At 39.5% G+C, this 144,179-nt stretch overlaps 1 protein-coding gene, 1 long non-coding RNA gene and 2 pseudogenes across 3 annotated transcripts; 3 read left to right on the top strand and 1 right to left on the bottom strand.

The window, feature by feature from the left end:
- Vma21-ps (VMA21 vacuolar H+-ATPase homolog (S. cerevisiae), pseudogene) lies at positions 61,954 to 64,321 on the top strand (annotated as a pseudogene).
- On the bottom strand, positions 70,908 to 120,052 carry Smc2 (structural maintenance of chromosomes 2). 2 transcript variants are annotated; one of them, NM_001301412.1, is made up of 25 exons: positions 119,863 to 120,052; positions 118,850 to 119,072; positions 116,871 to 117,020; positions 113,199 to 113,321; positions 111,522 to 111,560; positions 109,842 to 109,952; positions 109,618 to 109,662; positions 108,220 to 108,453; positions 107,896 to 108,045; positions 101,778 to 102,011; positions 100,699 to 100,858; positions 100,135 to 100,252; positions 98,977 to 99,115; positions 98,104 to 98,223; positions 96,266 to 96,470; positions 93,205 to 93,340; positions 91,359 to 91,483; positions 89,308 to 89,501; positions 88,364 to 88,507; positions 84,158 to 84,352; positions 82,429 to 82,629; positions 80,761 to 80,877; positions 77,443 to 77,603; positions 75,086 to 75,233; positions 70,908 to 72,776 (listed from the first exon to the last, which is right to left on the bottom strand). In NM_001301412.1, the coding sequence occupies exons 2-25, from the start codon at positions 119,015 to 119,017 to the stop codon at positions 72,618 to 72,620; spliced, it is 3,576 nt and encodes a 1,191-aa protein (NP_001288341.1). In that variant the 5' UTR covers positions 119,018 to 119,072; positions 119,863 to 120,052; the 3' UTR covers positions 70,908 to 72,617. The 2 variants fall into 2 exon arrangements, with proteins under 2 accessions (NP_001288341.1, NP_032043.3); NM_008017.4 differs by having other exon boundaries at positions 119,939 to 120,052.
- Positions 113,847 to 115,525, top strand: Tmc4-ps (annotated as a pseudogene).
- Positions 120,053 to 120,308: 256 nt separating the features above from the next.
- Smc2os (structural maintenance of chromosomes 2, opposite strand) lies at positions 120,309 to 128,989 on the top strand. Its single transcript, NR_045175.1, has 2 exons — positions 120,309 to 120,621; positions 128,677 to 128,989. It is a non-coding gene; the product is annotated as a structural maintenance of chromosomes 2, opposite strand (long non-coding RNA).
- Positions 128,990 to 144,179: the final 15,190 nt, after the last annotated feature.

Below are 144,179 nucleotides of genomic sequence, written 5' to 3'. Positions count from 1 at the left end.
AAATAAAAGCTAAAGTAGAAAACAGAACACATTCTTATCTGTAAACCCATCTACAATTACAAACATCAACAAATTGCAACTCTTGTCTTGATAAGTGCCTTTTTTTTCCTCTCAAGGACAACCTTTCCTTGAGTTTGTGACCCTAATTCCTTCTGATTATGCAGGTTCTTTATCAATTTCAATTACAAGGCTTTTATATCGTCACTGTGTTCTCCTCAATAGAGCTACATCTATCTATCTATCTATCTATCTATCTATCTATCTATCTATCATCTATCTATCTAAATATCTATCTATCTATCTATCTATCTATCTATCTATCTATCTATCCATCCATCCATCCATCCATCCATCCACCTACCTATCTATCTATCTATCTATCTATCTATCTATCTATCTATCTATCTATCTATCTATCTTCTCCACTGAGAAGACAATAAAGATATAGATATCTTTAATCAAAACCATTAATCATTCCTCTGAACTGTGGATAGCTAACTGCCTGCTCTACCAACTTAGCTTCAAGGGATTTCAAACAAATGAAGTCCAGCATTTCAAAGCTGACTTTTAAAAACGTATTAACTTCTCCACTGAGAAGACAATGAAGATATAGACAGACAGACAGACAAACAGATAGATAGATAGAGATCATTCTGCATTCTATTTATTTTCTGATGAATTCTCAACCATTATTTCACTTTCCTAATCACAATCCAGCACTCAGCTGGTTTTTACTGTTCCTGCCACCCAGAAACAGTCTGTCTTCATGAACAATCCCAAAGAATTTCTGTTACAGAGTACCAAAGTACCCTTGCTTTTAATACCTGATTTCTATTGTATCCCCTCTCTCTTGTTTTCAAGTCCTCACTTTTTAAAAACCTCCGTTTCTCCATTTTTTATCAGTCTATTTCTTCCTACTACACACTTTAAATAGTTTTATTTCCCCAAAGATGCCCACCCCCATCTCACTTGTTATACCTCCTTTTTACTGGGTGACTTCATACATATTCATGACTTTAGCTAATCCTTCTATTGTGATTTCAATAAGTTGTTAAAACCATTAATCATTCCTCTGAACTGTGGATAGCCAACTGCCTGCTCTACCAACTTAGCATCAAGAGATTTCAAGCAAATGAAGTCCAGCATTTCAAAGCTGACTTTTAAAAACATATTAACTTCAGATTTACTCTTCCCATGTGTCCTGTACTCTCAGGCATTCTGCTATTAACCACAAGAGGGTTCCAAATAATATTTTTATTTTTACCAGTCAGGAGACAATTAGAAAAACAGAAAAATAATTAGATTAGAAAAATAATCACCAGAGGCAGAGGGAGGGAGGGACCTTGGTGGGAGAGGAGAGGGGAAGGAGAAGTGGGGCAGGGTCAGGTATGGGGGGAGACAGGTGAGAAGCCCAGTGGGCCAGGAGAATGAATGGAAATATACAGTTGCTGGGTGTGAGAGGCAGGAGGACCCTCTAGAAAGTCCCAGAGACCTGGGACGTGAGAAGCTCCCAGGATTCAATGGGGATGGCCTCAACCTAAATGCCCAACAGTCAGGAAAAGGAATTTGAAGAAACCACCTCTAGTAGACAAACAGGGCCCCCAGTGGAGGGATGAAGTCAACAACCCACCTTCAAAATTTTTGACCCCTAATTGTTCCTGTCTAAAAGAAATACAGGCCTTGGGACCTCCCCCTTGAGGTAGATCCCACTTTGGGACTGTGGCTGGACCTTCTTTCCCTTAGGCTCTTCTCCATTTCCATCCCTGTAATTCTTTCACACAGGAATAATTATGGGTCAAAGATGTGACTGTGGGATGGCAAACCCACCCCTCACTTGATGCCCTGTCTTCCTGGTGGGCTCTATAAGTTCCCTCTCCCTACTGCAGGGCACTTCATCTAAGGTCCCTCCCTTTTAATTCCTGAGAGTCTCTTACCTCCCAGGTCTCTGGTGCATTCTTGAAGTTCCCCCCACCTCCTATTTCCTGAGGTTGCCTGTTTCCATTCTTTCTGTTGGCCCTCACGGCTTTATTCCTTTTCCCTCACCCAATACCAGATCAGATTCCCCTCTCCCCCTGACTCCCCCACCTCCACTTTCCCTCCCAGATCCCTTCCTCCCTCCCCACTTGTGATTGCTTTCTTGGGACCTATCATGACTGTCCTCTAAAAGACCCAACAAGCAGCTGAAAGAGTCAGATGCAGATATTTGCACCCAACCAATGGACAAAAGCAGCTGACTCCTGTTGTTGAATAAGAGAAGGCTGAAAGAAGTTGAGGAGAAGGGTGATCCTGTAGGAGGACCAGCAGTCTCAATTAATCTGGACCCCTGAGATCTCTCAAACACTGGACAACCAAACAGACAGCATACACCAGCTGATATGAGGCCCCCAACACATATACAGTAGAGGACTTCCGGGTCTGTGTTCATTCAGAAATGATGCACCTAACCCTCAACAGACTGGAGACCCCAGGGAGTTTAGAGGTCAAGTGAGGTGGGGGCTGGAGGCATCCATGTGGAGACAGGGGGTGTGAGGAGGAGGTGTGGGATGTGGAACAGTTGGAGGGTGGATTGGGGGGCAGGGAATGGAATATGGAGTGAAAAAAAAGTAATTGATTAAAAAAAAGAAAGAAAGAAAAAGAAATGCAGGGTCATAAAGGGAGCAGAGACTGGAGGAAAGCCCATTCAGTGACTGGCCCAACTTGGGATCCATCCCATGGGCAGGCACAAAACCCTGACACTGTTGATACTATGTTGTACTAGCAGACAGGAGCCAAGCATGGCTGTCATCTGAGAGGCTCTACCAGTTGCTGACTGAGACAGTTGCAGATACAGCCAACCATTGACTGAGGTTGGGGATCCGTATAGAAGAATTAGGGGAAGGATTGAAGGAGCTGAAGGTGATGGTGACCCATAGAAAAAGCAAGTATCAGCCACCAACCAAAGAGCATGCATGGGCTGGTCTGAGGCTCTAGCACATACATAGTAGAGGACTGCCTTGTCTGGCCAGTGGGAGAAGATGTGCCTAATCTTGTAGAGACTTGATGTCCCAAAGAAGAGGGATGTGGGAGTGGGGAGGAGCACCCTCTCAAGGCAAAGGGGAGTGAGGGAGAAGAACTCTGGGAAGGGAGACTGGGATCAGGGCCATATTTGGAATGTAAATAAATAAAATAATTTAAAAAGAAAAACAGAAAAACAGAACCATTAGAAACAATCATTTTTAGATTCATTGTGGGATCTGGATAGAAATTATAAAGAAAGTTAGCTGTGTTGTAACAACACAAACTCATTGCACTATCACTTGGTACATCCCGTTCTGTTGTCTGCTTTATTTCTGGAATACTCTATTGTGCTGGTTATTTTTATGGCAACTCGACCCAAGCTAGAGTCATTTCAGAAGAAAGAACCTCACTGAGAAAATGTCTCCATAAGATCCAACTGTAGGAAAGTCTGTAGAATATTTTCTTTATTAGTGATTGATGTGAGAAGGCCCAGCTTATCAAGAGTGGTACCACATTGTTCTGTATTCCTGGGTTCTACAACAAGGCATGCTGAGAAAGCCATAAGAAGCAATCCAATAAGCAGCACTCCTACCTGTCTCTAATTCCTGTCCTCAAGTTCTGCCCTTCTTGAGGTTCTCCTGCCTTGGCGTCCCTCACTGGACTGTGAATTAGGATATGTGAAGCAAATAAGCCCTTTCCTCCCTAAGTTGCCTTGGCCATAGTGTTTCAGCAGCAGCAGTAGTAGCACCAACTAATACACCCAACTCAATAAGTTAAACTCTCTCTTCCAGGAACAAGAATCCTTTCCCTGTTTACTCTCATTTAGTCTTCCTTACAGCTCTGAATACCTCCATCACATGTCACACCACTTCTCTAGTCCAAATAAACTCAAAGGGTCTAATAGATTTGTATATTGACCCCATATCACCCACAAAGTTAGACCTAATTTCTTAATCCAGATAGAAAGGCCTTGGTGTCTACCTGCCTCTCAATAATGCCAGGTACATTATTGCTCTTGGCTTGAACTTCAGCATAGTGTGACTGTATACTCCAAACAAACAAAAAAATACATTAATAAGAAGTGAAATCACAGGAGTACACAATGGAATGACATTTAAAGTCAGTAAGAGACAGTCATTAGTAAAGTCCCTAATATCTGAGAAACAGTGCACTTCAAAATAACTCTTCAGCAGCTGTCGTAACAAACTGAATTAACATTACTCAAGACTCCCAGCAAATGTAGTCTAGGATAGTCTAGGATAGTCTAGTCTAGGATACCAAGGAAGGAGAGAAGAAGAAAACACACCACTTCTTGCTTTGTGTCAGTCAAGGAGACCCGTTAGGAAGCTGTTGCTTCCTTTCAAGCTGTTTTTTTTCTAGAACTTCTTTTGATAAGATGAGAAAATTAAAACTCTCAGAAAATTATAAAGGTTGTTCTTTCCATGAAGAGGTAAAAGCTTTGTGCAAAATTTACATTTTTCTGAAATTCTTGCTTTAAAATAGATTAGTTCACCCAACAATACTAGCTTGGAGGTATGACTAACAATAATTTTTTTAATTGTCAGAAATATAATAAATATGAGAAAGTATGTAAGTTTCATTCAAGCTAGCCATGAGCAGTCAGAAAATATATTGAAACAAAAAATACCCTAATTTTCAATCTCAATAGCAAATAGCTAAACATAAACTTAGCAAAAAGCTTGAGTTTATGAAGAAAACAATGTAGCTCCCTTGAGTTTCATATGGGGGACATTTGAATAACTGACTCTATGTCATTCCTATAAGTGACAGTAGCTCATGAAACATCATCAGTTCTTTTCACTGTGAATAATGAGTTCAATGTAATTTTCCTGAAAATATAAAGGAAACAGTTAAAGACCTTCACAAATCCATTTAAGGGCTTATTTAGAAACCTAAATGGAAAATAATGAATATGTAAATTTTGAAAGAGAATTATTACAGGGATCCAAACTTTTCAAATATTTTTAAGTCTTACAGAGATAAAAACATAATTAAAACACTATGGAAATGAACGAAATATTAATGCTATAAAAATAGTCCAAAAGAACAAACTAAATGGAAGAAACAAAAGCTGAAGAAGGCATTCCAAGTCAATGGGAGAAACACTTTGTACCCAGTAGAGGCATCTCTACAGAGAAGGGAAATAAGGTAAGATTTGCTTTCATTCCTATCCAAAATTTATCCCAAGCAGGTGAAAGGGCTACACTTCTTTGAATATTCTAATTTGGTGATTCTTAACTAGGAAAGATTTTGAAACTGCTAAAAATGCTAGCCCAGGATAGCCCCTCACAGAAAGGACTTAACACAGTTCAGCTTTCTGCCATGCCAGTGAGAAGCGTTGAACTAAGCAAAAGGACCAACTTTAATAATGGCTAACTGCAAAATATCAGCATATTTCATGCCATAAGAACTCAGTTGATGGAGTGATTTTACCAAGTGACTGATTTTTTTTTCTGAATTGTAAGAAATATGACCTTAGTCTGGACTTTAGTTAGAATTGGGAATGGATTATGTTATTCAGGGCCCATTAGGAGATAATGATCTTTAATATGAAACATTATTAAGTATAATTGGACTCAGAATCCTGAGCTCTTAGCCTGCAAGGAGTTGAAAAAATAGTGAAGGCTGTAAACTAATAACTTTGTGGAACAGTCTCTTTCCAGAGAGCTGAAACAGGGACGTATTGGAGGGAGTCTGTTATTTTGCTGATGTGAGCTTGCTGGGGAGGGGAGATTATGGAGAACTGTGTCTGAGTCAGCCACCCTCATGGAACTTGCTATAAATCCATCTTCTGGATTAAATTAAAACATTACACATAAACATCTGCCGATCCTAATTCACAGTGGTAAAGTTTCCTCTCCAAACAGAGACTAGAAAGAAGCTATGATTGATTGGCTGTAGCCCTGCTAGATGTCCCCCATTGACAGGACCTGGTTTTCTGTTCATCTTTAACTCAAGATCCCTATAATGATCAGGTCATTTGGGGTCAATGGGCTGTGTGAAAGGCATGTGTCCTTTAAGGCCTCTGCCTTCTGTTTAAGGAGAGTGGAAGAGGGTATCACGAATAAGAATTAGTAGACAGTGAGCATAAAATAAGGACCACCTTATACAATAGTTTAATATAGTACAACTACTGTACATAAAAATTAAAGAAGCTCAATTGGACAATAAAAAATAAACCCACCAAGCTTCTGAGTTTCTAATTCAGTTTGTTTCTCTGTTGTTTGTGGGGAAGGAAAAAGCTGAGATGGGGTCTGGATGGCTTTGAACTCACTCTATAATACACCAGTGTTCTTGCCTCAGCCTAGTAAAGGCTTGGGTTATAAGTGTGCTCTAACATGATCAATTTTCCATTTCTGGTTCCTAGCAGTATAGTATTTCTGAGGATTAGACACCATTTAAGAAGTCATGTGGAGCTTGTTCAGATGATGTGCACACCATTTTCAGGCTTCCCGTTTCTCATCTCAGTGATGGAGACATTAGTGGTGTTGGACAAAATGCTCTCATAGATGTAATTTTAGATTACATCTCTCCTGTCACTGGTCTAGATGAATTAACATGTAAGCAGAATTTTAGCAATGGAAAATCACCAGGGAGCATAAAACTAAAAAATGCAAAATAAATGTCTTGTCTGCCTGAATTAATTGATCTAATCAGAAGCTGAAGCCATGATTACTGTAACGTGCCCATAGGAAAGCAGAAGCCTTTGTTTGCATTGTGATAAACACAAGGGTAGGATTTATTGTAAGATGGCTGACACATTTCCAAAACACTGCATTAAAATTAACAAAGAGCTGTAACCATGCAGTTGAGAAATAAAGATCAAATATTCAGCATACCAAATAGTTTTATGATATAAATCTGAGGAGACCTCAGTGACCAATGAGCTTAGAACATATGAAATGATAGGTGTAGTGACCATCAATGTAACCTTTTCTCTCAGAAAGCTAGTGTTGTGCCAGGGAAATGTTAGTGATCCCCCAAAACACACACAGGAGCCAATCTGATGCAACCCACAGCAGAGTCTTTATTCTATTCAAGCTAGCTTGGGCTCTCTAATGTACAACCATCACGAAGGACAGTTTTGGTGGGGGGAGCCCCGAATGTCTATGGGGCAAGGCTTTATAGTAAGCAGCAAGCAGGGAATATGTGTGCAAGCATCTAATTGGAAAGCTCCTGTGGCCTTTAACATAATTGGCTGGTGCTGAGAGTAATATAAACTTAACTTCTGCTCCCCTCTGCATTGGTGGTCGTTAGGCAAGGGGTGGGCTTGTAACCTGGAGGCTCAAGTTTGTTGGAGGAATAACCTGGAGACATTGGTCTTGTTGGGGTTGTAATCTGGAAACTCTACTCTTGTTGGGGATTAGCCTAGAAACTAGAGCTAAGCTCAGGTCCTGTTGGGAGGTTTGGGGGGACTTGGAAACTAATGCTAGATACCAGCCTGTTAGTCTACCTGAGTTCAAACTTAGGTCAGGTTCTCTAAAATGGAATCTGATTTAAAAGCTTTGGCATCTCATTAGGGAGTCAGTTCTGTTATTATATCCATTTTATAGATAACCAAAAAGAAGAAGAAGAAGAAGAAGAAGAAGAAGAAGAAGAAGAAGAAGAAGAAGAAGAAGAAGAAGAAGAAGAAGAAGGAGGAGAAGAAGAAGGAGAAGAAGGAGAAGAAGGAGGAGGAGGAGGAGGAGGAGGAGGAGGAGGAGGAGAGAGGGGAAGGAGGAGGAGAAGGAGAGAAAGAAAAAGAAAGAAAGAAAGAAAGAAAGAAAGAAAGAAAGAGAGAGAGAGAGAGAGGGGGAGGGAGGGAGGGAGGGAGGGAGGGAGGGAGGGAGGGAGGGAGGGAGGGAGGGAGGGAGGGAGGGAGGGAGGGAGGGAGGGAGGGAGGGAGAAAGAAAGACAGACCAACAGGTCTCAAATTGAAACTCGATTCACCTCACCATCATGCTAGCATGTGAATATTCTGATACTACTTCAATCATTCTATTACAATTTTAGGGAAAAGTGTTCCTTTTATGAAAAAGCAAAGTATAAACAGATGGAAAGAAAAAAATTGATGTATCATGACATTTTCTTCTGGTGTTGTATATATGTAACTATATACTTTCTATACAGAGATGAGATGACACTTGATAGAATCTGTTGAATTTCATAACTTTATGTCTCAAGCATCTATCATTGGCTGTTGGCCACCTGACCCCTATAGAGACAGCAGAGTAACCGAGCATGTAGTGTTTTAGATGTGCAACTATTCTTAGTCAGTTCTGTGTTTTATGGTTTATGGTTTTTGAATTTCATATATGTTTATGTATATTGTTATCTTTATTTCACCTGTAAATGTCATTTTAGTAATTGATGGTAAAAGTATGGCACAGAAAAAAATTATGGAAAATGAACCTTCAGAGAAACTGCCCTTATTTCCAGAACTTGTGAGAAGACATATTTTCTGCTTTTTGACTTTTTTTTTTCTTTATAAGTCAGGGTCTCATGCATCCCAATGAGGTCTATAGCCACTACACTCCATTTAGGCATGCTTTACGTGTGCTAGGTAAGCATTCTACCAACTGAATTACATCTCTGGCCAGACACGACACTTAATAACTCTTGGGTATTACTTATTTTTAACAAATATAAAGGAGAAATGTGTGGCCTTCTTGCCTTACTTTTAATCTTTTTTCTTCTTTTCCATGTTAAGTTTATTCCACTCTGAGAATCTCAACAGGCCCTGGTTAGCACAAAAGAACTTTAAGAAAAATACTAGATAGCTTACAACTTTGAAAATGCAACTGGGCAAGGCAGTCTCAGCTGAATGGTGGTTCTAGAAATTCAGGAAGCAGGAAGTAATGGAGGGTGTCTTCGGGTTGTTCCATATGATAAGCTTGGTCTAGACTTCCCTTTGCAGAATCGTGACTGTCCTAGTGTCACATCCAGTTCTGGTAAGACCCCTTATAGTAGGAGTTGCTCCTCTCCAAAATGAAATACTAGTGGCAGATGTATCTGTGAACTGTTAATGTTTTTCCTCTCTTAATTGCTCTTGACCTCATCTACCAACTGTCTTTTTCTTATTGTTCCATATCTTTGTTTTTCTTTCCTGTTGTTTTAAGAACCCTGCTAATAATCTGTCCATACGTACTACCACAGTCACTATCTTTGGAGTTTATTGTCTGCATGCCCGTTCCTGTGCTTTAATTTCCTTTGCTCTTTGCCTGTGTCTTACTGTTCAGTGCTACTCCTTCTGCTGCCTTGTCTTCTAATTGCATCAACAAACTCCTTTGCCAACTCCTCTTGTAAGATACGACACCTTCATACTCAGTTTTTCACAGTCATCTTTTGGGTGCTTTGTTGCTTAATATTTATACAAACTTGCGGGATCTTGGTAGCATCTCATGTTTTCTAAGACCATGTGACAGCCCACGAACACAAAGTGCTGTTTTAAAATCTACACTATTTTCCCAGCCACTCAATTGATATTTACTGCTTCCTTCCTATGAAGATTTAACTCCACCTCTGCTCTCTTTGGCAGAAGTTGTGAGACAACAGGAGACAGTACATGTTATGACTGCTCATTGATTGAATCAAAAAATAGAATTTAAATACTTAATACATTGAGTAGATATAAATGTCAAGCTTAAAAGAACTCAGTTATAACCCCTTACTAAGGCAATATCCAAATATCTACAGAAGCAGAATATAAGTCTTTTTAATGTATTTCCTATTTCCCAGTTTCAATAATTAGCAGGCTATTTTAAAGTACTTAAAGATCAACATATCCAGACAGAATACTTCACAATCAGCATTTCCCTGAGAAGCACTTCCAACAATCTGTTTTGGAAAGACTTGCCTCCCTGCTACAGAGCTCGTGCTGCTAAGAACAGCATTTTGACTCCCCCTGTCATCCATCAATATCTCTTCAACACTGTGGGAGAGATAAAGATAAATGAGATATGTGTACATCTAGAATGAAGAGTGATAGTTGAACAATGGAAAAGGACTGAGTTAAAGTTCAGCCATTTGGGAGTAATCTGTCCTTGGATATGTTAAAGCTGGAACATTAAGATTTCATCATAAAGAGTGGAGAAATAGTATTCCCCTGGGAAGAGCACACCAAAAGAGATATCTAATATCTACGGTCAGCCCTGAAAACATGCATACCGGTAACATTATACTGACTCAGCAGGCTGTACTTATAAATATTCAGAACACATATAACAACAACAATTAAAGAAAAGGGAGGTCACAAATTTGAAAGAGAGCAAGGAAGGCTATAAGACTATAAGAGGTTTTGGAGGGAGAAAAGAGAAGGGTGATGCAATGTATTATAATGTCAAAAACTGAAATAGTCCAAAGAAAGGTTCATCCCAAAATTAAAAGAAAATGAATAATGCCTATTTCTAAAGGTTTTACATGGATCACACGATGCCCTATATTCCTGTTATATTTAACACATGTACCTACCTCTCTTACCCAAAACACTAAATAAATCTTAATGACAGTACAATTTATAGAACGCACAGCTGGGGTAAAGGCTCAGTTGGTAATCACTCACCTCGTAAGCATATAGATCTGAGTGCAGTTCTTCAGGACTGATATAAAAATCTGTAGGGTGTAGCCCTGTGCCTGTAATTTCAGTGGGCAAGGTCAGAGCAGGAGACAGGCAGAACCCTGGGATCTGATGGGCCAGCTAGCTTGGCTGACAAGGTGAAGGTCCAGGCCAATGTGAGACCGTCTCAGTCCAAAACTGGAAGGTGCCTGAGGACCAGCACTAGAGTTTGTCCTCTGACAACCATGCCATGTATGCAATCCATACATGTTCACAAACATTTTTTTAAATATACCTGTTATCAACTTCAAGCTGTGTCAAGTTTTTAATGACAATTCGTAATGCTAACTTTTAAAACAATCTTACTTTTATAAGTGGTGTGTGTGTGTGTGTGTGTGTGTGTGTGTGTGTGTGTGTGTGTGTTCAAAGCCAATTTCAAAATATAAGTTCGCAAACCTGAAGGAATTTATCTGAAGTTTATTCTGAGTACTTTCTCTCACGAGCATATATCTGATATCAGCTGATGGTAAGGGTGAGACGCCAGAGAAGACTAGCTAAGAAATACTTTATGTAAGAGAATCACAAGCAGACAAGGATCAGGGTCCAAAGTAGGCCTAGGAGGGCAGATAAAGATAATTTAGTTATTTAGCAAAACTAGGGAGAGCTTTCCAAACCCAATCTAAAGAAAAGAATCTGCTGTATTACAAGAAAAAACTTTTTTTTTAATTAGGTATTTTCATCATTTACATTTCCAATGCTATCCCAAAAGTCCCTCATACCCCCTTCCATCCCCCTACCCACCCACTTCCACTTTTTGGCCCTGGCATTCCCCTGTACTGGGGCATATATAGTTTGCAAGTCCAATGGACCTCTCTTTCCAGTGATGGCCGACTAGGCCATCTTTTGATACATATGCAGCTAGAGTCAAGAGCTCCGGGGTACTGCTTAGTTCATAATGTTGTTCCACCTATAGGGTTGCAGATCCCTTTAGCTCCTTGGGTATTTTTTCTAGTTCCTCCATTTCGGGCCCTGTGATCAGTCCAATAACTGACTGTGAGCATCCACTTATGTGTTTGCTAGGCCCCGGCGTAGTCTTACTAGAGACTGCTATATCAAACAAAAACCATTTAAGATTTCTATCAAATGGTTGAAATATCTGCATCATTAATATTTGGGTTTCTAACACTTCACAGCAACATGTACATAAAACATCATGCACATTAGGTTCTTAAAAGCACATAAGCCATGAACAACTCTATAAAATACTGTTGGTGGTTTTTGTTTGTTTGTTTGTTTTGTTTTAATACAAAGCAACAGGGCAGGAACCAAGGAAGCAGCTAGCATGCTAAGATGATGAGACTCTCCTGCCTTGCTCTTTCTATTTTCTCTATGTTTAAAGCTGTGCAATAAAAAAAGTTAAGAAATAAGAGTCTTTGGGGAAACAACAAGACTGAGTCACATCACACTCTATTGGACAGGCCTAACCCTTACTAAAAGGCTGGAGTGAGTATAGAGTCTCCAGCACAAATGCCAAGCTTATTTCTTGAGCTGAACTTTCTTTCTTGCAATAACGTGCAGAGGGCAGGGCCAGAGTTCAGCTATTAAAAAAAGTCATTCAGTTGGTATTAGGAAATGAGAGATTTGTTTTGGAAACAGACTGATAGAAGTACTGGTTCATAATTTCTTTCAATATATAACTGGGACAACTGTTATTGGCCAAGATTTTGACTACTAAACCTACTTAGCTGTTACCTGGACCTCATACTTCTTAGCCTTCCATTCTTTTAAGGTCCATTTTTCCATTGAAGAAAAAGAAAAGAAGTTGACCACATAGATATTGCTAAAGTCTGCGAGTATTTATTGTTTATGATTGATATGGGAGGGCTCAGACCGCTACGGGTGGTGCCATTCCTCTACAGTGTTCCTGGGTTATATAAGAAACCAGGAGGAGTAAACCATGGATAGAACAAACCAGAAAGCTTGCTCCTGGACTCCTGCATGAACTCTGCTTCAGTTCCTGCCCCTAGGTTCCTGCCCTGCTTGAGTTCCTGCCTTGGCCTCCTCAATGGTGAGCTGTGGGCAGGAAGTATAAGCTAAATAAACCCTCTCCTTCCTAACTTGTTTTTGGTCTTGGTGTTTATCACATCAGTAGAAGGCAAACTAGGAGAAGACTCTACAGTCTTCATTTCATTCAGTGAGCCAAGATCCCCACAGTTTTCAGGATCCAGTGTTTTAGCAAGGCATTTAAAGGTTGAATAGCACTCCCAACCTTTGTTGGAATCAGGTACTCTGTGCATACAAGTATAACCAGTCCATAGTAAAGGTTTGTTTTATCATCTTGATACATAGTAAAGACAGGAAAATTTAATCAGAAAACACTTAATAGATGTCAAATTATCATTTCAATTTAGTTTAGAAATGTATATGTGAATGAACCATAAAGTTAAAAATGTGATGCAGTTTGATATTTTTTTAAAACTGTCTGCACTATTTCCATATTCATTTGTTTCTTCTAGAAATATGATACCATAGTCAGAATGCGAAGTGGCATTAATCAAGAAGGGTGACTCAATAAATGAGAGAAAAATGTTAAGCAGAGAGAACCATATTTGTACCTTTTTAATGAATTTGGGCATTATACAAATAAAATATTCATAGGTCAAGCATAAAGTTCCTAACAAATGAATTCTGTACTGTGGTGTAGTTTTTGGTTTAGAGTAAGTTGGAATTCATTTTTCATTGCCCAAAATTCTGCGGCCTGAAATAAGAGTGAAAGTACATCTTTCCCCATGAGGGATTATGACAATATCTCAATTATAATTGAGGAGCTTTCTAAAATGAGTGAGTAGGTAATAAATTATGTAACTCTATATTCACCTTCAGGGTAAGGGGGAACATCCGATAGATGAAGCAAGGGGTTGGAGGCCGTGCTTTACACAGTAAGTGTTCTACCATGGAGTAGCACACTATTGTTAAAGAGAAGGCTAACTACTGAAACAAATAGCCTCAAACTTCTTGGAACATTTTTTTTTTCTCTCACATACATTGCAATGTAATTCTGGTTACAGGAACATCCTCTGTCTGGGAATATTTGGGAACCCAGGCTAACAACTTCTCACTTGGAGATCGCTTCCCCACACTTTTGACATTGTTCATAGGCCCCTTACATCTGGCCAAGGAAGAAGACCACTGAAGGAAAGCACACAGAACATGCTCATACAAACACTATGTGAGGTTTGAAGCCCGGCCTGCAAGAGGGTTTACTATTTGATCATTTGTATTTCCTTAGACAGGGAAATCAGAAAGTGTTCCAGACCAGATATTTATACAATACTGGCCTTTGTCTGTATCATAAAGTCACTTGCTTGATGTAAATTACTGTGTTGCAGTGTATTACCTCAAAGTTTTTCCCTCAATGTTTTTCAGGGAGGTTGGACCTCAATAAAGTAACTGTGAAAAGAAAAGAAAAGAAAAGAAAAGAAAAGAAAAGAAAAGAAAAGAAAAGAAAAGAAAAGAAGAGGGGAGGGGAGGGGAGGGGAGGGGAGGGGAGGGGAGGGGAGGGGAGGGGAGGGGAGGGGAGGGAAGGGAAGGGAAGGGAAGGGAAGGGAAGGGAAGGGAAGGGAAGGGAAGGGAAGGGAAGGGAAGGGAAGGAAAAGGAAAAGGAAAAAGAAAACCACAAAAGGGTTAGGTACGACTCAGTTCCACTTAGTTTATCCTTACCACTCATTTGGCTTTAGATATCAAAAGCATTAAACACTTATGTTGAGGTTCAAACACTACTTAATGGTAGAGCTGAAATCACAATCCAGTCATATGATGCCGCCTTCAGTGTTCTATCTACAGATTATAAAGGGATTTACTTATGGTATAAATACCTTACTAAATACAGTATAACTCTAAAAGTCAAATGGAGAAACAAGTGTTTGAAGTGAAATAAAAGTGACTTACTCTTATACAACATAAACTGTCCCCAAAAGAAAAAGTGCTACTAGTAATGAATTTACCATTGTCTTAGTCAGGGTTTCTATTCCTGCACAAACATCATGACCAAGAAACAAGTTGGGGAAGAAAGGGTTTATTCGGCTTACACTTCCACATTGCTGTTCATCACCAAAGGAAGTCAGGACTGGAACTCAAGCAGGTCAGGAAGCAGGAGCTGATGCAGAGGCCATGGAGGGATGTTCTTTACTGGCTTGCTTCTCCTGGCTTGCTCAGCCTGCTCTCTTATAGAAACCAAGACTACCAGCCCAGAGAGGGTCCCACCCACAAGGGGCCTTTCCCCCTTGATCACTAATGGAGGAAATGCCTTACAGTTGGATCTCATGGAGGCATTTCCTCAACTGAAGCTCCTTTCTCTGTGATAACTCCAGCTGTGTGGAGTTGACACAAAACTAGCCAGTACAACCATTAATGGAGTGTATGGTGAGAAACTCGTATTTCTAATAATTAATAAGTTTCTCATATTCCAATTCTAAGAATGTTACTGAAGTAAGGATTTTTATCATTAGGTAATCTCTGGAGTTTGACTAATACAAACCATCATAAAAACATTGTTCATTTTTCGTTTCTGGCCAGAAATTTAAGCAATGTGTGTGTGTGTGTGTGTGTGTATGTGTGTGTGTGTGTGTGTGTATGTGTGTGTGTGTATGTGTGTGTGTACAACTGTTCATGACTAATAAAAAGCTAATCTCACCATGTAATAATGCTTTTATCTTTATTTGTTCTTGTTGTTGTTTTAGAAAAAGCAAGTTCATGAGTTCAGTCCATAGAATCTAGTATCGGGTATACTAAGATGGGAGCCAAAAACAGGCAGCAGAGTGAAGTAGGAGGTGGAGACAGGAATATCCCGGCTCTCACTGGCCAGACAAACTAGCTCACTTGGAGAATCCAGGGCAATGAGAAGAACTCTTAAGCACAAAAACAAAAGTAGATGGAATCTGAGAAATTGCACTTTTGGTTTTCCTATGGTTTCACACACACACACACAGTGCTATTAGACCATTCAAATCTCTCTCCTCTCTCTCTCTCTCTCTCTCTCTCTCTCTCTCTCTCTCTCATCAAAAGCAAAGTCTAAGTCAAACATAGTCACGAGAGCCAGTGTCTGCCTCAACACTGGGGTGCCTGGAGCACTACCAGTACTTTGTTCAGGGGAGGCAGAATGCTGTCCAGGGGAAGGCAAAATGCTGTCCATAACAGGAATTCTCGGTCCGGGTTTCCCCAGGTGGAAACAGCGGAATCTGGGTTGACTGCTGTGTTTCCCAGCCTCCTGTGTATTCACTAGGAGTTGGGAATGGGGTCTCTGGTCAAGAGCTTCCCCTTAGGGGGATCCACACACTAGGCAGGAAGGGGAAGGCAGATCTGGGGGTTAAGGGGTGGGACTCCATTTGCGTAGGAGGGGCTGGGAGAGAGAACGCCTTCTCAGGGAGATTTGTGCTTGACTCTTTACAAAGGGATCCTTAATGAAGAGACTGCCCTTGCTTGTCCAAACTGCTTTATTTGATGGTGGATGTAAATGCATACACCTCACTCAGGGCTTAAACATCTTTTGCAGGAAGGAATGCCCAGGGAAGGAAATTCATTGGCCTAACAATTGGGGCCTTTCTAGATTGCTCATCAACATGGAGAACTCCAGGTTTTCATGCTATGTAAATGATTGCCATTGTCCTGGCAGTGGTTACAAGTTCCACCCTCCTACCTAAAGCGATTCTGAGCTTCATGGTGCTTGGGCTCACTCAACCTTACCAGTTCCTGTCTGATGGCAACTGATGGCACGGCCCAGTTGCCCCACAAGATGCAGAGAAAAGGAAAAAAAACAAAACAAAACAAAACAACAACAACAACACAAAAAACAACAACAACAAAAAAAACGCAAACAAACAAACAAACAAAAAAACCCAAGTTCAGCCTTTCCCAAACCCAAAAAGAATATGTTATAGTAGCTATTTGGTGTCATTAGCTTCACCTTAATAAAGCTCCGAGAGAAAGGAATCCGTGGAAGTTCTGATCCTGTCTCGAACTCAGGATGCCCAACATAGACTTCTGAGTCATTTTCTTCCCTTGTGATCTGAGTTAATGTTCTTAATGCAACAAAAGACAGGAAAAAAAATGATGCATAAAACTGAATCTAAGTAAACAGCGTTGAAACCTGGAGTATCCCAAAAAGTAAGTCACGATTTCCTCTATCCCTTCCAATACCTCATTACGTATGTGCTTGTAGGAAAAAAAGCAAACAAACTCTGATTCAATAATATATTCCATGTAAGACTTTCCGATTAGGAAAACTACTGCATTTAAAAAAACAATAAATGTCAAAAATCATTTCAAGAGCATTCTCTGGGTCAAGGTCTTGTTTCCCCACAATATTCTAATCTGCCGTCTTCACTGTTCCTTTGGTCACAAATTAATAAACATTTTTTATGACACCCTACAATTTCTTGTTATTTGTGTACCCAAAGAATGAAAAATATGTAAATATTTGTATGAAATTTTTTAACTTTGGGAATACACTTATTTTCATAGTTACACATTTACATAATTACCATTTTTTACAATCAATATAGGTAAATACCTCTGCAAGAAATTATTGTTATAAGATGCAGTCTTGCAACCTCAAGTTTCTTTTTTTTTTTTAATTTAATTTTATTTTTATTAGGTATTTTTTTCTTTTACATTTTCAATGCTATCCCAAAAGTCCGCCATACCCACCCCCCCAATCCACTACCCACCCACTCCCCCGTTTGGCCCTGGGATTCCCCTGTACTGGGGCATACACAGTTTGCAAGTCCAATGGGCCTCTCTATGCAGTGATGGCCAACTAGGCCATCTTTTGATACATATGCAGCTAGAGTCAAGAGCTCCAGGGTACTGGTTAGTTCATAATGTTGTTCCACCTATAGGGTTGCAGTTCCCTTTAGCTCCTTGGGTAATTTCTCTAGCTCCTCCATTGGGGGCCGTGTGACCCATCCAATAGCTGACTGTGATCACCCACTTCTGTGTTTGCTAGGCCCCGGCATAATCTCACAAGAGACAGCTATATCTGGGTCCTTTCAGCAAAATCTTGCTAGTGTATGCAATGGTGTCAGCGTTTGGGAGCTGATTATGGGATGGACCCCTGGATATGGCAATCACTAGATGGTCCATCCTTTCGTCACAGCTCCAAATTTTGTCTCTGTAACTCCTTCCATGGGTGTTTAGTTCCCATTTCTAAGAAGGGGCAAAGTGTCCACACTTTGGTCTTCGTTCTTCATGAATTTCATGTGTTTAGCAAGTTGTATCTTATATCTTGGGTATCCTAAGTTTTTGGGCCAATATCCACTTATCAGTGAGTACATATTGTACGAGTTCCTTTGTGTTTGGGTTACCTCACTCAGGATGATGCCCTCCAGGTCCATCCATTTGCCTAGGAATTTCATAAATTCATTTTTTTTAATAGCTGAGTAGTATTCCATTGTGTAAATGTACCGCAATTTCTGTATCCATTCCTCTGTTGAGGGGCATCTGGGTTCTTTCCAGCTTCTGGCTATTATAAATAAGGCTGCTATGAACATAGTGGAGCATGTGTCCTTCTTAACAGTTGGGGCATCTTCTGGATATATGCCCAGAAGAGGTATTGCTGGATCTTCCGGTAGTACTATGTCCAATTTTCTGAGGAACCGACAGACTGAATTCCAGAGTGGTTGTACAAGCTTGCAATCCCACCAACAATGGAGGAGTGTTCCTCTTTCTCCACATCCTCGCCAGCATCTGCTGTCACCTGAATTTTTGATCTTAGCCATTCTGACTGGAGTGAAGTGGAATCTCAGGGTTGTTTTGATTTGCATTTCCCTGATGATTAAGGATGTTGAACATTGTTTCAGGTGCTTCTCAGCCATTCGGTATTCCTCAGGTGAGAATTCTTTGTTCAGCTCTGAGCCCCATTTTTTAATGGGGTTATTTGATTTTCTGGAGTCCACCTTCTTGAGTTCTTTATATATATTGGATATTAGTCCCCTATCCGATTTGGGATAGGTAAAGATCCTTTCCCAATCTGTTGGTGGCCTTTTTGTCTTATTGACGGTGTCTTTTGCCTTGCAGAAGCTTTGCAATTTTATGAGGTCCCATTTATCGATTCTTGATCTTACAGCACAAGCCATTGCTGCTCTATTCAGGAATTTTTCCCCTGTACCCATATCTTCAAGGCTTTTCCCTACTTTCTCCTCTATAAGTTTCAGTGTCTCTGGTTTTATGTGGAGTTCCTTAATCCACTTAGATTTGACTTTAGTACAAGGAGATAGGAATGGATCAATTCGCATTTTTCTACATGATAACCACCAGTTGTGCCAGCACCATTTGTTGAAAATGCTGTCTTTTTTCCACTGGATGGTTTTAGCTCCCTTGTCAAAGATCAAGTGACCATAGGTGTGTGGGTTCATCTCTGGGTCTTCAATTCTGTTCCATTGGTCTACTTGTCTGTCACTATACCAATACCATGCAGTTTTTATCACAATTGCTCTGTAGTACAGCTTTAGGTCAGGCATGGTGATTCCACCAGAGGTTCTTTTATCCTTGAGAAGAGTTTTTGCTATCCTAGGTTTTTTGTTATTCCAGATGAATCTGCCGATTGCCCTTTCTAATTCGTTGAAGAATTGAGTTGGAATTTTGATGGGGATTGCATTGAATCTGTAGATTGCTTTTGGCAAGATAGCCATTTTTACAATGTTGATCCTGCCAGTCCATGAGCATGGGAGATCTTTCCATCTTCTGAGATCTTCTTTAATTTCTTTCTTCAGAGACTTGAAGTTCTTATCATACAGATCTTTCACTTCCTTAGTTAGAGTCACGCCAAGGTATTTTATATTATTTGTGACTATTGAGAAGGGTGTTGTTTCCCTAATTTCTTTCTCAGCCTGTTTATCCTTTGTGTAGAGAAAGGCCATTGACTTGTTTGAGTTAATTTTATATCCAGCTACTTCATTGAAGCTGTTTATCAGGCTTAGAAGTTCTCTGGTGGAATTTTTAGGGTCACTTATATATACTATTATATCATCTGCAAAAAGTGATATTTTGACTTCTTCCTTTCCAATTTGTATCCCCTTGATCTCCTTTTGTTGTCTAATTGCTCTGGCTAGGACTTCAAGTACAATGTTGAATAGGTAGGGCAAGAGTGGACAGCCTTGTCTAGTCCCTGATTTTAGTGGGATTGCTTCCAGCTTCTCACCATTTACTCTGATGTTGGCTACTGGTTTGCTGTAGATTGCTTTTATCATGTTTAGGTATGGGCCTTGAATTCCTGATCTTTCCAAGACTTTTATTATGAATGGGTGTTGGATTTTGTCAAATGCTTTCTCAGCATCAAACGAGATAATCATGTGGTTTTTGTCTTTGAGTTTGTTTATATAATGGATTACATTGATGGATTTCCGTATATTGAACCATCCCTGCATCCCTGGGATGAAACCTACTTGGTCAGGATGGATGATTGTTTTGATGTGTTCTTGGAGTCGGTTAGCAAGAATTTTATTGAGGATTTTTGCATCGATATTCATAAGGGAAATTGGTCTGAAGTTCTCTATCTTTGTTGGGTCTTTTTGTGGTTTAGGTATTAGAGTAATTGTGGCTTCATAGAATGAGTTGGGTAGAGTACCTTCCGTTTCTATTTTGTGGAATAGTTTGTGAAGAACTGGAATTAGGTCTTCTTTGAAGGTCTGATAGAACTCTGCACTAAACCCATCTGGTCCTGGGCTTTTTTTGTTTGGGAGACTATTAATTATTGCTTCTATTTCTTTAGGGGATATAGGACTGTTTAGATCATTAACCTGATCTTGATTTAGCTTTGGTACCTGGTATCTGTCTAGAAACTTGTCCATTTCATCCAGGTTTTCCAGTTTTGTTGAGTATAGCCTTTTGTAGAAGGATCTGATGGTGTTTTGGATTTCTTCAGGATCTGTTGTTATGTCTCCCTTTTCATTTCTGATTTTGTTAATTGGGATGCTTTCCCTGCGCCCTCTATAGTGAGTCTGGCTAAGGGTTTATCTATCTTGTTGATTTTCTCAAAGAACCAGCTCCTTGATTGGTTGATTCTTTGAATAGTTCTTCTTGTTTCCACTTGGTTGATTTCACCCCTGAGTCTGATTATTTCCTGCCTTCTGCTCCTCTTGGGTGAATTTGCTTCCTTTTGTTCTAGAGCTTTTAGGTGTGTTGTCAAACTGCTAATGTGTGCTCTCTCTAGTTTCTTTTTGGAGGCACTCAGAGCTATGAGTTTTCCTCTTAGGAATGCTTTCATTGTGTCCCATAAGTTTGGGTATGTTGTGGCTTCGTTTTCATTAAACTCCAAAAAGTCCTTAATTTCTTTCTTTATTCCTTCCTTGACCAAGTTATCATTGAGAAGAGTGTTGTTCAGTTTCCACGTGAATGTTGGCTTTCTATTATTTATTTTGTTATTGAAGATCAGCCTTAGTCCATGGTGATTTGATAGGATGCATGGGACAATTTCTATATTTTTGTATATGTTGAGGCTTGTTTTGTGACCAATTATGTGGTCGATTTTGGAGAAGGTACCATGGGGTGCTGAGAAGAAGGTATATCCTTTTGTTTTAGGATAAAATGTTCTGTAGATATCTGTTAAGTCCATTTGTTTCATCACTTCTGTTAGTTTCGCTGTGTCCCTGTTTAGTTTCTGTTTCCATGATCTGTCCATTGGTGAAAGTGGTGTGTTGAAGTCTCCCACTATTATTGTGTGAGGTGCAATGTGTGCTTTGAGCTTTACTAAAGTTTCTTTAATGAATGTGGCTGCCCTTGTATTTGGAGCATAGATATTCAGAATTGAGAGTTCCTCTTGGAGGATTTTACCTTTGATGAGTATGAAGTGCCCCTCCTTGTCTTTTTTGATTATTTTGGGTTGGAAGTCTATTTTGTTAGATATTAGAATGGCTACTCCAGCTTGTTTCTTCATACCATTTGCTTGGAAAATTGTTTTCCAGCCTTTCATTCTGAGGTAGTGTCTATCTTTTTCTCTGAGATGAGTTTCCTGTAAGCAGCAAAATGTTGGGTCTTGTTTGTGTAGCCAGTTTGTAAGTCTATGTCTTTTTATTGGGGAGTTGAGTCCATTGATATTAAGAGATATTAAGGAAAAGTAATTGTTGCTTCCTATTATTTTTGTTGTTAAAGTTGGCATTCTGTTCTTGTGGCTGTCTTCTTTTTGGTTTGTTGAGGGATTACCTTCTTGTTTTTTTCTAGGGCATGGTTTCAGTCCTTGTATTGGTTTTTTTTCTGTTATTATCCTTTGAAGGGCTGGATTCGTGGAGAGATAATGTGTGAATTTGGTTTTGTCGTGGAATACTTTGGTTTCTCCGTCTATGGTAATTGAGAGTTTGGCTGGGTATAGTAGCCTTGGCTGGAATTTGTGTTCTCTTAGTGTCTGTATAACATCTGTCCAGGCTCCTCTGGCTTTCATAGTCTCTGGTGAAAAATCTGGTGTAATTCTGATAGGCTTGCCTTTATATGTTACTTGACCTTTTTCCCTTACTGCTTTTAGTATTCTATCTTTATTTAGTGCATTTGTTGTTCTGATTATTATGTGTCGGGAGGAATTTCTTTTCTGGTCCAGTCTATTTGGAGTTCTGTAGGCTTCTTGTATGTTCATGGGTATCTCTTTCTTTAGATTTGGGAAGTTTTCTTCAATAATCTTGTTGAAGATGTTTGCTGGTCCTTTGAGTTAAATTCATTCTCATTCATTCTCATCCACTCCTATTATCCATAGGTTCGGTCTTCTCATTGTGTCCTGGATTTCCTGGATGTTTTGAGTTAGGATCTTTTTGCATTTTCCATTTTCTTTGATTGTTGTGCCAATGTTCTCTATGGAATCTTCTGCACCTGAGATTCTCTCTTCCATTTCTTGTATTCTGTTGCTGATGCTGGCATCTATGGTTCCAGATTTCTTTCCTAGTGTTTCTATCTCCACTGTTGCCTCACTTTGGGTTTTCTTTATTGTGTCTACTTCCCTTTTTAGGTCTTGGATGGTTTTATTCAATTCCATCACCTGTTTGGTTGTGTTTTCCTGCAATTCTTTAAGGGATTTTTGTGTTTCCTCTTTAATGTCTTCTACCTGTTTGGTTATGTTTTCCTGCAATTCTTTAAGGGATTTTTGTGTTTCCTCTTTAATGTCTTCTACTTGTTTAGCAGTGTTCTCCTGTATTTCTTTAAGTGAGTTATTTAAGTCCTTCTTGATGTCCTCTACCATCATCATGAGATATGCTTTTAAATCCAGGTCTAGATTTTCAGGTGTGTTGGGATGCCCTGGACTGGGCGAAGTGGGAGTGCTGGGTTCTGATGATGGTGAGTGGTCCTGGTTTCTGTTAGTAAGATTCTTATGTTTACCTTTTGCCATCTGGTAATCTCTGGAGTTAGTTGTTATAGTTGTCTCTGTTTAGAGATTGTTCCTCTGGTGATTTTGTTACCCTATATCAGCAGACCAGGGAGACTAGCTCTCTTCCCTGAGTTTCAGTGGTCAGAGCAGTCTCTGCAGGCAAGCTCTCCTCTTTCAGGGAGGTGCACAGTTATCTGGTGTTTGGACCTCCTCCTCCTGGCCGAAGATGAAGGCCCAAAACAGGATCTTTCTCAGAAGCTGTGTTGCTCTGGCCTGCAGACTGCCTGCTGCGGAGTCCCGGAATCAAGGTGGCCCCCGCGGAATGTGAGGCAGAAGCCTCCAGGGCTGTGGGGACACCTGTGCTCTGACCAGGAAGGTGGCCGGTTGTCTGTAGCCGAAAATGGCGCCGCCTCAGAGGCTCTGTGGCTCTCGCCCGTTCCAGAAGCTGCTGGCCTCTGTGTTCCACACTCTCACCCGAAGACCGCCCGCCTCAGATTCCCGGAACCAAGGTGGCCCCCACGGAACGTGAGGCAGAAGCCTCTCGGGATTAATAAACATTTTAATCTACCTAGAAACCATATGTAACTTCAATAGGATGCCCTTTGTTGCAAGTGTGTAGCTATGATGACAAGGCCCTCTCTCATAAATAGGAGAAGTGTGTAGTGACACATATGGAAATTAGCATTTTGAATCATTTTCTTTGTCCCAAAGTAGCTTTCTTTTCTTTAACCTTGCGCATGCCTTATGATTATGTCTCTGCTCCCTAGTAAAAAGGAAATGGCCTATACTTGCTTGAGGTATTTAAATGCATTTTTATTATCATTTAATTTTACTATTTTCCTTTGATAATCATTTCTGTAAAGATGGAAAGGTAGAACTTTTATAGACAGTAAGAAATAAACCTAAGATATTAGTTTAGATATAGCTGACTCCAAAGACCCATTTTTTATAATGTTCAAATGCAAAAAAAAATGGTTTGTGAAACTGAATTATCACATCTTCTGATTTGAATTTAATCATAAAAACAAAAGCTGTGGGGTTTGTGTAAGTTGTGGGCAGCCATCTTCATCTATTCTCCACATGAACTCTCCAGAAGATTCAAAGCCTGACAAGAAAAAATAGAACTATCCCAACCTACATGTTCAGCTTAATTAAAAGACAGAGAACACTAAAGACAATTTATATGCATACAGACATTTGAAAACGGCATACATGGGACAATTCTTTCCTTGAGGACATGGCATTCTACATAGGACACAACTAAAGCTCAGTAAAGAAAGATAAAATGTGTTAACTTTAGGTAACAGGAAAAGAACGTCTATGCAGCAAGAAGCTATGGTGGGATGTGGGCACATTTGTTGTTGTTGTTGTTGTTGTTGGCTATTGGTTTCTCTGAAGAAAACTGAGCTTCATATATGATTTGTTTAAAATAGTTCATTCCATTTAAGAATAATGATATATAAAGCATCCTTAAATGCTTTATAATTTTACAAAGGACTCTAAGAAGAATGGTGAAGTGCCGCTTTTTTGTTTTTAGCATATTCTACTCAGACAAAGGAGCTCTGGCTTTAAGCAAATTGAAGAGCACAGCTATTCCTTAATTACACAGTACTTAAAACTGCCTTTCTTACGGGCTTGGAAATCCTTTGCATCTCTCCAAAAACATAAGCAGTTTTAGATGTATTTATCTATGCACCTTGGTGGGCTATTTCGTCTTTGCAGAATACTGAAGACACTAGAATCTTCTTGAAATTTTAATAATATGCTATTAAATAAGATTTACATATTTTTCTGGGAATCACTAACATTAAGCTTTTGTATTGCATGCTATATTAGGAAGCTGCAAGTTACATCTCTGAAAAGTATTTATACTTGTCACAATCAATCCTTTTTAGCATTTACAAATAAGGATGTCTTGGAGGATTTTTCAAAGCTTATTGCAATGACATGTTTCCATATATTTTGTACATATCATATAATTATATATAATTCTCTTAGTCATTCAGGTTTATACATTGTGTTAGTACAGTGACCGACAAAGGAGAAACCCCTGAATATTTATTGTTTGTGAAATAAGCTAAATTACTTTAAGGACTTTATTGAAAAACTACTCTCTATTAGAGCTCATGAAGAACCAACTGCAGATCAGGTAAGGATGGCTCGAAAGAGATGACCAGGGCAAAGAATAGATCCATAGAGATCCTGTTAAGGGAAATTTAAAATGCAGTAAGTAAATTTACATAGGCTTGAAATGTAACCAAGGATAGCATAGCTAAACTTCTGTCCTCATGCCTCTGCATGTAAACAGAGGTCTGAGGTCACCTAGTGCAAACCTTTCCACACAGGAGTCCTGAAAGCTGAGCTGTCCTTTGGCTTAATCTTAACTGACTATTGCAAGCCAAGGCTGAGTCTGTCGGAATGATTACCTATGGAAACACAGAGTCAATGGAGCCTAAAAAGTACAGATTATCAAGTCTGAGGACAGAGGCAAAGTCACAGAGCATCTCAGCTATTAGTCGCAATATTGACTGTCTAGCTGAACGCATAAGGGTAAGTAGGAGCCTTGAGACACAAATGCATAGAGCACAAGGCAAAATTGACGGATTAAGGGATAGATTGAAGAAGACACTTGAGAGATTCACAGGTTTACCCAGGATAAGGGTCTTTCTCAATGCATTCCACACAGGTATTGACTCTTCTGTGCTCAATGGAATTATTCTGAGTGAGATAAATATATAAGGCAGACATTAAGCAAGATACTACCAGAGTCATCATATATAAGTTCTGACTTGTGTTAGATAGGGACTGGGTGGTTTTATATGTGAAATCTAAAAGAGTAGAACTTGTAGGGGAAAAAATCGAATGGTGCTGAAGGGTGGAGAAATGAGGAAATGTTGGCCAAGGGGCATAGACTTTCAACTATAAGACAGTAAATTCTAGAGATCTATAATAGACTGTCATGACTAAAGTCAATGTATTGTATACTTGAAATTTGTCAGCAGAGTGATTTTCATGTGTACCTACCACACACAGAGAGGAATATTAACTATGGGGGATGCTGGATATGTCAACTAGCTTGATTTAGGTGGCCATTTTATAATTATGCATATGCCCAAGCATCAGGTATATGTAATTTATATTTGGCAATTATATTTCAGTAAGGCTGCAAAAATAAATAAATAGATAGATAGATAGATAGATAGATAGATAGATAGATAGATGGATGGATAGATGAATAAAATAAGGGTGTTTTTCTTCCTCTGTGTTTCTTTCTGAAGATTTGAGCTTGGAACTCTTATTATTTTCTTTATATCTAAAGAACTTCCTTTAACATTTCTTCTAAGGCACGTCTCCTGACAACAAATTCCTTCGATTTGTCTGAAAAGTATTTTTGCCTTCGCTTTTGGAGGGTAATTCCACAGGGTACAAAATTCTAGGTTGATGTTTTATTCTCTCAGCACAGTAAATATTTCATTCCACTCTCCTCTTGCTTACACAGCTTCTGAGAGAAACGAGGATAATTTTTCTATGTGCTCTTCTGGAAGTGAGGTGATTTTTCCTATGGTTTCTGTCAGGAAATGCCTTTCTCTATTCCTGATTTTCTATAACTGGAAGATGCTACGTCTATGTGTAGCTTCCTGGTGTGTTGTTGTCTGTTCTAGCTTCCTGGATCCGTGCTTTCGAGTGTGAGATTTAATTGGGAACACCCTAGCCATTGCTCTTTCTTGTTTTGTGTTTTTGTTTTTTATTGGATATTTTCTTTACTTACATTTCAAATGTTATCCTCTTTCTCAGTTTCCCCTCTGGAAACCCCCTATCCCATCCTCTTCTATGAGGATGTACCCCTGCTTCTATGAGGGTGTACCCCTACCCACCCTCCCACCCACTCCCACCTCCCCACCCTGGCATTCCCCTACACTAGGGCATTGAGCCTTCACAGGACCAAGGCCTCTCCTCTCATTGGTGCCTGACAAGGCCATCCTCTGCTACATATGCAGCTGGAGCCATGGGTCACTCCATGGTCATTGTTCTTTCAATGATTTCTTGTTCCTTACCTTTTCTCCATTGCTATTTCCAGTATGTGTGAGTCTATTACAACATTTTTGTACCTGATCCACAATGCTTGGATTTGTTTTGTTGTATGCCACTCACTGTCTCTTCTCTTTGGTTTTCAGTTGTGTGAGATTTTCTTCAAGTACAAGAATACTTTCCTGTATATATCATATATACATGTATATATCATATATACATGTGAGATATATCACAAATAGGATATGTTTTATACATGCTTGTGAGTGTATGAAATGTTAGTGTATGAAATGTTATGATACAGGAGTGATACAGGTTGCAATGAATCAATAGAACTACTTTAGATAGGCCTTGGAAATGTGGTGGTAATATACAGGGAGAAGATTATTTAAATATGCAGCTCTAGGCTCTTTGAATAACTTTATTATATTTATTTAATATAGTAAGAAGCTCACTATTATGTATAGACATGAAAATGCTTGAACAATGCAGGTACGGTACAGAACCACTCCTGCACACAAATGGAAGCTTGATTGCTAACCCTGGCTGTTCAAAAAGCAGCAACAGGCCCTCATCTCATGCCTTCTTCTGACTGTCCAAATCTCCCCTAGTACATGTCACACACTTCTATCTCACCAGGAGGTGGTGTAGCCATTTCTTGTAGAAACACTGAAGGCACCTCCTATGCTGAGAACCAAATGTCTCTGTCATACAGCACTGGATGAAAGACACGAAGGGTATTCCCTTCATTTCCTATACATTGCTCCCTCTCAAACTCTACTATCTCCTGAAAGGCACTGACATGCTAGGGGCTTTTAGACTTGTACCTAGAAATATGCTGAATCATTCTGACTGGCTAGTTTTCACAGTACTGAAAGCTGGGGAGAAAAAATGTCAACGGTCTATCACTATTTGCACGTTAGAACACTGGCCTGTGGGCAAGATGTGCAATAGTGGCAGGTCTGTTATGGGGTTAACCAACTGCCTTTCTGATTGGCTTTGGGCCTTGCTCCATGGGAGAGAATTCATAGTTGAGCTGTAATATAAACATGATTAAAACCATGGCAAGAGAAGTTATAGGCAGAAGAGCTGCATCTACTGATGTTGCTCTGCTAAATGACCCCATACCAAGCTGCCTTCTATGTATTTTCGTTTCTATCCACAGATTTTTGCTGTTCTAACTTTGATCTTAGAAGCTTTTTGTTGTAGTTGGTAGTGGATGAGTACTTAGCTGTAGATGGGCCACTTATGTTAATCCATCACCCAAGGCTCAGGGAACATTAAGTAGAGGTGAGATGTGGGGATCAAAGAAAGTATAAGAGCTAGAGAATGGGGAAGAGTGCTGTGAAATTCTGTCCTCTGGACAGCATGGCTGTTGCTCATATGAACTTGTGGTAGCTATAGTTACATGTACAAGAGCAATCTAGTTTAAAATTCCAGTATAGAGCTGGAAAGGGCTCCTAAGATCCTGCCCATAACTGAGGAGCTGTCAGCAGTTGATGGCTGCGTGGGAAGAATCAGTCACTTCTCTAACACCCACATACATATGGACAGCCCTAATTGTATTCCATGAGTTATTAAAAAAAAAAATCGTGGTATTGGGAGGGAGATGCCTTGGCAGTAGTGCTAAGGGAGAGGAGATGGAAGGAGGGAGTCAGGAGTAGATACAAATAGGACACTTTGTAGATCTGTATGAAATTGTAAAAACTAAGTAAACTAAATAAATAAACTAAATAAACTAAAGGTTGAACTTTCTTGCTACTGCAGGTTTTTCTGAATTAAGGCTAAAGGTGTTCAGATCATTTTGATTGTTTCTCAAGCACACCTTACCCTAGGGTATGAACAGTTAAAGAATTCAAAAGCCTTTAACACTGCTGTTCAACAGAAATTTTGTCAATGATGGAGATAATGGCAATACCTAATTCCAAACTGTCCAATACAACAACCACTATGCAAAGGCTACAAGCACTTGACATGATAAATAACAAATACATTGAACAGCACAGTTATTGATATTTAAGGGTGGATGTTAAGCTGTAAAGTATCTCTTGTTAAATTATAAAATTCTTCTTCTCATACATCATCATACTTTTTAAAGCTCCATACACCATCTCAAAATGGGAGGTTGGGTGGGGGAGCAAGACCAGGAGGAAAGGAGAGGAACTGTGATCAGGACGTAAAGTGAATAAATTAATTAATTAATGAAAAAACCCACTCTTTGTTATATTCTAAGAGTCACTGTCACTTACTCTTGAGCCTAGAATACATAGATATTCCAAGAAATGTAGAGCTTTGCCTCCATACCAGGATTTCCTCAATACTTAATGAACATAAGTGCCTCCTACAGAACATATTTCAGGAAACTATTGAAGTCCAATATAGAGGTTGTACTTTCAGAGTAAGAGCTTTCCTTTGTATTATAAAGTGACTATTTTAGGAGGGGATGCCAGTGATAGGTAACTTCAACCTTTTGTGCCTTTGTTGTTCATGTATTTCAGGTAATCCGTAATTATTATATTCATTCAGTGAATATATATGATTGAAAGGAAAGTCTCTGCTTTAATGAAGACTAGCTTATAGCATGGGGAGTTTACCAACAAATAAGCAACTATTTATTAAAAGTAAAGCTATATCAGTAATGTTGTATGTTGACATGCAATTCTAAAAATCAGTGTAAACTCAAGTGTAACACAGTGTGGCTATTTTAAGGGGATATTTGAGCACAGACTGGAACGAAGTTAGTCAGAGGAAAAATCCAGTTATATGGAGCATAAGTTTCAATGCAAAAGTGAGATTCCCCAAGGCTGAGACAAGTTTTCTGTACTAAGGAATAACTCCTTGACATGATGTCTGGCTACAAATGAGAGCGCAACCACAGCAGAATTAGAGGGAGGGAGGCTGGGAGCAGGGGAGCCCTTCCTGAGCCTTGAGCCCCGAGCCCCGAGCTGTAGTGGAAGCTCCTGGGAGGGTCCTCTGAACAACCATTTAAGTCAGATCAACACCTACAACAAGAGTTGGGCTGAGTAAGGATCTCTTTCAACCTGCCCCAGTTAAGGCTCTCCAGTGACTCTATGTCAGCTCTTCCCAGAGATTAGTGCCATGTGAGCAAGTTTCTTGAGGATCATTACAGCTCAGATCACATAGGTCTGGTAGGGAGTATGAAGCAGAATACACCTTTGTACGAACAGCTGCTACTCCTGTTTGAAGTGATAACCTCCAGTCGAGGCCACTCTGAGGCTCAGGTCTAACCTCCATTACACAGCTTGCCAAGCTCTCCCTATGATGATGCTTTCGGCTTTATCTCTTGTTTGCTGCTCCTACCACTCATCTTCGTTCTCACGGATGTGTTGAAGCTAGGACGTTTTATTTAATACCCAACTGCCTTCTTATCCCTTGGCCTTCATACTGTCAGCAACTTTTCCTAGAGCAGACATCTCTGTATTCATTAGGCTTTTACTTCTTTGTCTGTTCCCAGTTTGGCTCCCAGTTCCCTAATGTGCTGGTTAGCTGCTTTCCCACATGGTACCAAAGCACTCCACATCTTCCACAGCACAATCCTCACTGCTTCTTGGACTTCATCTCATTTAGTCTTGTCCATGGAGAGGGAAAGGGAAAATCACAACTATATTCTCATCTTTGTAATCCTAGTAAATAGTGCAATGTTTAAAACAATAGTTCCCAGCACCTATGTAGTGGGCAACTGTCTGATTGAAAGAATTTATTCAACAACCCTATATCAATCTATAGAGAAACAGTATTTTTCTAAAATGTTAGTAGACTCTGACAATTATGTAGGCTAAAAATATAATGAATAATTTTTCAGTAAACAATTCGGTGTCCTAACAATATTTCACTGTTAACTAGATTAATTAACCTTTTTGAATTGGATGATACACTATGAATTATTTCCACATTTTAATAAAATATGATAAATTATAAGAAGGACCAATGCTTTATTTTTTTAAAAACTAGTTAAATGTCTTCTCTGCAACTGAAATCGCTGCCCCATAAATATGTTCCATAGTTTTTACAGCTGACTTAATGAAATTGCCAGGCCAGTGAGTCCAAAATTAGAGACCAAGTAGAAAATCGGACAGAGGTTAATATAGTCTTGATTTGAGTCACATAGAAATGGAGGAGAAGCAGCCCCTGGTGTCTCATTAAAGAATTTCTTCCCCAAATCTCAATTTTTATCTCCCAGTGATTAGATGAATGCTACTCCATCATGAGACTGAATCTTTACTGGTTATAATGGCTAAACACATCTACAAAGTACCTTCATAGCAATGATTACACAGGTTTTATTAAATAACTGGAGAGTACAGCCAAGAAAAATTAGCACACGAAAATAATTGCCAGTCTAAATAATAGTTGGCAAGTATCTTCAAATAAAGGAAACAAGTAATTGGTAATGGCCTAAAGTACCAGCCATTAGCCAACTCCTAATATCAATGTAGTAATGTAGACCCTATAAATGGCAGGACAGCCAAGAATTGGTTACCTGGGAAGAAATCTAGCCTCTAACATAGGAACTGGGAAACACAAATGGCGAACACTACGTAATGGAACAACCAGAGCACGGGAAACAGAGTGACAGAATGCTTGCTATGAAGAGGACACATGTGGAATGATGAGTCTTGCAGTCAGAGATGCTGCACATAACAACACATACCTGTCATCCTGACACCTGCATCAGAAGAACTGGGAGTTCAAGGTTTCTTGGCTACACAGCAAATTTGAGCAATAATATAAAATATGTGTTTAAGGCAGTTCTCATAACAAATCTCCAACATTATAAAAACTCCTTTCCTCCTGATCTTTAAGGGAGCAAAGTGAAGCTGGAGCAACTGAGGTCCCAGGTAAGAGCAGAACCGATGACAAGCAGGCTCACCTCTAAGCTGTTATAATGGAGGCTCTCCTTCCCTTCCCCATTTCCATTTTTCCACAAAAGTCCACAGCTGTTTCTCAGCAAAGGCAAGGTGTGGCCCTGACTCAGTGATAAAAGTGGAAGCTGGAAATTTCTTTTCTTTTTTTCTTGACATGCATCTTATATTTTAATTTTTTTAATTGGATATTTTATCTATTTACATTTCAAATTGTATCCCTTTTCCTGGTTTCCCATCTGCAAACCCCGTATCACATCCCCTCCCCCCTTATCCTGCTTCTATGAGGGTGCTCCCCCACCCACCTACCCACTCCCTCCTCATCGCCCTAGCATTCCTCTACACTGGGGCATCAAGCCTTCACAGGACCCAGGGCCTCCCTCCCATTGGTGCCAGATAAGGCCCCTTCAGCTCCTTCAGTCCTTCCCCTAACTCCTCCATTGTGCTCAATCTGATGGTTGGCTGCGAGCATCCCATACTCATCTGTATTGGTCGGGATCTAGCCTGAGTCTCTCAGGAGACAGCTGTATCAGGCTCCTGTCAGCAAGCACTTCTTGGCATCAGCAATAGTGTCTGGCTTTGGTGTCTGCATGTGGGATGGATCCCCAGGTGGGGCAGTCTCTGGATGGCCTTTCCTTCCGTCTCTGCTCCAGTTTAAAGATTTATGGTATCAAATTTGAGTTGGTACAATGAATCCCATATGTCTCCCAGTCAGACGTTTCCAGATCATTATTCAGTACTTACTGAGCAGGTGGGTAATTCCTGTAACATCATCATCATATGGGCCCAGGTGGTAATCTAGGAGCTAACATTGTAACTGTAAGACTCATTTCAAGGATGAATACACTGGGGTCACTGGGAGATCTAATTCCTTCAGCTTGTGGTCCAGGATGGCCATATGGTTCAGACTGTCAGAGATGATTCTCCCAGGGGGAATGCTGCAGGGTCATGTCACACCATTCGCGAGAACCACCTGGAGGCACAGAGTGTACCCGACTCATCACAGTATTAAAGTTGAGTACAAAAAGAAACTCCGGAAAATCAGAGGAGAGAAAGTGGCTTTGCTCTTTGGACGCAGACATGTTACCAGTTGTTAAGATATGTATAAAATCAGAAGAGAAAAAGAAGGCATCGTCATCTTTCCACTCTGTGCACCTTAAACAACTCCCCAGAAAGATATGCAACAAAATAAGTCAAAAGACAACCAGAAAGTCACGAGCACAAGTAAATTGCTATCATAATACTGCCAATGGCTGCAGGAGGTTGTGAGTATTCTAAATATATAAAGACATGGGAAGGTAGAACTCCAGAGCAAGAAACACTTTCCCACAGTTCAGTGAGCAGCACCCTGACTTCGTGTAAAAGACAAACAGCGACATCTTTCTGGTTTGACTCTAGAAAACATTAAGGAAGGTTAGATGGAAGGAACCGTAACCATCCTTTATGAACCACACATCTGTCACAATTTCCACCTATTGTTTGGCTTCGTACTCCATATTTTAGAGTTGTAATAAGTGGTTGACATTTCATTCTCTGATAATTCAAACATGATGTCAACAGAACTCTAACAGAAGTTTAAAATTGTTACATTTTTATTATTAATGTCTTTTGTTGTTATTTTGTTGTTATTATTATAACTCCTGATTATAATAGATAAGCCTTGCAGTGATTCAGTGCTACATAAGGAGAACTATTCGGAATCTGATTGTTAGTGGCACAGAGGGACATCTGCTTCAAAAGTAAAAGGAGTTATGAGAATGGAGGAGGGCCTATGCTACCCAGGCTCCTTCTAGAATGGGTGCAGACTATTTTATGCATAGAAATGATATATAGACAAGATAACCCTGTCTGGGCATTTTTTAACCTTATAGATCTTTTACTTATAAATTATAGTTTCTAGTTCTGTTTTATTGGGATTTCCGTGTGTGAAGAAGTGTATCTCTGTCTCAGTATCTTGTCTTTCTTCTTCTGTTCTTTTGTTGTTGTTGTTTTTTCTGTTTGTTTTGCCCTAGTCTGGTGTTTTGTTGTTGTTGTTGCTGTTTGCTTGTTTGTTTCTATTTTTTCTTGGTTGGTTGGTTTATAGTTGCCTGATTGTTTTTTTTTTCTATTTATTAATTTAATTTAATCTATTTTTTTATACTCCAGATTTTGTCCCCTTCCAGGTTCACCCTCTGACTGTACCTCCACCCCCATCTCCATGAGGATGTCCCCACCCCCCTGCCCGCACCCCAACAACCCCCTCACCACTAGACCTCTAAACTCCCTGGGGCCTCCATTCTCTTGAGGATTAGGTGTATCTTCTCTGACTGAACCTAGATCCAGCAGTCCTCTGCTGTATATATGTTGGGGTGTCATATCAGCTGGTGTATGCTGCTTGGTTGGTGGTCCAGTGTCTGAGAGATCTCTGGGGTCCAGGTTAATTGAGACTGCTGGTCCTCCTACAGAGTTGCCCTCCTCCTTACCTTCTTACAGCTTTTTCCATAATTCAATCAATGGGGCCAGCCACTTCTGTCCATTGGTTGGGTATAAATATCTGCATCTGACTCTTTCAGCTGCTTGTTAAATCTTTTGGAGGGCAGTCATGATAGGCCTCTTTTTGTGAACACTCCATAGCCTCAGTAATAGTGTCAGGCTTTGGGACCTCCCCTTGAGCTGGATCCCACTTTGGACCTGTCTTTGTACTTCCTTTTCCTCAGGCTCCCCTCCATTTTTGTCCCTGCAGTTCTTTCAGATAAGAATAATTATGGATCAGAGTTTTTGACTGTAGGATGGCAACCCCATTCCTCACTTGATGCCCTGTCTTTCTGCTGGAGGTGGGCTCTACAAGTTCCCTCTACCTACTGTCTGGCATTTCATCTAAGGTCCCTCCCTGTGAGTCCTGAGAGTTTCTCACCTCCCAAGTCCCTGATACGTTCTGGAGGGTCCCCCACCTCCTACCTCCCAAGGTTGCTTCTTTCTGTTCTTTTTGTTGGCCCTTGGGGCTTCAGTTCTTTTTCCCCACCCAATACCTGATTGTTTTCTAATGAGAGAAAGAGAGAAAGAAATGGCATGGATTTGGGTGCGTGGGGAGATGGGGAGGATCTGGAAGGATCTGGAGAAGAGGAAACTGTGATCAGAATATATTGTATGAAAAAAACAATTTTCAATAAAAATTAAAATTATATAAAAAAGCAAGTTAATAATTAAAGTTGATGATTTTTCATTGCCTGTAACTTATATGTCTCACTAGCATGGTTTTCAGTAGCTTTCAATGCAAAATGTTTTCATAAGATTTGTTTAAGTTCACAAATCACTTTATTAGAACCCCATTATATTGCTTGCTCGTTCTTCTGACTCTTACTTCTATTTTGGACTACCTTAGACTTTCCTAACCTTCCAATTTCTCATTTCTTAACATATCTGCAGTTAACTTAGTTCTCTTTTTCTTCCATATAGTACCTGGCAATGGTGAGCGTTGAATGGATAAATATGACTTTCTACTGTCCTTTGTATGCCTCCTTGTGAATAACCTTGACAAAATCCATCCGTTTAGTGAACATAGAAGATGATGATATTAAATGTATATGTCTTAGAAAACATCACCTACAGTCATAGAGCCAGAAAACAAATAAATCAGATGATTTTCAATCATAACTTTTAGTATAAACCAAAGTTTATGTGGGTATGAGCCAGAACTTTATGTTGTTATAAAGAATATCTGCAGAAAGATGAATGGGCTTTTTTATTGGATAATTTGGAAAAGCTTCTTTGAGAATGTGATATCTAAGGCACCTGAAATACAAGCCTGTCCTGAATAGTGAGGTTAGGGCAAGAAGCATTCAGTGTAGAGATGACAGCAGAGAGTGGAATCCATCTTGAAAAGTATGACAAAGAGGAAGGTGCCCGGTGAGTCTACAGATGACAGTAACAGAGATAACTCTGCAAAATGAAGCCAGGAAGGTGGACAGAGTCAAAGTTATTTACTGAAAAATGGAAAATCATAAGTGTTAAATAGAACAACAGTGTTTTATTTCATCTTGAAGCTGTGATTTTTTTTCTTTAAAGAAAATAGATTGGAATGAGGTGGGTAGAAAGCTTGGAAATAAAACACAAATTAGAAAAATGTTTGTCTTCATGTTAGAAAAATATGGTGGGTGATTCAAAAACAAAACAAAGCAACACAAAAACAGAAATCATTTGGAAGCCTTGGGAAAATAGAATATCTAGCACATATTTTCACTAATGGGAATTAAAGATGTGATGACATGATGAGGAAAAGAAAGAAATTAAAGGTGACTCAATGATTTGACTCAAGAAACTAAGGTGGCTTGAGATTTGCTGAGAGGAGGGAGATGTTTAGTTGTTGGCTGAATCACGATTTAGAGCTTCTCTTGGGGCACATTAAGTTTGAAATGTTTATTAGAACTCTGGATGAAGATGACAGTCAATTCATCTAAATTTAGGCACAGGAAAGGGATACTATCTATGTTCGGAAGTTATCAGAGTGGAGTCGAAAACAATGAGATGTGAGATTTATAAAAAAAAAAAAAAAAAAAAAAAAGACAGAGAGAGAGAAGAGAAAAATTTACAGACTTACTGAAAAAGGAGGCAGCAATAGAAACTGGGAAGAGGCAGCAAGGAAGGTGGAGGGAGGCCTGCATCAAAGATACAAAGAAAGAAGCGATAAGATGAATAATCTTTTAACAGCTGTTAAAGAGTGTGGCAATGTAGGGAGTATCGGATTGGGCAAACTGAAGCCCACAGGTGATGGTAGCAGGGTGGCTTCTGGGAGCTGGACAGCCTGAGACAGTGTCACTACTATCCAGAGTAGGTCATACCCTTAGTCAATACTTCCACAATTCAGCCAGGTGCTTCACATTTATTCTATTAGTAGAATGCAAAATTACAAAGTAATTAAGAGATGGTCTCAGCTATTGAAAATATATTTTAGGTAACTCAGAATGGCCAGGAATATATCATTCAAATGGGCAAGGGTTTTTGTTGTTGTTGTTGTTGTTTGGTTGATTAGTTTTGTTTTGTTTCTTTTATAATGTCATGGTTCAGTTTTATTTCTACCAAAAAAGGACTTAACATGAAACATCTCCCACACACTTTACTCAGCGAAGCCTGGGACTAGTGGTGGACTTACCCGCTTACCTTTTTAATGCTTTGCCTTGAAGAGTTTTTATTCATTCATCTTTCCATGGCTAATATACATTTTAAAAAATCCTCTGTGGATTGCAGTTAAATAGAAGAAGGCTGTTCATACAAAGACTTTCTGTAATAAGTTATCTTCATTTGCTCTGGATCTTGTCCTAAATGGCTTGGCAGTTTGGGGTCAATATCTGACTATGAATAGATAATGTGGTTAAATCCCTCAGTTCTTTAATAACACCAGAGAATTCATTACAATAAATGAGACTTTCTTCATGCAGTAATTAGAGAATTTGACAATGCTTCCCTGTTATTTGACAATTGCTGGCATTTCTGTGATAAAAATAACTATCATATTTTGAGAATATTTTAATAATAGAAAAAATACAAGATTGAGGCATAGATGTATCAACTATTTTGCTGAAAGTTAACTATTTTCTCTATTACTTGAAGCTGTAGAGATATTCTTTTCTTTCCTTACCTTAGTGAAGGTAGAACACACTGCCAAAGCTGATTACTTTTAATTTGAAGATGTTTTGCTAATTGTTTTTACTGGGTAAAGAGTCAAAATTTTTGACCAGACAGAATCAATTTGTATAATGTTCTACCATGCATAGGCCCTGGATTCCATTCCCCAACACCACAAAATGTTAAGTTTGGTGGTGTGCATCTTTAATCCCAGGACTTGGGAGGTGAAAACATAATGTCAAGGTCATTTTTAGATTCATAGTAAGTTTTAGATTACTCTGGAATACATGTGACTCCTGTCTCAAAAAAAATTTTTTTAAAGCAACCTATGGCCTCATCAGAAATAATTACTTTTTAAAATATTTTTATATGTGATTCCTTATAAAAAATGCTATGACTTTAAGTTTCAAAGCTAAGCAAAAGCAGACTTAGCTTCATAAAACAGCACTTAGTTTTCGTTGGTTGCATTGATTTTTCTGCTTTTAGAGAAAATACTAGTTTTTGTAGGAAATCCATGTTCTCAAAAGAAGCCCCTCAAACATCCATCTTGTCACTGTTAAGTTTTAGGAGAGCATCCTTCCAGGATTTTGCATCCTTAGTTATGACACTTTATAATGGAGTGAAGACATAGTATCGTCTTTCCATGGCTAGAACTTGTCATTTTGTCAATTACTGTTAAGCACTTAAGTTCTTTTCCATGACTTTTGGTGTTTAAGTTGCAGAGAACATCCTTATATTCACATCTCATCAGATTATCAACTGCTCTGCCCTTTATGTCAAAGTAGCTCTCTCTTAAATTATGGTTCAGCTGTTCTTGAAATTCAGATGATGGTGGTAGAAAATGTTTATGATATTAACATTCTCCCATAGGGTATCCTGGTTCTTACTCTGCTTGGTTTTCTTTCCGAAGGATGTGAGCATGGTCAGAAGAGGTCATGAAACATTAGATTGAGTAAGAGGAGACCTCGTGCTGTTAGACAAATGAGTAGGAGCTTAGTAAGTCCATGTACATAAATTGCCACAAAATGCAAGTAAATCTATAATGACGGAAGCCTTGTTTTGGTAGGAGCTGAGAGGGGGGAATATGCAGATGAGAGACTTTTGGGGGTGATGAATATAGTAAGCAGTGCTACAGGTTAATTATCTGTGCACGATAAATCATCTGTCAATCATATCTTGATAAGTGTGTATGGGAACTAAAAAGGGGGGCTGGGGAAGGAGGGAGAGGGAGGACCCATGTCCGGCCAGAGTTCCACCTATGCTCTGGTCAGGCGGACATGGGAGGGCTGCCAGACGCTTTCCACTCAGCCCCAGGTGGGCATCAAAGCCTCTGACCCACTCGACTGGAGGTGGCCAAGGGGTAGCCCAACCTGGGGTCCCCCAGGGCAACACCCTGTAGCCCCAGGGGTTATGGGAGAGAGGGAAGAGGGAAGAGAGGTTCCCATGCATGGGAGAGTGAGAGCAGCCTTGATGAGCAGAGACTGTCTATGGTTTTAGAGTTTTATTGTAGACAGGCAGGGAGAAAGAGAGAAGGTAGAGAGAGAGAGAGAAAGGAAAGACTAGAGAGAAAGAAAATAAGAGAAAGAGAGGAGAGGAGAGGAGAGGAGAGGAGAGGAGAGGAGAGGAGAGGAGAGGAGAGGAGAGGAGAGGAGAGGAGAGGAGAGGAGAGGAAAGGAAAGACAAAGATAGAGAGGAGAGGAGTGAGAGAAGTGAGAGGTAAGAGAACAAAGGAATGAGAGAGCAAGGAGGGGCCAAACAGCCCCTTTTAAAGTGAGCTACTATCTTTTCTGTTGCTAGGTAACTGGGGAGGAGTCTAGCTGAAGGTCAGAAGCTTGGGACATTGCCTACATGATTTCTACCCATGCTTCTCTTGTAGGGGCTGTGGGTGGGGGGGGGGGGCGGTAACTTAGACAGGAGCCAGAGTTCCAGGAGACATGAGAGAACTCCTTCCATCCCATGTAGGTAAATTATAACCACCAGGTCCTGGGGTTCAGCATCTCAGCTCGACTGGAGACCAGCTTGTCTGTGCATAGCCCAATGCCCCACAAGCATGTTAAAACAAGCTAAGAAGAAACATTAGTAATTCTCACTGACTTTCCAAATAGAGTCTGAATTATTATCCATTACATTTTCAGTATATAACATTTTCATCTTAATTTTCCTTTTTTTTTTTTTTTTTTTGTCTTCCTGACAGCTTAGTGAAACGTTAAGCAGGAATCTTATTCACATAAACAGATGAGAAACTGAGACTCAGGAAAATAAGCTTTCCCTAACATAAAAATCCATCAAAAATTGGGCTTAAAGGCAAGCGGAATGGCTCAGAGGGAACTAGAGCTGGCTGGCAAACCTGACAGTTGGAGCCTGATCCCCCAAAACCCACATGAGGAAAGAGATAACAGACTGCTGAACAGTTGCATCCTAAGCTCCATTCCTCCGACATAGCACCTACTTTCTCTAAATAAACGAATAAGTAAATGTAAAAGGGGCCTTTTAAAGCGCTTGCTTTAACTTTTACACTGTATTGACCTTACATCCTAGGTAGTTTTCTAACTCACATTGTCACTAAGTGAAGACATCTTTGATCCTCTATGATCTCTAAACTCAGCTATTAGGCAGTATACAAATTTGGAGTTATCAGCCAGACATGATGTCACATATTGATAATTCTAGCACTAAAGGAATCAGAGCAGGAGGATTGTGAGTTTAAGACCAGCCTAGGACAGTTTGAGCTTCATAGGGGAAAAAAAGGGGGGGGGGGGGATCACTGTTAAAAAAAAAAGCCAAAAAAAACCATAATCATTATCGAAGCATACAAGGATTTTTATCTATTGTAACTAAAACACGGGCTTTACAAAATATGTACCTTTCACCTACATTCACATCATCCATATTAGCTAAAATACCAAAAGACGGAAGTGACCCAATTGTTGCGTGTAACAACCATGGATGAACAGCTGAAATATGATGATATTTGCACAGACTGGAATAAAATCCAGCCTTGAAGATGGTGAGTCTGCCAAGCACTGGCACATGAGGAAACCTGAATGACATTATACTAAGTAAGATAAGCCAGTTGCAAAGAGGCAACGAAATTATTCTGCTTTTTTTTTTCCAGAATATTAGGGACAGAAAGTAGAATTTTGGTTGCCGGGGTGGGGGTGGGGGGGCGGGAGGGGGGGTAAGAGAGCAAGGAATGGACACTGAGTTTCACTTTGATAAAATAAACAGAATTTTGGAGATGGATCATGGTGATGGTTGCACAACAACGACGTAGCATGAGCTGAACACTTGGAATAGTTAAAATGGCAAATTTTGTGTGTTTTACAACAATTAATATTTTTAATATATGACTTATTATTCTGTGAGCTTGTTGGTCTTACTATAAAATAGATACAAAACATCAATTATTTATGTATTTTTCCTCCAAATGTACTTCTGAGCCATGATAGAGCCCTCTAAAAACCTCAGGCTATGGTGAATCTAGCTGCAGGCAGGTAGAATGGAGCACCACGCACATACCCTCTGCCTGGCGTGAAGAGTCTCATGATTTGGAGCCTTGTTCAATGCTCAAAGTCAAAGTCAATTGCTTCACCAATCCTATCACAGGCTTTAATTGAAAGATACACATAACAGCCATCCATTTCTTTATGTCACTTGCTATCACTACAAGCCAGTTCACCATCATGTCTCACTTAGATTCAGCCACAAACAATTCTTTTTTTTTTTTTTTTTTTTTAAGATTTATTTATTATTATATATGAGTACACTTCAGACACACCAGAAGAGGGCATCAGATCTCATTGCAGATGGTTGTGAGCCACCATGTGGTTGCTGGGATTTGAACTCTGGGACCCTTGGAAGAGCAGTCAGTGCTCTTAACCGCTGAGCCATCTCTCCAGCCCCACAAACAATTCTTGCTTAACCTTCTCAACCTCCTTTTGGCTAGTTCTCCATACAGCTGGACTTTGTGTTAAATCACCGTCAGTTTCCTGGATTTCAGGTTCATGGGGGATGTAGCCTCCCTGAGTCCTGAGTAGGCTGGCTCAGATCTTGCTGCCTCTGAGAATGAGACCACCTGGGGTGGAGCCTTCCCACCAAGCCGATTCCATTGTTCTGTCAAGGCACTGTTCTTCTCTGAGACACTGCTACCTGCTGAGAGGCTGAGAGATTCCTGAGAGATTCCCGAGACTGCAAGCAATCCAGTGATTGACACCTTCTGGCCAAACAGATCGCTTACAGGCTGGCAACAGACATCAAGAGTGGATCTGTGGGAAGTAGGCTTCCCCTCTATATAAGCACAGATTTTTAGTAAACTTTGGGTCATGATCAGAAAATTTGTCTTGGTCTCTTTACTTCTCTCGCCGTTCTCTCCTTTACAGCTCCGGCCTCCCACTCAGGAACTCAGTTAGTGTGGCCGCATGCGGCTACAGGAGGGTAAGGGTAGAGTTCCTTGCAGCAGCTCATAGCTCCCACTGCCAGTCTTAGCATCTCATACTGCTGGCTTTGTTTTATCTTTCTGAATGACACAGGCTCCTCCCACAGGACATCTTCTCGATGCTTGCCCTGTCAGCATGTTTTTGATAAGGTATCTGCGTGTTTGGATCTCAAATATTTACTCTAATCAAGGTTTTAGTGAACACTCCATGTAAATTCGGATCTCTTATTATTCTCGGTCTCCTTTTTGCTTCATCACATTTAACAGAAGTACGTTAACTTTATTTTCTGTTCCTCCTCTTGGAGGTCTGGAAATATATTTGTCTTATGCTCAGCCTGTGCCAAACAGAGAAAAAGCACATAATGGGGAATTTGTGAGCTCATTATATAAATCAATCAGCAACAATAAAATGATACTTAAGTGGACATTAGTGAAGACATGCTTTGTCTACTAAGTAACCGTTAATTATTTAAAAGAATGAGAGATATTTCTGTATATTACTGTCAAAAAGAAAGTTTACACCACAATGTATTATAGCAACATTTTTATAAAGTTTGAACAAGACAGTATGAATATAACATCTATGTATACATAAGTATATACTTATATATGGATACATGGGGAGATAAATAATACTAACACTAATTATAGTCAGAGAAAGAAAGTATTTCAGAGAAATTAGGAATTGGATGATAGCAGATTTCAACTTTTCATTTGACTTTTATTACATATTTACTCGAATAATATTTAGTTTTGTATGTTTGTGACTCAATTAGCTGTTTTGTAATCGCATAAATTGAGTCATCTGAGTAGTTAAACAGTACCCAAACCAACATGTGGTGTAAAACAGGGGTGTTATATTTAGTGACTAAGGCTTCAATCTGAGGTTGTTAGATAATAATACATTTTCAATAATTTTCACATTTTTCCTGCTACAAAGAAAAACCAAGCTGTTTGTCACTGTCAGAAGTTTTAAGGCCTGAAATATTGATTTTTTTATTTCAACAGAAAATAACTTTATGAGTTTTTACATTTATTCAGCAACACTACTATTGATGACAGGCATAGACACGAGAAGATTCTGCAGTCAGGCAGAGACAATCTGACCTGTCACAACTACTGAACTTCTAAAGCAAACTATCACACAAAAGTTGTACCTATGTATATAGGACGTTGACTCATTTTTGTAATACAAAGTATGAATTCAAATAGAAAAGATGATTGTAGACATTCAGTGTGGATTTCCCAAAAGCGTGTTAAAGGTCATCATAAGAAATAGATCTGAGCTATCCTTCAGAATTCTATTTTAAGACGAACATCTGAATGATTAGCAGGCTAACACTCCCTGAAAAACAGCAAGCCTGAGATGACCTCCAGTCCAGTGCTATGCAAATACAGAGGGAGTGACCCAGAGACAAGAAGACCACCACCAGAGTGAGCCCAAGATGACCACCAGTCCTGTGCCATTGGGCCTAGACTGGGAGCTAGCACAAGACGACCACCAGTATAGCATCTCGAAGCCCTGGGTGGGGGGAGGCGGCAAGACCATGCCTGAGAATACCTTTGCTCAGAGCCATAAAGCACAAGTGGAGCATAGCACTACTAAGACCACTCCTGAGAGGACCCCAGATACTCGGAGACCCTGGGCAGCACTAAGAGAAGTAAGTGGTGGAGAAATGGAAGTGGAAAAAGGATGTGGACACAACAGAGGGTAGTGAGGAGCAGCCTGAGGTGAGGAACCAGCAATGCCATCTGGGACCAGGGTGGAGTCCTGGCCTGTGATGCCACCAGGGGTCACATCAGGGTCCTTGGCCCTGAAGCGGGGGGGGGGGGGGGTGGAGGGGGGGTGGGGGGGTGGGGGGGGTGGTCTGTAACCATCAAAGGCCAGGCAGATGTGCTCGTCTAGGCTGCCACCCAGGGACATGCTGATACCTGCAAGTTGTGCAGAACTGTCCCTACCCATCTCCTGGGCATGCTGGGAGAGCTGGCCCTGGGAAGCATGACAGCAGGAAAGCTGACAGCTGTACTACTCTGCATACTTCCCTGCACCTCCCCCTCAGCAGCATAGTAGAGCTGGTTCTAATGGAATGAACATGGATGAGCCAGCCCTGAGGGTGGGTATGGGAGCAGGAGACCTGCTGGCTGGACAGACCAGGCTCAGATCCAGGGCTTTGAATTGGCCCACCCCAACATCTACCCCGTTGATGAGCTGCTTGAAGGTATGTAGGGGCTGGCCCCATAATTCCAAATCTTCAGGATCTCCATGATACAAGGCAACAACAGGATATCCAAGAAGAGTCCCAGTGAGGTTCCAGTATTGATAATGTAGCAGAAGCCAGAGGCCTCAAACCAGACCAATTATTCATTGATGAACATTTGCAAGCAATGAAGTGTGGATTAAAGGGTATACTGTAGGACACACTGAAGCACACTACAGCTTCCACAATTCTTTTCTGTTGGGGGCATTGATTGGGTGCATGATATAAAAATCACAAAGAACCAATAAAAAGCTTAATAGATATATTTTTAAAAGAAAATTAGACAATCAGCTCACCAGTTTAATCCCTTCAGTTTAACACAATTATTACCTAGTTATTTTTTTAAAAGAACTTCACTTTATTGATGGGATTTGAAATGTGTACTTTCTCACCTAGACCAGGACCTGCTTAAACCTCAGTGCTTGAGGAAGATCATCAGGTTGCCTTGGGAACTTCTGCAGTGCTAATCTGCAGGCAGCTTCTTTTACCTCTTTTTCCCCCAGTAACAGAGTCTCTCTGTAGTCCTTTTCATTTTTAATTGTTGCTACCAATGTCTGTGCCCACTTGTGTGTGACTAGCCTATCTGAAGAATAGGAAAATCTCCCTGCTATTCCTTTAATATTCTGAAAAGAAGATCTGCCCCTGAGACTAGAGGCACAAAATAGTTCATGAATAGTGCTTCAAGGCCCCGGGTTAAGTGGGAGTGGTAAGAAAGGACGCTTGGATGATGCACTAGAAGAATTTTCTAAAACCAAGCTACCCAATTTTAAATCTTCATCGGAGCTGAACAGACAATTTCCAGCACAGTGGCCATCAGCTCACTGCAATTTTCAAGAATGTGGATTTCTAAAGAGTACTTTCTAATTGAGACGGTAGGCAAATGAAATCTTCATCTTCCAGTTGCGATGACTGTAGAAACAACAATTCTCCCATGAGTCCTCCGGCCAACTCTTAGCTAAGAGATTCCACTTTCTTGGATGTATTAGATGAAAATTCTTTGCCTCCCCCCTCCCCCATGCCACTTACAGAAAGAATGTCACCAAGAGGAAGACTCCGTCCTTCCTCGAGGACCTGCTGCCGCTGAGGTTATGCATACCCATCCCTTCTCTCTGGGAGGCATAGATTGCTCTAGTTGTTCTGTGCCTGAGAAGACAGCTAGGTTCAGTTTGGAGAGAAAACGGCATGAGTTTATTCAGACCTTGAATCCAGGCAACAAACATTTTCCCCCATCCAATGTTTACCATGTTAACATTGGTCAACATGGTAAATGCATCTTCTTATTTCTTTCTTATTACTTTTATTACTTCTTATGACTATCAGTGTAAACCCCTGTGTATTATGTATTAAATAAATATTAGACTGGAAAGTCAAAAGAAAAATGCAGACCTGCTAGAGGCCACAAGACTCAAAGAACAAAAGAATGGTGAATTTATACCTAATATGATGAATTTGGAAATCTGGTAATATCAATGAAAGCAAATAGTAAAGACTCCAGGTCCAGACACAAAAACCATGTAACACCAGATAGAGAAGAATTAGAGTCATCCCCCTCCCATTCTGAGGCCAGTTGAAAGTGTAAGCTATAGCTATACATTCACAAGGTTGCTGCGAAGCTTTTCAGCCCTCCAGTGTAGCCAGGCTTGCATCAGAGAAGACTAAGTGGAGATCTGAGATTGTATCCCTATTCAGTAGCTGTGAGCTAACCTGTCAGTCACAGCACTGGAGGTCATGTGGGAATCCTGTTCTCTTATCCTGGCCTGGTGGCAATGAAGCAGCTCTTTCCTTCACTACTGGTATCAGACAAGGTGGAGTCTCCATCACCCAGGGTTTACCCTCATCCTCCCTTGCCATCACCACAGGAGAATCAGAAACACGGTGTCCATTTTCCTCCCAGCCATGGTGAGATCAGAAACAGTCTCACAGAGAAAGCCTCAATCATTCACCAGCAGTAAGACATCCCGGCCCTTGTCCTAAGGTGTCTCATAACAGAGTACAAAATGTTCAGGCTTCAATAAAACTCACCCATTACACCAAGGACCAGGCCAGGATAATCTCAACAACAAAAGAGAATCAATAGGCGGGACGCAGATACTGCAGTTGTCTTGTAGAATTTTAAAGCTCACACTTCTGATAACTTTTCGGAACACCTTGCAGGAGGAAATATAGTCCAGAAATGATGGATAAGGTCTGTGATAGGCCTGCCACACATTAATCAGAATGGCCATGTGATGCATACCACTTGCCATCTGTTTAAACCTACACCTCACTGCAGAGCTTGGAAGATGGCCTTCGAGGTCACTGTACTCTTTATTTTCCCTTTTCCTGATGTGGCCACACTGCAGGAATCTCTTCTTTCTGCTTTTCACTACTAATTGTATCTTTAATTGTTCTATGGAGGGCAGGTGGCTGAGCCTAAGACCTTAAGGCTGCCAGAACCAGAGAAATCAGACTGCCAAGGGAGTCTTGGCAATGTTATGGGTAGACGTCTGTTGTGGGGCACAACATATCTTAGAGGGAGGTGGGAAATTAAAAATGACAACCAACAGACATGCTTAAGAATTATCTAAACTTTTGAAACTTTCTTGTGAGAGAGAAATAGCTATTCTCATTTCAAAAGTGAGATGTGATATTTAAAGAACTCGTTCAACCCTTATAACACTATGGTCTGATGATTACATGTCCTAGATATACTGTGTGTCTTCCCAAATATTTGCTTCAACAATTAATTAATTGAATGTGGTCTATATTTGGTGTAATTAAGTATGCATTGTCTTTCCAATATGTAAGTTAATTGACTACAGAAATTGTTTGCTGGTGCAAAAGCAATGACTTTTTTCCCCTGAGATACCAAAGGCTAATTAGGATTAGGAGCTAAGCAAAAGACTATTTAGGATTGGAGCTCAAAAGCACAGCAAGAGGACAAACTCCCTTTTCCCAGGAAGCTGACAGCATGCTAACTGCCTTCGAACTGCCTTGATCTCTGGGGTTCAGATGGAGAGTTTTATCTTGGTGTTCTGAGGATGCAGCTCCTGTCCCTAAATTCCTGGCTTTGCACAAACTGCCCTTGAACCCAGACTGCCTCTCCTCCCTCTTCACTTGATGTAAAAATCTAACACAAGGAACATGACTTGCTTGCATGTGCTCTCTACACCTTACCTATGGCCTAGAACATACAAGTCAGCTGGAAAATGCATTAAATGAACTAAGCAGGGGAAATGAGAACTGGGCTGTGAAGGGTACACTCTTTGAGGGAAGCAGTGGGTGGGGACTTGACATTGAACTAGGCTAAGTATTAGAGGCAGACCAGGAAGAAATTTAGAATAAAGATTGCTGAATAAAATGTGTGGTGTGCACCTCACAGAGATGGATATCTGTCTCCCTTTGAGCTGCCCCTAACTCTGCAAAGGGCACACAGAGCCATCCAAAGCCTCCTTTTTATTTGTTTTCTTTGAATAATTTTGTCTGTTTCTTAAACCACTTTTTGTGTTATTTCCCCTTTTATCAATTTATAGCAAAAGTGCTTCAATCAATAATACTGATAGTGATAATGAGTGAGCATATATTAGTTTTTGCCTAAAAGAATGAATGCATTTTGAATTTTCCATGAGCTATAAATTGTTTAAAATTTTGACTAGTCATAAAGTGCATGTCAAAATGTGACGCTCTCAACATTTCACCTTCTGGCCCACACCCCAGATTTATTTGTAGTCCCCTGGTTGTGGTGTTAGCTAAGGCATTATTACAGACATGGGAGACGCTATAAAGATGACTAAATTACAATTCCCAGCATGAGGAAGTTTTTAAAAGTACAGAAAGATGAAAGACAATAAAATAATACATATAAGACACCATGACAAAGTTAAGTTGTAGAACAAAGAGTTTATTCTGGGTTTAGGATTCTGGAGAAAGCCTGTTATAATCCCTGACATCAAGGCAGAAGCAGCAGCCTACAGCTCACCACAAGCAGAAAGCAGAGGGTAACCTAAAAATGGCAGAAGGCTTTTGAAGTCTCAAAGCCTGCCTCCAGGTGCCACACCTCCTCCCAAAGGCCACACCTCCTAAACCTTCCCAAAGAGTTCCATCAACTGGGAACCAGTATTCATATCATACATGGTCTATAGGGGCCATTTGCATTCAAACCTCCACATCTCCACATACTTAAACATAACAGAAGTTTCTAAGTCCAAATCCAACTGCTTGGTGCTAAAGAGATGAGAGAACTCATTTCTGATTTAAAAAACAGTAAGAAACCCTTTCTGGAATTTCTTTTTATTGTTTATGAAATTTTAATAGTAAATATCTTCTATATATCAATTATGTATTTCATCTTTGTGATCTGTAAATAAAAGAGTTTTTTTTTGTCTACATAGACAAATTTCCATCTTCTTATAGGCATTATGATTGTGTGGGGAACCTGTAGTGTAAAGAAGCACACAGGAACTGATAGCATGGTCACTAGAGTGCTTGCCTAGCATGCAAAGAGACTTGGGATCGATCCTCAGCACCACACATGCTGGGGATGATGGCACTGGGGAGGCAGAAACAGAAAGATCAGAAGTTCATCATTATCCTCAACTGCTAAGTGGGTTCAAGGACATCCTGGGCTACAAGAGACCGAGTGTCAAAGTAGGCAAACAAACATGAAAATGTGGCACTCATCTATCTTACACTGGGCACCCTGGGCCCTAAATAAAAATATAAATTAAATGAAATGCTCATCTATGTTACACTGGACTCCTTGGTCCCTTTAGTAGAGATGACAATGCATTCTTTTGGTGTGAAGACAGCTAGTTCCCATAAGCTACTAAGAATCTGAAGAGAAATTGGAATATGATGTGTGTGTGGGGGGGAATCCTTAATTTAATTTACTTTTGAAAAATATTCCTAAATTAGTGATCCCCTAAATCATGACTGTAGTCCATACATACAATTGTCAACTATTGAGAGTTCTTACATATTATAAGCTAGATAGAGCTTGCTTGTAAAGCTCTAAACCTGTCCTCACACGAGGCATTTGCTTACAGACTGCAGTGAAACCAGGCCTGTGCCACCACATGCAATTTCACTCCATAGAATCCTCTCCCTGCACCCCAGTTTATTGTGCACATCAGTGAACCCTGATTCAGTATCTCAACTCTGTGTTGCTGGTACAACTGAGACCAGAGAACTGGCAAAGAAAATGTCTATTGTGTCAGTCTCTGCTACTGCAGGCTCCTCCATAGAAGTCAGCAAAGGGATTCATTTTCATACCATATAAACAGTCTTCCGAGTGCACCCAGGAATTAGAAAATTGAAGTAGTCACAGTAGTTATCACAACCCCCATTGTGCTCAGCCACATATCTTAATAGACATTTCACCTTAACACCAAATCCCAAACAAAGAACCCCGTTTATCACTATATTCCACTCTTCCTTCTTCATCTCCTCTTTTCATTCTTTGGGTAAGTTTTGGCCTTGTTAGTGACAATTATGCAAAGAGCAACAAAAAAGGCTTTCCCTTTTTCAAATGTAATGATCCTTCATGAGAATAAACAGACTCTCAAGTGCTTGTTCAAGCTCAGGACTGTTAGATCCAAAGTAGGCTCCCCAAAATGCCAATGCTCGTGACAGTGTACTAAACGCAAAGACTCTGGCCAGGTAAACTGAGGCATTGTCACTGGGACGTTTGAGGGTTGTTATATAATAGAAGCCTAAACTTGGCATTCCTCAGTAATCTCTTAAGATGAGTTTCTACTTAACAGGAACCTCTTGTTATCAACTCCCAAAAGTCAACTAACTACTCCAAGCAAGGGTAATCACCCCAACTGCCAACTCCCCCAGGCAAGGGTATGTAGTTCCTGATTTATCTGAATGGCTTGTATCAGCTCAGAGATCCCCACGCCCCTGTCTTAGAAAACCATTTGCTTTTCTACCATTTTGCTTCTCTCTGTCCCACAAGACATAGACTTGGCAGTTTGATTCGAATAGACATTTGTTCCTACCCTTGGAGTAGTCTAGCTTGGTTATTTCTCTGCACCCTCATTTACAAGTGTAAGCCTGCCTTTAAGTTTATTAGATGGTAAAACTCTCTGACAGGAAAGTCCAGACCCCAGACTCTTTGTGACCCCATCTCAGGATTATGATTTTAATGTAATATTTCATTTTGTTTATAGCAATATCCTTAAAAGATGTCAGAGTGTACAGTTCAGGGGAGCATGGTAGAGCTGTGATAAATACTTTGGACTATAGCCATTCATCTCAGCACTAGATAGAGAGCTGTCATTTATGCTCACAGCTCCTCTGTAGATTTTTTTTTATACAAGTTCATTACTGTAAAATTGGAAATTTTTACCATACAAAGTGTAAAGAAACTTGCCACTGCAAAAGGAATTTACTTCTTTGAAATACCAAGTGTCCCCTGCAGGGTAATTTCTTCTTTCCCCCAGAGACAGAGCTGATCCCATCACACCAGGCCTTCCCTGTCATCGCTTCAAGCTGTCTTCTGCAGAAAGGTAAAAGACACTCAGAGTCATCTCTAGGTCCGTGCTTTCTATATATTGACAATATTTTAAGCCAGTCTTTCTTTGAGGTATCTCACCATCCTGGTTTCTCTAAACATGGCCATTTTCTTTCATTCCTGACACTTGGCAGCAATTCCCTCTGTCCCAGGGTTAGTAACTTCCATTTCATGATGATCAACTGTAATAAACAACTGATTCTCCCCGTCTTTTCACCTTTTCTTTCCTACTGCATCTGTTATGGTTTGGCCATAAAGTATCTCACCAGAAGGCTTGTGGGTTGAAATCTTTGTTCTCTGTTGATATATCAGCTATTGAGAGGAGAATACAACTTGTTGGGCTCTGGCCTGATCTATGGGCTAATCTGCTTCATAATTTGACAGTAATATTGGGGGTTGACACCTTTGGAGGTGGGGCCTAGCCACACTGGGGCTGTGTCCTGGGGGTTGCAAATACTGACACAGGGCTTTGGTCTTTTTCGGCTTCCCACCACCTTACTTCATCACAGACTCATAAACATGAGACCAAGCATACTCTGGTTGAAACCTCTGAAATACAAGCCAAAACATAGCTTCTTCTTTTAAATTAATGAAACAATGAAAATGATTTATATCACACCAGAGCATGTCTCAGCTAACCGCTCCACTGAGTTGCCATTGTTGATACACAGGAGCAGTGTTTCAACAGCAAAGCTATCATTACATTATGCATTTAGGAGTTATGCTGAGCTCTATGAGACTGTCGATACTTTGCCATTTTCGACCTGCAGACATGGCTACTCTTGCTTATCTTTCATTTCGCCCTAGAATCACTTCCCACAATTGTATCAAAAACTGCACTGGGGGGCTGAAGACATGGCTCAGTGGGTAAAGTGCTTGCTTTGAAAGAAAGCACAAGCAGCTCAGGCCAGGTCTCCCAGCACCCAGGTGGAAGCCAAGTATAGTAGTGCAGTCTGTAATTCCAGGATTGAATGGGTGTGGACACAGGAGGCTCTCCAAAATAGTGAGCTCCAGCTTCACTGAGAGATGCTGTCTCAAGCAATAAGCTAGAGTGAGAGAGAAATACTCCAGATGTCAACCTCTAGCTTCTATACTTTCATGCACTGTCAAGCTTGAACACAGACACACATGCACAACTACACACACACACACACACACATGCACACACATATACACATACAGATACACACACAAACACACACATACATACACACACATACACACACATGCACACACACACACACATACACACATACACACATACAGATACACACACAAACACACACATACATACACACACACATACACACACATGCACACACACACACATACACACACATGCACACATACACACATACACACACACACACACACACACACACATTTTGCTAAGACAGACACTATGCTCACCACATATTGTTTTGAACCTTTTTCTTAGTAAATATAATTGTTAGGAACTCTATTGCCACTGGATGAAGACTTGTCTGCAATCTGCTCAGTAAAACAAACAAACAAAAAAGCAAATAGAAACCCACTGTTTTCTGAAATAAACAGGAAAGATATGGGGTTCTTGATAGCACAGCCATAGATGGTGGAACTGCAGGCTGGTCTTCTGATTAACACAAGCGACCAGATTCCCACATCAATACATCATGTCCTAAGCAAGGACTAAGCTGCTGTTGTGCGGAGCCAGTGGAATTTCAGCCTTACTTATACACAGTCAGATAAAGTAAGTTTGCAAAGGAACTAAAGTAAAGGGAAGGAGAAAGGAAAATTGACAGGATCTAATTAAATCCAAGGCAAAAGTCCTGTGTCTTCCATGCTTTAAAAGGATGCTAATTCTCTCCTGAGTTGCACTGACTTTGATGTCTCACTGGTGGGGGTGGGGAGGGGGGATTGCAATCGTGTGAGTATATACTCATTTTGGACTTTTTTTTTTCCCACCAGTTTATGGTATTTATAAGTATTTTTTTTCCAAAAGAATCATACAAACACGTGTATGAAATGCTCCTCACTACCAATAGCCACCAAAAAAAGTGGAAATCAAAGCCCCAGGTGTAACTTCTCAGTCTTTAGGATGGCCATGAGCAAGCACACAAGAGATGAAGTATATGTGAAGTTCTAATCTTCAGTAGAAAAAAAAAATGAAGGAACTGGAAAACATTATTTTGGGTTACCTGAGAAGGTAACCCAAGCTCAGAAAGACAAACAGCATGTTCTCTCAAGTGTAGAGCTTAGCATCTGGGCTGCTTAATATGCATATTTAGCTGGGAGAAAATGTGGTTAAATCCAGAAAACTACAAAGGAAGTCATGAGACTTGAAAGAGCAAGCATTGAGAGAGAAATTGGGACAGACAATAGAACAAAGTAGAAAATGGGGGATGCTGGGAGCAAAATGGGGCTGGGAAGTTATATTGTTTTAAGGGTCCAGCACCAGTTTACCCCAATAGGAATAGTCTTCTACTCATACAGGCTGATAGATGTTCTGTATACCTAGCAAGGATATACACATATAATCCTAATCTCTACCAGGTGAATAATAGTATGTAATGAATTTAATTGGAGATACAGTTAGGTCCCACTTGAACATTTGTGTACTTACAACAAATATTCAGAGATTGGAAACTCCCACTTTTAAGAAATAATCTACCTACATGTAAAATGTATAAAGATGCCATGCAGAAACCTGTTACTCTGTAAGCCAATTTAAAAGAAAAGAGATAGTAAGTATTGATGGGATTGATTGATGAGAGATTGATGGGATTCCTTTAACATTTTGGCGGATGACAAAAGGTAATAACTAGGATAAAAAACAATATTAGAGGTTCCTTGAAAACTAAAAAGAGCATTGACATACAAACACAGCAGTCCCATTTTGAGGTTTATATTTTTAAAAAGATGAAATCGGTATCGCAAGAAGTAATTGAACTTTTCTATATGACAGCAGAATGATCCATCACTAAATGAGAGAGTTGAATCAGTGTAAGTGTTCAAGGACAGATGAATGGATATAGATCACGTAAGGGGGTAGTTAGAGGAGAAATAGAGATGATAAATATTATCCAGCCATAAAAACATAATCCTGCCATTTGTGAGACATTTAGTAAACCTTGAGAATATTAGGCTAAGTAAATAAATGGACAAAGAATATTCTCTGTAATTCAGTGTTATAAATTCTAAACTCAAAGATCTCATGCATGTGCAGGGAGAACTATGGTTGATGTGAGTGAGGAATTAAGGAAAATAGGGAGATGATGATCAAAGGATACAGATTTCAGTTCTATCGTGAACTGTGGTAGAATGATGTTCATGGTGTCATATTTAAAACTGATACTGAATTGCCTACTTGAAATTCAACAAAAAGATTTGTACACCTTCACAGCATACAGAGAATAACTATGGGCACCAAGTTACATCAAACTGAGTATTAACAGTTTTATTCATCAATTAATATTTTTACAAACAGCATGATTCAGGAAATGAAGTGTAATGATCTCACTTTTTACATAAAATGTCTTCCTCCGAAGTGAACAGAACAGTGTTATCAAAGCCAACAATCATTTGAAGAAGCGGGCATCTTGGATACTGTTCTTTTTAGAAGAACTGAGTTCAGTTCCCAGCACTGGCTCACAACTGCTAAAATGTCTGTTTCAGTGCCACAGGATCCAATGCCCTCTTGTGGTGTCCATAGGCTACTGTACTCATCTTCTCCTGCGCGTGCGCACACATACACACACACACACACACACACACACACACACACACACACACACACACACAGAGAGAGAGAGAGAGAGAGACAGAGACAGAGACAGAGACAGAGAGACAGAGACAGAGAGAGACACACAGAGAGAAACAGAGACACACAGAGAGACAGAGAGACAGAAAAAGATCACATAACTTGAAGTAGGTTTTTTTGTTTGTTTGTTTGTTTTTGTAGTTTGCATCTTAAGTACAAGGAGAGTTCTCCTTGGTCAGAGAAGCTTATATATGCAACAAACGATGGATAAGTAATGCATTCGGAGTGGGTCAGAGTGAGGAGAGTAAGTCCTTCTTAAACATTTGACCCCAAACTAGATGGCTTTATGGTACCGTTTAAGAATCAAGGAACACCAAAGAAGAGGGATGAATATGCTATAAGAGCCGGAGGATGTGAAACACTGTGTACCAGACTGGCCTATTGCATTCATGAACTCACAGCACCTGTGGTGATCTACAACCCTGCAAGAATCTGACTGAGCCTGTCAACATTCCCTGAAGGAAGAGGAAGTGGCACATGAGGCCTCACTATTCCTGGAGGAGTTATTGGCAGTCAATGGTTGCTGGGGGAGGGGATATGGTTTTCAGTGGTAACTCTGAAGTTGTCTGTGCTCCAGGAAATAATACCCAACCTTTCATGTAAGCAACACCAATTGTTGTCTTTGTTTCATTTCAAGACAGGGTCTCACTATGTAGACCATCTGTCCTGGAACTCAGTATATAGACCATGCTGGCTTTGAGCTCAGAGAGATCCTCCTGCCTCAGCCTCCCAGGTGTTGGGATTAAAAGTGTGTTTCACCAGTGCCTGACTAGGCAACCCTAATTAAGTTCAATGGATAATGTTAAGAATAGGGAAATTCATAAAAGGACTAGATAATAGGAGGAAGACTTGCTGGGAAGAAGGGGTTCAGTGGGAGTGGAAGGGGGTACAAAGAAACACCAATGAGGGAAAAAACAAAAACAAAAACAAACAAACAAAAAACAAAAAAACAACCCTCACCAAATTGTTAAATAATGATTAAAAAATAAATTTAGGAAAGGAAATTAGGGCATTAGTCACTTAGACTTCCAGGTAGCCATGTTTTCTCATGGCAGCAAGAAGACAGTCATCTGCAAGCCGGAGGAGCCCCAGGAGCTGCCAGCTTCTAAACCTAAGAAAATAAATGTTGGTTAAACAAGCAAGCAAGCTCTGTCACCACCGGAGCAATCAGTCTCTGCTGGAGTCTGCATTTAGCTATTCAGTTTGGTGATCTATACTTGCTCTTTTGTACATTTATAAATCACCAGCCTCTTGGTTTGGGTTAATTACAGAAAAAAAATGCCTCAGTAGCAGTACAAATATAGAATCATTGTTCTGTGGATTAATGTTCTTGGGGATAACTACTGGCCAAAGGTGGTTGTTGCTGACACTCAATGAAAGCACTGGCCCATGCCACGATATAAATGTCTGAAAACCATTTCCTCAATCAATAAATATCTCTGAAGTCATATTTCAAACTCAGAGTTCTCTAGCAAATTGATTAGTGAAGCAGTAAGCTCAAGGCCAGGCCATACCTACTTGCAAAACTCATGTTTAAGTACCCAGGGAAACCACAGTGGAGTTTGTAATCAAAAGACATGAGAACTGAAAAATGGTTTGGTAATTACCTTCATCTTTTGGATAGAATTATTTAACCTCATAAAGCCTCAGCGTCAACATTCCTAAGTTGAATAATTACTACCTCCTAAAGATATTGAGAGGTTTAAAGAAGAATATTTTGGAACATAATAGATGTTTGTTAAAAAATACAGTAGCCTCAGATGTCTTCTGAGAGGCTCTCCCAGAGCCTAACCAAGAAAGACATGGATGCTTGCAACCAACCATAGGACTGAGCACAGGGACCCCAATGGAGGAATTAGAGAAAGGACCCAAGGAGCTGAAGGGGTTTACAACCCCATAGGAAGAATGACAATATGAACCAACCAGACCTCCCCAGAGCTGCCAGGGACTAAACCACCAACCAAAGAATACAAATGGAGGGACCCATTGCTCCAGCTGCTTATGTAGCAGAGGATGGCCTTGTCTGGCATCAATGGAAGGGAGACCTTGATCCTGTGAAGGCTTGATGCCCAGCATAGGGGAATGCTAAGGCAGTGAAGTGGAAGTGGGTGGGCAAGCACCCTCATAGAAGCAGGGGGAATGGGGTGGGATAGGGGTTTTTGGAGGGGAACCGGGAAGGGAAATAACATTTGAAATGCAAATAAATAAAATAACCAATACAAAATAAAAAATATATATACACTAGCAAAACCAGTATCCAACAGTGGGAAAATCTTCCAGCATGTTCAGTGAGCCCTTGGATATCTTCTTTTATAACACACTTTTTCTGTTTTTTTTTTAAATGACTTTTTTTTTTTTTATTGAGAGGGACATACACTAGAAAATAATACCGTGGTGGAAATGAAAAGACACAGGTTTCTAGCCCCGCTGTGATGTGGGATAACCCTGTCTGGCTTATAATGACTTTAACTGAAAAGCAGGACAGTTATGACCTTATACTTCCTATTTCTAACACACAAACTTCATGATGAATCCAGCATGAACTAAGTACAGCATCCCTCACCAAGATTGCCTCTGCAGTCTTTAAGTATCCCAGCCACAGGTCAGCAGCAAAGTTGTAATGAAAGATCCAGGAGAGAGCTTGGAATGCTGCAATGTAAATTATAGCGTAAACTGCTGCCCAGGAGGCCACTGGCAAACACATCTGTCTCCTCTTCAATTTCTGTATCATGCACTGGGTGCTGAATTAATTGTGTCTGATTTAGTAGCTGTCCCAACTGACATCCAGGTCACTGGCTAAGCTTTCACATTATCCTTAAAATCAGTAAGCCTTGGGTCCCTCTGGTCCTCAGTCTGGGCCTTGGGCATCATACAAGCATCATTCACCTTGATTGTCTCAGCCGGTGACCTTTCTTTTGAACTCGTTAGAGCTTCTGGGATGTTTTCTTTTCATGTTCCCAAATGAAATATCTTTCACAATTGAGATCTCAGTGCCTCAGATAAGAAACCATCTAAGATACTTTAGGCCCGTTTCTCTTTCTTCAAGAAGATATTATCCCCATAATATATTATTTTCTTTCAAGAGAATTTCCCCCGTGAGACCTTTGTGTATCTCTTGGTGCCTTTGAATAGAAGCATTTTAAATTTAATACAAAAGATCCACACTGGCAGTCCATGCCAGAAGTCTAAGTTGCTTTGTAGATTATGTTTATAAATTTACCAGGGGCCTCTAAAATTGATTAAATGTTTCTTCTTGGCTATGAGGCCACTACTTTAACTTTGTTTATTTCCTAACCGAAATGCTACAATTTATTTACAAGGCCACATGGTAAGGAGGAAATAGGCTATTATTTTTTGACTTATGAGTTGAACATTGGGGTCTATGGGTTCTAGAAAATCTTCAGCAGAGAAAACCCAGGTGAACTCCAACAGCCAAAGGCCCTGCTGCCAGCAAGGTTTCCATCATGTGTATGTTGAAAGGACGAAGTCCAAAGTCTAGGACGACTAGGAAGGAAGCAGCACCCGTACACAACTGAGGGCAAGGCTTAGGCACAGAGGTCAGTCTCTCCAGGGGCTCTGTGGAAGGAAGCCCAGCCCTAGAAGACAGCCCAGCACAAGGGTCCCTCCAAGGAGCTGGGAGGTTTGTACCAATTGGACAAACTTGGGCTTCTCAGTGGGGGTATGCATGCATTATTTCATGATAGTGTATATGTGTGTGTGTGTGTGTGAGATATATGTATGTGTATATATATGTGTGTGTATATATATATATATATATATATATATATATATATATATATATATATATATATGAGTGAGGCCAAGAGAAGAGAACAAATCAAGGGATCTGTGAAATCCTGGAGGTGATGTGCTATCTGTGGGCACACAGATAACGGCTCACACCATTCCTCATGGTGACCTCTGCAGTGCTACTCAGAGATGACATTTTCCAGTCCTGTCTCATCTAAACCTAAACAAAGCAACCTGGGATGGAATATTCCTCCCTTCTCTGAGTCTTGGTTGAGCAGAAGTGAATTCAAGGCCTAGTGTGAATATTCACTAGAATAGTAGTCTGAGATAAATTCCCTCAATTTTCTACCTCTCAACTTAGACTAGGCCAAATAAACTAGGCCAAATAATAATAAACAAAATAACAATGTAAGTCAGTGTGAGGATTAAATTGTATAGCATATGTAACATATATACATAAAACAGTATATTTTTAAATGACAGCTCAGTTGTAATGTGGAAAAAGACAGGGGTGGGTGATGATACTAAATTGTGAAGATACTTAGCTCAATATTCATTTTTGTCCCTGAGGTTATTACCTCAAGTCAAAAATTATAGCTACTTACAGGCTTCCTCTCTAAAGCCCAAAGGAAAAATATATTGCACATTTCACTTTCAGAGCTGTCAAAATCTTCTCTTTACAAGACACTCTATTGTATTTTGAGGTAAGTTGTAGGAAGACATGAAATTTGAATTTTAATGTAGTTAGATTATTCATTTTGCACTTTTCTTTCAGAATTCACAAACTCATGTTAGAGTTGCTTTTCTCTGATATTCAAACATTAATTGCACCATTTCTTAATTTTGACTCCACTGAAATTATGAGTAGCTACCTCCTGAGAACACTTACCATGAGTGGGTATACTATCTCATTTAATCCTTGCAAGTCCATTAAGTGATTACTGTCATTGTTCTCAATTTACAGATACGTGTAATTTGGCTAATAATAATAATAAGATAAATCTAGACATGTAGGCAATAGGGCAGAGTTGGGATTTAGATTTCTGAGTCTCACGTCTTTGCTTAGATCCATTATGCTATTAAATCTCAGCAAAGATGGAAACTCTACCAAAGTTTATTCTCTTAGTGAGCTATAAAATAATAAAAATTGAGCGCATCAAATGTCAACTTGTTCATTAAGACACAAAGTACAAACAATATAAAGATGATAAATCACAGCTGACTTCCTTTTACAACCTTGCTGCTCCCTGAGAAAACTAAACTCATCAACCTTCCTCCCAACTCATCTTTTCAACATTAATGATTTCCTAAAGTAAATTAGGATCTGGGAATTAATGAGATTTCCTTCTTAATGACATAAGTCTCATACCATTCCACTCTCCAAACCAAATTGCCGGTTAAGTTATCAAAGACTGTGTGGACCACAGTCCTCTGTGGGCTTTAGTTAAATACAGACTTTAATAATTAAAATTTCTCACAAAAGTGGACACTTTTCATTCTCAAGAAAAATGATGTGCTTTATCACAGAGGCCTCATTTCCTGAGCATTGTAAAGATGTTTGTTTTCTGTCATATGTAACTTGATCCACAAAACACATGCTTTCGATATAAAATATGGCTTGTATCCATTTTTAAATACACAATTATAATTTTCAATGAGCCATGTGCAAGAGATGCATTGATTCATGTCATCTGCCTGAAATGCCAGTCAAACTGGCAGCTTGTTCACCCTTTTGCCGTCCTTGAAGCTGAGAACAGAATGCCAAACCCCACCCTGTCATTAGTGATGCCGATCAGAACAGGAGCCACTTACTTTTAACTAGAGCAATGAAAAGTGAGATGGCCTCAGATTGGTCAAATCATTTCAGAAAATAACAATACCATTAATAAGTCATGCAAGTCCTACAAAGAGACCAGCACTCGCAGCATCACATCTATGGGTAAGTCATTATAGTGAAGAAAGATGACTCAATCAAAAGGCTGGGAAACTTTAGTCCTTCAGAGAGACAGAGAACCTGAAGGCTTATCTTTCCAGTTAATTTATGGAGTTTTTGTTTTAAAACTATACTCTTTCAAGAAAGTCAATCCTCGGATGGCTAAACAATGAAAAGGTGTCCTTATGTTAAAATACTCTAGAAAGTTCATAGAGGTGGCATAAGATGTTAAAAATGTTGAGGCCTGAGGGGAATGTTTGATGAAACTGGATTTACTTAGTGTCAAGAAGACTTAGCAGGGGACATTACATTTGTTTTCCTTTCTTTGAAACTGTCACATGAAAATGAATTAATAAACAAAGGTAAATGTATAGGAGACACACCAGGCAGGTTTCAGAGCAGCACCAGAAAAGGCAGCAAGCATGAGGTTGTACTTGACTCACCTGGATACCTCTGAAAACTTCAAATACAGGCCGAGGCACAGAATACCATAGAGAAAAACCACCACAACACATCAGAAGAGAGCTGAGCAGATGACCACTGGTACTTCTTTCAATCCTAAATGTTTGTCATTACTGGAGAGCAAGATGACTACAATGTAACTATAACTCAAGGTCAATTTCAAATGAAGTGAAGTGTTTCATATATATATATATATATATGAAACACAAAGTATTAAATGGAGTGTAAACTACTGTCTTAGGTTGGCTTCCTCCAGGAGCCAACTCAAGCAAGGAGTTTGGATTGCTGGCTGTCTACTGAAGAGTTCCCTTTAGGAATGATCTCTGTAAAACAGTTGAAAGGAACAATCTCTGGATGGTCATTCCTTCAGTCTCTGCTCCACACCTCGTCTCTGTAACTCCTTCCATGGGTATTTTGTTTCCCCTTCTAAGAAGGATTGAAGTATCCACACTTTGGTCTTCCTTCTTCTTGAGTTTCATGTGTTTTGCGAATTGTATCTTGGATATTCCGAGCTTCTAGGCTAATATCCACTTATCAGTGAGTGCATATCATGTGTGTTCTTTTGTGATTGGGCTACCTCACTCAGAATGATATCTTCTCGATCCATCCATTTGCCTAAGAATTTCATAAATTCATTGTTTTTAATAGCTGTGTAGTATTCCATTGTGTAAATGTGCCGTACCACATTTTCTGTATCTGTTCCTCTGTTGAGGGGCATCTGGGTTCTTTCCAGCTTCTGGCTATTATAAAGAAGGCTGCTATGAACATAGTAGAGCATGTGTCCTTATTACATGGTGGAGCATCTTCTGGGTATATGCCCAGGAGTGGTATTGCTGGATCCTCCAGTAGTATTATGTCCAATTTTCTGAGGAACCATCAAATTGATTTCCAGAGTGCGTGTACTAGCTTGCCATCCCACCAGCAATGGAGGAGTGTTCCTCTTTCTCCCTACCTGGGGATCCATCCCATATACAACCACCAGACCCAGACACTATTGTGGATGCCAACAAGAGCTTGCTGACAGGAACCTGATATAGCTGTCTCCTGTGAGACTCTGCCAGTGCCTGACAAATACAGAGGTGGATGCTCACAGCTATCCATTGGACTGAGCACAGGGTCCCCAGTGAAGGAGCTAGAGAAAGTACCCAAGGAGCTGAAGGGGAGCTCTTGTCTCTAGCTGCATATGTATCAAAAGATGGCCTAGTCGGCCATCACTGGAAAGAGAGGCCCATTGGTCATGCAAACTTTATATGCCCCAGTACAGGGAAACGCCAGGGCCAAAAAGTGAAAGGGGTGGGTAGGGGAATTGGGGGGGGGGGAGTATGGGGGACTTTTGGGATAGCATTGGAAATGTAAATGAGGAAAATACCTAATAAAAATATTTTTAAAAATACATTTAAAAAAAGAGAGAGAGACTGTCACCCTGTTAGCGGCCGCTGAGCCTCCGCTAACTACCCAGCGCCTGCTGCTGCCCTCCTGACCACGCCATGGAGCGTCTTGATAAAGCAGCGCTGAATGCGCTGCAGCCTCCAAAGTTCAGAAATGAAAAGTCTTTAGCTGCAACCCTGAAGACACTGCTGTTCTTCACAGCTTTAATGATCACGGTTCCTATCGGCTTTTATTTTACAACGAAAGCTTATATATTTGAAGGTGCCCTTGGAATGTCTAATAGAGACAGCTATTTTTATGCCGCAATTGTTGCTGTTGTTGCTGTTCATGTGGTTCTGGCCCTGTTTGTCTATATGGCCTGGAATGAAGGCTCACGACAGTGGCGTGAAGGCAAACAGGATTAAAGTGAACATCACCTTTTGATAGCATGAAATTTATTTTTTAATATGTTACAAAGTTCCGGGGTATTAATAATAAATACATTTGTTTGAATAAAGTTGAAAGAACATGTTAAAATCAGTCTTAAAGAGTCAGTCACATTTGGCTAAATTTTGGCCCACCCAATAATATGGTTACTTTGAACTTTGAATCTCCATTTGCAAATGAAAATTTGGAAAAGTTGGAGAGGTACAGATGTATATGTTTCATGAGTTATCTCTTATCCTAGGGAGAATGTACATATCTTACAATAACAAAAATGATAGCAATGTGGCTTATACTTGCTTTTCAGTTTTATTTATTTTGGGTATATTAAGAAATACTTCATGAAGCAAATCTAAATTTCCTTTTTTACTGAAGGACTTCGCTGGAATTACCAGGCTCTTGGGTTTGAGATTCTACTTTCCTTAAAAGTTACTTACATTGTAGGCATTTTAGTTAATCTGACTTTTAAGTCAGTGAGGAAAGATTGCTCTCACATTCCATTATTTCATGGGGAAAGTCACTGAAACCACACTATTCATGCAAAAGGGTGTAGGGTTACTGAGGACAGCCAACGGGGCTGACTGCCAGCATTGTGAATATCACTCTATCATTGTGCCCTCATTTTGCTTTGAAATTAGGTTTCAGTTGCAAAGTTTATCGAAATTCCACTTAATGTGTTGTTCTAGGTTAAAATAGTTTTAGAATACCAAAATGTTCAGCATTTACAAATTGAGAGTCTATACAGGCTTGAAACATCACAATTCTTATGAGGTGTTCTTGAAGTTGTTTTGTCTATTAATCCTTTTTTTTTAATGACATCTCAGCTATATCCTGAGTATAAACTACGTTCTAAGATAATCCTTAGAGTCTGTTTTTGATTAGAACCCTGCGCCCGAAAAAAAGCCCAGTTCCCTTGGTACCTTCAGTCTCTGGTCAGACAGACCTTTTGGTACTGTGTATGTGTATAAAAACGCCGACCCCCAAATATTTATTTCTGATTAAAAGATAATATATTCTGGAAAATACATATAAAAATTTAAAAAGCAAAAAATTTCCCATAATGTTAACTACCTGCAGATTATCAGTAGTTTAGTTCACAACCCCTGTACAACTACACTAAAACCTTGTTTTAAATTTAGATCTTGTCAACTTCACCAAAGAGCTGTTTGCAGTTTTTCAGATGTGTGGTAATTGCCCATTGCCTTACAAAGTATATACTATCTTTATTATTTTAAAATTCCCATTACAATGTTTTCACCATAAAGAAATGTAAAAATTTGAGGTGATAACCTAGTTTAAATACTATATAACATGCATATCTCAAAACATTACATGACACCCATAGCATGTATGCTTCTTGTTTTTATATGTCAATTAAATTGAGTTGTAAAAATGAAAAAATTTCAAATACCTGTTACTGATAATCCTAATATAATAAATGGCCCCTGCTTAAATATTTGCCATTATTGATTTGTTGGTCTACTGTTATTTTCATGCTGTGGAACTAGACTAGAGAAATAGGTGATTGGATATAAAAATATGTGTTTGTGTTATGTTATTGTTATAAACAACAAGATTATTGTGATTTTAAAAAGATTGTTCTTAATTCTTAAATTTAACAGTTGTGTGTAGTTTAAATATATTTTAAAATGAGCATTCTAACAACAAGAGTCTTTATTTTGTAAACATCATAATACTAAAAAATATTTTGTTTTAGTTCCCTTATTAGGTGGCCTATTATATTTAGAATTGTCCACTCAGTTTCTTTTTATGTAATGCCAAGGCTTTTTTCTTGTACTTTAGGAATATTGTACTATTTGTAAAATATACTGTTGGATTATTTTGTTTTATTTCAAACGTTTGCTAGCTAATGGTACATGTCTTTTTAAAAGTATTTTACACAGGGATACATGTAAACACATGTAATTTTCCCTTGGCAATAAAGTACAATGTGTTTGACCATTAAAAAAAAAAAAGAAAGAAAAAGAAAAGAAAATTCCAGTGCTGGAATTTTCTAGCTCAAAAGCAACTCGAAAGAGTACACTGGAACTCTCTTCAGTACTTCATGAAATTTGACTTCTTCCTCTATTCAGTCCTCTCTCAACTTTTTTTTTTAACTCTTAAAAAGAACAACATTGAATTATGGCTGGCTTATAAGTTCAGAGGTTCAGTCCATTATCATCAAGGTAGGAACCTGGCAGCATCCAGGCAGGCATGGTGCAGGATGAGCTGTGAGTTCTACATCTTCACCTGGAGGCTGCTAGGAGGAGACTGGCTTCCAGGTAGCTCAGATGAGGGTCTTAAAGCCCACAACTGGGGTTGGGGATTTAGCTCAGTAGTAGAGCGCTTGCCTAGCAAGCGCAAGGCCCTGGGCTCGGGTCTCAGTTCTGAGAAAAAAAAAAAAAAAAAAAAAGCCCATACCCACAGTGGCATACCTACTCCATCCAACAGGGCCACACTTATACTCCCTGTGTGGAGCATATGCAAACCATTATATCCTGGTTAACATAGATAGATAGATAGATAGATAGATAGATAGATAGATAGATAGATAGATAGATAGATAGATAGAGAGATAGATAGATAGATAGATAGATAGGTAGGTAGGTAGGTAGGTAGGTAGGTAGGTAGGTAGATAGATAGATAGATAGATAGATAGATAGATAGGTAGGTAGGTAGGTAGGTAGGTAGGGAGGGAGGGAGGGAGGGAGGGAGGGAGGGAGAGAGAGAGAGAGAGAGAGAGGGAGAGAGAGAGAGAGAGAGAGAGAGAGAGAGAGAGAGAGAGAGAGAGAGAGAGATTTTCTTTATTTAAATTTCAAATGTCCCCTTTCCTAGTTTCTCCTCCAAACCTCCCTATCCCCTCCTTCCTACCCCTGTTCACTAACCCACCCACTCCTGCTTCCTGGCCCTGGCATTCCCATATACTGCCAGGGAACAGTGCCTTCACAGGAAACATAGAACCTTCACAGGACCAATGGCCTCTCCTCCCATTGATGACCGACTAGACCATCCTCTGCTACATATGCAGCTAAAGCCATGAGTCCCACCATGTGTTTTCTTTGGTTGGTGGTTTAGTCCCAGGGAGCTCTGGGGGTACTGGTTAGTTCATAATGTTGTTCCACCTATAGGGTTGCAGATCCCTTTAGCTCCTTGGGTACTTTCTCTAGCTCCTCCATTGGGGGCCCTGTGATCCAACCAATAGCTGATTGTGAGCATCCACTTCTGTGTTTGCTAGGCCCCGGCATAGTCTCACAATAAACAGCTAAATCAGGGTCTTTTCAGCAAAATCTTGCTAGTGTATGCAATGGTGTCAGCGTTTGGAGGCTGATTATGGGATGGATCCCTGGATATGGCAGTCTCTAGATGGTCCATCCTTTTGTCTCAGCTCCAAACTTTGTCTCTGTAACTCCTTCCATGGGTGTTTTGTTCCCAATTCTAAGAAGGGGCAAAGTGTCCACACTTTGGTCTTCGTTCTTGCGTTTCATGTGTTTCACAAATTGTATCTTATATCTTGGGTATTCTAAGTTTTTGGGCTAATATCCACTTATCAGTGAGTACATATCATTTGAGTTCTTCTGTGATTGGGTTACCTCACTCAGGATGATGCCCTCCAGGTCCATCCATTTGCCTAGGAATTTCATAAATTCATTTTTTTAATAGCTGAGTAGTACTCCATTGTGTAAATGTACCACATTTTTTGTATCCATTCCTCTGTTGAGGGGCATCTGGGTTCTTTCCAGCTTCTGGCTATTATAAATAAGGCTGCTATGAACATAGTGGAGCATGTGTCCTTCTTACCAGTTGGAGCATCTTCTGGATATATGCCCAGGAGAGGTATTGCTGGATCCTCCGGTAGTACTACGTCCAATTTTCTGAGGAACCGCCAGACTGATTTCCAGAGTGGTTGTACCAGCTTGCAATCCCACCAACAATGGAGGAGTGTTCCTCTTTCTCCACATCCTTGCCAGCATCTGCTGTCACCTTAATTTTTGATCTTAGCCATTCTGACTGGTGTGAGATGGAATCTCAGGGTTGTTTTGATGTGCATTTCCCTGATGATTAAGGATGCTGAACATTTTTTCAGGTGCTTCTCAGCCATTCGGTATTCCTCAGGTGAGAATTCTTTGTTTAGCTCTGAGCCCCATTGAAGACCAGATTTTCCCAATTCTCAGTGTGGCCTGACACTTTGAATGATGGTGTCCTTTGCCATACAGAAGTTTCTTGGCTTCATAAGTTTCTACCTATTGTTTTTCTTAGTGTCTGTGCTAATGGTGCTCTGTTCAGAAAGCCCTTTCTTGTGCCAGTAAGTTCCATGCTAGTCTCCACCTTCTCATCTATGAGACTCAGTGTAGCCAACCTTATATTAAGGTCTTTGATCCAGCTGAACTTGAGTTTCGTGCAGGGTGATAGGGTGGATCTAATTTGGACTAAATCTATAAATTTGGATTATTTTACATGCAGTCAGTCAATTTGACCAGCACCATTTGTTAATGCTTTCTTATTTCCAGTGTGTACCTCTGACTCTTTATTGAAAAGCAGGTGTGCAGATTCATGTCTAGGTCTAAGATTCAGCTTCATCAACATGACTGCTTTTGTGCCAATACCATCCTGTGATTACTCTAGCTTTACAGTACAACTTGAAATTGGAGATGTAGCTCCACTCAGCATTTATGACTGCTCTATCTATCCAGGGTTTTTGTATTTCTATATGAAGTTGAGAAATGACCTTTCATTAGCTGTAAAAAGCTGTGCTGGAATTTCTCTAGGGGTTGCACTGAATCTGTAGATTGCTTTAGGTATGGTAGACATTTTTCCTATATTAACCCTACCAATCCATGAGCATGGGGAGATCTCTCCATCTTCTGTTAGTTATTTTTTTTTTCAGCATCTGAAGGTTTTTATTTTACAAGTCTTTCACTTGCTTGGTTCGATACCCTAAAATATTTAATGATTTTTGGAGCTACTGTCAGAGATTTTGTTTTCCTTCTGTCTTTTCATTCTTTGTATATAGGAAGGCTACTGATTTTTATATTAATTTTGTATCCTGTTACATTGCTGAAAGTATTTGGCAGCTGTAGAGATTCCAGGTGGAAATTTTACAATGATTTCCTTCAGTTTTCTTATTGCTTTAGGTAAGAGTTCAAGTGCTCCGACGGATAGGATAAAATGGACAGCCTGTCTTCTTCCTGAGTCTAGTGGACTGACTTTGTCTCTCCATTTACGTCGATGTTGGCTAAGGGATTGCTGTAAACTGCCTTTGCTCTTTTGTTGTCCCTGTATCCCTAATCTCTCCAGAAATTTTTTTTGTCTTTCAATTTTTTTCATATGGTTCTATGTCAATCAATTTACATATGTTGACCCATCCCTGGATCTTTGGGATAAAGCCTACTTGATCATGTTGGATGGCCTTTTTGATGTGTTCTTTCAGTTTGCAAGTATTTTATTGAGAATTATTGCACCTGTCCATGAGGACAATTGGTCTTTGACGGGACTTTGTGGTTCTGGTGTCAGAGTAACTGGTTTTGTAAAAAGAATTAACAATGCTCCCTTTTTTTGTGAGATAATTTGAAGCATATTGGGACTTACACTTCTTTGAAAGTCTGTGCTGAAACCGTCTGGCCCTTCACTTTTTTGGGGGAGACTTTATTTTTACTGGGGATTATAGGTTAGTTTAATTGTCTGATCTTTACTTACCTTTGACATGTGGTATGCATTAAGAAAATTATTGATTTTGTTTAGATTTGCCAATTTTGTGGAGTACTGCTTTTTAAAGTTTGTCCTTATGATTCTCTGGATTTCTTCGGTATCTCAATATGTCCCCACCCCCATCGCTAATTTCGTTAATCTGGTTATTTTCTCTGTGCCTTTAATTTGGCTAAGGGTTTGTAAATCCCATTATTTTAATCAAAGAACTAACTATGTTACATTATTTGTATTGTTTGTTTCTATTTTACTGAGTTTAGCCCTGAGTTTATTTCTTGACATCATTTTTTTTTTTTTTTTTTTTTGGTGTTATTTGTTCTTTTTGTTTTAGAGCTTTCAGGTAATGTGTTACTAATATGAGGTCTCTAAAATTTATGTAGACACTTAGCATGATAAACTTCCTCTTAAAACTGCCTGTGTCCTATACTTGGCTTTGTTGTCTTTTTGTTTTCATTCAATTCTAAAGAGTTCTAAATTTCTTAATTTCTGTATTGATCCATTTTCCATTCAGTAGAGAGTTGTTCAGTTTCTCCGAGTTTGTAAGCCTTTTGTTGTGGATATCTAGCTTTAATCTATGGTGGTCAGACAGGATACAGGGTATTATTTCAATTTTCTTGTATCTGTTGAGACTTGCTTTGTGTCTTGACTGTGTGGTTATGTTTGGAGAGAGTTCTGTGAGGTGCTGAGAGAGGTATATTGTTTGGTGTGAAACGTTCTGTAATATTTTAGGTCCATTTGGTTTGTGACATTATTTAACTCTACCTATTGTTTTATTTTTGTCTTGATGACCTGTCTATAGGTGAAAGTGGGGGACTTCAGTACTCTGTGAAGGTCTCTATGTGATTTAAGCTGTGGTAGTGTTTCTTTTATGAATTTGGGTGCCCGTGTGTTTAGTGCATAGATGTTAAGAACTGTAATATCCTCTTGGTGGATAATTTTTTGTTTTTTGGGTTTTTTGTTGATTAGTATACAGTGTCTGTCACTCATCTTTTGATTAGTTTTGGTTTGAAGTCTATTTTGTCAGGCATTAAAATGGCTACATGGGCTTGATTCTTGGGTCCATTTTTAACTATAACTTGTTAGATGCAAATCCTCCCTACCATGCCAAGATACAATCTGAGGCAGAGATTCTTGGGAGCTTAACCAAAATGTGAAACAGACAGCAGTTGAAGACTCCTAACCAGTGACACTTCCAACATCTGTGGCAGTCACTCCTTAATCAAATCTACTCCTCTCCCAATCAAATTTATCTACAATCTACAAATAGTTTCCTAAAGGTCATAGCAAACCTTACTGAATAAACTCTGTAGAATACTGACAAACACCAGCCAGTAGCTGGTTTCCAAACCAAGGCTCTTTATACAAGCTGACCCAGTATCTCCGTTCTGGACAGCTGTCAGCACCACAATGAAGTACAACATCAACTCTGCGCCTCAGTACCCATGCTAGGAAGACTGGAAGCACAAATCTTGCTGACAGCTGCTCAGCTCACTGACCATTTAGGTATCTGGTACCTCTTCCCTGGTGGAGATTCTCCAGTGGTAGTACTCTTTTCAAGCCTGTCACCATTCCTCTATCTTCCCACATACTTCATTCTGCATACCTGTACTAATTTGGCCACTACTTCTGTTATAGTCTCTGTAACCAGACAAGCCACTCACCGTGGCCTATGAGTTTTGTTTTGTTTTGTTTTTTTTTTTTTTTTTTTTTTTTGCACATTTTTAACTTTAGGTCTTGTTTCCACACAAAGTACAAGGCCAACTGCAACATTTAAATCTACTCATTGACTTTTTCACTTGCCACCATCTTTCAGGGTGTTCAGACCTATGGTACTTTTATTGTAAACTTAATCCACAAGCAGCATTTTCATCTGTGACCTGAAATCGTGCTTTCTCCTCTTGTCTGTTAACTGGCTGAATGGGATTCCCCTCAAATCATGTGTTCGCGTAGGCGATAGTGGATTATCTGGGAACCCTGGCTCACTAAGGGATTTACAGCCAGCACCAACTTCATCTTAAAATGTATTGTTGCTCCCAAATGACTTAGTAGATCTGGTGAAACAGAGCTAAACAGGGGTTTTACGGCATATGATCATTTTATAAACCATGGTTAGAGGCTTCTCCTCTACAAGGGTCTGGTTAAGCAGTGTTTTTCAGAAGGTAGTGAAGTGGCTGCTGTAGATAGCATGGTAGGAAGGATCACCCGTCAATAAAACCTAATAGCCAGTAGAGTAAGGCAGGGTTAGAAGGTGCCATGTCCAGCAGAAAGAAAGTCAGGGGAGATTTTGAAGGACAGCAGAGAAGAAATCAGCCACATAGCTGACACAGGTTAGAATAAATGGAATAATAAGTTAAGAGCTAGTCAGGGACTGAGCCTAGCTCATGGCCTAGGCATTTATTAATGATATGAAGCCTCTGAATGGATATTCAGGAACTGGGACATGGTAGAAAAGTCCATGGATATACAGTATTAGGAAAATAAAAAAGGTATTTCCCCCAAATCTGATACTACTAAGTGATACTATGGGCAATTTATGTAACCTCTGTTCAGTTTCCTCAGTAACAGAATTCTGATAAAGATTACCTTATTGAGTTATGTGAGGACTAAGTAAGAAAATACATATAAACAAGAAGTGTTTGGCCGGGCGTGGTGGCGCATGCCTTTAATCCCAGCACTTGGGAGGCAGAGGCAGGCGGATTTCTGAGTTCGAGGCCAGCCTGGTCTACAGAGTGAGTTCCAGGACAGCCAGGGCTACACAGAGAAACCTTGTCTTGAAAAAAACCCAAAACCAAAAAAAAAAAAAACCCAAACCAAAACCAAACAAACAAACAAACAAACAAAAGAAATGTTTGGCTTAAGTTATTAATGTTAGTTAACCCACCTTCTTATGAATATATGAAAAGTCACTATTTAACAACTTTTCTATATTGAAATAAAAACTGTAGTACTACAAAAATTTAGCATGTCTCACAGAAATTTAATATATGCACAAAAATATGAGTGAAACTATATATAAAATACAAAAACAAAAGAAAACAAAACAGAAAGGCATACAAGGAAATAATTTATAGACAAAGGAAATCACACAAAATAGTCACTTATAAGCTTAAGACAGCAATTCAACGCTATTTTATAATTGCCTAATACAAAATATTAACAGCTGGCATTGACTAGATTGTGATCAAATTAGAATACCACTATTAGAGACAGGGTAAATAAACACAACTATTTTGACCAATAGTTTATAACCCCTTGGAAAACAAAACATTGTGTAGGTCCATTATCTGAGATTTCTACTATGCATCAGTCAGTATTTTCAGCCTACTGCCACTTCCCTCCAGATGAAATAATTTCCAAAATGTTCCAGGGTACAAATGACTTAAGGTCTATATAACACCACATATATAAGTTTGAGAAATGTCCAACTCAGGGCCTGTATGACACAACAAAGAAAGTAGAACATCAAGGAACTAAGGGTTAAGTATCAGGACGAAACATGGGCCCCATCTGTCCAATCCAATCAGATCACATTAGCGCTCTGAGGATTACGGGCATGAGGTGCTGATGTGGAAATGTACGTAGAGACAGTAAGAGCTGCAGGATCTCAGGGTGTGTACTGGGCCCCTCCTGCTTTCTAAAGGAGTTTTACCTTTGACCCAGACAAGCAGAAGGCACCAAGAATTTCATCAATCATGAAGCTTTGGAGGTTTTTTTGGTAGAGAAGACAGACTTAGTTACCTTTACCAGACTCTTATAAAATATACTTTTCATTTAATCTGCTAGGTCCTACATTCACCAAAAAATTATTGATTAGATTATGAGAAGTCTGATAGAAATCTTACAAAATATTACAGGACTGTAGATAGAATAATCCAAGTGTAATACTGTGTAATAACACATTTCTTCCCAAGCTCCTACTAAAATACTCAAAGCTAAAAAACACTCAAATTTCAAGCTTGTGGAGATCAATTATTAAACATACATAAACATGATAGTCCAACCTCACTAACGTGAAAGTCTCTCCAGATCCATTTCCCAGCCAAGGATCTGGCATGCTGTCTCCACAGGACTGACCTCAAGTAGCTCGGTGTATGCATAATTGCTATGTGTTCCCTTTAATGGTCCAGTGACTTTCTTTACAACTATTCTGTATCTGAATGATTTTATAAGCAAAAGAAAAGTCATTAATACTGTACTTAGAAATTAAACTAGTTAAAAGCTGACTGTCAGCTATATTTATCCTATAACTTCATCTGTTTCTTTGTATTTTGGGCATTTGCATACACAATTTACCAACTATATGTACCTCAGGTTCTTTAATACATACAAAAGATTTTTGTAAGAAAAAAATTGATGATATACATGCAATCACAACTACAATAATTGGACCATAATCACACTAGGTAAGAAAAGAGGAATCTGCAATTTTAAAAGTGCTAAAAAGAATTACATATGAAAATAATGTTAACATTATTATATAAACAACTTGGATCCCAAATTCTTGGAAGTTCATGTGTAAAAACGTCAAGGTGAGAAGTCTGTACTCTGAACTGGCATGCACTCAGTTGGGTTCTTTTCCTCTGGACTTTGCTTCCTTCGGAATCTTCCCAGCTTGACTCTGCGTAAATCTGGCTACTGTAGAAACACCATCCACAAACTTGGTTTTGAAGAGAACGTTTGCATTGTTGAACATACCTTCTTTGAGGGATACCACAATGAACTTAAGGAAAGAGAAAAAAGAAAAAAACATTAAAGAAAATATTCTTAAAGTTGTTCACTCTCTAAAGAGGATTTAAGAATTGAATGGAGCACAAAAACAAAAAAGTAAAAGCAGACCATGGGATGGGAAGGGGTGGTGGAGGCATAAGGAAAACAGCAAGAAAAATGGTAAACTGTGGTGGTGGTGTGTGTGTGTGTGTGTGTGTCTCTGTGTAAATATAAATGTTCCCATCTAGACTGACATAGAAGCTAAGGACTAACACACTAATAGTAGGCATATAAACATGAGAAGCTTCTGAGTTGATGGTCAGGATTTCCCAAGTACCTTGTAAAACACAAAGGCCATTACTATTGCCCCTGGTTACCTCCCAGAAGTGGAAGCTACACTACTGCTAAGGATACTATGAGCTTTGGACAAAGTATCTGCAGGCTACTTGCTGATTGATTCTGACCTGAAAGCCTCTTTCCTGAGGCTTAGCTTTTTCATGGTATCAGAAGGTGCCATGCAGTTTTCAAGGAGGGTAGTCAACCAATAATCCGACCCAGCACGGCAGTGATAACCCTACGGCATGTACATCCTGTCAGTCATCAACAGCTCTCTAATTATATTTATAGCCCAAATCATGTCTGGTGAGGAAACTTGGCCAACTACACAGGACTAATGAGGTCATGGATCTCTATCCGTCACTTTACTAAACTATCATAATTCCTAACTTATTCTAAATATTTACCCTTTGGATCACAGATGAATGTACCTCTCAATTCTTATCAAAGAAGCTTCTCCTAAAACCACAGGTGATCAAAGTGCAGAGAACAAGTGACTTCATGGTGCACAGTACTGACACACTTGTAATGCAACTCCTGCATCTAAGGGCCAGGCAATGTCAAAGAAGGGGCAGAAATGTTCTAAGAGCTAGAGAAACAGAAAATTCTGCTGTTTTGTCTCCTAGAAATGTCCAAGAAGCTACACCCATGAAGTCTCAATGACATGGCTGCCTAAACAAGATACAAATAAGGACAACAATAGACATGATTATATAGGAGAGAGAGATGTCATGGGAGCCCACTGCAGACAAAGAACTACAGGTAACTAAGGAAGAGCCTTCCCAATAGCTGGCTGTTTAACACCACGTGATGTGTGTGTGTGTGTGTGTGTCTGTCTGTCTGTCTGTCTGTGTGTCTGTCTGTGTGTATGTGTCTGTGTAAATATAAATTTTCCCACCTGGACTGACAATGCTTCCCTCTCCTAAGAGCACTCACATCCAAGTAACATTATATGGACCAAACAAGTTATACTTAGGAAAATACATATGTTTGTGATGTGTGTCTAACAAAAGAAGCCATGAATTTTAGAGAACAAGGTTGGGGGTTGAATGGGAGGACAGTTAAGGGGGAAAAGAAAATAATGTAATTGTATTTTAATTAAAAAAATTATCTGGAGGTCACTCTGTTCTCTCCTTAAACACATGACACCAAGAAAACGTACATTCTCATTTAACAACTGAAGACAGTTGTGGTACTATGTACCCAAATGAATAGCAATGTTCTTTTATCTTAGAAGTTTCTTAATTTTACCTTCAGTGTTTCATTACTTAAGGCTATTATTTCCCAGTAACTGAATTTTGTGGCTGGCATTCCCTATTTTATTGCTAGCTCTAATCATTTAGTGAAATAATTTTCTTTGTGATAAATTTAATAATACCAAAGAAGACTGCAAGTTTCTACAGTTTTATCCCTGTCCAAACATCACCTTCATATAATTAGGAAAGGCACCACTAAAAGCTGCCATAATAAACATGTAATCTAGAGTGAAGAGGATGAATACAGATCCTAGAACTCTGTAACAGTTTTATTCAACCATATTTGAAAGCTATGGCTCTTGTAGCAATACAAAAACAAAAAAACAAAAACAAACAAAAAAAACCAAACCCCAAACAAAAAACCCTCTTTTAGCTTTAAAGGATTTTTCTCTGTGTTTAGCCAACTCATTTTGTGCGACATTTTTTTGATGCTCTAAGTATATTCTTGAAGCAGTTGTGTTTGAGCGGCATTCTTGTGGCAAATAGCTAAAGGAAACAATTTTATCATCATTAAATCAATTTTAAGTTTTACTCCTTATCGTGCTAGAACCAATGTGTAAATGTCCAGTCCTTCATGTCCTTCAAGGGAGATTGATTTGCAAAGCACTGAGCTACAATCCCCAATCGCAAATATCTAACTTAATGATGATTACTAATAAAGTCTTACTTTCGTAAAACAAACAAAACCCTATTTTACTTCTACTGAGGGAGCTTTTGGAGAGGTCCTTACTTGAGAATGTGTGAAGTGAGTCCGCAGCATCTGCCCAATATTCTGGGTATGAGAAAGATCCAAGGCCGCATCCACCTCATCCAAGATATAAATTGGAGCAGGTTTGAAGAGGAGCATGGACAATATTAGTGAGAGAGCCACTAGAGACCTGGGAAAATGTTGGAGGAAATGAAGCCATAAACATTTACAAGACATTGGACCAAAAAACTATAGCAAATTTGCAATGTCCTTGGCATAATAAATAAATAGTAGACTCATCTTAAAGTCATAAAGATCCTAGGTTCTAAACTTCTCCTCACAAGTATATTATTTTCCTGTGACAACTTTAATACTCTCATTACATTTGGCATTTATACTAAAGATCAAGTTACCTTTTAAAAATAACTTTTTTACTTATATGTACTGGTGTTTTACCTGTATGTATGCTTGTATACTGCATGCCTGCCTGCTGTCCTCACACACCAGAAGAGGGTGTTATAACCCCTGCAACTGGAGTTATAGATGCTCGTGAGTCATTGTGTGGGTGCTGGCAATGAAATCTGTCTTCTAGAAAAGCAGCCAGTGCTGCTACCTAGGAGCTAGCTTTCCAGATAGCACCGGATCATACTACTTTATAAAAAGTGACATTGATCCCTACCGAAATTGCTAATTTAGAGCCTAGCGATCAGGTATGAGAGTGGCTATATATTTATTAAGGAAACAATATAAACTTAGTTATCCCCTTTAAAAAATTATATTATACATGTACCCATACATATATACTATATACACTATATACATGTGTGCTATACATGCATATATAGATAAATTATAAATATTTCTACTCAAAAGATGACAAACAACTTCATAAAAAAACCACAGGTATCAATATTTTTTATAATTTTCTGAGTTATGAATGTCTCTTGGTTTCTGTCAGAAAGTCTATTGGCTTCAATATGAATGTTTCTCTTAGACACAGAACTCTAGGTTGAGTCATTCAGCACATTCTAAATGTTCTGAAACTTCCAACTGGCAGTTTGGGATAAGAAGTCTAAAGTCTCAAGTCATTCTTACCTCTGCTGGTTTTATTGTTTGTTTTTTTTTGTTTTTGTTTTTTGCTGGCTGCCTCTGACATTTTTCTAATATACACATGGTTTTCCAGTAATCTTGTAAGTCCTGCTGTGTGTGTCTCTGAGCTTATCTTGCCAATAGCTCAAATGCTTGTGTCTACAGAATTCATCCTATGTGGGAGATCTGATGCCATTATTTCTTTTAAGTAGTTCTCTCTCCTGTTTTCCTCTAATTTTGGAACACTAATTTCATGTGTCAAAGGTTTTTTTTTTTTTTCCCTCTTCCTCAGTTTAGTAGAGATATGACTGGTCTAACAAGTTAATTCTTCATTTCATTAAAATCTTGTGAACTTTGTATTTTACTTATGTTTTATCTCTACACTCTCACTTCATTATTTTTTAAAGGGTTTTTATCTATTTGTTAGCATTTTTTAAATATAATTCTTAAAAAATAGTTACTCTAAATTTCACACTTATTAATCTCACTGGGTCAGTTTCCTTTAAAGAATAATTCTTCTCTAGGTCAACACTTCAAGTTGTCTCTTGCAAACTTATGAATATTACTATTTTAAAGTCGGTTTTGTTGTATAACCCAGACTGAGCTCAGAGTTGTATACCAAGAGAGACTCAAATTTGTGGCAGTCTTTTTTCCTTGGCCCTTGGAGTTCTGAGAATACAGAAATCAACCATCCCACCCAGTGTCTTGCAATTCTTATTAATTGTACACTAGTTTTAGTTGTATATTTTGTTATCTTTTTAAAGGAGGTAGTATTTTTTTGGCATAAAACTGATGTCAGGCCCACTGTTCAGTTTGTCTAAAACAGCGTTCACTTTAGGAACATGCAGACCTAACGTTAACTTCTCTGCTCTGTCCTCAAACTACAGTCCATGTGTCCTTCATGCAGTGAGGCTATTACATTCTAGTGGTTAACCCTTCATAACTGTTAAGAGAGAGAAACCTGGCTACACACAGGCCTGACATTTCCATTTTTCCTTTCAGGTACTCAGGGCCCTACATGGCTTGCTTGATTTTAAATGATTAACAAGTTGTTTTTCCTAGATTTTGTTTAGTTATCTGGCTTGGTTTTTTTGTTTGTAAACATTCAACTACATTCAACTCTTAGCTATGGTAGTTACTGTCTGCCAATTTAAACAAATATTTTAACCAAATCTGTAGTCCCATAATTGGGCTTCAGAAATTCCTCCTAGGCAGCCAACCAAACTAAAACTGAAACAGAATTACAGAGTAAATAAAATGATGAAATATAATAACCATGAGAAACTGTAAGTTGTAAGGGGATTACGTACCTCTGACCACCACTAAGCTCAGTTAGGTTTTCTTTCCACGTATTTCCTAAGGCAACCTTGAACTCCAGACCATCTAAAACTGTCTGCCCTTCTGGTGGTGCAAGCATAGCATTGGCACCAGGCAAAAGGGTAGAAAAAATAGAGCCAAAGTCTTTGTTCACCTAGATTAAAAAAATCATGTTACAACATCAGAATAGTTTCCAATTGTTAGGATATTTACATGCAACTCAATAGATCCACTGTGTTGTTGGGAAGAAAAGGTCTGGGGAAGCCATTTGACCTGTCACAGCAGGTACAAATGGGGTGATTCAATGCACATACATATACACCTGATCAGCATCTAGCCATCTGTCTTATGAATATGATCAATAACTTTTAGATTCCAGAAGACAAATATGAGTATACCACAGAGAAACCAGCACTGCCCCTTGTCAAACGCGTGTCTTCCAGGATTTAACAGCCATGTTCTCTAGGGAAATCTTCAGATTCAGGGGCAGACACAACATACACCAAGTAAATCTATTAAAACATCTCCTAGCTTTTCAAGCAGGACTTCTGAATATGGACATAACTAAGAGACACATTTTACCTTAGCCAAAGAAGTATATATGCCAATACCAATAGCTTTTCATTAAGTTTTGAACACAGTAAGTTAGTGTTCAAAGTTGAGATAATGAAGAAGGATGGCTGCCGTGCTGAATAGTCAGGAACCATCAGCAGCACTACAAGAACCCTGGAAATTAGCAAAGAGCAAACTCAACTTGCACAATCTGGGAACCACTGCGGGGCCTGTTCTACCATCCACTATTAACTTTTTATGTTTTATAGGAATACCCGAGTCAAGTTTCTGTATACGAGAAGATTGAGCTATAATTTTCTGTTTTCTTGAGAGTATGTGGGAGTCTTTCACAGGATTTGATATGATGGTTTGGCAACATTTCATCCTTTTGATTTTATAGAATAATTTAAGAAGCACTGGTATTAGTTCTTTAAAGATTTGGTGAGATTCAGCAGTGATTCCATCTGGTCATGGAATGATTCCAGATATTATGTAAGTAGTTATAGGTAGTCCATAAGTAACGTAAAGATGCAGCTTGAGACTAGCAGTCGTCCTGAATATGAACTCGAGAGCATATTACCTCAGCCAAAAAGCTCTAGTTATCGATCTCACCCCCAAAGCTCTTTATGCTAATATTAATAGCTTCTAATCAGTAGGCTACTGTTGGCTATGGAGAGAGGACTGATGACTTGGATGCTGAGTGTTAGACAGAGAGTAGTTGCACTGCACAATCTTGAGAACTGGGAAAGAGCAAAATGCAGTCGACAACTGTTAAGCAATACTTTATTATTTCTTCAGTTCTATTCTTGTTATATATTTAGTTGTTCATCTCATCTTGGTTTAATTTGGGTAGGTATGGTGGTTTGAATGAGACTAGATCCCATAGGCTCACATTAGGTCCTCAGCAGGACTGTTTGGAAGGGATAAGGAGGGATGTATGGCCTTGTTGGAGGAGAGGTATGTTATTGGAGGTTGGCTCTGAGGTTTCAAAAGCCCACCCATACCAGGCTGAGTCTCTCTGCTTCCTACCCGCATCTCAGGATATAAGCTTTTGGCTACTTGTCTACTGCCATGACTGCCTGGGCACCACTGTGCTTCCTAGCAGGATGAGCATTGAACCCTCTGGAACTGTAAGCCCCGACAGAACACTTCCTTTTATAAAGTGGCCTGTGTTTCTTCACAACAGAACTAAGGTCATGGGTATGAGTCTAGAAGTCCCTTTCTTTTAGTTTTCTAATTTAGAATATATTTTATTAAAATAGGCCCCGATGATTTTCTGATTCAAAAACCTATTAATCAAGACAAAGCTAGCCATCAAACCTTCCATGAGAAAAAAAGAAATCCTTTCTGAGGTAAAACAGACTACAGGATTTGTCAGCACCGAAATGGTCCTGCTTTAGATTCTCCACTAAAGGGACACTGAACACAATACATAAAACAAACACAAAACTTACAACACAGTAGAACACAGTAGACCAGATGCAAATAATATTTAAATAAGAGAAGACAATTCTACCAACACAGAAAATTACCAAACCACAAAGGTAACCAAGAGAGGAAGAAAGAAATGAAGAAGCTATGAAAAAGGAAATGTTTAATAGAATGAGGCCTATTCTGAATGTGGACGATACTGCCCAGACTGCGCAAACTATCTAATCCCTCCCTCCCTCCCTCCCTCCCTCCCTCCCTCCCTCCCTCCTTCCCTCCTTCCTTCCCTACCTTTCCCCCCATGCCTCCCTCTCTCCCTCCTTCCCTTCCTTCCTTCCTGACTCTTTCTCTCTCCTTTCTGACTATGGGAACAATGTGATCAGTGGCCTGCTACTCCTGCCTCAGGACTTCCCTGCTATGATGGAGCATACCCTGAAAATGTGAACCAAAATAACCCTTCTTTGTGTCACAGCAATGAGAAAAGTTAACTAATGCCTATATGAAGGGTAAAGCATTAGAAGGAAAGCGCCATTAGGAGCCTGGTAAGGATTCCTCAGGGAGGATTCCTCAGGGAGGGGACTAGAGAGAAGATGGCTAACAGGTGCAACTGTGCCTTTAGATGAGAGGACTACATTTTCCTGTTTTATAGCACAGGATGAAATATTGTTGACTGCAATTAATGGGTAAATTAAGATAGTTAGAAAACAAATATTAGATGTTTGAACTGAGTATGATGAATGTTTGTGTCTCATTATTACACAATACACATACCCTTTAAATATCTACAGTTACTATATGGCAATTAAAAAGGTAATTTTTTTAAGTCTTGCTATTTATTTTTCAGCGTCAATTTATAGAACTTGCAAATCACCATCATCATTATACTAAAACTAACTATACCAAACCTGTATTTTGGCATGGTAGCTTATTGAGATATATAGATTTGGAGTATAGAAATGTTTTGGAAATGGCAAGAAAAACAATGGATAGTAAAGCTGAGTCCTTAGAAGATTCTTATTTCTAACTACTATCAAAGTGCAATGTGCTGCTTTTAGTGTTAAGCAGTTGTGACGGGTGTCATCTCAAAGAGGAAAGAGATCAGATGATGTTCCCTTTGAAAGTAACAGTCATGATAGATGACAATGACACCAACTTATCTACGTCTTGCAGTAAAGTCAAAAAGACAAAGCGCATTTAAAAATGTCTACAAGGCTATAACTCAGGCTGCGAACATGTGCCCATTCAAGCTACACAGGGCTGCTATTACAGTGCAAACCTACTGATACGATCCTTCATCCTTGCCTTGGGATTACATTTTTGGATTCAAGTACCTTTTGCCAAGCAATATTTAGGGCCTGGTTTTTCTTCTGGTCAAGATCTTCTATAGTTGCAAGGATTTTGGATTTGTCATTTTCTACAATTCTTTTCTTCTTCATCAAATCATTATACTGGAAGGAAAATCAGACAATTTATTTGTAAAATACAAAATTTCTTCCTCATTCACCAATCTAGTTAGCCATAAAGAAGTTTCATCCTATTTTCTAGGAAGATACAATGTATCAGAATTATAATAAAAAAAAAAGTATGAGAAAGTAAACATACTTCTCCTGTATCAACATACAGGAAAATTCAACTACCGAAACCAAGAGCTTGTTAAGTCCTAAAAATATTTAGGTTATACTAATAGTCCCTTTTCTTCCTAGCATTTGAGGCAGCCTGAAAAATATCTAATGAAAGCATTAAGTATAAGTTGGCCAGTTTTATCAGTGCCACAAATAATTTAATTCTTTACAGTGATGTATATACCCCATATTTTGAATTAGCATCAATTCCATACATATCTTAATTCTCTAATACAAATACAAAATGAATTTTGCTGAATAAAAAGAAAAACATAAAGCATAAATACAGTTCCTGAGAATGCTCTTTCCCTGTGAGTCTCAAGAGTAGGGAGTTTTCCTTATACTACTTCATTCCAGGTCCATCACTAGTTGGCACTAAATTCTCATCCTAGACTGCAACAGTTTTGTCCTGACAGAAGAGATGGATTCACTATCAAGTAACTGAGAATATGCTAAGTAACCAAGAAAATGCTGCTAGATTTACAGAGTAGTAAAACTGTGCATAACACTCACTTAGCAGTTTTAGTCATTGCTTATACAACGGTTTTAGTACAAATTACAGGCAGAACTCAGACCTTACCAAGGGTAAAAGGAATGAGGATACAGACCAGCAGCAAACTAGATTCACAAGGCATGTCAAAGAGTAAGCAGTTTGCATAAGAATGTCCCTATAAGCTAATATATTTGAACACTTAGTCACCACGGGATACAAATATTTGAAAGTATTAAAAGGATCAGGACTGCCAGGCAGTGGTGGCGCACGCCTTTAATCCCAGCACTCGGGAGGCAGAGGCAGGCAGATTTCTGAGTTTGAGGTCAGCCTGGTCTACAAAGTGAGTTCCAGGACAGCCAGGACTACACAGAGAAACCCTGTCTCAAAGAAACAAAAACAAAAAACAAAACATAAAAGGATTTGGTGTGGCCTTGTTGAAGAAAGTGGATCACTGTGAGTGGGCTTTGACATTTCAAAAGCCCAGGTGGCGACCAGAGTCTCTCCCTTGCTGCCTCCACAGAGCAGGATCTAACTCTCAGCTACTGCTTTAGGACCTGTCTGCACGCTGCCATGCTGCCACCATGAAAATGAACCTCTGAAACTGTAAGCAATACCAGTTAAATACTTTCTCTTATAAAAGCTGACTTGGTCACGATGTCTCATCACAGAAAGACAAACATGTTTCAGCAGATAACAAAAGTCATGGATACAAGACAGCATAAAGGGAACTGATGTACCAAAAGAGCAAAATAACAAGGAAGATGTGAAAAAAAATGGAGGAACAGGCAAACAACAATAGACAGAAAGATCCTGCTACATTAGGCAAGAGGCCATCGACCATCACAGACACTAAACTGTTCTAAAGTGCTAGGAAGCAGACTCACCCGCTCTTCAGCTTCTGTCAGCACGTTCATAGCTCTCAGGTTGACATTTCTCCCTAGTTTCTCTTTTACTTCCTGTAACTTCTGAAGTCTCTGGCCAGCTTCTTTGGGGTTGTTTGTTTTGAAATCATAGGCACTATTAGGTTGGCCAAATAGGTGTTTCTCAGCATTAATCCAATCATAATCACTTAACATTTTGGATACCTGGCCACATATGCAAAAGAAAAAAAATTATATTCACACCAAACATTTTTCAAACCAGTTTCCTAAAAGGTTTACTATTTTTAAAACAAATGTTTCAGAGGAAAAAAATCATAATGCCACAGAAAAAGGAAGGGTGGATGGCATGTGCCTCTGTAGGAATGAGGAGGGTGAATCCCTTCCTGGGGACTGAGGACTGAAGAAGCAGAATACACAGAGTCCTCCCGCCAAGCATTAGCAAGGATGAGTGAAAAACAAAGTTTCTTACAAAGTCAAATTGAGTGTTCCTCTGTTCTAAAACACTCTGCTGTGAGAAATGCTTCGGTTTGGTTTTGTTATTTGAATTTTGGAATATTTACAAATATACAATGAGATATCTCAGAGATAGGATTGAAGTCAAAACAGAAAATTCACAGGCAATCTGAAGATGATTTTACATGACATCTTTCCTGTGTCTTTCCTTTTGCTCTCTGACCTGGTACAGTAGACCAGGTGTTGATTTTTCTCTTTTACATTTTGAAGCACTTAAGACTTCCAGATTGAAGATGCTTCATTTGCATATTCAAAACATCTGTATTAAAATTAAGTCACATGAGGCTCATCTGATAGATTGAATCCTATTCAAAAAGTAATTTGTGTGTAGCTAAAATTCCTTAGAAATAGTCACAATATTTGATGAAGTCATGAAAGCCTAATTGTGACTACATAATTTTCTCAGAATTATAATCTAAGAAAAAAAGCGCTGAATGTTGACTATCCCTACCTTCACCTCTTCTTGCAAGGTAAAATGTAACTTTTTCATTACTACAAGCACTTCAAATTTGGAATTACAATTCTTCATAGTTTTCCTCTAAAACTGTGGGAGATTCATTGTTATCAGTAGAGTGTAATCCTTGTCCAATCTACTTACTTCTAAAATACTAAGTCAACTTTCAACTACAATCTGGCTTCTGAGATGGATGACTAGTCAGGTCTGTGAAGGTGCTGGGTGGATATGGTATCTTCAGTACAGTGTCTGATAGAATAATTTTACAAAGGCAACCATATACTCCTTAAAATTCTTATACTGCGACATAGCAAAGGAAGGTATTTTTAGTGCGATTAAAAGCTGGGATAATTTTGAAATAACTGCATTGCACAAAATCATATTGAATACCTGAAAAAGCAATGTCTTTTAAAATGAGACACACACATACATACATTTGTGAGTTCTTCAAATTCAACTTGTGATAGATAATGTATATTATTATTACTAATAATAAGTTTTATCAGTAAGTATGAATAATACCAATACCATTGGATACCATTAAATATTACAGAAATACATCTTATAGAGAGAAATAAATGTCTACAACTAAATTGAAAATGACTGTTAGTGACAGGCAGTTATCATAGCTGTAAATTCAAGTATACCTCAGGCTATACTTCTGCCATTTGCAGCAAGTTTCCTATTGAGCAGTTACTAGAATTGTTCAAGAGCTCAGAAACAAACCCCTGATTCTCCAGGTTGTAAAACTCAACATAACCATACCTTTGCAGCAGCATCATCCGCTTCCCGCTTATGTTTGCTTATGCTGTGGTCCAACTCCTTAATTTTAAGTTGAGACTCATTGTTTTGCAAATTGTGTTTCGCCACTTCTGCACATTTATCTTTAATTATGTTGTCCTGGGCTGTTATTATTTGCTTTTGCTTCATCAGCTCGTCTTGAGCTTTATTTACTGATTCCTAAAATCGCAACAAAAAGGAAAACTAATGACTATCAGTCAGGTAATAAGTAAGTACTCTAATCCTGCCCCAAGTCTGACTGACAGACTTTTGGAAAGCATATGACTACATGTAATGGCTGTCTAACACTTCACATTTTACACACAGTAAAGTGAGTCACATCACCACTAAAAGAATCAACATGACATTCGATCCACACTATAATCAAGACTTTTGACTACATGTAGTGTGGGGGGGATGAATGCCTGAGAGGAGGACTACAAACTCTGACCTGTTTTGTCTCTCAGTTTAAAAAGTAGAGTTCTGTAAAGTTAACTAACAAGAAGATAAACTGAGAGATCTCCAATGAACAAGAAGAAAAGCAAAAATAAGGACTCAAGATAAGATACGGTGGCCAAGGAAGTTTCCCTTTTACAAATGTAAGGTGATAAGAAGATGACCTCTGGCCAGGCAGTGGTGGTACATTCCTTTAATACCAGCACTTGGGAGGCAGAGGTGAAAGACTCCCGAAACGGGGGTGGGGAGGACCCTCACTCAAGTCCTGGGATGACTCGACGTGACGAGACACCCAAGAACTTTCGAGAGACCAATCTTGATGCAAACAGCAAGAGGTTTAATCGGGAAAGACCAGTGCACTGGGAACGACTTGTATCCCATGCAGGGGTAGAGGAGTCGACACCGAGCTCAAGGGGTAAGGGGCTTATAAAGGCAGAAACCGCAACACCTGGCATTGGGCGATAGCATTTGGCAAGCATAACGGGTTCAAGGAACAGTTGGAGTATTCTGTATAAACATTTCCTGAAACAATGGAGCAAGTTAAACTTCTACTTTGTGGTTAGTTAGTACAACCTGGAACAATGGGGTGCGTTAAACTTTTACTCCCTGCCATTAGTGAGGCCTATTGTGGACACAAGACTAGGGACTTACATAATTTTTCACTCTCTCTCAGGATCTTTCAGAGGCAGGTGGATTTCTGAGTTCGAAGCCAGCCTGGTCTACAGAGTGAGTTCCAGGACAGCCAGGACTACACAGGGAAACCCTGACTCAGAAAAAAAAAAAAAAAAAAAAAAGAATATGACCTCTGGTAACAGAATGTCACAGCATTTGAGTAGAGGGGGTCAAAAGAAAAATGAAGAGAGAACCCTCTTTTTGTTGAAACCAACAGACTTGGTGCAAGGAAAGATTTCTTACCCTGACTTTCAGGGCCACCGGCTCCACCTAAGAGCAGAGGCTACTTAACTTTCAGATGACTAATTACAGGTGTGGTTTCCTCTGCTCCCAACTCCCTCAAGCCCCTTTGCTTTATTCTGGGTGTTGAATGTGCCTATACAGTAGTAAAGATAAGATTTACACACTCACAGGACAAAGTTTACACGAGACAAAAGGAGAAAAATCCTAGCTCATCTTACACTTACATTAGGGGGGAAGAAAAGTAAGCCAAAGCCAAGTACAATAATCTACCAAACGACTCTTAAGAAATGACTTCCTTAAGTAAGCATTAATAATAATTTAGATGGGGGAGGAGCATATTTGGGAAATAACATAATTCCAAGCAGCAATGTTCCACACCTAGGATTGTTACATGTGCTCAGAGTGAATTTAAATGCTTTATAATGCCTAGCTGTGTTCATTAATGGTCTGTGCAAGGGAAAAAAAAAAATCAAGACTCACCTTAAAATCTAAAGATATTTTAGCTTTTAAAACCCTTTGGAAAAAAATGAAAGAGTAAAACTGATCCATTTAAGGGGCGCTTCTCCAGTTTTATCAACTCTAAGTACATTCGACAGAGGCACGGCTATGAAGATCATGCTGAGACTGAAAAGGAGCGCTGCAGATGTAGCTGCCAGTGTTTTCTGCACTGGGAGAAAATACACATGAGCCCTATCACTTCAGACGGAGCAGAAATGGACTTGTAATCTTGTTTGTCTCAAGCCAATTAGTTAGTAGGAAGTTAATTTCCTTCCTTAGCTCCCAGAGAGTGTGCTTATCTGCTCTATCAGCAAAAGGAAATAATTTGTAAGGTAAAGCTTGACTGAACAACCTTTAAAAACTAACTCATCTATCTTACAGTTTCCTATTAAAAGAAAAATAACATGATGTTGATAGAGCATAGTATAAGACAGAGGAAGAAATTGAGATGAAAAAAAAAAATCAAAATAAAGGAAACCAGAATAACAAAAATTAAAATTTACCTTAGAGGCAAGAAAGAAAAATTGAACAGAAACTGCAAAACATCTAATCAACGTGAACTATAAAGTTCAGACAAATAAATTCTTAGAGAAGTAGTAGTTAAAAATTGCTATTCTGCTAATGTAGCATGTAATAATGTGTTTGCAAAATGGAATGTAATCAGAAATAATGTCAAGAGTGAAGCAAATACTCTCAAATACTATAGGCTACAGGAGGAAGCAATCATTCTCATAGAAACCATTGACGGGCATCTCCAGTGACTAACTCTCTTTATAGTAAAACGCTCTTTACTATAAAGTTCCTATGTGAATGAAAGATCTCTGTAAATACTATGTGTATTTAATTAACACAAAACTAATGCCACTCAAGAACAGCATTTCAGCTAAAAATCCAAATACTTGAAAAATGAAGACAGAGTATATACTGCAGAAGTAGAAATACTACAAAAGACTACTTAAAATGATTAAAGCAAGTCTGAGAAAAGAGTCTGTGAATGTTAGCCTTTACAGTGCTGCTTCTGTGACCTGTCCATTTCTCCCCTATCAGCTGCCACACTATTGCTGCTTTAAGTGTTACATCACTGCAGAGACACTGTAGGAAGGCAGAGCTGTCCTAAGTACATGGGACAGTACCATGCATGTCCTAGCATAGGGCTTTACACGGTTCCAGGCTGGTATCACCTAAAGACTAGTGCTCACAGAAATTTGTTTCTCAGTAGCCACTTATATAACCTTTCTGTAGACAGTTTTCTTTCTAGCAAACCCAAATCATTGCCAAATTAGTCACAGCTCTGCAGTTAGATCTCTGGTCCTCAGCCTTGTGAGTAAAGTGGGGCTCCAGGGCTGTATCTGTGGATCAGTCTCCTCAGCCCTGGGGTAATACCTACTTCTTTCTGTTGTTCTTATGCACCTTAGAATTCGCTTTACCTCTAGTGATCAATCCTTTCACCCAAACAGTTAATTTTTTTTCTTTAAACTCTGTTCATTTTACTTCATGGATTTATTTAAGTAGACTCAGAATGAAGATCTGCTACGATTTTAAAACTTTCTAGAATCCCCATTTCACCTCATGCTCTGATCATAAATGAAAAGACTTAAAGCACTAAATCAATCATGTTAATTCAACATTTCCTAAGTAGATGAACATTAAATTTTGGGCTAGGGACCAGGCCCACTCATAGCATCAAAGCTGCTGTGCAGAAAGAATATGGCAGCGCCACATCAAGAGCTTCCGAATCTGAAAGTGCAACAGGCTCCCCGGTGACCACCGTCTGGAAAAGGATCTAATTCTCACTTTCTTAAGAGACTCACAGGCTCAGGTTAGGAGACTAAGAGAAAGAGTGTGCCCTGACACATCCCTCACTCTGATAATGGGGACCCTTAACTCCTCTCAGCTTCCCCCACATCCTCTAAGTCAGTAACAAGATGCCTGCCTTTCTTCCTCACACTACAAGCTCCCTCCCTAACCCCAGCCCCCAATTTTGGCCAGCCTAAGACCCATAGCCCACCTGAAAGACATTTCTGTGAAATACTCAGCAACCATTTGACAAAGGACATCCTCCCTTTTTCTCTGAAATCAAAGAAGGGACCCAAACTCTCCACCATATCATGCTGTGTGTGGAACTACAGCCCTGCCTGGGGCTTGGACTCTCAGAGCCACCCCTCCATGCACACGCACAACATGCTGTCATCTGTGAAGTTATAACCGACTCCTACTAAATCTCTAACCCCAAAGGACAGTCTGCTTCAGTGCTTCCTAAACCCAAAGAGACACCGTTCTACCAATGTGTTTACATTTCTCCAAGTTGGTAACAAATCTTACCTTATTTTTAGCGACCTCAGCTGCCATTTTTTCAATCTGACCTTCATAGGCTTTGATGGCTTCATTCACGGCATCAAGCTGCTGCTCATTAGAAGCATGCTCTCTTTTGAGCTCCTCCAGCTCTAGAGTAATAGCTTCAACCTCCTACAGAAACACACATTTAAGGCTAACTGCTGGCAAGTCATTTAGCTTCATACAGAGATAAAAATTAACATTATTCTCATTTAACTATGACTGTTTAGTATTAAACTACCAACAAACCAAGCTGTTACCTCAGAAGAAAAAGAAAACAGAAGCTAATCGGTTTTAAAATCATAGAAATTTTGAGTTTAGAAAACTGCATAATTATTGCATTTATCTGTAATTATACTATAGAAACATTAAAAAATCCTATGTAACACATGAAGTAGTGAGCTTTAGTGACAAAATTGTTTAGTGTGAAAAACCCTTTGTATCTTGACTTTGTTTCCTACTATAGATTTTTAGTTCACTGGAAAATTTTTGTGAAGGTATTTAATTAAAGACTTTTAAGCTGGGTAGAGAGTTTGTAAAATTTAGAGTGCAGTCTTTGGAGACATAAATACATTCAAATACCAGCCCTGTCACTATGCAAAAGTATTAAAGATCTGTCTACAATTTTATGACACCTGGTTAATATGGCATGCTTAACTTCAGTATCTAACAGTTCATATCCACAAGATAATGATAAATAGGGACATCAATCTGTTAACCCTCTGATCAAAGGCACACACATGATTTGCTCCTGCTTTGCTTGACTCAATTGCAGCATTTACAGAACAGTGTCTTGCTTGTAAGATACATAATTTACAATTTATATAACTTGTTTAAATTTTGGAATCAACACTGATGAGTGGCCAGCCCCTGACATATCATCACGTTCTATTCTACACTGATTTTTAAAAGATTGCTGAGTAAGATCTTACCTGTTGTTTTTCTTTCATTTTCTTGCTAGATGCATCTGCCTTTGTTTTGGCACAATCTAGTTTTTTCTGAGCATCCTTCAGTTCTTTCTCTCTTTCAGCTTCCGCATTTTTCATTTTATTCTCCAATGCTTCATACTTTTCTTCAGCTTTCTTTTGGATTTCTTTTGTGCTTTTTAATGTCTCCTCACTTTCCTCTGAATCACAAGGGGAGTTAAACATGGCTAACTTAATAACACAGCCAAAAGCTTATCAATCAAATCAATTTAAGAAATGGTTTGAAAAATTAAAAGCTAGAGTTTGAATATTTTAAATCATTTTAGCTATGTTTTGGAACTGGCATAGTGAAACATAAATTCTATTAAAAGTAGTATTTGAATTACCTAATGATTTCTCAAGTTATTTCTTCTGAAAGATTGGTTTGTATTTGGGGAGGCAGAGGCATGTTTCTGTTTTTAAAATGATATGGATAAAACTCAACCTTGCATTAACAAAGCCTATGCTGGATTACTGAATTACATACATCTTCTACCTTACAGTTCAAATCAACACTGTGTTAACACTTTGTCCATGACTCTAGTTAGCCCTAGCTTACATTGGTTCTGCCTATTTATGCCCAACCACATAGCCTTCCATGACAACAGAGGACCAGGATGAGTTTAAACTGAAGTAAACAAGGAAGAATGGATATACTCCTGTCATGTATCACATCTGTCAGAGCTAGGATCATGGTACAAATATAGTTCCAGAAGCTATCACTGAACTGTTTTCTATCGCTTTTCAGTGCAGAATAGAAACATTAGTAGAGAAATTCACATGTAGACTTTTATCATAATTAATGACAAAAATAAAGCAAGCTGCTATATACAATTAAATTATAATGAAAGGAGGGAAGAAAGTGTCTTAAAAAATATGGGACACTTCAGGAATTTGCACAGGAAAATGTCTGAACACAGTACATAAATGACTCTGTCCAATTTCTAAGACCGTGTGAGAAACCTCCAAGTAAACAAGACAAGAGTCTTGTGATCCCTGTTTCTCCGCGACATTGGTTGTTATTGGAATGTGCTTTCATGACCCTTCTAGGTGTAGCAACAGGAATGGAGTTTCCTTCAGATTACCCATCATCCTATCATTATTACTCAGAATGATGTTTCCAAGTAAGAATTGTTCTTCTGATAGTATACAGCTTGAACTAATGTGTCCTTGCCCTTCTAACTATTTATACAGCCAAACTCAAGTGACTGTTGTTCATTTGACTTAGCTTAGCCTTCAATAATACCCTCAGAGCATAAATTGTCTGATGCTCTGAATAAAGTTGGTTATTGCATGAGATTTAGTTCATCTCAATGTTCGGATCCACTCTCCAGGTTCATGTTGCCAAATAAAGCAGCAACACAAAAGTAGCTACAAAATGCATTATATTGAACATTTTGTATGTAAACAATGGGAGAAAATAAATCATCTACAGGAAAAATGGGCAAATAGGAAGCTTACAAAATAGAAACCCAAAGATCTGATAAAGTACATACAAAAAGTATCCCAAATGTTAATAATGAACAAATTGCAAATTAAATACTAGCTTATATATTCATGCTATCTGCTCACAACTGTAAGATTAGAGAATCCTAAAATGTCTAGACAAAGATTTCATGGAATGAGAGCTTTCCCATGATGTTAGTGAATATTAGTTTAAAAAAAATTTAGTGATATGGCTGGGCGTGGTGGCACACACCTTTAATCCCAGCACTCAGGAGGCAGAGGCAGGCGGATTTCTGAGTTCAAGGCCAGCCTGGTCTACAGAATGAGTTCTAGGACAGTCAGGGCTATACAGAGAAACCCTGTCTCGAAAAACAAAAAAACAAAACAAAACAAAAAAATAGCTATGCATAATAAAAATGAGGATGATCAAAACCTAAAGACCCAAAAGTCCCACGCTTGAGTTTATTCCACAGAAAAACACCCATGTGTGCTCTGAGCATCAAATCTTCTGAGTTTAAAACAAATGAGAGCAGCACAAAGAGATTAGGCACAGTGGGTTGGTTTCATCTTACCAATGGTTTTTTTAAGGGCATCTAATTCTTCTTGTTGCTTATGATAAGAGCTTTGCTGAAGTTTAGTTTGCAATAAGTCTCCCTCCTCTGTCTTCATCTCCCACTGCTGTTTCAGTTGGCGATACCTTGAAAAAACAAGTTTATAAGTATCCTCAGTGTCTGCGACATGCATTCAAACATGAAGCTCTTACCTAAAGCAATACAAATAAAATGACCTCACATAACACAAACAGAATGCGATGACAATGGTTACCATGGAAAGCTATCACTTCAGGTAAACTGTAAATGGTCAGGACACCAAACAACTATTTTCAAACAAGCCTTAATTTTACAAAATACTAGAAGTGATCTTTGAATAAATTAAGTTTATGTAAATGCAATAATATACCTATATCTATACAACCACTAATTACTAGAAAAATAACGTTAATACCAATTCATAATATATAAACAATACATTAAAATACATAAACAATATATAAAAATTGTCTAAATCTGGCTACATATTTATTAATTCCTATTTTAAAATGTCAGTAACAGTAATGTTTCACTTCTTATAGTGTAGGAAGTCATGGGATTCACCTTAAGCAGCTGTAATAAGCTTTAGCAATGGTATACTTCTCATGTTCTGGCTCCTCATCTCCTTGCAAAGTATTTAGCTAACTCAGTTGCAGTGAAATTTCAAGTTCATATAAATTCACAACACTAGAAATTCATAAGCTCTGAAGAGAAAAGATTGGCCCAAATCTAAACACTATCTTGAGTGTTCTTACTTGAAACTGTTTGACAGTAAATAAAACAGCACTTTCTTTTCCAAGTCATTAAATATTTGTAAAACACAGAAAGTTTAAAGAAAATTATATCAAAGTCCTGATACAATATATAAGAAGGGCTTTTGCTGATCCTTAAATTTTTAAATTTTCAAAATCAGTTTCTTTTACCTCAGTGCTGTAACTAGTCAATAAGCAAATCTGAAGAATAATTAACCTCCTGCATCTAAAACAAATAAAAGATGCAAAGCCCAGAGCATTACAAACTCGCCAGCACCTTGATAAAGCTGCCACAGGATGGAGAAACTCTGATGAATCTGCTGTACAACTGATTAAGATAAATAAAGATGCGGGGGAAATGGGTGTTTTCACACAACTTCATACTGGCATGGCTACTCTAACAGAATATGAACATCTCTTCCATACATACAGCAGACCTCACATCTTAGTGCAATTTTAAACTTCAGGAATTGAATGTTATTGACTTACACAAATCATTTTATCTTTTAGATTTATTTTACATTTATTCAGTATTGTAAATTCTAAACAAAGTGTTTTTTTACAAGTCTTTGTTTACCATCTTCAGAGGGACTGGAAAAATTACAATTATATTTCAAGCAATGTTTGTAACTTTGCAATACTTGGTGCAGAAGCGTTATGGCAAGCACTGACTCCTGGCTGACTCTAAGGCACAGTACGGTGTTTGCTCAGTATTTGTGTTTGGCAAGGGTTTTCCTGGTCATCCTCCCAGATTTTAGGGCTGACAACTATTGAAGGCTACACCACACTGAGTAAATTCTAAGATCTCACGTGTCCTCTGGAGCATGCCGGAATATCAAAGCATGCCCCACCTAACCCAGCTGGTCACCAATACCACATATTTTTTCAAGAAGAGGATTTCTTTTGTATTTACTTAATTAGACCCTGGTAACTTCTTTTAAATCAGGGAAAAAAGAAAAGTGGGTAAAAAATTAGACTCAATTTATTATTAACTTAAAAGTAAAATCAGAGAGTCAATTCCCAGTAATTTTCTATCATGTAGAACATGCATAGCTTAATGCAACACAGACTCTTACTTTTCAGCAACATTTTTAAGACCTGCTAACTCCTCTTCTAGAGCGCGCAGTTCATTCTCCTTGGTCCTCAGCTCATCTTGAACATCTTTGACTTCTTGAAACTTGGTTAAAATCGAAGCTGCCTGGGACCTAGCACCTGGATTGAAGCAAATTAACAGAGGCTTTGGATACAAAGTTACCACATGCTTATTAAATATTTTTTTCCTCAAAGAATTATACTAAAAATGATGAAACAGCAATTCCTACAGTGAACTTATAACAATAAGGAATCTATTCCAATATCCAAGCCTTAATAAATACATAGCTGCTAAAAAACAATTCTTGGTAGATGTGGTAGTTTATTGATTCAAAATAACCACTGCTCTATCGACTGGACCTATCTTGCTAAGTTTTCACTCCAGACATTGAACTTGGCCATATGGTTTATTCTGTCCAATGAAAGAAACCGAACCCTTGAACATTAGTATACAGTTTACCATTTGCTCTAAGGAAAACATGCTGAAAAGAGGAATTCTTCAGAATGAGTTACAGTAGAACAGGGAGCAGAGCCAAATGACCTGTAGTAAACGTAATATAAGTGAAATCAACTAGCTCAAGCTAGCAGAGCCATTATGTTACACCTCATAACTTGGCCTAGGCTCTCAAGGTGCAGTAAAACCATCAGAATAAACTGCCTTCACATATTGTACAAGCAAAGACACTCAGCTAGCAGTGACAGCTTGAAATACTATGCCAACAAGGAAGCTCTGTAGGTTGAATGGAAGGATGCTAACGCTAATGATGCCATTAGAGCTAATAAAATACAGTATCATATCTATGGCACTACTTAAACAGAAACTCCAAACACATCTAAAACAATAAGCTCTCAAGAATTTCTTCTGCTTTACATTATTATCTTCCAAGCAGACAGTACTCATTTGATAATGTTTTAGAAGTATGATACTTGATTACTTAATTATTACAACTGGCCTACAAAGACACCAAGTCTTGGGCCTAAGAAATGGCTCAGTGGTTGAAGAGTGTTTCCTGCTCATCTATAGGACCAGAGTTTAGTTCTTAGCACCCAAGTTGGGGTGCTCACAACTAACTAAATGTTCCAGGAGATACGATGCCAGATTCTGGCTTCTCAGGGCAACCACACACATATCATCATATACATAAATAACAGCAAGTCTTACAAATGAACATTTTAAAAGATATTAAATTAGGTTAAGAACACAAGCTGCTAGGATTCCAACTCTAAACTTGTACAAATTACTAAGTTACTTAACTAGTGATTTTTAATTTCTACAACCGCATATCAGAGATATTCTGATATTATATTCCTATCTTAAAGTTGTTATAAGGATTATTTATATATTCATAAATTCATAACATATAACCTCATATTTATGTATTCATAAGGCTCATAGAATGGGGCTTTATGAAATTCACTATACATGTGTTATCCAATTACCAGTTCACTATTTGTTTTAGGACCCTGAAAAGCAGCTAGTGCAAAGAAAAAAATAGATACTATACTCGAGACAACAATCTTCAATATTTTCTGGTACAGAATACTATTATTCAATGTTATTATATTATTAGGTCAGAGTATTGCAGGATAATCATTGTTTTCAATTCATTAAAGCACCACTTTAAGATTCAACATGGGTAAACAGCACACTGCAAAGTGAGTTATTCAATTTCTTGAGAAAATGTGTAGTTAGACTAAGAATTTACAAAGTAAAAAAACCTTTGTAACTGCAACTGAGCAGAAAGTATGCCTAAGGAAGCCCATATTCTCATCACTATCCGTGATGATTTGTTTGGCCTAGGAAGTAGCACTATTAGGAGCTAAGGCCTTGTTGGAGTGAGTGTAACCGTGTTAGAGTAGGGAAGACCCTAGTCCTAGCTGCCAGGAAGCCAGTATTCTCCTAGCAGCTGTCAGAAGTAGATATAAAACTCTCAGCTCCTCCTGCACCTTGTCTGTCTGGATGCTGCCACCTTCTTGTCTTGATAATGGACTGAACCTCTGAACCTATAAGCCAGCCCCAATTAAATGTTGTCCTTTTAAGAGTTGCCTTGGATACAATTTGCAAAACACATGAAACTCAAGAAGAAGGAAGACCAAAGTGTGGATACTTTGCTCCTTCTTAGAATGGGGAACAAAATACCCATGGAAGGAGTTATAGAGACAAAATTCGGAGCTAAGACAGAAGGAAAGACCATCCAGAGACTGCCCCATCTGGGGATCCATCCCATATACAACCACTAAACCCAGACACTATTGTATATGCCAGAAAGATTTTGCTGACAGGACTCTGACATAGCTCTCTCTTGTGAGGCTATGCCAATGCCTGGCAAATACAGAAGTGGATGCTCACAGTCATCTATTGGATGGAACACAGGGTCCCCAATGAAGGAGCTAGAGAAAGTACCCAAGGAGCTAAAGGGGTCTGTAACCAGATAGGAGGAACAATGTGAACTAAACAGTACTACCACCACCCCCAGCTGTGTCTCTAGCTGCATATGTAGCAGAGGATGACCTAGTCGGCCATCAATGAGAAGAGAGGCCCTTGGTATTGCAAAGATACCAAGTACATATGCCCCAGTACAGGGGAATGCCAGGGCCAGGAAGCAGGAGTGGGTGGGTTGGGAAGCAGGAAGGGGGAAGGTATAGGGGGCTTTGGGGATAGCATTTGAAATGTAAATGAAGAAAATATCTTATAAAAAATGCCTTAAATTTTAAAAAAGTAAATACAGTATTTTAACGTTAAAATGGGAGCAATGAAACCACACAATAAAAAAAAAAAGTTGCCTTGGTCATGGTGTCTGTTCACAGGAGTAAAACCCTAACTAAGACACTACCCCAGTGACTGGACTAGCCTAAGAACAAACAGGAATACACTTTAGAGGAATGAGTTACTGAGTTGATCCATGATAGTGAATCATAAGCCACTTGAGCGCTTTGACACTCTTCTGTACTTTAAAAAGCAACTGGGAAATAGAGAGAGAAACTGACTCAGAGGCATAAACAACTTATCAGAGAATTATTAACACAGGTAGATACACAACATACCTCCACTCAATGTTCCATGAGGATCAAATACATCACCCCCAAGGGTTACAGTTCTGGTCATTATCCTTTTATCAAAGGCCACTTTTTTGGCATTATCCATATTGTTACAAACAAATGTTGTTCCAAAGACAAATTCCATTCCTTTCTGAAGTTCTGGTTTATAGTCAACCAAGGAAAGAGCTACATGAACATTGTCAGGACCAACCTACAGGGAAAAAAAAGATCTATCACAGGACACACTACTTTCTTTGAAATATAAACTAGTAAGAACTGCAACAATATATTTAAATTATATATATACCTAGTAATAATTTTTTTACTTTAAAATATAGTTTTAACACTGAAAGACCTATTACCAACTAAAATAGTTTAAATACTAAGCACTAGGGTGGTGGTAGGTCACCCCTTTAATTCCAGCACTTGGAAGGCAAAGGCAGGTTTGAGTTCAAGACTATTCTGGTCCACAGAATGAGACCCAGACAGCCAAGGCTATGTAGAAAAACCTTATAATGGCAGTGGTTGAGGGGGGCGGGGGCGGGGGCTGGGGCAGGGACTAAAAAGCACAAACTACTATGCACTGTAAGTTTCTTTCAAGAAGCCGATACCAAGTTCGCACATCTAAATCGGCTATATAAATACAACTATAAAGTGCAGTAGTCTTTATATCAGCATAGTTACAGAATTTTGGTTTCAATTATTAATAGTATGTTTCAGTGAATGTTTTTTTTATTCAAATGAACTACAGCAGCTACTTTAAAAACCAGAAATAAGCTCGATGACTAGCTGAAAGGATAAAACGGACAGGCAAAGCCCTAGTCTTCCACTGCAGTCACAGCATCTTTGTGAACTTTACTCACAATGGCCAACTTTCCATGTTCTGACAGCAGCAAAACAACAAAGGCAGCACCATGCTCAGACCTTCTGAGCCAGCAGACACAGCATTAACAGATCTGGCTATAGACTCTAGGAGAAAATGTTCTTGCTGGTGTTTGAGATTCCAACTCACTAAACCAGGGCTTAAATCACAGGCAAACTAAGTTTGTGAACATTCCTGACACAAACTAAAACAAACAAACAAACAGAAGCCACTTTTAACTCCAAGGGCATTTTGAAATTATTTTGACTGAAATTTTCTCAATGATACTGAAGACACTGGGTACCTGCTTAGTGTCTCAACTACAAATGCTATTTCTGGGTTTCACCTAACTTTTGAACTCAAAACCCTTACAAAGCTGCTCAATAACAAGATCATTTTATTGAAAACACGGCTTCTTTTTAAAAATGATTTTATGTAAATTGGTGTTTTCCTGCATGTATGACTGTATGAGGGTGTTAAACCCCCTGAAGTTAGAGTTACAGACAGTTGTGAGCTGCCATGTGGGTACTGGGAATGGAAGTTGGATCCTTTGGAAAAACAGCCAGCTGTCTTAACTGCTGAGCCATCTATCTCTCCAGCCCAGCTTCATGTTCTGAATCAGCATTGAACGCCCACGCTGGGGGCTGGAGAGAAGCTTGTTGAGAACAGCAGCTGTTCTCCCGTCAGGCAGCTTGTGACCCCAGCTCCAGGGCAGCCAGGGACATGCGCATACCGCATATGTTCATACACAACCTTAAATAAAAGTAATAAGAATAAAAGCAAATCTTTTAAAAATTATAAGAATGTATGGAAAAATAAAAATGTATTTCCTTGTACACATCTACTTTCTTACTAGCAGATACACCACAACAGGGGCCATGTTTCGGTTGTCCAAAATTCTATGAGTATATCCCTTAAAATTACTATTTGCTAAAGCTAAAAGACAGAGATAAATGTGTAATTAAGACAAAATAAGACTTACAAGATTCTGAGCGACCCTCAGAGTTTCAGGAGCAATACATCTGGCTGAAATCTTATTGAGAGGAATTATTGTGTATCGACGCTTCAACTCCCCCTTTTCTAGTAGCTTCTTAGCAGTTACCTAAAACAAATATGAAATTGTAAGAAAAAACACTAATGGTGATTAAAAACATTAAACTAGAACGCATACAAGTTTAGGGATCACCAAATATATCTGTGGTGTGTGTCTCTCACTGTAGATTCTAAAAATATACAAACTAGATTATAGCTCAGCCTTACTGAGGATGTTTTTGTGGGCATATAAATGAACTTGGAAGGTATTTGCTAAGTGATGTAAGTCAGAAAAAACATTGCACAATGCCATTTACACACAGAATCTTAACAGGAGAAGCTGATGTAGAGACTAGAAGGTGAGGTTTGTGAGGAGGGAGAAAGTGCAGAGAAGGAGGTAAGGGGCGCAAGGCTGCAATCAGAAAAGGGAGCTGTATCTGGAAAGACCATGTATACGTAGGATGCCTTCTTCTGCTTTCTGCATGGTGTGTGTACATGCGAAGAACACACAGAAAACTAAAAGATACATCACAAAATGTTTGTGATGAGGTTAATTTACATGAACAAGAACAGTGAAATCTGAAGAAATGTAAATAAATCCAATGTTACTGTAATAAAAAAATTGTGAGATTAGTTTACAAATTTAAATAAATATAAATTTGACAGCAGAACAGAAAAATAAATGAAAATTAAATCTGTCAAAAAATTAACTAAAAAGCTTAAGTGGCTCAGAGGACTACAAAAGCACAGAATTTTTCTACCATTATATGATTTTTTAGGCAGAATATTAATTTTAAATTTTCTTTAATTAACATCCATTTACCTCTGTGTCTACTACAACATTGTAGAGTCGTTCCCCAGCCACCACTTCCAGAGCTGTGGCTGTAGAATTATCTTTCACATTTATCAGAGAAGCTACAAGTCCTTTCACAGAATTTCGATTCCAGTTCTTCTCTGGGTCCCTAAAATTAGAGAGGTTACCAAACATTAATGTTAGATGAATAGTATACTACCCTAGTTAAGAGCTCCAAACAAATGAATTATAATAGTTAGAAAATGCCAGCTATTTTCTGAATTGCAATTAAAATATTTCAATAAATTAACACAGACTTATTGTTTACCTTTAATTATGTGCATGCAGGTGAGGTGTCCCTGTGTGGCGGTAAATGCACATGAGTGCAGTTCTTGAGGAGGCCACAAGAGGGTGCTGGATCCCCAAGAGTTGAACTTAAAGGTAAGCCACCTGATGTGGGTGATAAAAACTGAACTTGGGTCCTCTGAAAGAGCAAGCAATGTGTGCTCTTAACCACTGATCCATCTCTCCAGTCTCTTTCTGAAAATTTTCCATTTAATGGAAACAACTTTGGTGTTCTAATCTCTCTAACACATAAGTTTGGTTATGTCTGCCCTAACAAAGCAGTAGCAGTAGCTCAGTAGCAGGGTACGCCCCTCACATGCCTGATACTCAGGATTCAATGTTCAATAGCGACACTGAAAGCAGATGAAAAATGAATGCCTTAAGAATCCCATGTAGTGCCGGGCGTGGTGGCGCACGCCTTTAATCCCAGCACTCAAGAGGCAGAGGCAGGCGGATTTCTGAGTTCGAGGCCAGCCTGATCTACAGAGTGAGTTCCAGGACAGCCAGGGCGACACAGAGAAACCCTGTCTCAAAAAAACCACACACACACACACACACACAAAGAATTCCATGTAGTAAAACAAATCGGAAGATGCAAGAGTAATGGCAGAATAACTTTGAACTGAGACTAAATCATCCCATTTGATTTAAAATTAGTGATACTAGTATCTGTTATTTTCACAAAAACCCTCCATTTCCCATAATTCAATTAATCAATTAATCTTTAAAAAAAAAAAACGCAACTTAAAAATCTTTGTGAAAAATTTTCAGATTGCCTTTCAGCTCACATAAAAATGTACAATGGCTCTTACTGTTTTAACACGTAAGGTTTAAATCTCTTACTTGTATGCAAATTGAAGATTGGGAAACTTGGCCAAGAGAGCTTCATGTTTTCCTTTTAGGTTGTTGATGTCACGGGACAGCTGCCTGTGCTTTTCCAAAAGCTTTTCCTCTTTGTTTTCTGTGGAGTAAATCATAAGTAGCTTGAAACCAGGTCTGAAAAACATTACCACTTAAGGAGAGTAGAGCCTCCACTTCTATAAAATACTCCAAGCAGCAAAATGTAAACTTCTAGCTAGTATTAAATAAAAGGTTGTTTACCCTAAAATTCCTATCAAGCATCAAATGGGCATGTTTCCAACATCAAAATCATATAACTTTCAATCCAAGAAACAACATAAGAATTAAGGCCTACTGAATGAAAATAGACAAATGTCAATTTTAAGCATTCAAGTGATTAAATATTATCAAAATTTTACAGGATTATTTTAGATAATTTTATGATTGCATTTATGAATAATACTTCTCTAATGAATAGATAAAATAATGCTTATTCATTTCCTTTTTTGTTTCTATGCATACAAACCTCCTACTAAAGATTTGACCCTAAGGACATTTAAGACAAACCTTCGTAATTTAGCTTCTTCATTTCAGTTTCAAGTTTTTCTTTAGCTTTTTTCACAGCTTCAAAAGCGTCTTGATCCTTCTTGTAGCCACTGTCCATCTTCTTAACCTCTGCTTGCTTACTCTTTAGTTCTTGTTGGGCATGTTTCAGCTTCATCTGAGCCTGTGATGGATGGTTGTAACAATAGTGGTATTAAGTAAACCGCGATTCAAACTGATTTAATTAAGACACTGAAATTGAAAATGTAATTGCATAGTATCCTAAATTGATATTAAAAAAGTATTCATTTATCTGCATTTTTGTTTTTAAAAATATTAATATAAATGAATTAATACTTTATTCTGTATTAACATAGTTAGCCTTTAGCATACAGTATGACATATTAATGAAGTTGAGAAATTTTCTGAAAGAATTACTTCCGTAGCTAGTTAACCATATACCAGACTGTGGTATTTCACTATTTTTATTCTCTTCCTTTTCATCTCATGCCTTTTTTAACTTTATTTGCCTGCCTTTGTGAATCCCGTCTCTCCACAGCAAAGAAGTTTCATTGAGTGATGAGAAAACAAGACAATACAGAAAAGGAAAGCTAAACTGACAGAAATTCAATGCCACAAATCTGATGTCCAAAGGTGACAATTTTACCCTTATGAATAAGTGAATACTGCTTCTTAAAGCCATACATTTATCCTCAGGGTATCCCTGCCCTATAACTCAATGGTGAATAATTAGTTTTTCCCAAATCCTTCAAAGTAAGTTGATTAAAAACAACAATTTAAAACTTTTACAGTACTGATTTCTTAAAAACTTTATGCCTGTCAATTCTGAATGAAGTTGAAAATACATTTTTAAGTGATTAGGATTAATTAATAAACAATAAGTGTTTCCAAGTACATATTTCACAGCATAAAAAGCATATATACACGTGTAGTCCTAAGCACTGCTCTAGGCTGAGCAAGGACCTATTACATCACAGCTCTTGACAATCAACATTACCAATATAGGACAAAGAGCTAATAGTAGAGATCAGAGGTTTGCATACAGCAGCAGCTACCACACCATGCTTAGCATCTGCACTTACCTGCTTGGCCTCAGTCTGAGCTTTGCTGATATCGTTTTTACAGGCTATCATCTGCCCAGCCAGAGTTGCTTCTGCTCCATCTTCGTTACTGGACAAGCCAGCAGAAACAGCATTGAAGTGCTGCTGTGCAGCAGCCAAAGCTTCAGCATCTTTATTGCTTGCTTCTTGAAGGCCATGCAGTCCATCTGTTATCTTCTTAACTTCTTTTTCCTTTGCTGCTAATGCTTTAGAATCCTTTCAGAAGAATGTCAAAGTGAAAAGGTATTTAAGAAAACAATTTTCAACTGACTTTGTTATTAAATTTCATAATTTTGAGGGGGCATAGTAAAAGAAGTAATTTAATCATCCTAACTTTAAACACTGAATTCTCACTACTTGTGAGTGGCTAGAGTAGAAGCCGGGCAACTACAAAGTCAGTGTTGCACGGCCCTAACGGGAGGAACGCGCTCACATGAGCTTGCAGAGATGGATGTGGCTCACAAGCAACTCTAGGCTTTCTGGCCTACATTAACTCTTGTGGAAAATTCAGCATTGGTGGGAAAAATTTATGACTTCCATAGTGGATGTGGTAAGTTTACATACTTTGTTAGCCCCTCAGGTAAAAATTATTAAGTAGCTGGAAAATAAAAATACAACTAAAGGACAAATCCTTAGACGGCTTTGACTGACCTCGTTCATTGCCCCTGTTTTGATGCAGTTCTTAAAAGTAACTGCAGAATGTGCTGGCAATAAAACTCCCTAAGCCTGTGTTCTGATTCCCTTTCCCCCTAGCAATATGATATCCTGCGAGGCTTTAACACAGCCTTTCACATCACAATAGGTACATCCCATTCATTCCAGTGATCCCAGATCAGGATGTTTCCTGGTATCCCTCAGCTGCAGGTCAAATGGACAGACTCCATCAACCCATGACAACTTTCCAGGCTCATGTGGAAACAGCCCACGATATAACCCAGGCTTCTACATAATTACCACCTATATGTAAGATAGAGATCTGATTCCCCTAACTTGCTCAGTGATATTGATACAGCCAGTCTGGTGACCAGTGCAGTGAATGAGAATGCTTTACAAAACTAGGGATCCAGTTTGGTTTCCTGAAAAAGGCAAAGTGGCCTTAGCCCCTGATAAACAATGTCTCAATTTATGGACAGAGATACATGGCCTGACAATGTAGGGAGAAAGACAGTACACTGGACCATGGTCACACTCTGCAGATGTTAGTGACAGGGGCTTGGGGGTATACACATAGGAGTGCAGCCTAAGGTCAGATTTGGGAGAAACATGTAGGTTGTCAGGCCCTGAGCCATCTGGGAGGGAAGTAATACACAGTACAGGACTGTACTGTGACCAGACAATCTAGAAGAAAGATAGGAAAGGCTAAGAAGATTTATGCAACCCAGTTAAGGAATCGGTATGATAAAGGGATATTAGAGACCCAACCGGCTGCTTGAGTTTTCATCTCATTATCAGCCTGATGAGAATTAGTCACCTGGAAGACAGTCTACGGCCATCTGTCCCAGTGTGAGAGGATCTTGACTAGGTTACTGAGGTGGGAATGCCCACCCACCGAGGGTGGTACCATTCCCTGGGCTACCCTCTGAACCAGAAAGTGAGGTGAGCACAAGCATTCATCACTATTTGCTTCATGGCTGAGTGCAATGTGAGTAGCCAATTCAACCTCTTGCTGCTCTAACTTTCCTTTGATAACTTTCTCCTTCAGGTTGCTTTCAAGATATTCCATGAAGAGCAATAGAAAAAGAGACTAAGGCACTAGACACGGACATTATTACTCCTGTCAAAACACGGGGCAAATAGAAATGAATTCACTTTTCAGGGCTTTCTTAGGGAGAAAATTAAGATGATGACATCAGATTGTAGAATAACTGCAGTGATCTAGTGCTTCTGTTCTGAGCGGGACCCTTTGGGACATTTGGGTATCAGTGGCCTTTGTTCCACTGCAGAACCTATTATTTACATTGTCATTTTGGCTGCTATGGAACAGAACACCATTTCTGTCTAGGCAGATATGCTACCTCACAGGTAAGAATTCATCTACAGCAGTAGGACAGACTTACTTCATGTCACATATATGTCCCATGGCCCAATAGGTTATTCAACAAAATCATGATCACACAGACTAACTGTATTAACTGAAAACCTGATACACTGATTGATCTCCACGACCACATAAACCAGGAGTGGTGAAACACACCTATAATCTCAGCAAGTCCAAGGTCATTCTTAGCTACATGGTTACTAACCACTGTTACGGTATGTGAGCACAAGCCCTCTTATTAGAAAGGCCTTTAGGGAATGGGGACTACACTAACAGAAAAGGCTGACTGCCAGCACCATTTGAACAAGATGTCCAGAAGTATCCTAGAGAGTCAGTCTAAATAAAAGTGTTTGCATTGGTGGAACCAATTTATGAAACCCATGACCCTTTTGATCCTCTCAGTTAAGATGCCAGTTTTGAATAGGGCCTTAGAAGCATTGAACAAGGTTGGGCAATTATATGCACTGCTTTTAATACATTGTGAGTATGACATGTAATGGAAATAGAAGTGTCTTCAACCTACACTGCATTCTGACTAGGACCTGTGCAAACTTTGGGATGGCCAAAATGTCATGTCCTGAGAGCTGGCAGATGATGGAATCTTGTACACTAGTTATGCCAGGGGTACCTCAGGGTCTAACCCCTAAGAATTCTACATACCACTAGGTCAGGAGCCTGCAGCTCTATGCTAACTAAGCACACTAGAAACCTATCCATAGGTGAAATCACTGTTTATGTCTGTTATCATACAACAGAGTCAGTGTTCTTGAAAGAATGATGTGATATAATACTGAATTTTTAACCATTGTGATGGGCCTTGGCAGCCCTTTAGTTTCCTCAAAAACTATGTAACACATCAAACAGAGTTGCTGTAAACTTCCTATTAACCAAAGTGATTGTGTGAATTAAAATTCCTGAAAAGAAGCTGCAGCTGGCTGTGAAAACTAAATCCTGAAAGATCTAGTTTCTGCAGAGTCCTATAGACCAAGTGAAGTTTTAATACTATGGAGATTGGAGTTTTGTAGGTTTGGAGACTAACTGCTTTATCTTGGACTAGTTTTAGCCCTCTGGAACAGCCATGCCTTGGCCCATTCTGTATCTGAACTAACACTGAGTGACAATAATTTAAAACCTCTTAGAAGCTATTAACTTAGCATAACATTAGCTTCTGCCAATCCAAGATTTAAAAATGTCTTCAGATAGCATCTCAGGCAAGTAGAACAGCTCCCCCATCTCACTGTACCTGCCTCTCTGCTGTACTCACCAATGTATTTTAAACTTGTCCTCATTCATGACCTTTTTGTTCTGTAAAATTGTTTCCACGTAGGAACATGGAATTTGGAGTAACCTAAATCTGTGTTCCCAGGTCGTGGTCACTCAAATTACTATCAGAATGAATTATCTTATTTCCTTAAGATGAGAGATGTAACTAGGTGTGATGGCAGACACCTGTATAATCCCAGAATTTGGGAGGTAGAGATAGACAGAGTTCAAGGCCATTCTGGTATGAGTTTGAGGACAGCCAGGCTGAAGAGTAAAACTCTGTCTCGCCATCACCATCTCAAATACATCACACAAAGATGAGAGCTTTGGTTTTTACATTAACAACTGGCAACACCTTTGTTGAAACATAAGCAAAGGAAGGTCTGAAGCCAGCCCTCCAACTTGCTTTTTCATTCTTTTGAAACAGAACTTGGACCACCAGGATTTGGGCCAAGTGAGTGCTCTAGGCAGATATGATCATCCTATCATCTGGCAGCGGCAGTTGTTCTCCTGAGCCTAGTTACATGTGTTCTGGCTGAGGCTCAGCAATGCTGCAGTGTGTATCTGGTGCACAGTAACAATCTATTGGAAGACGAATCTCCTCCTCTAGCCTTGGGGCTAGCCTTAGGCAAAGAAAATGTGCTAGCTTTGCTGAGGGGATTTTTCTGGGCCACAAGAGAACATAAAACAACTTTCCAACTGGCCCTGGACTAACAAATTTCAAATTTCAAATTTTTCTGGTATGGTGCCAGCGAATGGCTGTAAAATTTGTTGGTAGTGCAACATCCCTGAGAGATGAAGAGATTGGCATTCCAGTCCTCCTCAGCAACTGATGCTCAAATAACCCTGGGATTTAAAATTCAGGGCAGGCAGCTTTCTGAGGTCCCTTGACTACAGTTGTGATGCAGATGAGTCTGAACTCCTCTGGGTAAATTGTTTTCAGCCTGAGAAAACCAGATCACAAATTCTAGACTGTTGCTGACCTTCTCTAACTAATAACCTTGAGCACGTGTCACAAAATATCTTGTGTATGCATATTTTCTGTCTGTCTTACCAGACTTCTTTTCAAATGAGTTGCTAACCAGACAACCAGTACATAGTCAAACTGTTACACAGAGTTCATGGAAAAACTTAAGCCCAGCTTGATTTGAACACATGAAACTGACTATGTAGAGATACAGCAGTAAGAGAGTTCTCCCTAAGAAACAAGTGTAAATAGAAGATGGAGATGTCTATACACTAGCCTGGGGCATATAAACATTTACAAATCAAAAATAAAGGATACAGAAAAGGAAACAAAGAAAAAAAAGAGAGAGAGAGAAATGGAACAGTCTTATAACCTTGTGTTGAAGCTAAAGTACCTTTGTAAAAATAAGGGGGAAATAAGTCAAAACCAAGGCAGAGAACCACAACTTTAAAGCTTAATAAACCCGATTTAAAAGATAAACATAAAATCAATACATTTCTACAGCTGGGCACCACAAACAACTGTTAAAACATACTCAACATGCTTTGGCATTTTATTTAAAAATTTTCCACTGCTTGTTATTTATAATTATTTTACATATAACAGCAGTATCTGATAGGACACTGTGAAAAACATATTTTGTTTTCATGACTTTAAAGCAATGTCTACTTTCAATCACCCAATGGGAGCATCCTTGAACCACTCATGTGCTCTATCACACACAACACCTTTGAGATTAGACACTTCTAGTTATACGAATGACCTACCTTGCACTGGCTGCCTATTCAACTTTTATACTCACCTTCTCCCATCAGTTTCTGAATCATGAATGTTTCTTTACCCCACCTTTTTTTTTTAAAAAGACCAGGTCTCATTGAAACCAAAGCTGACCTCAAACTGGTACCCCAGCCTCCTGAGTGCTGGGATTCGGAGTCTGAGCTACTCTATTCATCACCACTGGATTTTTAAAAGCAGTGTCTATTTTATTAATTATTTAGTATATAATAAAATATACTAAATAATTAATAAAATAGACACTGCTTTATCTTGGACTAGTAAAACCAAGTAAAACCAAGCCCCTCAAAATTCTCCTATATTACCAGTCAGCTATTATGTCTATCCTTTTCAAGGAGATGTACCTTAAGAGTGATTTTTTACTCACTGGGCAGATGAGTAACACACCCATAACCCCAGTAATCCCGAGGCTGGTGTAGGAGAATCACATCAGTGCTCAGCACACAGGGAATTCCAAAACTGCCTGGAGTACAGAAGAGCCTTTGAGACATATAAACAAGATGCGGAGGGGAGCTGGAGGTTACCACACCCAGCTTTGCTGGTAGAGTTCTGCCTAGCATGGACAAGGCACACATACACGAGGCCTGACAGTGTACCCCTGTGGTCCTAGCATTTGGGAGGTATAATCACAAGACCAGGAGTTCAAAATCACCCTCAGCTACAAAGGGTGTGTGAGTAGTGGGTGCTAGGAAGTTAGAGCCTCGCCTCAATAAGGAAGAAATCATTGAGACTCACTCATGTATTTCCTGTAGTGCAATCAGGATCCTGCTTGGCCCTCAGAACACTCTGGGCACAACTTTCCTTATATCTCCTTTCCCCACTACTTATTCCTCCACATCAGTTACCACTGTATAACAACTATCTTACTTACTTACTTACTTTAGCATTTTCTCAACTAGACCCAAAAGGCAGAGAATTTTTTAAAATTATTTTTTCCCCAATTTTGTATTCCTGACCCAAACAACTAAACTTACCCCGTAGCTGACATTAAATATGAACAGTATAGACAAATAAATATTACTGGCAATAAATCTTACCTCAGCCATACTGTTTTGTAGCTCTTTGCGCTTGGTTTCTTCACTAGCTAGGTTTTTCTTCTTGAGGTCAAATGCACTTTGAGACTTAGTATTAACTCGCTGGGCTTCTGCACAAGCATCCTCTAGAGACTTGAGTTTGCCTCCAGTTTCCTAAAATCAGCACACACAATTCACATCACAACACATCATGTTAGTTTTCTTTTGTGGTTTTTACAAGCTATATCATTGCTTTTCTTTAACAAAGCAATGTGTAAAACACTGTCCAGTGAATCCTAAAGTCATGGTATAGTTTTACAGAGGTTTATCTAATTTGTTTGTTCTGACCTTATCTTTTCTTCTCTCCAATTCTTCGATTTCACAATTGAGAGCCTTTATTTTTTTTTCATTCTCTGACAGTACTTCTTGAAGATTTACTATTTTATCCTGCATTTCCTTTAGCTCCCCAGCTGAGCGTTCCTTGGTGTCTTCAGCCCGCAAAAACTGATAGGCAATGTATAAACGACTCAGATGCTCTATCTCCCGCATTACTTTCTGGTACTCCAAGTAAGAAGATCTTTCCTGAAAGAAAAGTCACAATAAAGAGTGATTCAAATTCATCCCTTTAAAACAAATTTAGGGAGGAACCTCACTCTAGCAAACTTAGGTAAATGTCTCTTTATATGATCTGATAGGTTTTTTTGTCATTAAGGTCGTTATTTAAAACTTATAGAAACTATAATCTCAGAACTCTGGCTTTTAAGACAACATTATATCATCTGTATAGAATTCTATAAGGCTGTGTGTGTGTGTGTGTGTGTGTGTGTGTGTGTGTGTGTGTGTGTGTGTAAAATATGATCAGTCTATTTAACGAGGAAATGTGTTCCACGGTTCATATACTGGTGATAGCAGTCTTCAAAGTGCACATAGCCATCAGGACACCCTATTAAACGTATTTGGCAATAGTGTTGCTATGATTCTTGCAGAACTTCCAAGTACAACCACCACCTGTGTCCACATTAGTGAAGCTGACTCACATAAGGACCTACAGAAGCAACATAGCAACCAAACTCTGTAAGCTGCAGATAGAGAAAACTTCGCAGTAGCTTCACTGTCTCTCCCGGACAAAAAAGGATCTGAAGGCCAGGCTTAAACTTCGAATTTATTATTTGCCAGTTTTCAGCCTTTCCAAATTACCTACACTATAAAGAGTTAAGGAATACCAAATTTTAAATAGCAGTTAGTAAGTCTTAAGTGGGTAAAAACAATGTGTTTTACAAACATTCCAATAGTGCCAAGTTTTAAGATGCCTGGTGTTGCAAATATTATACAGGAAACCCAATCCTACCATAAAATGCTGTACATGAACTGTAGTAATTACTATGATAGCTACTATTATAATCGGAATTCACTCTGACAAGGACCAATGTTAAGAGTTCTATCTTTTAAAATGTTCTAGTCAATACTAACTATCCAGTAAACCTGGATTTGCGACTCTTCAATAAAGTATTGCAATCTGTCATTAGCACTTCTAAAATGATCAAGATTAGCCTCTAATAGAATTGTGATTGGGCAGAAGAAACACATCCACTGCCAGGAGAAGGCGGGCCTAGAGTACTAATCTGAATGCATTTCATCTCACAGAAAAATTCCCAGTCAGTGACACTTCATCAGCACTTGTGTAACACAGGGTCTGCTAACAATTCTGAGAACAATCCTACTATATATCAAAGATATACAACATACCTCTTTTAATTTTTGAATCGTTGGAGTAATCTCTTCTTCCAGTATCTAGAATACAAAAGAAAGCCAATATTTTCAGTAAACCAGGTACCAACACAAAACACATCTAAGCGTCTGTTTTTTAAGACATGGAAAACAACTGAGAAGAAAAATATTTTCTCGATATATGACATAAAACTCCAAATGCAAGATTCTTCTCCAAAACTATTTCATGTTTTTTGAATTACCGTTTTTATTTCTTTCAGCTTAGCCTCCTTTTTTTCTATAGTTTTCTGGGCGGCTATTTTTTTGTACTCATACATCCTGGTTCCAGCAGCTTCTTCAATCATGGATAATATCTGGAATAACAATAGAATTAAGAATTCAAAGCAATGTCTCACTGAAATTTAACATTAATTATAACAATACATTGACCTCAACAGAACTTTACTATGTAACATATCATACTATAAAAGTTAATCAGACTAAAATATATATGACTATGACATTTAATTTTAAAGAAATATTTATAGCTTCATTCTTGCTCCTGAATCAAGTCTTCTGCTACATTAATTTACCAATCTTTTTTTTTTGTAAGATTTATTTATTAATATATGTAAGTACACTGTCACTGTCTTCAGACACTCCAGAAGAGGATCTTGTTGTGGATGGTTGTGAGCCACCATGTGGTTGCTGGGATTTGAACTCTGGACCTTTGGAAGAGCAGTCGGGTGTTCTTACCCACTGAGCCATCTCACCAGCCCCATTACCAATCTTTATTTCTAAGATTGAAGCTGCTAATTCTTTTTTTATTTTATTTTTGGCTTTTCAAGACAGGGTCTCTCTGTATAGCCCTGGCTGTCCTGGAACTCACTCTGTAAACCAGGCTGCCCTCAAACTCAGAAATCTGCCTGCCTCCCAAGTGCTGGGATTAAAGGCATACGCACCACTGCCTGGCTTGAAGCTGCTAATTCTTATTTTCCTTCAAGTACAAGCTTTTAAAAAAAAGGTAATTAAAAAAATAAAAAAGAAAGTAGCCCCACTCAGCTCCTGTTTTTTAAGTTTGCTCTTATAACTGTTTCACACTGGACTTCACTATTTTATTCCAAGGCTGAAGTATGGCATATTTGCTTATTGACTGTGGCACATGAATTAAGAGTTATGACAAGTAACTCTCTCTATACTTCCATTTCTCTACACAGTATCTTACACCGTCTCTAATAACTAAACAAAGCAATACAAATGCATGCCAGCACCTTTTAAAACAGCTTCTATTCTTCTTCAGTCCCAATCTCTAGAACAGTCTTTCTCAACCTTCCTAATGCTATGACCTCTTAATACAGTTCCTCATATGTGGTGACCCACAACCATAAAATTATTTTCATTGCTTTTTCATAACTATAATTTCGCTATTGTTATGAATAGTAATAAAAATATCTGATATGCAAGTTCCCTGATATGTGACCCCCGTGAAGGGTCATTCGACCACCAAAAGGAGTTGCTACCCACAGGTTGAGAACCACTGCTCTAGAGGATTTTTTTTCCCCTCTGAATCCATTATAATTTGTACATGCTAGTCAGGTTTAAACTAACAATTTCTCACTAATGTAGTACACCTGAGTGAAAGTAAACTTGACCTTATTTAAATACAGTAGTAAGATCAATCCCTTTAGCTCTTTTCAATAACAAGAATAAAAATAAAAAATCCACTTGATCATATCAACTATTTTCAAGGTACTTAAAAGTTCTTTGTTTCATATAATGTATTCTAGAAAAGAAAGTAACTTCATATACATGGTTTTTCCTTAGTAATTCATCCCAACATAGAACACTAGTTAGCTAGGCTGCTAAAATACAGTCAAGATCTTTAAACAATGGACACAGTGTTAAACGTGAAGCTTTTTTCTAATCGTTCTCAGTACTCTTACCTCTGGTGGTTTCATATTTAATACTTTCGTAATTCTGCCCTAAAAAGAAAACAGCAAATTTAGCATAACTACAATGAGCTATAGAAAATGTCATCTAAGCTGGACATTCAATGTTTAAGTGTAAGTGGCCGTTACTCATTGGTGTGGCAAAAGTTAAATTATTAAATGCTACGAAAGATAACGATACAAATTCCACAAGTTTAACTCAGGACATTTCTGAGAGGATCAGTAATAAAAACGTAGAAGTATGGGATTTTGAAACAAACATGTGGGCTTTTTAAGTATTTCTTGATGATTTCTAAACCCTGAAAAATCTATCTTCAGAAAGCAAACCACCAGGTCTGAAGTGAAATTGTATTTTGCTCAGTGGCAGGAAATCATCAATTGCATTCATTCCAAAAGCAATCTACTCAGGCCTCAGATTACGAGTCACAATTCAGAGTCTCTTGAAAGTAAGCTGTCAGCTTTGAAACCAGACTATAGTGAATATATTTTTATTTTAGTTAGTTTGGATATGTCCCTCATAATTCCTATGTTAGGGACTTAATCACCAAAGGGACAATGTTGAGAGGTGGGATTTAGTGACAGTTGCTTAGTGAAGATAGTAATGATATTCAGAGTGGTTTATTGTTGATTAAACACATAATAAAAAGTGAGTTCAGCCATACTTCATCTCTCATTCTCTCCCCTTTGATACCCTGTGTCTTGTTCATTGTCCTGCAATGATAGCCATAAACCAACAAAATAAACAAAAGAATCCTGTTGTTTAGAAAGTCACCAGTCTGCGCCTTTCCTTATATCAACATAAACTGAACAAACACATGATCCCATCAGGAGCCTGGCTTTGACTCCTGCTTTGATTCTGTTAAGGGTTAGATAAACCAAATAAAATAACAATATGTTTTATTTATTTATTAACAGTATATTATTTTACTTTTCATCTGCTTAAGTCTTGGAAGGACAGTTTTCAGTTTATCCTTGAAATAATAAAATGCTTTAAAATGGATCATTTAAAATAAGATAACAATTCAATGGTTTTGAGATCAAGTACTTCCCTACAGGGTTGAGTTAAAGGCATCATCCTCAAAGAAACATACCAGGTGAGGCTGTACGAACAGGACTCGATCATGAGAACACTGATCTAATCAATCTAATCATTGATGTAGTTATCACTGGAACGTTAGAAGGCTAGAAACTAGGGAATGTGGCAGTCTCACTGGAGAACTGGATTTTAAGGGCACAGCTGTCTCTCTCTCTGTTTCTTGGACTCCGAGAAGTGGGCAGCTTTACTCTGCCATGTCATTCCACTGTGGTGTTTCAGCCTCACCTCAGGCACACAGCAGCAGTGCTGGTCAACAATGGGCAAGAAACCTTGGAAACTGCAATGAAAAATCTTTCTTCCTGACTTTTTTAGGTGCTAGAGATGGAGGTGATTTTGTCAGCTATAAAAGTCTGACATGTGACTTTTCCCCCCTAACTTAGTACATATTGGCTTCACTTATAAAAAAAAAAAAACTGCAAACAAAACACATAATAGGAAAAATTCAGAAAATGCAAATAAAGATGGAAATAGAAAACACATATAAAGAAAAATTCCACAGTTCTCTTATGTAATAAACTAAAGGTAATAGGTAGCAAAATTACTCTGAAAGACAGAAAATGATGCCAACAAGATACCTGCATGATGAGAAAGTGAGGGTTGTTAACATTCAGGCCCACAGAACAAAAGAGATCTTGGACTCTGGTGTTGTTGGCATTCACTCCATTGATTAAGTATTTATTTCTGCCACCAATAACCACCTAAAAAGAAAGCATTTCACAAAGTTTAAAGATACAGAAACACTTTATACCAAAATAATACAGTATTGTCTATAATTTGCGCTATTCTGTATAAATAGCAGCACATCCAAAGCAGAAGAATAGTAGATACACCACAGACAGAAGGACTACTGACTTGGGTTAGGACAACTCAGGTACTTCCACTAACTAGTTAATGTAATTATGTATAACCTCCTAACCTGCATTGGACTAAGTATCTCAGTTCCCATCTTACTTCATTTTTCCAATATGTATACAATATATTTTTCTTTCTTGATCATGTTCTGAAATTGACCATACTTAGAAGTTGATATCTGTCTTTCCAATGAGAACAGAAATACTAGAAGCTAAAGATATACGCATTTTGGTATGAATTCTTGACAAAACTCTGAAAGAAATTCATTAAAATGACATTTGACAACTTCAAAGAGATATAGTGGTACTTCAGCTTGGGCTCATGATGACATTCTAGAACGTTTCTTGTTTAGATTTTATGGTCATTCTACAACTGCCACTTAGGGGATGGCTGTCGCATCTACCAGAGTAGGAAAGACTTAAGAGAGATTTAGCTCACAGCATTCAACAATCTCCAGGACACTTCAGTGATTGGTAAATACTTAACAAAGTTAAGCTACTTTCTTTTCAGGATTAGTAGGTTGGGAAGTATATTCTTAAATAAAAGTAGGATTTGTTTAAAAAAATGGCAAGAATAGTCTCATAACCAAAATAGAAAAAAAATGAACATTAAATATGGTTAGAGAGAACCCCAAAAAAGCAGCTGTTTATGGCTACCTAAAAACTCAACAAAAAAGTGAATTCTGCCTTGATCTAGCCAAATAAATATAATCAGAAGATTGATAAAATAAAGGAGAAAACCCATTTACAAACTAAGATGACAAGTGAAATTTAACAGAATTTATAAAATTAGTATAAATTAGAATTAGTTTTACACTTATAGTTAATTATTATACAATGAATTATATAGTTAACATAATTATATAAATTCCATTTCTAAAAATCGAAGTAATAAAATTAGTAAAAACAAAACTGAGAAGATGAAAACATTGATAAAAAAAAAAAAATTGCTGGGCAGTGGTGGCGCATGCCTTTAATCCCAGCACTTGGGAGGCAGAGGCAGGCAGATTTCTGAGTTCAAGGCCAGCCTGGTCTACAGAATGGGTTCCAGGACAGCCAGGGCTACACAGAGGGTTTCTCAAAACAACAACAACAACAACAAAAAAAAACAAAAACAAAAAACCCAAAAAAAAACAAAAAAGAAAAAAATTACGGACCAATGAAAGGCCCTTAATAACTTTGAAAGAAATAGTAGTGATCAAGCTAAATAATGACACATGTCCCGTGGTTTCAAGTCCTCTGATGCACACACGCTGCAGTGAAAGCCTGAGAGCCAGAGGAGTGTCTAAATGAAGCAACACTAGTTTTGTTCATATCTGTTTTCACTAGCCCTTTTTGTCACTCTACATTTGAGGCCATATAACTCAAAGAAAATTGTATGTGTGTGAGGGGAGGCAACAGAGAGGGTGCTCATACTTGGTGTGATTAGGCAAGTGAAGGAACTGGAAATAAGTTCAGTGAGAGCCCTGGTAGGGTTCCACTTAGAAAATATTTAGACCTGCAAACAACTTAAATATTGAAATATTAAAAAAAACAGATTTCATCTTGGAAGTTTCAAGTGAACCAAGACTAACTGCATAAAACTTTAAGTTCACAGACTTCTGCTGAATTTAAGATTAGGTTTTCATTTGGGCCCAGACCCCTGAGTCCATTGAGAGCTTCCCTCAGATCACTCAGAATTTTCTCTACTTTCTGGGAACCCAAGCTTTTACTATACCCCTTCTGATCTTCTCTAGCATCCTGATGATGTATACGGTAGCCCTGGCTAACTGTAACAGACGCCTCAGCTCTGAGCTCAAACGCCGGATAGAGACAGAAGTGCAGAATAAAGTCTTCCTAGCCCAGAGAGCGGTGGCTCTGAGTCCAACGAATGGAGCGTCCTGATAAGTCTGGCTGGACCTTCAGCCCCTCAGATCCACCGGAAGCTTCAGTGACTTCATATATCAAGCGATGGAACCATCTCATCTCTGGAACCAAATCCCATGCCCTCTGCCACCTGAATGCCACACTCTCAATTGAACTGTATTAATAAACAACAGTCAAGGCCGCTATGCATTTTGGGAGAAAAAAGATTAGTTTTTAATAACCTCTTTACAAAACCAGAATAGAATGCAAGATCTGAGGTAAAGGATGAGGTAAAAGGAAGCATTCACAGCGATGAAAGCTAAGCATGGCACAGCTTAAGTTCGAAGCATAGCTTAGTGCTTTCACGAGGAGGAAGACTCTAAAGATCTCTTTCACTGCTCTTAAAGATGACATAGCTTATGGGCCAAATACACACTTCATTATTGACTAAAGCAACATTATACAGTTGTCCAAGACTCTATACGAAAGATATTCTAATGGATTGTAGTCAGTACTCCTAAGAACCGCCCAGGCAGTTTTTTCTGAGCCATACAGCCAAACACATTAGATCTGAAAAGTTTGCAAGAGTTATATAGCAATTTCCTCCAAGAGAGAATATTCCTTCTTGACAAGAAGCTCCTTCAGACACAGGGTATTATTTCTAAGAGGAGGTGAAACATTCCATCCTATAGCAAAGCACCTTAAAATTCAGGAGGTAAACCATTTAAAACCTCCAGGAAAGCCCGAAACAGACCAGACTCACTGCCCACTCCCACGGCCCATTACGCTTATGCAAGAAGTACTGTTGAGAGACACTCTCAAATAAGATAGGCTGCAGACCAGCAACTACTTGAAAGATGCTGGGTTCAGCTGACCTGCCTCCAAGAGAAACTCTAAGTCAGTGGTCCTCAGCCTTACTAACGCTACTAGCCTTTGATACAGTTTCTCGGGAGGTTGAGAACCACTGCTGTATCATAGTGCAGTTCTGTGAAACAGTTTCTTCTAAGATTGGGATGTCCCATTCTGCAGGGAAGTTTAAAGAGAACAAACTCAAGGTAGCTTCAAGAAGTCCCTAAAGCTAACCAGACCACTAGGTGCCTTCCTGTGAGGGCAAGCAATAAGACCCGACTGCCCCAAGGAAGCTGAAGTGCAGGAAGACTCTTGAGAAGAGAAAAGCTACACAGACCACTGAGACCAGCCCAGCTACCTGGAAGAGTCTGGGCCCAGTGAGACTGCTCTAAAACTAGACCAAATGATAGAAAAGATACTCTCTCATCTGTCAAGTTGTCTGCAGGCTGTGCAGTGTGCTCTCTGTTCCTAGTTGTGTGAGCTATGGATGACGCAGCTGTCTTTGAGTCATTTCTACTTCTGTAAATAATTCCTCACCCCAAATCCTGTAAGTAATCCTAGTACAATTCAATGGTTTACCAAGCTGCACTGTGGTGGTATTCATGCTTTGGTCTATTGTTGGTTCTCTACTTGGGGTGAGCAGATCTTTCAAGAAACAATGCCACACAACATAAGCTATCCAGATATTTGACAGCTACTCACCTGTCTTGTTACTGTGATTTCATCATGAGCTTCAAATCCCAACGGACTCTGCTTTTTGTCAGAATTATCAAAAGTGATTGAAACAGAGGCTTTGGTAATCCCAGCCTGTCCATTTTTATAAACGAGATCTTGTAAATTTGAAGCCCGCACCTATAATTAAAAAGGGAAAGGAAAGTTCATTGACAAAGCATCATATTATACAAGAGCAGGATTAATACTATATGTGTTGTTCTGGAAAACCCACCTATATAGTGTTACGTTAAGTAAAAACAGGCAGCCACATCCGTCAGCAAGAAAAGCAAGGACTACAGACAATAACTTATAATATGTACTTTTTTCAATAGCACTTTCTTTCTGTTTTGAATTTCTACTGACTTAGCAAGAATTAATTTCAAAACTCAAGGAAGTACTGTCTATGAACTTCACTAGCCATCCCATGCCCATTAGTTCACTCTGATAGGGCATTCACTGTAAGCACAAGTGAAAGAACCAGTATTGGCTCAAGACACAAGAGTGAGGGAAGGAGAGGGAGAGGGAAAGGGAAAGGGGTATTTGTCCTGGGTTTGGGAGTAGAGACAACAAAGGACTGCCTCTGGGAGGGTGGGAGACAGCTGTGCTCCACAGACAAACAGCACTTTATAAACATAAATGGGAAACCCCCATGTTAGGATAAATTGGTTAATTTTGATTGGGCATTTTAATTAGGTGAGCCAGGGGGGGGGGGTGCTTTGATTGCTGGACTTCAATACTTTGATAGCTGGACCTTGGCAGTCAGCCTCAGGAGGCAGAAGTGACCAAAATAAGGGAATGGACCTTGGTGGCTAACTTTAGGAATGTAATCTAACAGTTTTTAGCAAGGCAGAGGGACTGGATGGAAGGGCATGGCCTGCTAGAGCCATATTTCCACGAGAGGCCAACAAGAGTCCCTTCAAAAAGAGCAGGTATGTTGGGTATCCTAAGTTTCTGGGCTAATATCCACTTATCAGGATACCCAAGATATAAGATACAATTTGCTAAACGCATGAAACTCAAGAAGAACGAGGACCAAAGTGTGGACACTTTGCCCCTTCTTAGAAATGGGAACAAAACACCCATGGAAGGAGTTACAGAGACAAAGCAAAGTTTGGAGCTGTGACGAAAGGATGGACTATCTAGAGACTGCCATATCCATGGATCCATCCCATAATCAGCTTCCAAACGCTGACACCATTGCACACACTAGCAAGATTTTGCTGAAAGGACCCAGACTATGCTGGGGCCTAGCAAACACAGAAGTGGATGCTCACTATTGGATGGATCACAAGGCTCCCAATGGAGGAGCTAGAGAAAGTACCCAAGGAGCTAAAGGGGTCTGCAACCCTATAGGTGGAACAACAATATGAACTAACCAGTACCCCGGAGCTCTTGACTCTAGCTGCATATGTATCAAAAGATAGCCTAGTCGGCCATCACTGGAAAGAGAGGCCCATTGGACTTGCAAACTTTATATGCCCCAGTAAAGGGGAACGCCAGGGCCAAAAAGGGGGAGTGAGTAGGTAAGGGAGTTGGGGGGTGGGTATGGGGGACTTTTGGGATAGCATTGGAAATGTAAGTGAGGAAAATACCTAATAAAAAATTAAAAAAAAAAAAAAAAAGAAATGTGGGAAACTAAAAAAAAAAAAAAAAAAAAAAAAGAGCAGGTATGGACTGAGAACAGAGACTACCCAATATAACAGTGCTGGTATGCTGGTATGGGTGTTACTCCCAACAGCTTAGGAGGACAAACCTCAGGCAAGGCCTCTGTATGTATCTTTTCGTCTGTCTACAGGATGAAACAGTAATAGTATTTGCTTAAACGGCTGCACTGCAACACAACATAACTCACATGAAGTACAAACAAAACACATGAAGTACAAACATGCAAAGAAAGAAAACCCAAAGTCTCCACAGATTAACAGATTCTCTTGCCAACACATAAGTCAGAAAAGCTGACACTTTACCTGGGACAGGTTGGAGATGCCTAGGAGAAAGCATATGGAGTCCAATATGTTGGATTTTCCACTACCATTTAAACCAGTGATCGCATTGAAGAGGGGGTCAAAACCATTGACTTCAGTCCTCTGTGCATAGGACTTGAATCCTTCGAGAATGATTGATTTAACATACATTTTCTAAACTGTCTTGGGTTAGTAAGCCTGTTAGGCAACAAGCTACAAGTCACGTCTGTATAAAACAGAAATAAGATCATTTATGTAGAATGTTAAAAACCCTCAAATCATAGTAAATACGACAGGATACACAATAACGTAAAGTAAAAAAAAAAAAAAAAAAAAAGAAAAGAAAAGAAAAGAAAAAATACACCTGCCAAACTACTTTTTCTCCTAAAAACAGCTGGCTCAGATTTTAAAACATCCAACCGTTAGCCAATGCCGGTAAGTTAAACCATTTAACCTAAAAATCATCTTTATCATTACTGTCCACTTTCCTAGGTTCGTGTTGCACTACAATACTGTAGTTAACAGAGACTACTAATTATTTCCCATTTCATTATCCTTGCCACAGACGACACTGGACTGAATACTCTTTACTGCACACCACTTAGCATACATCTTACAGGAGTCCTTCATGGATCTCCCTAATAGCACGCACACCCATCCTCTCCTTCCTTTTTCCTCCACAGCAGTAAAAGATGACATCAGTCGGCACCGTCTTTCCAACTCATTCTCGGTCCCGTTGTGCTTTTTTGCCTACATACGACCTTAACTCTGTTTACACTCGACTCTCAGAACCCGGGTAGTTAGTGAACCTTAAGGGCGAAGTGAATCCATTCTACTGCCTCGTTTTAAAATTCCGTGTTCTCTCGCTTGCCCAAGCCTTTCTCGATTCACCTTACGGATGAACAACAGTCAACATCTCTAATTCTCGCTTCAAGTCCCTCCTTGAGAATCTTGCCCACCCCTGTGCCTCATCTCCCGCCTGGACACCAGGCCGGGCCAAGAGCAGCACTACGCACCCGCCACAAAGCGGCTGGCCAGGGGAACCAGCAAAGTTCCAACCCGACGCGAAAGTGGACAGTGAGGCCACCCGACCTGTACTCAGGCGCTACCGGGCGAACGCCACCATCCCGGGCACCGCATCCGCTGCAGCCAACAACCGTGCCGGAACTGTTCCTTTGAATTTCGGCGCGAGCAAAGGACCCCAACTCCGAGGCGTCTGCGCTCTGTTGGTGCCTAGTATCTGCCTGACTGAAGCGCTTCCTCTTTTGCCCTAAGGAAAAACACAGAAACGACATAGCGACAATAAATAATAGTTTTAATATTGGAAGGTAGGAGACTATACCGTTTTGAACATGGAAAGCGAAAATGAAGATAGGTCGTGCTGACATCGCGTCAGGCATGCTCTGGGCAGCACCTCTTCCAGGTCTGGGCCTCGCGCGTTGCCGGCCCCGCCCTCTTTCTGGCCCTTTCAGGCTATCGGTCGGAGCCTTGGCTTCTGTCCGCAGGCTCCGCCCCCTCCCGGTCTACGCTCTTTGCTGCGGGGCGCGGCCGGGGCGGGCCGGGGCGGGGGCGGGCCGGGGGTCCCGGGACCCTTCGAGGATATTACAGGGTGGAAACCAACACTAGTGAGAAAAGTCCTCTGAGGCTTCATTTTCTACTAATTGAAGAGAAAGGCACTGGCTTTGAAAACACAAACCAAAACCAGTTCCAGTTTCCGGAGGGGACTGTAGGCCTGCAGTATGTGGAGTTTGGTGGAAGATGCTAGGCAAACGGCTGTAAGATTTTTTTTTTTTTTTTTATGCCGAAAACCTGTTTAATGATAAGCAGTGGCTGACGTACCGGTTCACGAAATGTTGCTGAAGCTTCTTAATAACAGTTTGTATTTACAGAGTTCTGTAGATCGGGTAGCTGTGTTTCAAAGGCTGTCAAGAATTTCCTCAACAAACGTGGAACCCTAGTGTTTCCTTTTGTACAGACGAGTTTATTGAATCACTGGGTTAAACGACTTATAAGTGAAGAGAGATTTTTGTTCCAGGCTGCCTAACTACAGAGTGTGTACTCCTAAACTTATTATCTACAACTGCTAATTTTACATTGCTAGTTAGAGCTGATCCCCATCAACTATGTAATTTAAAAAAAAAATGGTGTTGGGATTATTTATATTTAAGCATCAATACTAAGAGAAGGGCTTAGCTTTGTTTTTTTTATTGAAAATTTATTTTTTTTCCTACCGTATATTCCGATTAGTTTTCTCCGCCCCAACCTCTCCTAGAACCTCCTCCATTTCCACACTCACCCAAATCCACACATTTTCTTTTCTCTTTCTCATAAGAATATAAACAGACATCTAAAATGATGATGATAAAATAAGATTTTAAAAACAGAAGGACCAAATAAACAGGAGGGGGAAAAAAGCCAAAGAAAGAGCATTAGAGACACAATGAGACACATTCACACAGAGATATACACACAAAACATAAAAACAAAAGCAGAAACCATAATACATAATAAACAAAAGATTTTTAATATTAAATGGAAATGTTCAGACAAAGCAGTGTGAGACAAAAACCCTCTAAAAATACCATTAAGTTCGTTTTATGTTGGCCATCTATTGCTAGGCATCGGGAGGGACTACCCTTAAATATGGTTTGTACACCCAGACATCACTGGAAAAATGATTTGCTCTGCAGCAGTTATCAATTGGATATAGCTTCTGGGTTAGGATGGAGGATTGTTTCTATTTTCCCTCTCAATACTGGCTTAGAACTGCAGGTCCTGTGCATGCTGAAATTTACAGTGGTAGACAGGGAGGAAAGTGAAGATCGCCTTCCTGAACCTGAGAACTTCCTAGGCAAGCATTGGCAGCAGGTTCTCAAGTAAAAAGTGCCAGACTGCCTGGCAGTGGTGGCGCGCGCCTTTAATCCCAGCACTTGGGAGGCAGAGGCAGGCGGATTTTTGAGTTCGAGGCCATCCTGGTCTACAGAGTGAGTTCCAGGACAGCCAGGGCTATACAGAGAAACCCTGCCTCGAAAAACAAAGAAACAAAAAAGAAACAGTACAGTATCTATAATAGTATGCTACCTGCCTTCCTGTGGTATCAGCCTATTTGTCTGTGAAATTAGCTAACACCACTTTAATAAAGATATTTTGTCTGGTGTAATTCCTACTACTCTTGAACTCCAATGACTTGACTTATTTATGTTGGCTCTGTTGAATTATACATTTTCACCTTCAGCTCTGCTATATTCCTTTGATCACTTTTTTATGAATAAGGAATTTTGATTTTTAGACAAATCTAACATGGATTTTCACAAATTTTATTACTTGCTTGGGGGATAAAAATTTAAGACAGATATTAAGACAGACATCATTAGTATGTTGGCTACCTTAATAGACGAATAGCTAGATGATATCCTTAAGACAAATGGATAAAAATGTACAGGTACTTAAGTATTTAAGTGTACTCTTTTATTATGCTGTACTCATTATATAAAATGATAGGTTTCATTATGACATATTTCTATATGTAGAGTATGTCTCCTTTGCTCATATCACCCCTCCGTTATTGTCTATACCTTTTCTGTGATGCTAATCTCTTTCTTTCTAAGTAGTTTTGGGTTTTGTTTTTTGATATTTCTCTTTTTTTTCATTTTTAGTAGTTTTTTTTTAATTGGATATTTTATTTATTTACATTTCAAATGTTATCTCCTTTCCCGATTTCCCCTCCAGAAACTCCCTATCCCTTCCCCCCTCCTCCTGCTTCTATGAGGGTGTTCTCCCACCCACTCACTCCCACCTCCCTGCCCTCAAATTCCCCTACAAAGGGGCATCCAGCCTTCATAGGAACAAGGGCCTCTTCTCCTATGGATACCCTACAAGGCCATTCTCTGCTACATATACAGCTGGAGCCATGGGTCCCTCCATGTGTAGTCTTTGGTTGGTGGTTTAGACCCTGGGAGCTCTGGTTGGTTGATATTGTTCTTCCTATGGGTTGCAAACCATTCAGCTCCTTCAGTCTTTTCTCTAACTCCTCCATTGGGGACCCAGTGGTAAGTTGAATGATTGGCCACAATCATGCACCTCTGTATTTGTCAGGCTCTAGCAGAGCCTCCCAGGCGACAGCTATATCAGGCTCCTGTCAACATGCTCTTCTTGACATCCACAATAGTGTCTGCTTTGGTGACTGTATATGGGATGGGTCCCCAGGTGGGGCAGTCTCTGGATGGCCTTTCCTTCAGTCTCTGCTCCACACTTTGTCTCTGTAATTGCTCCGTTGAGTATTTTGTTACTCCTAAGAAAGACCAAAGCTCCCACATTTTGGTCTTCCATCTTCTTGAACTTCATGTGATCTGTTAATTGTATCTTGGGTATTCCGAACTTTTGGGCTAATATCCACTTAACAGTGAATCATACTATGTGTGTTCTTTTGTGATTGGGTTACCTCACTCAGGATGGTATTTTCTAATCCCATTCATTTGCCTAAGAATTTCATAAATTCATTGTTTTTAATAGCTGAGTAGTACTCCATTGTGCAAATGTACCACATTTTCTGTATTCATACTTCTGTTGAGTGACATCTGGGTTATTTCCAGCTTCTGGCTATTATAAATAAGGCTGCTATGAACACAGTGGAGCATGTGTCCTTATGACAAGTTGCAACATCTTCTGGGTATATGCCCAGGAGAAGTATTGCTGGATCTTCCGGTTGTACTATGTCCAATTTAGTGAGGAACTACGGAACTGATTTCTAGAGTGGTTGTACCAGTTTGCAATCCCACCAGCAATGGAAGAGTGTTCCTCATTCTCCACATCCTCACCAGCATCTGCTGTCACCTGAATTTTTGATCTTAGCCATTCTGACTGGTATGAGGTGGAATCTCAGGATTGTTTTGATTTGCATTTCCCTGATGAATAAGGATGCTGAACATTTCTTCTTTAGGTGCTTCTCGACCATTTGAGTTTCCTCAGTGAGAATTCTTTGTTTAGCTTTGTACCCCATTTTTAATAGGGTTATTTGATTGTCTGGAGTCTTAATTTCTTGAGTTCTTTATATATATATATTGGATATTAGCTCTCTATCTGTTGTAGGATTGGTAAAGACAGTTTCCCAATTTGTTGGTTGCTGTTTTGTCCTATTGTCAGTGTTCTTGCCTTTCAGAACCTTTGCAATTTTATGAGGTCCCATTTGTCAATTCCTGATCTCACAGCATAAGCCATTGGTGTCCTTTTCAGGAAATTTCCCCCTGTGCCCATGTCTTCTAGACTCTTCCCCACTTTCTCTTCTGTTGGTTTCAGTGTATCTGGTTTTATGTGGAGGTCCTTGATCCACTTGGACTTGAGCTTTGTACGAGGAGATAAGAATGAGTTGATTTGCATTCTTCTACATGCTGACCTCCAGTTAAACCTGCCCCATTTGTTGAAAATGCTGTCTTTTTTCCACTGGATGGTTTTAGCTTTTTTGTCAAAGATCAAGTGACAATAGGTGTGTGGCTTCATTTTTTGGTCTTCAATTCTATTCCATTGATCTTCCTGCCTGTCTCTGTACCAATACCATGCAATTTTTATCACTATTGCTCTGTAATATAGCTTGAGGTCAGGGATGGTGATTCCCCTAGAAGTTCTTTTATTGTTGAGAATAGTTTTTGCTATCGTGGGTTTTTTGTTAATACAGATGAATTTGCAAGTTGTTCTTTTTAATCTATGAAAAATTGAGTTGGGATTTTGATGGGGATTTCATTGAATCTCTTGATTGCTTTTGGCAAGATGGCCCTTTTTACTATATTAATCCTGTCAATCCATGAACATGGGAGATTTTTCCATCTTCTGAGATCTTTGATTTCTTTCTTTAGAGACTTGAAGTTCTTGTCATATAGATCTTTCCAATGCTTGGTTAGAATCACACCAAGGTATTTTATATTATTTGTGACTATTGTGAAGGGTTTCCTTTCAATAATTTCTTTCTCAGCCTGTTTATCCTTTGTGTAGAAAAAGGGTACTGACTTGTTTAAGTTAATTTTATATCCAGCCACTTTGCTGGATATCAGATTTAGAAGTTCTCTGGTGGAATTTTTGGGGTCACTAAATATACTATCATAGCATCTACAAATAGTGATATTTTGACTTCTTCCTTTCCAATTTGTATCTCTCTGATCTCCTTTTGTTGTCTAATTGCTCTGGCTAGGTCTACTATATTGAATAGGTAGGGAGAGAGTGGGCAGCCTTATTTAGTCCCTGATTTTAGTGGGATTGCTTAAAGTTTCTCTCCATTTAGTTTGATGTTGGCTACTGATTTGCTGTATATTGCTTTTACTATGTTTAGGTATGAACTTTGAATTCCTAATCTTTCCAAGTCTTTTACCATGAAGGGATGTTGAATTTTGTCAAATGCTTTCTCAGCATCTAATGAGATGATCATATGATTTAGTCAGTCTAAATAGTCTTTCTAAGAATTTTTTTAAAAAAATCTAGATTCCATATATAAATTAGTGGTGCAAATAAAATAAAGTACAAAATAGTAGTTCAAAACCTTCCTAATGCTGTGACCCTCATACAGGTCCTCATGTTGTGGTGATTCCCCAACCATAAAATTATTTGATACAGGCTGGAGAGATGGCTTGGTGTTTAAGAGCACTGACTGTTCTTTCAGAGGTCCTGAGTTCAATTCTCAGCAACCACATGGTGACTCACAACCATCTGTAATGGGATCTGATGCCCTCTTCTGGTGTGTGTGAAGACAATGACAGTGTACTAGTATACATAAAATAAATCTTTTAAAAAATTATTTTGTTACGTATGAAATTACTGAAGGACTGTAATTTTGCTACTGTTTGGACCCACAAGTTGAGGACCTCTGATAACAGATAAGACATAGTATTTGTCTTTTTGTGTATTTTATTTCTCTTAACAAGATGGTCTCATATTCCATCGATTTTCCTGCAAATACATCATTCATTTTTCCAATGGATGAAGAAATCTAAATCAACCTACAAAAGAGAAACTTGGTCATCTGTTTATGTCTATGAGTGAACTTTTTCTGCATAAGGACATTGAGATGTTTACCTACATCAGAACTGTTTACTAAAATTTCTCACAAGAGTTGTGATCTCATTAGTTTTAGTCTTGGTACATTCCAGAAACAAGAATTCTTGTTACAGAGGGACTTGAGAAATCACTAACAGGTAGAAGTTTTGTGGCGGGCTGGTGAGATGGCTCAGTGGGTAAGAGCACCTGACTGCTCTTCCGAAGGTCCAGAGTTCAAATCCCAGCAACCACATGGTGGCTCACAACCACCCGTAACAAGATCTGACTCCCTCTTCTGGTGTGTCTGAAGATAGCTACAGTGTACTTACTATAATAATAAATAAAAAATCTTTAAAAAAAAAAAGAAGAAGTTTTGTGGCTTTGCCTTCTGAGATCAGAGGTAGAGAATGAAAAGGCACAAACCCATTGATACTCTCCAATTTGGAGTTGAGATGGCTGGTACCAGACCACCCGAAGAGATACAGTGTAAATGTCAGTGCTCTTGCTTCATCACCCTGGGCTAAAAACTAATGAATGCTTCAAACTGCAGACTCCTAAAGAGCAGGTAGGCTTTCAGTCATTATGTGAAACACTGTCAAAAGGCTTACTGAGGTGCCCATTGCATAGCAAAGTGCCTGCTGCTAGCCAGGGTGTTCAGTACCTATGGCCCCACTCAGCTCTTTTCACTAAGCCCCCATTAAACCTCTCCAGTCTGTCTGCTTAGCTTCCCTTTCCCCAGCTTCTCTTTTCTGTAAAAACTGCCATTTTGGCCATGTGTTCTCTTCTCCCTTCTTGGTCTTTTTGGTTCCCTTGGCTCTCTTGTTTCCTTCCTCTCTTCCTCTCCTTAACCCCCCTCCTCTTATGGGTGGGTTCACTATTTTTCTGGTCTGGACTCTTGCAGATGTCTCTGGCTGTACTCCCTCATATCTACAGTAAAAACCTTCTTCTCAGCCATACCTTTGAGTGGTCCTGTCCTCAGTTCATTAAATACAAATGTGGCCTGAGTTTCAGTCCCTAAAGGATAGCAGGAGCCCTCGGGTTGCTGTGCTTGAGAAACTCTGTCACCATTCCAGTTCCCCTTAACACTTTCACAGAAAGACTGTGCTTAGACCTGTGCATTATAATTTCAATGATGGCATTGTTTCTAAAACTAACCTTTCTTTCTTTCTTTCTTTCTTTCTTTCTTTCTTTCTTTCTTTCTTTCTTTCTTTCTTTCTTTCTCTCTCTCTCTCTCTCTCTCTCTCTCTCTCTCTCTCTCCCTCCCTCCCTCCCTCCCTCCCTCCCTCCCTTCCTTCCTTCCTCTTCCTCCTCTTCCTCCTCCTCCTCCTCCTCCTCCTCCTCCTCCTCCTCCTCCTCCTCCTCCTCCTCCTCCTCCTCCTCCTTCTTCTTCTTCTTCTTCTTCTTCTGGTATAACTTTTTTATTTTGGCTCTTTGATCAGATCCAAGCTCAAAGGGGATGATTAAATGACAGTGCTGGGTAGGTCTCTTGTGTTCAAGAGCACATGTTTATCCATGTCTTTTGTTTTGTTTTGCTTTTGCTGACCCCGACTTACAGATTTTCTCATTCTCTCACATAGCTGTTCTTGAAACCCCAGTGATTACTAAAGATGTCTAGAATCTTCTCTTGTGAAAATATATTTACACATTACTAACAAAATCTAGTGAGATCCTACCCATTTTATATTTATCCTTTTCCAGGTAGCAAGGCCTGAGCAGTCTCTCTTTGCTGTGTCAAGTGCTCATATGGATGTTTACTGTCTCTTCCTGATTTTCTCTTAATTGTTCTCCTGTCATGGTGACCCCTTACTGAGTTTCTTTGGTTTTTGTTTGTTCTTTAAATCAACATCAGACTCGCCTCTCCCTCCACCAGTTGGTTTCTTTCTGTTACCTAACTCAGTTCTTCCCAGATCCCAGATAAACTCTGCACACATATTTTTTCCCACAAGATAAGCAATTATACCAATACTACGTGTTATACAATTTTGTAGGCCTCCATAGTCAAAATAGCTTTTGTCCAAATTCTAGCTTCATTTTTTTTTTTTTATTAAACTCCAAGACTTGGTAGCAGCCTATCTCTGTTCTTCCTATATAACCCTAGTGTTTGTTTTGTTAATCCCAAAGATAGGAGAAAGACCACCAACACAAATCATTATGGTCAAATTAATTAAAGCAAACAAAGTAAGTGTTTTAAGATTTGTGTACACAGGCTTTCTCCTCCTAAGGCAGGGTACAAGAGGTCAACACTGGATGTGAGGAAAATGAGGCTTTTGTAGATCAAAGGTAAAGGGTTTCCAAATGGGGGATTAGGTGGTCAAAATACATGGGGTTACAGGAGCAGAACATAGACATAACAAGTCATTCCCAGTGACCTCCTGAAACAAAAGACATGGTTGTAAGGTGGGCTTAACGAGGTAGTCAAAAACCACAGATAGTCATAGGTGGGCATATAAGCTTTTCAAACAAAGGTAGTATTGCAAGTTGGTTATAAACAACTTCTTGAAACAATGACATGATTGCCATTCCTGGAACAGGCAGTAGAGATCCATTTATAGTTAAGGTTACAGATGCAGCTTAGCCCAATCCTTGGAAAACAGAAGTTTAATCATAAACAGACCTAATTTGTCTTTCCTGTAAGATGGCTTTTAAGACTAGGCCAGAGGCAGGCTGGTTCTTCAGTTACTGTCTCAGGTATGATATCTCTCTTCTGTAAACACCTTTGGTGAGCATTTTTATTAACCTTCACTTCTTTTTGCAGAACTGCCTTTTATCATCTTTTCTCAAACTATATTTCTATTGTCGTTTCTCTTCAGATTTTCATCTCTTGCACGATTGCAGCGAAGCACCAACTGATGACAAAAGGAAGTACTTCAAAATTTTGCTAGTGAATATGTGGATTGAATGCCCAGAAGCAGTTATGAAGCATTTAGTGTGCCATCTGAACTTTAACTTTGATATTCCTAATGTATTGATGTTTACATCTTCATCTATCTTCTTATAACCACTTACGTATTCATTTAACTCTTTATACACTTCTGACATATGTTCGTTTTATGGTAGACCGTTTGACACATATCCATGTTAAACACCTATTAAAAATGACCAAACATTGGTTAATATGAGCAAGTTATTACTATTTGTGTGTGTAAGCCAGTGTTTAGTAAAACCACTGAGCTAGGCAACTCTGTGGATAGAAAGTTGAAAGTCTTACTGGGGAATCTAGTCACTCTCAGAGAGTGGTTAGAGAGAACAGCAGAAAAACAAAGACAAACAAGCAAGCAAAATCAGAGAAAGTTTCATCAATTTTAAAAAGGGGTAAGCGGTGTGGCACACCTTTAATCAGCAGTTGAGAGGCAAAGGCAGGTGGATCTATGTGAGTTTAAGGCCAACTTGGTCTATAGAGCAAGTTCCAAGACAGCCAGGGCCACACAGAGGAACTGTGGAGAGAGAGAGGGGGGGGGAGGGGGAGGGGGAGGGGGAGAGGGAGAGAGGAAGGGAGGGAGGGAGGGAGGGAGGGAGAGAGAGAGAGAGAGAGAGAGAGAGAGAGAGAGAGAGAGAGAGAGAGAGAGAGAGAGAGAGAGAGAGAGAGATGCATGTGTGCCAGAATAGAACAGCTTGGGCATTAGAGCGGCGGGAGGTTAGCTGAGGGCCAGAACAGCCTGAGCTGAGCTGAGTGTGAGGGACTTTGATCTGTTGCAGACTCGTTTGAGTTGACTGGAAACTAGATACCCAGTGCTGGTGGTTGGCTGTTTCAGAGTAGATAAGGGAAGTAATGGCTTTTCTTGACAAACAGAAACCTGCTTCGGAAGATTTCTGAGGAATGCTGAGTTTAGGTTTTCGTTTACTTGCTAGCAATGGTATTTACCCAGTCAGAGTGCAGCATGAGCTGAGCCCAGACTGTCATTTAGGATACTGTTAGTGACATTGCTATTTTGTACCTGACAATGTGGAATACATACATACATACATATACACACATATACATACATATACATGTAACACATATATAACATAATCCACAAAATATTCAATATTTGAAGGTTAAACAAGTTAGTAATAGTGGTAGTTTTTCTTAGATCTCATATCGAAAACTTTGAACACTCCTCACTGGCTAAATGAACTGATTGTATAATTCCATGAATGGCACTGCAGCACTCAGAAAGCTGCATCTGCCACAAAGTAACATTCGAACTTTTTGCTGCAGAGAACACTCCCACTATATTCTTCTCCATGTGTCATCTGGGCAGAAAGGGCGATAGAGTAAAATCAAGCCTATTCAGATCAAAAGAGTACAATTCTAAAGCAGGCATTGTGCAGACTCCTGTAATCCCAGCCCTTAGGTAGAAGCAGAAGTTTCAGATATTCACGGTCATTCTCTGTGTAATTTGAGTGAGTTTGAGGCCAGCCTGGGAAACACATGACCTTGTCTCGAAATAAATAAGAGTCTGTCAGGATGGAATATGAGGTTTACCTCCTCAGTAGCTGTCACTGACTCACGCTGACCCTCCTTTGTACTCTTTTATCACACATACAGAATCCTGCTAAATAGCATGTCCAGGTTATTTCCCCACTTTCTTGGGTTCATTTCATGTATTTTTTTTTATAAATCACCCTGGCAAAAATAACTTAAATGATAAAGGGGCTTATTTCAACTCCAAGTGCAAGTGTAAACTCAACATTCACAAGGAAACCCAGGCAATAGGAGCTTGAAGAAGGTGGTCACATGACATCCACGACCAGGAAACGAAGAGATCAGTGTGCTCAGCTCCTTTTCTCGAATACTTATGTGCACAGTTAACGATCACAGTGGGAGTGTTGCCCGCGGTAGGTGCATCATCCCACTTGATTTGAAAGTAATCTGGTTAATTCCCCATTGGCATGCCTATAAATCTACCTGTGAGGACATGGTCATCAGCGGTCTTGGCTTCTTAGTATCTGGCAATCTAGAATCTAGCCTGGATTATGGTTGATGAACATTTATTGAGTGGGCAAGCAACAACATAAACACAGTCATAAGATGGCCATTCTTTTCAAGCCACAGGTACCTGTTTCCTTCCTGGCTGTGCTTTTCAGATGGGAGTTGGTGGGATTCCTTTCTACCACTTTTAAACTTCTTAGTGATTATCTCCACACCTCATCAAAAGGTAAAGTGATGGACAGTCAGAACTTAGGTTGGTCACTATTTCCCTGCCCTTTCTCATTCTGACTTTATCTTAGAACACTGATTTCTGTGTCACCTCTATCCAGCTGTGGGCAGATGACAGATTGAGAATCCACACACTTCTATTTATTGCCTTTAAATCTCTACTCTCCTTATCCATAAAGAGAGTAGTTTTGCCCTTTGGAGTTTAATGGTCCTCAGAAAATGACAGAGTGCCATCAATATATTTTTTGGAGTCTGGGGTTTTCTTTTTCTTAAAAGAGTTTCCATTTGTATGACATGGTACAGTTCAGGTGAGATCAGCATTGGGGCCTACTTCTTTTTATATGACTTCAGTAATTCGTGAAAATCGTGTTTATATGTATATATATATATATATATATATATATATATATATATATATATATATATGAATATAATTTCAAGGAATCCTCTCCCATTCTGCCTTGGGCAATTACAATCATTTAAGAATACAAAGTTTAGGCCTAAGTCCTTCTATAATAGCTACTATAAACTTTTTAGATAATTAAGCAATATGAGATATTTCAATTTAAAATGTCTGAGAGTAGTCAAGGCTTAACAGTTCAGAAATGCTTTGCATAGATACCCTCCAAAGGTGTCAGAAGTCCACACAATATAACACGTTTATGGACATTTCTTTATTAAAAATCATTTGGCTAGAGACCTGTCTGCTTCTGACAGTGCCCTTTTCTTGGATTCAAAGAAGAAATTGAGCATCAGTAGAGTTATTCCAGTTGTGGCGAGACAGCCACTAGGCAAGAATTGCCTCATTTCATCTACAGATAAAATACTGTCCAGAAAAAGCAAACACTATGAGAATAGTCAACAGATAATCTCTGCCAAGATAGGGTAATCAGCCTTTCAAAGGTCTGTCAGATGATTCTGGGCCAGAAGGCTGAATGACTAACGACTGATGCTCCAAAGTTTTGAAGAAGGAGGGACTGTCCAGGTGATCAGTGGTCTCTATAAATTGGCTAAGTTTTAGAAGCTATGTTTTGTGCTTCTCATATTTTCAGATAATATTAGTCATTCTTGGATTTCTGATGGGAATGAAGACTGGTTGTAGTCTCATAGCCAACCCAAGCTGTTTAGCATGGAGAAAGATTATATAGATTTGAGAGAATGGTTTTCAGATGGCATACAATCTAAAACCAGGACATGTCAGTTGTGGAATTATAAGTCCACAAGTTGATGGACTGGGTGTTAAGTGTATCTTATACTTTACAAACTGTAGAATGGTACTTAATTTATATCTGAGGGAAAAGAGCCAGGAATTGCCCTGGTGCTGCTTGTATTTTGATGCTAATTCCGCTTCCCCAAGGGGGGGCTTCCTGGGATGAAGAGTGAATCAGGTACTCAAGTGACTTCACATTAACCTTCTCCCCATTTTAACTTGTAAAATAAAAACTAGAGCTGTTGATTGGGCAGTGGAAGGGAAGGTGAGGCTGAAAAGTTTTAGGGAGAACAAGGAGAGGAGGAGAGAGAAAAAGATGGAAGAGGAGGAGGTGGAAGGAAAATGGAGCAGAAGCAGGTGACCTGGAGAAACCACGAGTTATAAGGGATCTCATAGCTGGGCAATCTAGTAGGGAAGTGGTAGATCTGTCCAATCTAGGCTCACAGCTTGTGTTCATATTAACTGAGATGTGTTTTCATTGCACAGGCTTCTTTGGGTTGGAGATTTACTGCAACAGAGGGAAAACAAGCTTTTATAAAAATAAGTAATAATGTACAGACCTAGTAAAACCCAGGCACATACATAAAAGCCAATAAAGTATAATATTAAGAAGGCAATTCATTTATTTACCTACATGTCTAAAACATTTGCAACCAGAATATTGTTATAAATGATATAAATTTAAATATCTGTTCAGATAGTTTTTTTTAAATGTATTTTATTTATTTACATTCCAGCTGTTGCTTCCACTCCCAGTCTTTCCTCCCACAATTCATCCCATTTCTCCTCCCCCTAGTCTCCAAGAGAGTGCTTCCCCCTACCACCACCTGGCATCCCCCTTCCCTGAGGCCTTGGGTCTTTCTAGGATTATGTGCATCTTCTTCCACTGAGGCCAGACCAGGCAGTGCTCTGCTTTATGTGCCAGGAGGGCCTCCGGCCAGCCCGTGTATGCTCCTGATTGGTGTCTTAGTCTCTGGGAGCTCCCTGGGGTTCAAGTTAGTTGAGACTGCTGGTCTTCCTATGGAGGTCGCCCTCCCCTTCCACTTCAATCCTTCTTCTAATTCAACCACAGGGGTCCCCGCCTTCAATCCAATGGTTGGTGTAAGTATCTGCCTCTGTCTCAGGCAGCTGCTGGGAGGACCTCACAAGGACAGCCATGCTAGGCTCCTGTCTGTAAGCACATCATAGTGTCAGTGATTGTGCCAGGTTTTGGTGTGCCTCCCTTGCCTCCCTTACCCCATGAGATGGATCCCAAGTTGGGCTGGTCACTGGACTGCCTTTCCTTCAGTCTCTTCTTTTAGACAGGAACAATTCCAGGTCTGACATTTTGACTGTGGGTTAGTAGCCCCATTCCTCTACTTGAGGCCCTGTCTATCTACTGGATGTAGACTCTTCAAGTTCCCTCTACCCACTGTTGGACATTTTGTTGGATCCATTGAGACCTCAGAGATATTTTCTAGAGGGTCTCCTCCCCTACCCCTACTCCAGGTTGCATATTTCTATTCATTCTGCTGGCCCTTAGGGCTTCTCTCTTGTCATCCCCCACCAATACTTGATCCTGTTCCCCCTTTTCCCCTCCCCCTCCCCTCTCCCATGCAGCTCCCTCCCTCTTCCTCTCTTGATTATTTTGTTCCCCCCCCCCTTCTAAGTGGGATTGAAGCATCCTCATTTGGGTCTTCCTGCTTGTTAAACTTCTTCCTGTCTGTGGGTTGTATCCTAGGTATTCTGTACTTTTTGGCAAATATCCACTTATCAGTGAGTACATACCATGCATGTCCTTTTGGGTCTGAGTTACCTCACTCAGGATGATATTTTCTAGTTCCATCCATTTGCCTGAAAAATTCATGGTGTCCTCATTTTTAACAGCAGAGTAGTATTCCATTGTATAAATGAACCACATTTTCTATATCCATTCTTGGTTGAGGGACATCTGGGTTGTTTCCAGCTTCTGGCTTTTACAAATAAGGCTGCTTTGGAAATCAGTCTGGCCATTCCTCAGAAAATTGGAAATAGTTCTACCTGAAGACCCAGCCATAACACTCCTAGGCATATACCCAAAAGATGTTCATATAGTTTTACAAAAGTAAAAGTTTTTTAAGGCTAAAATGTATATTTTTTCATACTTTAGAATAAAGAATGATATTTGCACTTGTAAATATTTTCACCTCATTGTCCCTCATTGGAAAATTAAGTTAACATTAATTTTAGACTTATGTCATCTAAAATAGCTATTAATAGTAATCTTATTGTTTAAAATCTTGACAGGTTTCACTAAGCTCTAATCACTTTTCCTAAACCACTTCATGAAACACTGTTTTATTGTTTTCCATTTCTGGTTTCTAGATGAGGAAGTGGAGTCTCTGATCTAGACTTTGAACATGGAGCACTGCCCACCACTGAAAGTCCATCCATTCATTCCTAAAGTATCTGAAACCTTACAATGTCAGTGAACTCTAACAATTTCTGCCACATATACTTTACATTCTAGTGGACGCCAGTTCTCATTGATTGAAAGCAATCTTAGTAATCGTAGGCAACCCTTGCAGTGGCTGTTAGCTGTAATACTTGAACCCACTGTGCTTCCCATGTGACTCCCAAAGCCCCCAAGCCATTGCCACCCCAACTGTTTCATTTCACAAGTTGGTCAAACATTTTCAATCTAATATATGTTTCTAGTTGGTGCCCAGGCTTCAGACAAGAACATAAAATTGGAACTATTGTAAACAGTGTAGAATTCTTTTTTGTAAAAGCAATGTTCATTAAGAATAAAAGCCATAACAAGTTAATAGGCAGCTTTAGAAATCTTTCTAAAAGCCCAATTGAATGTAGTACAGGTATCAGTGCTGAGCAAGGGAGAAAGACAAGATGTTCCTATTAGTGTTGGTTGGTGGCGTCTTTTTATACAAAGAAATGTTGTTTGCAATTCTGCTTGGGAGACTAATTTAGAGTAATTTTTATTTTGTATATTTTATGAGTTAATGGGATCTAGGAGTATAATAACCTGGTGAGAACTTCTCTGCGAATGGCAACGAAATTAGTCTTATTCATGAAACTCATAAATAAGCTATAATTCAGCATTTTATGTCAAGGGAAAATAAAACCAGGGTCATGCTGTTTAAGAGGATAAGGGAATTAAACAGAGCACTGGGGGATCCATAGCAGATTTATGATGAAGATGAATTCTAACTGGAAGCTTAATTGTGATTTAAATTACAGGTCAAGCTGTGCAATGTGTTTGCTGTTTAGGGGAACATCTTTGGGGAGAGAGAGCCTGCTTGGTTAAAGAGGAAGCAGGAAGCAAATGAGAAAACAGATTGCAGTTTCTGCGTTCCCTTTGAAATTTCAAGCTGCTCTAAGTCAAATTGCCCCTGAGTTTCTAATGACGGCTCTTGTGAGGATGCCTCATTCCACTGTGTTTTTCCAGAGCAGTTATTTCTCCTGACAGCAGCAAAAAATGATGTAGGCTGTCTATCTGCCAGCAAACTAGGAACCACAGAAAAGGTATTCTTATCCTTCCTCGAACCCTGACATCCTCTCATTTCAGGCGGACTCACATAAAATCAGCAAGGTCTGCAGATGGAAGGGCCTTTGAAGAGCTATAGCTACTCATTTTCACAAATGTGGAAATTAAGGCTTCTGGTGATTTTCCCAAATTTACTTTCTATCTCAAGTAACTTTAGGTCTAATGAGGCAATAAAACCTGTATACAAATAATTTTCATTGTAAGTGTGAAGTAATTGCTTTTCTGGAAAATAAAACTTAAAACAAATAACCGAAGGTTGACTCTATAGGAAAAGAAGACATTGGACTAGGAAAAGTGGAGATGGCAACACAGACTGCCTGCCCAGTGTAGCCTTCTTCCTTGGGACAGGTCCACAATGATCAATACCATGATCTCCTCATACACTGCAGCCATGGCTAGGATTAAGTCAATGATGGAAGACCAAAGGGCTAAGATGGAATTGCAGTGATCTGGTATGTACTCACTGATAAGTGGATATTAGCCCAAAAGTTCAGAATACCCAAGATACAAACCATATTAAGCCGAAAAAGAAGGAAGACCAAAGTGTGGATGCTTCAGTGCTTCTTAGAAGGGGGAACAAAGTACTCAAAGGAGGAAATATGGAGATGAAGTATTCAGCAGAGACTGAAGGAAAGGCCATCCAGAGACTGCTCCACCTGGAGATTCATCCCATATACAGTCACCAATCCCAGACACTATTGTGAACGCTGAGGAGTGCATACTGACAGGAGCCTGATGTCTCTTGAGAGGCTCTGCCAGAGCCTGACATTTACAGAGGTAGATGCTCGCAGCCAGCCATTGAACTGATCATGTGGTCCCCATGGAAGAGTTAGAGAAAGAACTGAAGGAACTGAAGGGGTTTGCAACCCCATAGGAAGAACAACATCAACCAATCAGACCTCTCCCTCCCCCCAGAGCTCCCAGGAACTAAACCACCAACCAAAGAGTACATATGGAGGGACCCATGGCTCCAGCTGCATATGTAGCAGAGGATGGCCTTGTCAGGCATCAATGGGAGGAGAGGCCCTTGGTCCCTTGAAGGCTCGATGCCCCAGTGTAGGAGAATTCGAGGGCAGGGAGGTAGAGTGGGTAGGTGTGTAGGGTACATCTTCATAGAAGCAGGAGGAGGAGGATGGGATAGAGGGTTTCTGGGGGGGAGGATTGGGAAAGGGGATAACATTTGAAATGTAAATAAATAAAATATCCAATAAAAATGTAAAAAATATCAAATAGGCATATAAGCAAAATAAGAAAACTAGTGCTAGAGTTTTCTGAAGGCCAATGCAATATGAGCTGCAGTGTCTGGACGATGCTGCCTTGTTCCCCACCTCCACCATGATTAAAGCATACCCTTTGTTTTAGGGTTTTGCTGCTGTGAACAGACACCATGACCAAGGCAAGTCTTTAATTGGGGCTGGCTTACAGGTTCAGAGGTTCAGTCCATCATCATCAAGGTGGGAGAATGTCAGTATCCAGGCGGGCATGACACAGGCAGAGCTGAGAGTTCTACATCTTCATCCAAAGGCTGCTAGTGGAAGACTGACTTCCAGGCAACTAGTATGAGGATCTTATGCCCATACCCCTAGTGACACACCTACTCCAACCAGGTCACACCTATTCCAACAAGGCCATACCTCCAAATGGTGCCACTCCCTGGTCCAAGAATATACAAACCATCACATTCCACTCCCTGGCCCCCATAGACTTGTTCAAACACCTGAGTCTATGGGGGGCCATACTTAAACATAGCATAATGCAAAATGCATTTAGTCCAACTTTTAAAGTCCTCAAAGTCTATAGCAGTCTCAACAGTGTTAAAAGCCCAAAGTTCAAGGTCTTTTCTGAGATTCATCCAATCACTTAACTGTAATCCTCAAAGAAAGACAGGAAACCAGTTGAGCAAATTCCAAACTCTGCATCTCCATGGCTGATATCAAATTGGTCTTTAGATCTCCACTCCTTTTTCATCGTTGTTGACTGCAACAAACTGCTTTCTCCTAGGCTGGTTCCACTCCCTGTTAGCAGCTTTCCTCATCATGTACCCCACGGCTCTGGCATCTTTAACAGCTTTGAGTCTCCAAGGCAATTTCAGTGCTACAGCTTCTTGTTTCAGTGTCTGGGATTTCTCTTGATCTTTTGGGCTCCTTCTAAGGGCTGGCATCACTTTTCCAGCTCTGCCCTCTGTAGCACTCTAAGCTCAGGTTGATCCACTCCACTATGGCTGCTGTTCTTGGTGATCATCCCATAGTACTGACATCTCCAATACACTGGGGTGTTCCACTCCAACTAGGTGTCACCAATAGCCTCTCATAGGCTCTCGTCATGGTGCCAAGCCTCAAATCCTCTGCATGACTTCTTCAGTCCTGGTTCATCAACTACAACTGAGGCTGCACCTTTACCAATGGCCTTCCATGGCCTCTCACAGTGCCAAGCCTCAGCTGCTCTTTATAACCCCTTCATGCTTTCAAAACCAGTACCACCTTAGTGACTCTTTCCCTTTACCAAGTACAGCTGCAGCGGGAGGTACAACCTTGGCTATCTCTGGAACACAGCTTCTATATGTGTTTTTGTATGCTCACAGAAAACACTTCCCAGAAGATTTCACCTCAGTGATGCTGGTCTCTTCTTAATCACTGCTAATTTCTTAGCTCCATCTAATCAGCATCGATTGTCCAAGTAGTCCCTTCTATTATTCACTCTAAAGCCAGAGCTGCATGACTGAAACTGCAGAGTTCTGCTGCTTGCAGGAGCTGGAACATGCCCCCCTTGTTCTATTACATTATCACTAGCTTTCTGTTCTCCAACTCCTTCACTAACTAAGATTGGCTGTTCTGGATGTTGCTCTGTAGATTGACCTTGAACGCAGAGATCAGCATGCCTGTCTCCTGAGATTAAACGTATGTACCACTGAAAGATCCTGACAGAATGTAAAAGGTCACAGAAGCCCTGAAATTGGCAAAATAGATTTTATTGTTAGCAGAACTAGCTTCACTGATTTAGAAAAATAGAGGTGCACAATGCTCTGGCCACTCCTTGAACCCATGTGTCTGCCAATGTTTTGACCGTTCCTTCAACCCATGTGTGTGCCCACTAATGAAGCCCATTGCCAGGTGTTTGTGATATTGGTTGCTGGGGAAGAGTTGGAAAATCTCCCCAGCTACCACAGCCGGGCCAATCCGGAGTTGCTACACCTGCACCAGACTTTCCTTCTACCCCTCCCATACCCATTTCTTGAGAATAGACATTGTTTAGATGTGGAAATCCCCTATTCCCCTCTTCTTCTTTCCTCCCTGAGGGCCCATAAAAACTGGGACCCCTTTCTCCTCGGGGTCGACTCCTCTACGCCTGCATGGGATATGAGTCCTCCCCAGAGCTCTGGCTTCCTCCCCCTCACCCCCCAATAAAGCCTCATGTGCTTTGCATCAAGCTTGGTCTCTCGTGAGTTCTCGGGGGCCTGCTATTGTCCTGAAGCCTGAGCGAGGGGCTCCTCTTGGAGTCTTTCACCACCATGCCTGGATCTAAATTTAGCTGAGTAGGATCTTGCCCCAAGATCCCTTAATCTCCTTTAATTTGTTATCTCCTAGAACACAAGATTTTGGTCCATTTCACTTCCTGGTACCCCTTCAATACCCAAACCATATATTTTATATTTTTCTTTTCTAAGCTTGCTATGCTTGTTCAAACTTCTCTTCATAAGACTTAACCAGAGAACAAAGTCTCTGCTGGGCTTTTTTGAAACTTCCTTTGTCAATGAAATTAATCTGAGTCTTTTCACCTTAGCCTCAGGCAGACTTTTGAGAACAGGGCAAAAAGTAGCCACATTCTTCACCAAAATACCAGAAAAACAGTCTTTATGCCACATTCTGATATTCTCCTTTGAAATCTCTTGGGCCAGGTCAATACAGTTCAAACTACTCCCAGCAACAAAGTCTTCCATATTCCTACTACGATGACCCATTAAGCCTCATTTAAAGCAGTCCACTGTGTTCCAAATCCAAAGTCCCAAAATCCACATTCTTTCGAATAAAAGCATGGTCAGGCTTATCACAGCAATATAACAATCCCTGGTACCAACTTCTGTCTTAGTTAGGGTTTTACTGCCGTGAACAGACACCATGACCAAGGCAAGTCTTATAAAAACAACATTTAATTGGGGCTGGCTTACAGGTTCAGAGGTTCAGTCCATCATCATCAAGGTGGGAGCATGGCAGTATCCAGGCAGGCATGACCCAGGCAGAGCTGAGAGTTCTACATCTTCATCCAAAGGCTGCTAGTGGAAGACTGACTTCCAGGCAACTAGTATGAGGATCTTATGCCCACACCCACAGTGACACACCTACTACAACCAGGTCACACCTATTCCAACAAGGCCATACCTCCAAATGGTGCCACTCCCTGGTCCAAAAATATACAAACCATCACAACCTTGAATTGTAACCAAGATAAGTCCTTACCTTGCTTCTTCTTAGGAATTTTGTGACACCAAGAGAATTAACTCAGATTCTTAGGTTTTCTAGTTTTCTGTAGCCAGCCTGCATTCATTGCTCCCATCCTCAAAGCAGAAGTCTAGGACACCTTCTACCTACCTTTGAGTCTCTTGCCTTCCTTATATTGACCCTTATGATTACATTGAACCCACTTGGATAATGCAGAATAATCACTCCATCACAGATCCCTTAATGTCATCATAACTATAAAATCCTCTTAAAGGTATTCTTTTTTAAAAATTGGATATTTTCTTTATTTACATTTCAAATGTCATCTCCTTTCAAGGTTTCCCCTCCCAAATCCCCTATTCCATCCCCACTACCCTTGATTCTAAAAGGATGGTCCCCCCACCCACCCACTCCTGCTTCCTCATCCTGGCATTCCCCTAAACTTGGGCATCCTGCCTTCACAGGGCTAAGGGCCTCTCCTCCCATTGATGGCTCACAAGGCCATCCTCTGCTACATATGTGGCTGGAGCCATTGGTCAATCCATGTTTACTCTTTGGTTGTTAGTTTAGTCCCTGGGAGCTCTGGGGGGGTCTGGTTGGTTGATATTGCTGTTCCTCCTATGGGGCTGCAAACCCCTTCAGCTCTTTGGGTACTTTCTCTAGCTCCTCCATTGGGGACCTTGTGCTCAGTCCAATGGTTGGCTATGAGCATTCACCTCTGTATTTGTCAGGCATAGGACAAACAGTAACCAACAGATTGGGAAACTATCTTTACCAACCCTACATCCAATAGAGGGCTAATATCCAATATATACAAAGAACTCAAAAAATTAGACTCCAGAGAACCAAATAACTCAGTTAAAAAATGGGGTACAGAGCTAAACAAAGAATTCTCAACTGAGAAGTATCGAATGGCTGAGAAGTACCTAAAGAAAGGTTCAACATCCTTAGTCATCAGGGAAATGCAAATCAAAACAACCCTGAGATTCCACCTCACACCAGCCAGAATGACTAAGATCAAAAGCTCAGGAGACAGTAGATGCTGGCAGGGATGTGGACAAAGAGGAACACTCCTCCATTGTTGGTGGGATTGCAAGCTGGTACAACCACTCTGGAAATCAGTTCAGTCTGGTAGTTCCTCAGAAAATTGAACAGGATCCAGCTATAACACTTCTAGGCATATACCCAAATGATGCTCCAACATATAACAAGGACATATGCTCCACTATGTTCATAGTAGCCTTATTTATAATAGCCAGAAGTTGGAAAGAACCCAGATGTCCTTCAACAGAGGAATGGATATAGAAAATGTGGTACATTTACACAGTGGAGTATGATTCAGCTATTCAAAACAATGACTTCATGAAATTCTTAGGCAAATGGATGGAATTAGCAAATATCATCCTGAGTGAGGTAACCCAATCACAAAAGAACACACATGGTATGCACTCACTGATAAGTGGATATTAGCCCAAAAGTTCGGAATACCCAAGATACAATTCACAAACCACATGAAACTCTCAAGAAGGAGACCAAAGTGTGGTTGCTTAGGTCCTTCTTAGAAGGGGTAACAAAAATACACAAGGGAGTAATTATAGAGACAAAGTGTGGAGCAGAGACTGAAGGGAAGATATCCAGAGACTGCCCCACCTGGGGATCCATCCCATATACAGTGATCAAACACAGACTATTGTGGATGCCAAGAAGTGCATGTTGACAAAAGCCTGATATAGCTGTCTCCTGAGAGGCTCTGCTAGAGCCTGACAAATACAGAGGTGGATGCTCATAGCTAACCATTGGACTGAGTGTGGGGTGCTGGATGGAGGAGTTGGAGAAGCAACTGAAGGAGCTGAGGGGGTTTGCAGTCTCATGGGGTGAGCAACAGTGTCAACTAGCCAGACCCTTCAGAGTTCCTGGGGACTGGACCACCAACCAAAGAGTACACATGAAACAACCCATGGTTCTGGCTGCATATGTGGCAGAGGATGGCCTTGTTGGACATCAGTGGGAGTAACAGCCCTTGGGCCTGAGGGTGTTTGATGCCCGAGTGTAGGGGAATGCCAGGGCAGAAAGACAGGAGTGGGTGGGAGGTTAGGGTGGGAGGTTAGGGGAGCACCCTTATAGAGGCAGTGGGTGAGGGTATGGGATAGGGGGTTTCCGAAGGGGAGACCTAGAAAGGGGAAATCATTTGAAATGTAAATAAAATATCCAACAATAAAAAAAAGGAATATGACTAAAGCAGCCTTAGTCAAAGCTTTGTGATTAATACTGGAGAAACAGTTTGCAGAAAGATGAAAAGAGAATTTAGCTTACACTATGTCTGTTTAGAAAATAATCTGGGATGCACTGGATTAGAGTTATCTGTACAAGGCCTCAGAAAACACAGGAGACCTAGAATGTTGTCACCACTGTGTTCCTGGCTCCTGTCATTTTTACTTTTTTCTCAACGCTGAGGAGCCATCGCTCTACAATCACCCATTCACAGAGCCTTTCTGTCATCTAAATCAAACTTATAAAATGGGATTAGTATAGAGTACAAGAATGCCCACAAGAAGAAACTTCCTGGAATAACTTTCCTAGGTATTAGTTGGGTTGGATCTTTATTATAGATATGCTTTTTCTGGTTGGATACAGATATAGTAGTCAATCTTACATACCATGGTTAGACAAAACTGAAGTAATAGTTCTGATAAAAAATGACTTGGTGTTGAGTTGCCCATAATATTATCAGAAATTTGTGAGGCTGGGGAGATGGCAAAATGTCTATTGTACAGGGATGAACATATGAGTTAGGGTATTTAGGACCCATGTAGAAAATTCAGGTGCAAAGGCACGAACCTGTAACTTTGGTGCCAAGGGATAGTGTCAGGTGAATCCCAGGAGCTTTGTAGTCACTGAATATAACAGAAATAGCAAGGTTTAAGTTGAGAGAACTTTTCTCAGAATATAAGGTATAGGGCAATAGAGGAAAGTACCCACTGTTAATCTTTGTCACCTATATATGCACATACATGTGCATATGTACCCTCACAGACATGTGGACACACACATTTTAAAAATGATAAAATGGAAAAAGAAATGTATATTACTCATATGATAGGTGCTATATCACAGCATGCAAAAACCCTGTTGGGACAGGGTCCTTCAGGCTGAACATGACACCTGACCACTGAGTCCCTCCCCAGACCTTACCTTTGCTGAGAGATGTTGTCCAACTGAGAGTTTCCCCTCCCCCTACTCCTCTGGGGTGCTCCATATCCGAGACTACTTTATGTAGGCATATAAAAATGCTGCCTCACTCACTGCAGCACTAAAGCATCCTCCAAACAGGCCCTATCCCCATCAGGTGAGGCCATTGTTCTGACTACAGTGCAGTTCAAATTCTCCTGCGGACCAATTATATCTTCTTCACTTGGGCACACGTGTTTTGGACGGCTCTCCCAAGGAAATTTTCTCTATAAAATTTGCTCATTGACACTTTACCCTGAGGAAATTATCAAAGACAACTCCATTATGTAATTTGGGATAAAATTTTAACATAATTTAGTGGAGAGTTTGGAAAGCCTAAAGAGTGCATATGATTCAGTCATTAGACGTGTTATATGGTCTCTATGGTAACAATTTGGCATCCCAACTTCTGTGCTGAATTGTTAAAGCAATTTAAATTCCACTGATAAAGAATTGTAATGGAGAGAAATTGTACCTGAACTGTGATTTGTCTACTATCAAGCTTTGCCAAACTCATCAATCAACTGTGGTCACTAAGTGTATCAGCAAGGCTATTTCAGGAAGTTATACTTCAGGGAGAGAGCAGATGACTAAATATCAAGGCTTCCAAAGCAACAATAATTTGTTTCCTATTGATGCTACATTTCTGTTTCTGGCCAGAAGAGGAAGACGACATTTTTGGTTAAACACTAATGAAGGAGGGCTGTTGTAGAAAATATTTAATCTCAATTGGGGGCTTATACTCCACCTCTGATTATTCAGTTCCTGGATAA

This window comes from Mus musculus, chromosome 4, assembly GCF_000001635.26.
Source record: "Mus musculus strain C57BL/6J chromosome 4, GRCm38.p6 C57BL/6J".
Taxonomy (NCBI): domain Eukaryota; kingdom Metazoa; phylum Chordata; class Mammalia; order Rodentia; family Muridae; genus Mus; species Mus musculus.
The sequence above is the reverse complement of the archived record's forward strand: the minus strand, read 5'-3'. Positions and strand labels throughout refer to the sequence as shown.

Coding starts and splice junctions, on each gene's coding strand:
- Smc2 (NM_001301412.1), bottom strand. CDS start 119,017: ATGTATGTTAAATCAATCATTCTCGAAGGATTCAAGTCCTATGCACAG. Junction 108,454..109,617: donor CGATTCAAAAATTAAAAGAG/GTATGTTGTATA, acceptor CTTTTCTTTCAG/GAAAGATCTTCTTACTTGGA. Junction 108,046..108,219: donor TGGAGAGAAGAAAAGATAAG/GTCAGAACAAAC, acceptor TGCTGATTTTAG/GAAACTGGAGGCAAACTCAA.